The 144179-nt window shown below is 42.7% G+C and overlaps 4 protein-coding genes and 1 long non-coding RNA gene across 8 annotated transcripts in view; 2 read left to right on the forward strand and 3 right to left on the reverse strand.

Moving 5' to 3' along the window:
* Positions 1-6205: 6205 nt before the first annotated feature.
* Positions 6206-88574, reverse strand: LOC110538902 (alpha-tectorin-like). The gene is made up of 32 exons (XM_036939508.1): positions 88135-88574; positions 79599-79749; positions 76815-76954; positions 76157-76338; positions 75321-75583; positions 74576-74702; positions 74073-74194; positions 60201-60213; positions 52713-52739; positions 48446-48605; positions 47985-48272; positions 43560-43697; positions 42726-42891; positions 42111-42523; positions 39427-39997; positions 27335-27986; positions 25528-26120; positions 24584-25254; positions 23145-23829; positions 21994-22193; positions 19559-19939; positions 19094-19255; positions 18830-18954; positions 18233-18513; positions 15230-15340; positions 14718-14920; positions 12446-12609; positions 11875-12123; positions 9798-9960; positions 9493-9577; positions 8006-8125; positions 6206-6960 (listed from the first exon to the last, which is right to left on the reverse strand). The coding sequence occupies exons 2-32, from the start codon at positions 79735-79737 to the stop codon at positions 6857-6859; spliced, it is 7698 nt and encodes a 2565-aa protein (XP_036795403.1). The 5' UTR covers positions 79738-79749; positions 88135-88574; the 3' UTR covers positions 6206-6856.
* Positions 88575-90307: 1733 nt separating this feature from the next.
* On the reverse strand, positions 90308-93560 carry LOC118937677. Its single transcript, XR_005034989.1, has 2 exons — positions 93521-93560; positions 90308-91231 (listed from the first exon to the last, which is right to left on the reverse strand). It is a non-coding gene; the product is annotated as an uncharacterized LOC118937677 (long non-coding RNA).
* A 14850-nt stretch (positions 93561-108410) lies between these two features.
* LOC110537685 (H-2 class II histocompatibility antigen, A-Q alpha chain) lies at positions 108411-114639 on the forward strand. Its single transcript, XM_036937652.1, has 5 exons — positions 108411-108657; positions 108990-109116; positions 111967-112242; positions 113005-113280; positions 114195-114639. Exons 2-5 carry the CDS (start codon positions 109047-109049, stop codon positions 114332-114334), a joined length of 762 nt encoding a protein of 253 aa, XP_036793547.1. The 5' UTR covers positions 108411-108657; positions 108990-109046; the 3' UTR covers positions 114335-114639.
* A 4059-nt stretch (positions 114640-118698) lies between these two features.
* On the forward strand, positions 118699-122224 carry LOC110537686 (HLA class II histocompatibility antigen, DQ beta 1 chain). Of its 3 annotated transcripts, none has more exons than XM_021623917.2 (5): positions 118699-119606; positions 120252-120536; positions 121079-121351; positions 121663-121773; positions 121945-122222. In XM_021623917.2, the coding sequence occupies exons 2-5, from the start codon at positions 120323-120325 to the stop codon at positions 122067-122069; spliced, it is 723 nt and encodes a 240-aa protein (XP_021479592.1). In that variant the 5' UTR covers positions 118699-119606; positions 120252-120322; the 3' UTR covers positions 122070-122222. The 3 variants fall into 3 exon arrangements, with proteins under 3 accessions (XP_021479592.1, XP_021479590.1, XP_021479591.1); XM_021623915.2 differs by having other exon boundaries at positions 118702-119610; positions 121945-122221; XM_021623916.2 differs by having other exon boundaries at positions 118704-119610; positions 122045-122224.
* Positions 122225-141564: 19340 nt separating this feature from the next.
* LOC110537687 (TIP41-like protein) overlaps positions 141565-144179 on the reverse strand; it is a 10396-nt gene continuing 7781 nt past the window's right edge. For both annotated transcript variants that reach the window (XM_021623918.2, XM_021623919.2), the window contains exons 4-8: positions 144150-144179; positions 143473-143604; positions 143139-143234; positions 142889-142951; positions 141565-142167 (exon numbers count right to left, since the gene is read on the reverse strand). The exon at positions 144150-144179 is cut by the window's right edge and continues 70 nt beyond it. In XM_021623918.2, the coding sequence (XP_021479593.2) occupies positions 142910-142951; positions 143139-143234; positions 143473-143604; positions 144150-144179 (300 nt within the window). In that variant the 3' untranslated portion in view covers positions 141565-142167; positions 142889-142909. The remainder of the gene's footprint in view (positions 142168-142888; positions 142952-143138; positions 143235-143472; positions 143605-144149) is intronic.

Here is a 144179-nt window from a genome sequence, read left to right on the forward strand (position 1 = left end):
GTATCACGGTAACATCTAGATGGCTACCAATATTCGTTATTTTTTGTGCAGTCTGCTATCCTTATCGCTGGCGACACTGCTGTTACAGCTGCCCTGTGGCATGCACCCTATTTTCCAAAAACACCGCTGCTCTCGTATCAGCTTTCTCCATTCAAATCTTAGTTTAGCATTAGAATTATTCCACAAAAATGACGAAGGATCAGCTGCTAGAAAGATATCACCTATGGCTGCAAATATTATAATGCTTACACCTACTATAATAATGCACTAAATCAAGATTTGGCACATCATTGCCCACTTTTTAGGCTACACATGAAATATATTGAGACAAATTACAGACAGTAACCTATACAAGTAGTAAAATACTCAGTTGGTTGAACATTAAATGTATTTCAATATGATTGAAAAAGGCCTATTGCCTACTGTATTTATTATTTATTCCAGTCATCTCGGGTTTTAATTTGAAGCATTTTTTATATGTCTCTTGTTTGGTTCAATTGTGCTTGTAGTCAACTTTGTTCTGAAGTTATCTGTGTTAACAGAGAGGCGCATAAACCATGTGATTCTTTGTTTATTGGAGATCTTCTGTGTATAAATGACATGGGAGGGCAAAAAAAAGCATCTAACGACCCAGTTAGCTGTTCTACCAGTGGTTTGAGGCAACCAGAGATGGGCAATATTTCTGATACTTGTATTTGAAATACGTATTTTAATTACTTCTGGATATTTTGTAGTTTGACACTGGTTTGAACTACACTTCATCTTGTATTTTGCATTTTCAAAATACTGTAATATGAATTTTCAAAATACTAAATACTTTTCTATACCATTTTTTGTTTGTTGAGCCAGAGCATACCAAATATGCTCAATGGGTGACATGTCTGGTGAGTATACAGGCCATGGAAGAACTGACATTTTCCACTTCCAGGAATTGTGTACATATTCTTGTGACATGGGGCCATGCATTGTCATGCTGAAACATGAATAGCACAGTCTCTCTGTGCATTCAAATTGCCATCTTTAAATGTCCATAGCTTATGCTTGCCCATATCATAACCCAAACGCCACCATGGGGCGCTCTGTCAGCACAACGCCATACACATGGTCTGTGGTTGCGAGGCCGGTTGAACGTACTGCCAAATTCTCTAAAACGATTTGGCTTATGGTAGAGAAATTAACATTGAATTATCTGGCAAACTCTGGTGGACATCCCTGCATTCAGCATGCCAATTGCACGCTCCCTCAAAACTTAAGACATCTGTGGCATTGTGTTGTGTGACAAAACTGCACATTTTAGAGTGGCCTTTTATTGTCCCCCCAGCACAAGGTGCACCTGTGTAATGATCATGCTGTTTAATCAGCTTCTTGATATGCCACACCTGGAAAGTGGATGGATTATCTTGGCAAAGGAGAATTGCTAAAAGGGATATAAACACATTTTTGCAAACAGTTTGAGAGAAATAAGCTTTTGGTGCCTATGGAAGATTTCTGAGATATTTTATTTCAGCTCATAAAACATGGGGCCAAGATTTTACGTTTATATTTTTGTTCAGTGTAAAAATGAACAATTGCAAAGCATGCTGAATATTACTCTGATGAGCTCTGCCCCGAAACAAGGCCAATAACCCTTTGTGCTTTGCCGTTTATTTTTGGTATGTTCATTTTCACATATACACATTTGTATTTTGGTCATTTAGCAGACTTAACCTTTACTGAGAATGTTGTTGATGTTCGGGCTGGCTACATGCAAATGTATTTTTATATTTTAAAATACAAAAGGCGTGTATTTTAAGTCAATACATTGATCTTTATGGTATTTTGTGCTTGTATTTTGTAATAGTGTTTTCAAATTTTTGCCCATCCCTAGGGGCAGGCATTAGATTAGGTTTACTAGCGTTTTCAAGTACAACATTAATAATGGTGATTTTGGGAAACAGCTCGGAGATTTAACGATGCTCCTACAAAGGTTCTAAAGATGAACTTAGCCTTAAGATGCTTTTGGGAAACCGGGATCTGGAGTGTGAATTCATTGCGCTTTGTGGCACAAAAGGGAAGGGGAAAAGGACAGGAAAAAGGGAAGAAGAATTGCCTACCAACGAACGCTACAGCCATTAAAACCTCACCACTATTCCACTACTTGGTCCTATCTGATCCTACACAAGGCTGGCAGCTATCGTTCGACACACCTTGTAAGCACACTGCAGTACTTCTCTGTAACTGCCACCACAACATCTATTTTCTATGACTTACGTTCCATTTCTGCGGTACAGTTGATAACCATGGCTATAAACGCTAAGAAGCCAACCTTACTAAAATGCATGTTATTTCAGCATGATCTCATAGATCATAGATTTTGTTGCGATTCTGCCATGGGCAGATAGAACATTTGGAAATGTTATAAAACAAATCCATGCAATTCTACTCATTTTGCCATGGGGCAGAGATACATTTTTGCTGTTCTAAAGCAAGTTTCCTGCAGTTCTACACATTTTGCCATGAGGAAGGCAGAACATTTTGCAATGTTATAACAAATGTTCTGCAATTCTATTCATTTTGCCATGGGGCAGAAATAAATGTTTGCAGTTGTAAAGTTACATTCCCTGCCATTCTACCCAATTTTCAATTTTTCAGTTTTAAAATTAATTTCCTTCAATTCTACACATTTTGCCATGACTATGCCATGTTAATTACATCTGAGTAAGAATGACTAACAAATTCACTGGGGGCCGCCTGGAGGTCAGGTTGCCCGGTCCGTATTCGGCCACAATTACTACAAGCTTAGATAACTGGCTAGACTAACTTACAAGTCTAAATATTGCTAGCTGACATGACTAATTTAGGGACTGTCAGTGACTGACAACACAAGAGAAAAACTGCTGAAGCACAACCAAATTTTGAACTTGCACCTTGTGTATTATTCTATTTTAACTACCAACAGTAAGTTGAGACCCCAACTGAGTTCCTAAAAAAATATATAGTAGTAATCATTTGGGGTCTTCACTGCCTCAGCATTATACACCTTCTGTACTACTCTGATCCTGGCAACATCAACCTACCTTTCTCTCTCACCAGACACTTCTGATCTCCAGTAAAAAAAAAAATTGTTAAATGTCTTTTAGACCCGCCCATCACACGGTAGTTTGGGCAACGAGATACCCATGTCCTGCACACGCTCACCTGTAGAATTTCGTGCCTATTTATCATTCACCTGTACAAAGTCAAATTACCGGTAAGCATATTAGCATTTGTAGCACTTTCACAAATGTTTACCATATAATTAGTTGAGTTTCTGTATATTTGTTCAAATGTTTTTTTCCAACTGTGTTTTAACCCCTTTTTCTCCCCAATTTCGATCTTGTCTCATTGCTGCAACTCCCCAACAGGCTCGGTAGGCGAAGGTCAAGTCATGTGTTCTCCGAAACATGACCCGCTAAACCACCATTCAACTGAAGACCAAGGTCAGCCTGCAGGTGCCCGGCCCGCCACAAGGAATTGCTAGAGTGCGATGAGCCAAGTAAAGCCCCCCCAGCCAAACCCTACCCTAACCCGGACGACGCTTGGCCAATTGTGCGCCACCCTATCGGACTCCCGATCATGGCCGGTTGTGATACAGCCCGGGATCGAACCCGGGTCTGTAGTGACGCCTCTAGCACCGCGTTACAGTGACTTTTAACCACTCAGGAGGCCCAGAGGCCCTGAGTTTATGGTTTTATAAAATCATTGAAGCATTAATGCATGTAGGTGCAACTTTTTAAGAAACATTGACATAACAGAGACACAATGGTAATTATGAGAACCATTCAGTTTATTCTGGAAATGGTATTGCTTCTCTAAAATGGGATGGTTGCCTTTCTTGTCTTGCTGCCTTTTTTGGGTTACTTAATTATCCAAATTCAATATTTAAAGGCCATTTGAAATTCATACAATATCACATTAAAAAGCCTGTATTAACAATCTGTACATTTGTACATAATGAAAATGTTATGAAATCCTCCGATATTTTCTAAAAGAAAATTGTTATTGCTAGCTATATGGAGTTGGGTGAGCTTCCTTCTGTGTCATTCATTGTACAAAAACATTACCTGTTCACGTGCTGAGAACAGCATAGGTAGGCACATCTGGTATATTGCCATTACATTTATGGGGGGTCAATTAAAGAAGACATCCTCTTCCGCAAACCACTGGAAACCAGGACAACAGGAGAGGATATGGACAGCTTTGTGACATCAAATGGACTTTGGTGGTCAAGATGTGTTTGTATCTGTACTGATGGCGCAAAAGCCATGACAGGTAAACATAGTGGAGTGGTAACGCGGGTGCAAGCAGTTGCTCCCGACGCCACTTGGGTACACTACAGCATCCACAGAGATGCTCTTGGTGCCAAGGGAATGCCTGACAGTTTGAAAGACATTTCGGACACTACAGTGAAAATGGTTAACTTTGTTAAAGTAAGGCCCCTGAATTCTCATGTATTTTCTGCACTATGCAATGATATGGGCAGCAACCATTTAACGCTTTTACAACATACAGAAGTGCGCTGGTTATCATGTGGCAAAGTATTGACATGTTGTCACGAGAATTTTCAATCCCAATGATGATAACTAAACAATTATTTAAGCTTTGACCAATCCCAGAGGTTTGTAAGACCCTGGGTTTAATAATAATTAGGCAAAGATTCAGCTTCTGCAAATGGTTCATAAGGTTTATTCAGAGAACGTTCTAAAGTCCACCAAAATGTGAGCAGTCTATAACCCCCCCATATACACGCACACATACACACACAGATAAGAGGGACCTTGGAAGGAGCCTCTTTCCTGTTGTCCTTTGTTCTCTCAGCTCTCACACCACTACACAGCAACACAATGGTATAGTCACACATATTATGGAATTATCACTACTAACACATTTCATACAATTATATGATTTCAGGGTGGAATCATTAGTCATTAATTTAAACATAAATTCCCTTATTACATGTTTTTTTTTCACTTGTCTGACTGTAACGCCTGTTGGTGGAAGAAGTGGATGGCCAAGGTGCAGCGTGGTACGTGTTCATGCTTTTATTAGAACTGAACACTGAAATAACAAAAAGAATGAACGAAAACCGAAACAGTCCTGTGAGGTGCAAAACAGAAAACAACTACCCACAAAACCCATGTGGGAAAAAGCTACCTAAGTATGGTTCTCAATCAGAGACAATGATAGACAGCTGCCTCTGATTGAGAACCACACGGACAAAAAACAAAGAAATACAAAACATAGACAATTAACATAGAATGCCCACCCTAGTGACACTGACAGCTTGCATGAAGACGAGTTTCTTACACGACTGGTCTATCTGGGTGATGTTTTTTCTCGCCTGAATGATCTGAATCTAGGATTACAGGGACTCTCCACAACTATATTCAATGTGTGGGACAAAATTGAAGCTATGATTAAGAAGTTGGAGCTCTTCTCTTCTCTCGCATTAACAGGGACATAACACAGGTCTTTTCATCATTGTATAATTCTTCGTGTGCAAATGAACTCAAGCTTACGGACAATGTCAAATGTGATATAGCGAAGCACCTGAGTGAGTTGGGTACACAATTAGGCAGGTACTTTCCCGAAACGGATGACACAAACAACTGGATTCGTTATCCCTTTCATGCCCTGCCTCCAGTCCACCTACCAATATCTGAACAAGTGAGCCTCGTCGAAATTGCAACAAGCGGTTCTGTGAAGATTTCATTTAATCAGAAGCCACTTCCAGATTTCTGGATTGGTCTGTGCTCAGAGTATCCTGCCTTGGCAAATCGCGCTGTTTAAACACTGATGCCCTTTGCAACCACGTACCTATGTGAGAGTGGATTCTCGACCCTCACTAGCATGAAAACTAAATACAGGCACAGACTGTGTGGAAAATTATTTAAGACTGAGTCTCTCTCCAATACAACCCAACATTGCAGAGTTATGTGCATCCTTTCAAGCACACCCTTCTCATTAACCTGTGGCGAGTTATTCACAATTTTCAATGAACAAATAAAGTTTTATCATTTATGTAAGATGGCTAAATAAAGAGCAAAATTATTGATTTTTGTTATTTTATTATTTGTGCCATGGTCCCTTAAGAGCTCTTTGTCACTTCCCACAAGCTGGGTTGTGACAAAAACTCACGCTCATTATTATGTTTAATAAATGCATCGTATAGTGTGGGTGTGGCAGGCTTACAATGATGGCAAAAAAACAACATTTGAGAGTGTGCTGGCCTTGGCGCTAGAAGGGGTATGCAGCTGGAGGTTGAATGTTTGAAGGGGTACGGGACTGTAAAAAGTTTGGGAACCACTGCACCAGAGCATTACTTTGTATGTTACTGAGACTCATACTGTAGTTTCAGATTAGGGGATTAGGGGCTGAGAAGGGAACAGGTAATCGATTCACATACACAGCCTCTGATTCACATATAAATAATGATACAATGATTTTAAAAACATTTTAGCAACCAAGCTTTGCTATCAAAGATAAATGTAGAGCAAACTATCCCCTCACCTCTCATAAAAAAACACTGTATCTAGCACTAATTCACTAAACTGTTTGTTAAATGAAATATACCGACTTTCTGCTGTCTAGCTAAAGTATACGTGAATAGAGAGACTCTTTTGGAGGGCTTTTTCCATTGTGATCCAGTGCCCCAGTCTTGTGAGTTGTTGTTGTTTTTGTTTAGTGCAAAGGGTGGGAAGTGCCTCTCTGCTCTGTGATTGGTTGCTGTGGCAGTCTCTGTGACAGTGAGTAGGAAGTGTCTGCTCTCCTCTGGTTGGCTGTTTTTTTCGTGTTATATCTCTCTCTCCCTCCTCTCTCTCTGACTGTCCGCCCAGGGTTAGGAGAAGAGGGAATTGTGTGTGTGAGTGAGGAGCACGGAGACCACGGTGCTAAGAGCCAGAGGGAAAACAAGGGGTCGAAGGTCAACGCTGGAGCTGACAGCTGCATGGAGGGAATAAAAAAATAGAATGTCTTATGAAGGTTAGAATAGAAGGTCAGATGAGAAAGAAGGTTGAATCTGTTTGAAATTCACTGCTCGACTGAGGGACCTTACAGATAATTGTTTGTGTCACAGATGGTTGGTGTCACCTTAATTGAGGAGGACGGGCTTGTGGTATTAGCTGGAGTGGAATGAGTGGAATGGTATCAAATACATGGTTTCCATTCCATTTGCTCCGTTCCAGCCATTGTTATGAGTCGTTCTACCCTCAGCAGCCTCCACTGGGATGTGTGAGGTTGTCATTCAAAAATCATGTTAAATACTATTATTGCACACAGAGCGAGTCCATACAACTTATTATGTGACTTGTTAAGCACATTTTTACTCCGGAACTTATTTAACCTTGCCATAACAAGGAGTTGAATATTTATTGACTCAAGACATTTCAGCTTTTCATTTTGACATTATGAGGTGTTGTGTGACACAAACTCTCAATTTCATACATTTTTAATTCAGGCTCTAACAACAACATTTGGAAAAAGTCAAGGGGTCTGCATACTTTCTGAAGGCACTGTAAGTACCTTCAAAATTAAGACAGAGTATGTGCCCACTGTACAGTGCGCGGGATCAATGCATTTTCAATTCAGTCTATTGAAATGGAATTGACCCAATCTCTCATACATTGTACCTTTTTTCTTTGCCAAATTCCCATATTATGCAGAAATCCTGATTTGAGGATGACATTTTTCTTGCTTATTCCCTTCTGATTCCGATAATTTTCCAACCGGGATTTCTGTAAAACCTGGGAATTTTGGGAAAGTTAACGGAATTTTGCAACCCTAGTTACTGTTAAAGGAATTTGTCTTCATTGAACCTATTGAGATGGGAAACATGTTTGTTATGAAAGTTGCTCTTTATGACAGAATGGTACAATTAGGTGAAAAATGTATTTTTAACAAAATTACACTACCTTAAAGGCAGTATTCATAGAATGACCCATATTATTTATCAGCACTCTATAGACGTGAGAGGATGATGTGTGTCTACCTCGACAGCTCTTTCCGTCCCTCTGCAGCATCCCAGTCACACAGCTACACATAGCTCCCATTCCTTTACTGGTGCAGATCTGCTCACAGCCTCCATTACCCACCGCACACCAGTCCGACTCTAATATGTACACATAAACACAAAATTATTAATCACATACATACTGGTATTTACACAAACATAATGCATGCATATGTTGCAGTTGGGCATCAGACACAGACAATACACACACACACACACTCATACATTAAGGTGACATGTCTGTATCACATACACACACACTACACACACACACACACACACACTCAAGAGTGGTAGGCTTGATTACCAACAACGATGAGACGGCCTACAGGGAGGAGGTGAGGGCCCTCGGAGTGTGGTGTCAGGAAAATAACCTCACACTCAACGTCAACAAAACTAAGGAGATGATTGTGGACTTCAGGAAACAGCAGAGGGAACACCCCCCTATCCACATCGATGGAACAGTAGTGGAGAGGGTAGCAAGTTTTAAGTTCCTCGGCATACACATCACAGACAAACTGAATTGGTCCACTCACACAGACAGCATCGTGAAGAAGGCGCAGCAGCGCCTCTTCAACCTCAGGAGGCTGAAGAAATTCGGCTTGTCACCAAAAGCACTCACAAACTTCTACAGATGCACAATCGAGAGCATCCTGGCGGGCTGTATCACCGCCTGGTATGGCAACTGCACCGCCCTCAACCGTAAGGCTCTCCAGAGGGTAGTGAGGTCTGCACAACGCATCACCGGGGGCAAACTACCTGCCCTCCAGGACACCTACACCACCCGATGTCACAGGAAGGCCATAAAGATCATCAAGGACATCAACCACCCGAGCCACTGCCTGTTCACCCCGCTATCATCCAGAAGGCGAGGTCAGTACAGGTGCATCAAAGCTGGGACCGAGAGACTGAAAAACAGCTTCTATCTCAAGGCCATCAGACTGTTAAACAGCCACCACTAACACTGACACTGACTCAACTCCAGCCACTTTAATAATGGGAATTGATGGGAAATGACGTAAATATATCACTAGCCACTTTAAACAATGCTACCTTATATAAATGTTACTTACCCTACATTATTCATCTCATATGCATACGTATATACTGTACTCTATATCATCGACGGTATCCTTATGTAATACATGTATCACTAGCCACTTTATACTATACTATGCCACTTTGTGTACATACTCATCTCATTTGTACATACTGTACTCGATACCATCTACTGTATCTTGCCTATGCTGCTCTGTACCATCACTCATTCATATATCCTTATGTACATATTCTTTATCCCCTTACACTGTGTACAAGACAGTAGTTTTGGAATTGTTAGTTAGATTACTTGTTATTACTGCATTGTCGGAACTAGAAGCACAAGCATTTCGCTACACTCGCACTAACATCTGCTAACCATGTGTATGTGACAAATAAAATTTGATTTGATTTGATTTGATGTGTACCTCGCCTTCTGATGGGTCCTACAGTGAGGATCTGCTCCTTGTGATCGCTGTAGTCTGAGTACATTCTCCTGTTGTGGGGACAGTTCTACACACACACACACACACACACACACGCACGCACACGCACGCGCACACACACATACACACACACACACACAGACGTGATAAGGTGGAATAACATAGCCATTGTAAGCTTAGCCATTGTATTAACACTTTGGGACAGTTTCCTGGACAGATTAAAGTGGTTCCTGATGTGTTCAGTGGTCACCACCATGTTCAGTGTGCAGTGTTCAGGATCTCCTCACCACTTTGCAGGCATTGGTCTTGTGGTCACACAGTGACACGTCACAGTGGAGGTGGACCTCACTGTAGTCCCCGATGAACTTGAAGACGGTGACGTGGAAGCGACAGGTGAGGGACACCCCGTTCTCAGCCATGCCGATGGTATTGTCCTTGACGTTGGGACAACTTTGGAACAGAGAAGGAGAAGTTAGTGTGGTCCTTTCCTTTGTTGTCTTACAATATCCTACAGCCAGGATTTCTGGAAAACCTGGGAACTTTGGGTGTCACGACTTCTGCCGAAGCGTTCATAGTGGAGGTGGACGCGTCTGAGACTGGGATAGGAGCTGTGCTCTCAGCGCTCGGGTACGCCACCGAAGCGCCACCCCTGTGCCTTCTTCTCTAAGAAATTCAGCCAGGCGGAGCGAAACTATGATGTGGGGGACCGGAAGCTGTTGGCTGTCGTCAAGGCCTTGAAGGCATGGAGACATTGGCTTGAGGGGGCTAGACACCCTTTTCTCATCTGGACTGACCACCACAATCTGGAGTACATCTGGGCGGCGAGGAGACTGAACCCTCGCCAGGCAAGGGGGGCCATGTTTTTCACCCGTCTTGTGTTTACCCTTTTTCTTACAGACCAGGCTCCCAGAACGTTAAGGCAGACGTATTGTCCCGGCTGTATGACACAGAGGAGCGGCCCATGGATCCCACTCCCATACTCCCCCCCTCTTGCCTGGTGGCGCCGGTAGTGTGTGAGCTGTACGTGGACATTGAGCGGGCGTCACGTGCAAAGCCCGCTCCCCTCTAGTGTCCAGCTGGGCATCTGTACGTTCCGTCTGCTGTCCACGTCCTGCTGATCTATTGGGCTCACACATCACCCTCCTCTGGTCATCCTGGGATCGGTCGGACTGTGCGCTTAGTCTTAGTGGGAAGTACTGGTGGCCCACTATGGCTAAGGATGTGAGGGTTTATGTTTCCTCCTGCTCGGTGTAAGGCTCCTAGGCACCTGCCCAGAGGTAAGTTCCAACCCTTACCCGTTCCATAACGGCCGTGGACGCACCTGTCGGTAGATTTCCTAACCAATCTTCCTCCTTCACAGGGAAACACCACGATCCTGGTCATTGTGGATCGTTTTTCTGTCGTTTCCTTCCTTTGCCCGGTCTCCCTACAGCCCTACAAACTGCGGAGGCTCTGTTTACACATGTCTTCCGGCACTACGGGGTGCCTGAGTTAATAGTGTCTGATCGGGGTCCCCAGTTCACGTCGAGGGTCTGGGCATTCCTCTCTCCCTTCCAGTGTGTATTGGGGTATCAGCCGGTTCTGGCTCCTTGGCATCAGAGTCGGAGTCCCCCCGATTACCGCATTAACACCTCGTTCCATGTGTCTCTCCTCAGGCCGGTGGTAGCTGGCCCGCTCCAGGAGTCTGAGGTGCGGAAGGTCCCTCCGCCCCCTCTGGACATTCGAGACGTCAGGTGAGGGGCCTTCAGTACCTCGTGGACTGGGAGGGGTATGGTCTGGAGGAGAGATGCTGGGTTCCGGTGGAGGACGTGTTGGATCCTTCTATGCTGCGAGAGTTCCATCGTCTCCATCCGGATCGCCCCCGAGGTCAGTGTCGACGTGCTGCTGGAGCCGTGTGTCAAGGGGGGGGGGGGGGGGGGGGGGGGGGGGTACTGTCACAACTTCTGCCGAAGTTGGTCCCTCTCCTTGTTCGGGCAGTGTTCAGCGGTCGACATCACAGACCTTCTAGCCATCGCTGATCCATTTTTCATTTTCCATTGGTTTTGTCTCATCTTCCACCACACCTGGTTTCAATCCCATCAATTACATGTTGTGTATTTAACCCTTTGTTTCCCCTCATGCTTTTGTCTGTGATTGTTTGTATGTTTTGTGCAAGTCATGTTCTGGTGTGCGATGGGTTTTGTACCCTTTTATATACATTTTTGTATATATGGCATTTATTAAACTGCTCTCTATATCAAGTTCACTCTCCTGCGCCTGACCTCCCTGCCACCAGCACGCACCCATTACATAGGGAAAGTTGCAAGAATTTTCTGAGCCTAATAATGGATAGGGTGCTGTTTTGGCCGTAGGTGTTGAGCCTACCCTCTCTCTATGAGGACGTAGCGGAGGTGGTCGTTGCTGTAGCGGGACGGCGTGGCCCAGCACATATTGACAATGAGGATGAGCTGGTCCTCGTCGGCCCCCTCCACAAACACCCCCACAAAGATGACGTCCCGTGTGCTCAGCACCACCTCACCCTCGCGGTACGGTTGGCGGTACGAGGAGTTCTTGTACAGCGCCATCTTAGTGATAAAGTTGCCTTCCTGGGTGGGGAGGGTGAGGTTGATAACACTGGAGAGAGGGAGAAAGAGAAAGCAAGAGGGAAGTTGGGAGAGAGAGAGAAGGTGGGGAGGAGATAGGGAGAGGGAAGTCAGGGAATGGAAAGCATTGGTCGTGTCCAATCTCTTGTCTCCTTGTCCAATGTGACATGGCACATACTGTATATCTATCATTCAAATAAATGTATAGATATAAAACCAAAATAAGTAAGTATTCTAGATTTCCTGCTAATTCCCTTCCGATTCTGGGAATCTTACAATTGGGATTTCTGGAAAGCCTGGGAATTTTGGGAAAGTTTGCAACCCTAGTGTTGAGAAAAAGAAGGTCCTCTAACCTGAGCATGGGCTTGAGCACGGTCTCCAAGGATATCTTGATGTCTAGCTCGTAGGCGCAGGTAAACTCCACGTTGATTGTCTTGTCCCTGGTGATGATGTTGCCTGTGTTGTTCACACTCTCGATCCACACCGTGTTCTTGTACATGATGTGTGTGCCGTTGGACTGGTAGAAAATAAAATGTTCACATTTTGAAGATAGAAATTCCAGACAATAACCGTCATTACAGTAGGTATAGTATGACTATTGATCTGGGAAGAGATTTCACTAGTAACATGGAGCCCTACTGGCTATTTGGATTCACTGCAAAAAGTAAAATCTAAGCAAGCCTAAATACACTGTATATACAAAAGTATGTGGGCACCCCTTCAAATTAGTGGATTTCAGCCACACCAGTTGCTGACAGGTGTATAAAATCGAGCACACCGCCATGCAATCTCCATAGACAAACATTGGTTGTAGAATGCCCTTACTGAGGAGCTCAGTGATTTTCAACGTGGCACCGTCATAGGATGCCATCTTTCCAACAAGTCAGTTTGTCAAATTTCTGCCCTGCTAGAGCTGCCCCGGTCAACTGTAAGTGCTATTATTGTGAAGTGGAAACGTTTAGGGGCAACAACGGCTTAGCCGCGAAGTGGTAGGCCACACAAGCTCACAGAATGGGACCGCCGAGTGCTGAAGCAAGTAGCGTGTAAAAAAAAATAAAAAATTGCCTGTCATCATTTGCAACACTCACTACCGCGTTCCAAACTACCTCTGGAAGAAATGTCAGCACAAGAACTGTTCATCGGGAGCTTCATGAAATGGGTTTCCATGGCCAAGCCGCCGTACACAAGCCTAAGATTACCATGAGCAATGACAAGTGTTGTCTGGAGTGGTGTAAATCTCACCGCCATTGGACTCTGGGGTGATGAATCATGCTTCACCATCTGCCAGTCCCGACAGACAAATCTGGGTTTGGCGGATTCCAGGAGAACGCTGCTTGCATAGTGCCAAGTGTAAAGTTTGGCGGAGGAGGAATAATGGTCTGGGGCTGTTTTTCATGGTTCGGGCTAGGCCCATTAGTTCCAGTGAAGGTAAATCTTAACGCTACAGCATACAATGACATTCTAGATGAGTCTGTGCTTCCAACTTTGTGGCAACAGTTTGTGGAAGGCGCTTTCCTGTTTCAGCATGACAATGCCCCCGTGCACAAAGCGAGGCCCAAACAGAAATGGTTCATCGAGATCGGTGTGGAAGAACTTGACTGGCCTGCACAGAGCCCTGACCTCAACCCCATCGAACACCTTTGGGATGAATTGGAATGCCGGCTGCGAGCCATGCCTAATCGCCCAACATAAGTGGCCGACCTCACTATTGCTCATGGCTGAATGGAAGCAAGTCCACGCAGCAATGTTCCAACATCTAGTGGAACGCCTTCCCAGAAGAGTGGAGGCTGTTACAGCAGCAAAGGGGGGACCAACTCCATATTAATGATTTTGGAATGAGATGTTCAGCAAGCAGGTGTCCACATATTGTTGGTCAAGTAGAGTATCTTCTATTGAGTGATAATATATATATATATATATATATATATATATATATATATATATATTTTACCAAGTAAGTTATCTAATGTCATTAGCAGATCATTTTGCCTATTTTAAACTAAAGGCTTAATACAAGTAATTTATCTAATTTCAATGTGTTTTTCACAATATTTTACCTTTATCGTCAGTATTAAGGTCAAGTATTTTGAAATAAGATACATTACCTGTATTAAGCCTTTTTTAGGTTAAAATAAGCAAACCTATCTGTCAATGACATTAGCTCATTTAGCTTTGCATGAAAAAAAACTAAGGAAAAAAACACATTTTAAGAGATTTATCACTCAATATAAGATATTTAGGCTTACTTAGATTTCACTTTTTGCAGTGTAGTAGGACAGATCTACCCTATTGGCTATACGCAGATTCTCACCAAGAAAATGGAGCTCTATTATCCCTGAGTCACAAGCCTAAGACGTATTCGCCACCTGTAGGTGGAAGTAGCACTCTAAGCACTAATCCAGGATCAGATATTTTTTCATCCCGCTAATGATTACAGTTCTGATTAAAGGTAGACTAATCCGACTGTAGATCTGTGGCTACCTGTCTGATAGAGCCACACTGTTCCTTTGTGTTGTTTATGTGGAAGGAGACCACTGATACAGGGCCAGATATGTTATCACACCCCTAATGATAAAGGTTAGAATTGAAAAATGATCTACTGACCCTCAATCTGTGGTTAATTACCTGTACAATGGAGCCGCAATGGCCCTTGGAGTTGTTGATGTGAAAGGAGATGAAGTCCTCTCCCTCAATGCCGGGGCAGTACTGGTCATTGATCCTCACGTCCTCACGCTCGAAGCCCAGCTGGAAGAGCTTACACTTGGAGATGGACACCTCCATCTGGGCGTGCTTACATGTCACCTCCGCCTGGATTATGTCATCCTCGCCTGGCGGGAAAACACAGGGCTTGAGAATCATAAGAATACAGTAGCTACCCAGTATTCAGTTTCTAGACTTGGGCTTAAGTCGTGTTCAAACGGTTTACTCCCATTTCATGCCTAGTGAACACAACTCAGGTATTTCTTGTAAGAGATTTGATCAAAATGTGACCGAGTAGGATAAATAAATAACTGAGATTAAAAAAAATTTAAAATCTACATTTGTCTCTATTCTTGTCTAGCCCAACAATCAATCCCCCCCCCCACCCTCGCTCACCCCCTTCTCTCGACTCCCCCACTCTGCCCCCTCGCACTCACCACCAGCGTTGTTGGGCAGCTCAGGGCAGCCACACAGGTCTCCCCCGTTCTCCTGCTCACACGTGTTGTTGGTGCAGATCTCTCCTGCACAAGGGTCGTAGATCCATTCTGCTAAAGACAGATCCAGGAACAATGTTAGCTGTCACACCATTAACATTCAACCATGAGAACACAACTGAACTGACTGTCATTCTTGAATAGCCTGATGCTCAGTTTAGAAAAACATAAATCAAATTTCCCTGAAATTTCCTCCACGGACACCAACGCATGCTCAAAGTTTTATGTGTAGTAAGAACAATAACGGACCTACCCTGCGGAACTCTGTATGTTGCCTTAAAGTAAGGGTATTCAAATCTTACAAGTTCCAAGTTCCAGAGTACTGCTGGTTTTCTGTCCTACCTGATAATTTAATTGCACACACCTCCCAGCTAACAAAAAAATGTTCCCTTTAGAGTCTCATTAGGTCATTACCTAATATTTTCATATGAATCTTCCAGTGATGTGCAAGAACTGTTTCCCAGAGACCATTCCCTTAATGTCAAACGGAACTTGCCCAGAACATGGTTAACATGTTCTCAGAATATTCTATATTAATGTTTTGGACACTTTTCATTGGAACGTTGTAAGAACATTCATGTGTCTAGTTTTCTGAGGGTTAGGAGAATATTCCATCAACGTCACAACCAAACACACATAGAACATGGTTGTGATGTTCTCGGAATATAAGATATGAATGTTCTAGACACGTTTTGTGGGAACGTTGAAAGAACATTCCTGTGTTCAAATGACATAGTTTAAAACAGTACGTTCTGTCAAGGTCCTCTGGAGGTTTTTGTCTAGTTCCCAGCTTGTTCAGAGGGACGTCCCGAAATACGTTTTTAGGACTTCGCCTGATGGTCCCAAAGAAACAAACACGTTTCATTACACACCACCTCCTTTTACTTTTCCGAGCCAATCAAAGCCCAAATCGGTGAACCACTGATCCATTCATGGCTCTTTGTCTGTTGGCAAGGTCAGGGACACCCACACATAAACAGTGTTTTTAACATGTTTTGAACTTACATATTTGCAGGGCCAGATTTAGACAGGGGCTTACCGGGGCTGAAGCCCCTTGGCCCAGGTTCAAGAGGAAACAAAAATATATATAATTATAATAAAGGAAATATATACTGTATATATTATATATGTAGTGTATACTTAAGTGATAATCCCAGAGAAGCCGGTGTTTGGAGGATACAGTGCCTTGCGAAAGTATTCGGCCCCCTTGAACTTTGCGACCTTTTGCCACATTTCAGGCTTCAAACATAAAGATATAAAACTGTATTTTTTTGTGAAGAATCAACAACAAGTGGGACACAATCATGAAGTGGAAGGACATTTATTGGATATTTCAAACTTTTTTAACAAATCAAAAACTGAAAAATTGGGCGTGCAAAATTATTCAGCCCCTTTACTTTCAGTGCAGCAAACTCTCTCCAGAAGTTCAGTGAGGATCTCTGAATGATCCAATGTTGACCTAAATGACTAATGATGATAAATACAATCCACCTGTGTGTAATCAAGTCTCCGTATAAATGCACCTGCACTGTGATAGTCTCAGAGGTCCGTTAAAAGCGCAGAGAGCATCATGAAGAACAAGGAACACACCAGGCAGGTCCGAGATACTGTTGTGAAGAAGTTTAAAGCCGGATTTGGATACAAAAAGATTTCCCAAGCTTTAAACATCCCAAGGAGCACTGTGCAAGCGATAATATTGAAATGGAAGGAGTATCAGACCACAGCAAATCTACCAAGACCTGGCCGTCCCTCTAAACTTTCAGCTCATACAAGGAGAAGACTGATCAGAGATGCAGCCAAGTGACCCATGATCACTCTGGATGAACTGCAGAGATCTACAGCTGAGGTGGGAGACTCTGTCTATAGGACAACAATCAGTCGTATATTGCACAAATCTGGCCTTTATGGAAGAGTGGCAAGAAGAAAGCCATTTCTTAAAGATATCCATAAAAAGTGTCGTTTAAAGTTTGCCACAAGCCACCTGGGAGACACACCAAACATGTGGAAGAAGGTGCTCTGGTCAGATGAAACCAAAATTGAACTTTTTGGCAACAATGCAAAACGTTATGTTTGGCGTAAAAGCAACACAGCTCATCACCCTGAACACACCATCCCCACTGTCAAACATGGTGGTGGCAGCATCATGGTTTGGGCCTGCTTTTCTTCAGCAGGGACAGGGAAGATGGTTAAAATTGATGGGAAGATGGATGGAGCCAAATACAGGACCATTCTGGAAGAAAACCTGATGGAGTCTGCAAAAGACCTGAGACTGGGACGGAGATTTGTCTTCCAACAAGACAATGATCCAAAACATAAAGCAAAATCTACAATGGAATGGTTCAAAAATAAACATATCCAGGTGTTAGAATGGCCAAGTCAAAGTCCAGACCTGAATCCAATCGAGAATCTGTGGAAAGAACTGAAAACTGCTGTTCACAAATGCTCTCCATCCAACCTCACTGAGCTCGAGCTGTTTTGCAAGGAGGAATGGGAAAAAAATTCAGTCTCTCGATGTGCAAAACTGATAGAGACATACCCCAAGCGACTTACAGCTGTAATCGCAGCAAAAGATGGCGCTACAAAGTATTAACTTAAGGGGGCTGAATAATTTTGCACGCCCAATTTTTCAGTTTTTGATTTGTTAAAAAAGTTTGAAATATCCAATAAATGTCGTTCCACTTCATGATTGTGTCCCACTTGTTGTTGATTCTTCACAAAAAAATACAGTTTTATATATTTATGTTTGAAGCCTGAAATGTGGCAAAAGGTCGCAAAGTTCAAGGGGGCCGAATACTTTCGCAAGGCACTGTATATATATATATATATTCTTTAACATGTTTTATCAATATTCACCCTTGTACCTCCCCTTGTAACCCCTTCAGAAACCCATTCTCTCCTCCCAGTGGCGCCATGCCCCCATGACCGTCCCCATGCCTGTGCCCTTACAACAATTCTCCTGGGCAATCCACTTGGTGGTGAGCGTGCCTAGGGAGCGGCAGGCCTCGGCGTAGGCAGCCAGCGAGCCGCACACCTGGGCCTTGTGGTGGTTATAGCAACCATCCAGGTAGCAGGACTGGTAGAAGGGCCTGGGGTCCAGCAGGCCGTGGCAGGGCTGGAAGAAGCCCTTCATCTGGGTGAGCTTCTGGCACCCCTCCTCGCCCTGCAGGCCCAGCACAGCTGTGTTCTCACACGACTGGGCCAGCGCCATGTACTGGGTCTCATCACAGCTGGAGTGAGGGAGGGTGAAGAGATGGGAGGTAGAGGTAGAGTTGGGCAGATCCATCCATGCTTTTGAATGCACCAATGATATAATGTTTCAACTAGCACCACTACATTCTCCATAAATCCTAGGACATTCTGGACATTGCTAATTAACCAGTAAACACATTTTTTAATGGCTTGGAGGAAGCAATAACACCATAGGGTGTTTTTTTAAATATATTTTTTTTAATAGAACTGTCAATTTAACTACTAACTGTCTGTCTATCTCTCCCCCCCCCCCCCCTCCCCTCCCCCCTTCCCCATGGCTCCTCTCCCCCTCACCTGTTCTGCATGCCATTGGTCTTCCAGCTCTGGGCCAGCTCCAGGGCGCTGATGGCCGGCTTTCCACGGGAGGTGATGTAGTCGTCAGTAGGGTCTCCATTGAAATTGCCGCAAAGGCCGCACACCTTACAAAAAATAATACATGCTATTTTATAGCTCTCTTAGTTATTTTCTAAAACCCAAAGATGCTTTACAATAACCAGGTAATGTTCTACATAATGCTTACATAATGTTATCCAACCATAAGGGAAAACAACAACAAACCTTGTTTTGCAACCGCTGGCCCATAGTGATGCTGAGCGTGTTGAAGCGGTTGTAGCGCACCTGGATGTCCTGGGGCGTGTCGATGACCAGGAAGCCCTCCGATGTGGAGACGCGCGTCATCAGGCCCGTGACAAAAGGCAACGACACAGGAGTGCCGTTCACCTGGTTGGGGGGAGGACAGGCTGTGAGATACATGCACTCGTGGACTTTTTAAGTACACACACACACACAAATAATTGTATGATAGATGTAACTATACACATGACTCACCATCCAACCTCAAACTAATAATAAAATAAAAAAACATTGTATGTATTCTCTCCAAAATAAACAGATGATAGGATGCAAAAATAAAATGCACCTGTTGACATCACCCCCACCCCAAATCATCTTCCCGCGGCCATGCACTCATCCATCCAACCATCTTACCACTTTTTAAATCTACCCTCAGTCCCTCCCCATCACCTTCACGGTGCTCCCGGAGATCAGGATATTCTCCTCGTTAATATAGAGGTATGCATGGGAGATGGTGGTGAGGTTGGGTGTGCTCCACTTGTCGAAGTTTGCGATGAGCTGAAAGGAGAGGTCAGGTAGCTTGTGGCAGTTGGTGGACAGCACGAAGGAGCAGGAGGCAGGCAGGCGGAGGGACGCCCCGTCAAAGGTCCTGAAGACACCGCCACCGGACGCCACGCAATGCTGCGAGCGCTGGGTGAAGCAGCCGCGCACGTCATGGCGCAGGGCGCACTCCTCCTCGGCCTTGCAGCGGCGCGGGTCACACTGGATGAGATTACGGCCGATGCACTGGCAGCGCTTGGTGCAATCACTGTTCCAGAACAGCTGTTTGGGCTGGAGAAGGGATAGCAAGTGGAAGGGGAAAGGAAACAAACTTAAGGAACTCATTTTACAATATATTTTTTTAATGCCTTTCCTTGCTCACAAAATAGATTTAAATCCCAATGGAATTTTACCTGTATAAATCAGTGCAAAAAAAAACCTTTGCCCGCGCTACAGAAGGCTCTATTGCTCTTCTAAGACACACCTACTCATTCAAGGATTTTTCTTTATTAGTAGTAAAAATAAAGAAAAACCCATGAATGAGTAGGTGTGTCCAAACTTATATATTTTTTAATAGAACTGTCAATTTAACCACTAACTGTCTGTCTCTCCCACATATTCGCAGCAAGTACGGGTGCTGAGGGTGCTATAGCACCCCCTGAAGAATCTGAAGGAAAAAAAATCTAATATATATTTATATTTATTTATTTTTTCCTTCAGATTTTTCATATGAAAAATCTGAAGGAAAAAATAAATAAATATAAATATATATTCAATTTTTTTTCCCTCAGCACCCGTACTTGCTGCGAATACGTTTCCTGGGAGGTTTTTATTGACACTCTGAGAATGGAAATTATAGGTTATTTAAAGGTTTGTGAATAACTTCCTTAAAACTTACACTGAATGTTTCAATAAGACTTTTAACAACACCGCTAGCTTAATTTGGGTAAACTTTTTTTTACTCCAAGCAGCGATAGGAGACATGGAAATTAATTTCCTTTCACATTAATTATGCAAACACATGTATTCAGTGAGATTCAACCCTATAATCTTAAATTCTCTATCCATTGAATGTGTCCACTGTGCCACCAGGATGGAGCTAGCATGCCATGTTTTTTTTACGAATACAAAGCTGCTAATTTTAGTCTACTTAAACAGACCCCATTTCAAAGGATACAGCTCTCATTAAGATCAGGTGTGACCAATTAGTGGACCCCTGAACACTTAACAAGATACAGAATAGAGAGAGTTTTGTTTATGCTGAGAACAGAATTTATATGTTTTAATAACGCTCTTACAACGTTTTCTAAACGTTACTAAAGTTCTTGTGGTTTTTATGGAAAGTTTACATTCTCGGAACAATTTGAGAACATGACTTTAAATAGAACCATGTGGAAACCTGTAGGAAACTTTATGCTGAAGTACTGAAATTCCCACAGAATAACGTTTTGTTAACGTTCTTGGAAGAATTTATTATTATTTTTTATTTTACCCCCTTTTTTCCCCAATTTCGTGGTATCCAATTGTTAGTAGTTACTATCTTGTCTCATCGCTACAACTCCCGTACGGGCTCGGGAGAGACGAAGGTCGAAAGCCATGCGTCCTCCGAAACACAACCCAACCAAGCCGCACTGCTTCTTAACACAGCGCGTATCCAACCCGGAAGCCAGTGCACCTGGCGACCTGGTTAGCGTGCACTGCACCCGGCCCGCCACAGGAGTCGCTAGTGCACGATGAGACAAGGATATCCCTACCGGCCAAACCCTCCCTAACCCGGACGACGCTAGGCCAATTGTGCATCGCCCCACGGACCTCCCGGTCGCGGTCGGCTGCGACAGAGCCTGGGCGCGAACCCAGAGTCTCTGGTGGCACAGCCCTAGACCACTGCGCCACCCGGGAGGTCCTTGGAAGATTTTGAGAACATTCCCAACGTCAAACTATTCCCAATGTTAAAATGTGACCATGTTTGAACTTTTAGGAAACGTTCTGTTAATGTAATGAAAGTTTTTCTGTCAAGTTCCTTAAATGTGCTGAGAATGTTTCAAAGCCATTGGCACCATCAGACCAACTCCTTGAATGGCCTACTCCATGAAGTTTACACTTGTGTCTAAAAAACATTATTTACCTCAAAACATATTATTTTTACCATTAAGTGTGTGAACCTTACTGTATTTATACGCAGGGTTTTGTTTTTCAATAGAACAAGTAAAAAAAATTGCTGGAGTGTGTCTTTAAGTACTTTCTGTGTACTTTCACAAGCCATAATTGAAATCTTAAGCTAACTAGCTTGCCACGTGTATACGAATGTCTGTGGAGAGAGACTACTGTCTGTGTGACTGACTCACCTCATAGTACTTGCCGTCGTTGTAGCAGCCACAGTTCTTGGGCCGGATGCAACCCTTGCCATTGAGGACGTATCCCTGGTCACACTGGCAGCCCTCCACACAGTCTTGGGTGCACTCCCTCGGGCCGCGGGCTGGGGCGCACTGCGGTTGGCACACTGACATGCAGCTAGAGTAGTGGCTGTTGGCTGGGCACGTCAGCACTGGGGAAGGAGAAAAAGAAGTATGTCTTTATATGGGTAAAGGAAATGTGAGTTGTGTCCAAAATGGCACCCTACTCCGTATGTAGTGCACTAGGGAATATGATGCCTTTGATTGAGACACAGACATGACGATTACATGATTCATTTACCTGGCATTGGTTCTCTGGACAGATTACAGTTTGGGTGCAAAGTGGAGGATAGATGCAGAATACATAAGAACAAACGTTAAAATATCAGTTGGTTATTCATTTGACAGCGTATTGTATGTCATTGTGTAGGACGGTAACATAAAGCTGCTGCTTTGTGATTCATCTCTCCTTTACTCATATGACTGAGAACTCTATGTAACCTTGGTGAAAGTATCCGTTGTTATTGTTGGGCACTAACTTCTAAACTCCTGAGGGTATGGACATCTATTGAGTGAGAAAGGGGAGGGCAGAAAGTTTACATTTTGTAAGAACATGCTTTTGTAAAATCTCATGTATCCTATGGAGAGGAGGAGGGCAATGGTTCTGGTTTCAGTCAACAGATAAGGTAGGACAGGCGTGAGTTGGGGAGGAGTGAAGAATTTTGGCCGAGGTCAGATGAGTCCAGGTCAGATGAAGTGAGAAAGAACAGGCACCACTAAAGTCCTGTCTAGCAAACAGAGATGTATTGGTTTTCCCAGATGTGCAAGGAGGAGACTCAGCATAGGAGGAAGGTATAAATATATGTGCTTGTGTAAACATGTTTTGTCTTTGCAGCTGTTTGACCCAGTGGGTGAATAAACTTGGTTTGAACTTTGACCAGTTGTCTGTTCGTTTTTCACTCTGTTTGTCAGAACCTAATAATATCTAATAGGCTATTACTACTGAGGAGTAGTCCCATGTAAGATAAGCCTCCACCTGGGCTGGAAAGAATTAAACTCAACTCAATCTACTTGATTCGTGCCTCAATTATTATTGTGCTCACCACAGGGCGTGTCACTCCTCCAGCCTAACACACGCACCCCCTGGGTCTGGCATGTGCTGGTGTAGATCTGCAGCCAGTTGCAAATGGTCCCCGAGGCACCCCGGTCCAGGCATGTGTCCTGCAGGCAGTTCTGGTAGAAGAACGCCGGCACCACCTTGCTGTGGCAGCGCGCAAACACACCGCCCCGGTCCACGATCAACCCGCACAGACGCACTGCCTCGGGCTCCACAAACAAGTGCAGCCCATCGCCCAGGTGGAATCGGATTCCCGTGTAACCCCCGCCATCAACATTGATTCCTCCTCCCTCACCATCTTGGGCCACGCCTTCCATGTAGGCGTCCGCGACGAGTAAAGGGGCATCGGTGGCACCAAAGCCTCTCTCGACCAACCCACAACGTGGGCACGAGTCACCGCAGCCCACCTGGCAGAATGTGTCTTGCTCAGCCCAGGCCATGCCCCAGTTGCTGGTGGTGAGTGCGGGTGGAGAGGAAAGTGGCATGCCCTGGCACAGGCCGCAGGTGGTGTTGTAGAGGCGTCGAGGCAGCGTGAGCAGGAGCAGGGTGTTCCAGTCGAAGGCAACCTTCAGGCCAAAGTCCGTCTCCAACACCAGCTGCATGCCGAAAGTGAAGATGTGGACCTTCCCCGGCCCCAGCTTCAAAGGCAGGTACAGACGTTCCTTATTCACCTGGGAGAGAGCATGGGAGAGTGAGTAATGACTGTGTGCGTGTGTGTGTGTGTGTGTGTGTGTGTGTGTGTGTGCTTGTGTGTGCGTGTGTGTGTGTGTGTGTGCGTGGGGGAGTGTTGTGTGTGTTATAACTAGCAAGTGTGAGTGTATGGGATTGAGTGTGTGTATTGTGGTTCTCCTCAGATCTTTCGGTTGGTTTGTGAACCTTTTCCAAATGTCGCTCAGGTCAGCCGTTACCCTGAGCCCAATCCAGTCTAATAACAGATGCCAATGGAAATAAGATCCGCCCTGAGCCAATCAAAGAGGAATTCACTCTTCGCTCCGCTATTCTATCGGCTTCATTAACAAATAACTCTCCCTCACATGTCTGTGTGAGATTCACAACACATCAGTCACACTGGAAGGATGAATATGCATTGAAATGAAAAGTGTCAAGACATTGTAAGAACACATTTCTCCTGTCTTTTTTTCAGTTGGATTCTCTGAAAAGCATTGGTAAGATTCTTGGCCTGTTACTTACCACATGTTTTTCTTCCTAATAAAGTCTAACAAGACTGACTGTGCCCCAGGCTTTTCACCCTACTGAGTGGAACCGAGCCAAGTCAAAACAAATTTTACTGAGCTGGCCTAGTTACGCATCCACCATAGTTTCTGGAATCGTGCTAAAAAAGGACAATGGGAAATGAAAATATCTGAGCTAATACAGTTTAATTCAGGATGGAAAGGTAGTATGAAAAGTGTATAATACACTCACCGTGATGGTGTGTTTATAGCTCCGAGACACCTCAATCTCATAGCCGTAGACTTCCAAGATGAACCCCCTCACCCAGATGGCTTGCCCCGTGTCCCTCTCCTCGTTCTGGGCTGACAGCTTGAAGCGAGGGAGGTCGGCGCTGGTGCTCGTCTTGGGTCGGGTGGCGGTGCTCTGGTCTATATCCTCCTCTCCCGCCACTCCGCTGTTGCACCTCGTTGTAGCCAGGATCAAGGTACAGCTGCTCTGCAGCTCGAAGGGCACACCTCCGAATGGCAGGAAGTGGCTGTAACCAGCGGCAATGCACAACGCTTCAGTGCGCGGCTGGCAGAAGTAGAGGCCCTCAAGGTCCTCCTGGCAGTACTCACCCTCCTGGCACGGTGTCAGCGTGCAGTAGACGCGGTTGTCCGAGCCATTGCAGTAGCAGCGCTCCTGGCACTCCCAGTTATTCCAGAAGATCTGGTTGGTGGCCAGCTGCCGGCCCCCAGAGATGATGCAGCCGCAGTCGCTGCGCGCCACGCACTGGCCGTTGTGGAGTGCAAAGCCCTCCCTGCACTGGCAGCCCTCCCGACAGGACAGTGGACACAGCTCGGCGAGCTCATCCAGGCCGGCGCAGGTCAGTGGGCAAGCGCTGGTGCACTCATCGTAGTAACTGTTCTCCGGACAGGGCAAGGCTGCGGGAAGGAGAGAGAGGGGTGGGCAGAGAGAGATGAGAGTGGAGTAATAGACAAATAGAGAGAGAGAGATAGAGGGATCGTAACAGAAAGTAAAAGAGAGTGAGAAAAAAGGAGAGAGACATAGAGAGAGGTCGGGACAGAGATAGAAAGAGAAACAAGAGAAAGGGCTATTCAGAATTAGCAGAGCCAAGGTTTGGTTAATAAAGGAAAAATACACAATCAGTCCATCACTCAACATCACTCCAAGGTGGTGGCGAGGGACTAACTCACGGCAATTGGTAGCACTCCTCCAGGCAGCAAGGTCCACCTGGGCATCCTGACAGGCCGAGGCATATGCCTGCAGCGAAGAGCAGAGCACCGAGCGGTTTCCCTCCCGCATGCACATGTTGTACAGGCAGTTCCGGAAGAACGGCGAGGGGTTGACGGCACCGTGGCACGCCAGGAAGGAGCTGTTCCCCAGGTCGTTGATGTTGCCACACATCCACGGGCTCTGGTAGAGCCGCAGGTCCGTGCACATGCGGTACAGGTCATCGCAATCGCCATTGCATGTCAGGTCGTCAGCAATGGCTCGCCAGCCCTCAGTGAAGAGTTCGAGGGATTCGGCCAGCCGGCCGTTAGGCAGACGGAGATCGTCGCTGGCGTTTCCGTTGAAGAGACCGCACAGGCCGCAGGTGGCGTTGTAAAAGAGGGTAGAGAGAGAGATGTTGAGGAGGCCCTGACGGGTGTAGCGGACTAGGACCAATCCGCTGGACTCCACCACGGTAGCGTTGCCAGGGGCGCGGTAGATCATTAGGGTCTCCAGTGGGTGGACATAAGGCAGTAGTACCAGCTCACCGTTCAGCTGGGATTTAGACACATCATAACATTATGTCATAGAGAGGTAGTAGCAGCAACATTCAGTCACTGTAATGTACAGTAGTGCAGTGATATATCTGTTACGTAGTTACCCATTTTCAATCAGTAAGGCTGGTCCGAATGGATCTTTTCATTCATCTAGTAAACTCATAATTCACATCGCTTCCTATCTCACTCATCAGCATAGCAGGTATTTATATGGCAGGGGTTATAATGACACCTTGTCAGCATGGCAAGTATTTATAGTATAGTGTCTTAACGTTAGCTCGTTAGCATAGCGTCTCTTCCTCCTTTTCTATTATCAAGCGTGTGGAATATCATTCACCTATTAGCCTATGAGCACGGCACACTAAGGCAATTCCACCACTGTTGCTGATTAACCTACTCACTCGTGCAATAATCACTATCTTTCTTTCAACCAATGGGCATTAATCTAGGGGAGTATTTATATGTCAACTCAAACCTTGTTTTGCAGCAACAGTCGTCCAATGACCTATCTCCCCACAACCACCAGCATAATAACCTTAAGACCCGTCATTGGAACTCCTTTCCCGCAGCATAGGGCAACCTGTCATCAGCATCTTGCTCTGGGGAGCATTCCTTGGAGACAAAGCCTACACCAAACTATTCAATAAAATTCCTTACTATATTATCTCTGTTGTCATTCTGTTAAGCCTGTATTCAATTGAACTACATATTCCAGCTAAATTACTTTGAGAAAGGTATTCATCTCATGATGACAGACTTTCAGGCCAGTTTCCCAGACTCATATTTAGCCTACTCCTGGTGTAAAAATATAATTCTAAATGAAGTTTCTCCACTGAAAGTGATTCTTAGTCCAGAAGTAAAGTTGCCTTGGGTCCAGTGGAGGCTGCTGAGGGGGGACTGCTCATGATAATGGCTGTAACGGAGCGAATGGAATGGCATACAATAAAACGGAAACCATGTGTTTGATACTATTCCACTTATTCTACTACATCCATTACCATGAGCCCGTCCTCCCCAATAAGGTGCCACCAACCTCCTGTGCCTGGGTCTGGAAAACCTACCCACAATGTAGCACAATATCAATGCTCAGATAATCTTTACACATACTTTTGTCTGTTTATTTGTCTGGAGACTCATGCATTTTCTCTCAATTGAACTGAGGTAGCACCAAAATAGCCTGGTCCCCATACTGTGTATCTGGAATGACAATGAACAAACACAGAGAAAAGTTGGCTAAAGCACAAACAGACTGGAGCACCAGGCTATAATACTGACCTTCACCGTGTCAAAGTCCGATCCACCCATCTGGGCCTCCAGGTTGGCCACCCTGACCACCACGGGCCGCATCCAGTATGGACCCTTGTTTACCAGCCGCCGGCCCATCTTTACTTCCACAGCAGACACGTTGGCCGGCATTGGCCCACACGACCTCAGCAGGTAGTAGGAGCTGTCGTCCGGGAAGGGCATGGAGGTCCCGTCGAAAGAGGCCGTCACAAAATTCTGGCCTAGAGAACACACCCCCTCCCTGCGGGGGTAACAGCCCAACAGGCCGAACTCTGTCACACACACTTCGCCTTCTCTACATGAATCGTTGAAGCAGGAGACTTTGCCGTTGGGCCCACAGACGCAGCGCAGGGTGCACTCTCCATCCTCGCCGGCAGGGCCCGCCCAGAAAGTGTCGTTGAGAGGGTAGTAGAGGCCCTCATGCTCGCAGCCGCAGTCCTGGTGCCGGACGCAACGGTTGCCACTCAGCACGTATCCCGGGTCACACTGGCAGCCCTCTGTGCAAGGGTGGGTGCAGTACAGGTGGGAGGTGAGGTCCGAGCATGAGGAGGCGCAGGCACTGGTGCACACCTGGTAGTGGCTGGACTCAGGGCATTTCAGGGCTGGCAACCAATCAAAGGAGAAATAGGATGTTACTGTATTTAACAAATCAGATTAACCTAAGATTGTTATGCTTTTATGTGCTACATGATTACATGATTACATAAGTTACATTATGATATTAACCACATCTAAGGGACAGATCGACATTTACTGGGGGGAGTGGTGGTCAAAAATAGGGGAGGGTTGTCAAACTGCTGCAACTGACAGTTGAACTTGAGGTGAGGAAGACCGTTTCAGGCCTACCAGAGTAACTCATATCTGACAATATAGTGTTTATCTTTATACAAAATATAAGGATAGAACATTTACAAATTACCCTCCTTCTGTACATCTATATCTGTGTAGTAGACTCAGTAACCATCTGACATAAAGAAGTCATCTGACATGCTCAAATCTCTGACAGCTAAACCGTGAGGTGGACAATTATTGTTTTAGTAAAGTAGCTTAAAACCCCTCCAAAAAAGTAGACCATAAAGTGTTGTATATGCTACACATCGGAACACAAGGAATAGTGTATTTGTAATTAGTTATAGGCTGTTATTAAGGACACGTAAATGTGTCTCAATTGGCCAACATCCCTCGTTTATTGATGGTGCTGGCTGCACCAGGTTGAATTTGAATGCATATGAATGTCCATTAAATTTCTCAAATGTTCGGTAAATTAAAATCTTCCCTGTTATGTTGTCCGGTGCCAAATTATCCTAAAGGAAACTCTGAAATGGCACATTGTTATAATGAAGATTTTAGAAAATTCGCATGAAAATCTGTCGCCAATTGGATGGAAACCTAGCTATAGACATGCTGAAAACTCTGGCAAGTTTGCTAGTCCAGTGTCACTTTGATTATTGTAACGAATGTCGTCGGGAGAAGGAGAAGAGCACCAAGGTGCAGCGTGGTAAGTACAGTTCTGCAAGGTGCAATACACGAAACAGAAAACAACTACCCACAAAACCCATGTGGGCAAGAGCTACCTAAGTATGGTTCTCAATCAGAGACAACGACAGTCCCTGATTGAGAACCATACCCGGGCAAAAACAACGACATACAAAAACATTGAAAAAAAAGCCTCTCTATGGCCAGGGCGTGACAGTACCCCCCCCCCCAAAGGTGCGGGACTCCAGCCGCAAAACCTGACTCTATAAAGGGGAGGGTCCGGGTGGGCCTTCTTTTCGGCGGCAGCTTGGGTGCGGGACGTGGACCCCACTCCACCTCAGTCTTGGCCCACTTAGGTGGCGCCTCTGGAGCGGGGACCCTCGCAGCGGGCCTCGGACTGAAGGGCGCCTCTGGACTGAGGGGCTGTGATTCTGGCGGCTCCGGAGTGAATGGCGACTCAGGCGCCTCTAGACTGACGGGCGGCTCTGGCACCTCCGAATAGGAGGGCGGCTCTGGCAGCTCCGGACAGGAGGGCGGCTCTGGCAGCTCCGGACAGGAGGGCGGCTCTGGCAGCTCCGGACAGGAGGGTGGCTCTGGCAGCTCCGGACAGGAGGGCGGCTCTGGCAGCTCCGGACAGGAGGGCGGCTCTGGCAGCTACAGACTGGATGGAGACATGGTTCTGGGAGCAGGCACAGGACTCACCAGGCTGGGGAGACATACAGGCGGCCTCCTCCTTAGCCGAGGCATCGGATGCACTGGGCCGTGGAGGCGCACTAGAGGTCTCGAGCAACGAGCCTGCACAACCTGTCCTGGCTGGATACCCCCTGTAGCCCGACAAGTGTGGAGAGTTGGAACAGGCCGCACTGGGCTGGGCTGTGCTGGCGAACCGGGGACACCGTGCGTAGGGCTGGTGCCGTATAATCCGGGCCCGGCATTATCCCTCCTGGCTCGATGCCCACTCTAGCCCGGCCGATTCGAGGAGCTGCGATGTAGCGCATCGGGCTATGCGTGCACCCTGGGGACACTGTGCGCTTCACCGCATAACACGGTGCCTGCCCAGTCACTCTCTCGCCACAGTAAGCACGGGGAGTTGGCTCAGGTCTCCTGCCTGACTCCGCCAATCTCCCCGTGTGCCTCCCCCAATATTTTCTGGGGCTGCCTCTCGTGCACGTTACCTCGAGCCAATTCCTCTTAGTGTTTCCGCTCCGCTCTAGCTTCCTCCAGCTCCTCTTTCGGACGACGATACTCTCCCGGCTGTGCCCAGGGTCCCTTGCCGTCCAATATTTCCTCCCATGTCCAGGAGTCCATTACACGCGGCTTGGTCCTTTGGTGGTGGGTAGTTCTGTAACAAATGTCGTCGGGAGAAGGAGAAGAGGACCAAGGTGCAGCGTGGTAAGTATTCATAATAGGTTTAATAAATACCAATACTTGAACAAAAACAACAAACAAACAGTTCTGCAAGGTGCAATCCACAAAACAGAAAACAACTACCCACAAAACCCATGTGTGCAAGAGCTACCTAAGTATGGTTCTCAGTCAGAGACAATGACAGACAGCTGTCCCTGATTGAGAACCATACCCGGGCAAAAACAACGACATACAAAAACATAGAAAAAAGAACATAGAATGCCCACCCTAGTCACACCCTGACCTAACCAAAATAGAGAATAAAAAGCCTCTCTGTGGCCAGGGCGTGACAATTGTGCCTTCACATCATGGTTCACCAGCAGCCCCAAACTTCTAAAGAATAAGCTACCAGCAAAACAAAGTTGTAAGAATTGTACTTAAAATCATCCCTCATCCCTCATCATCCCGCATTTATTCATCTCTATCTCTCTATGTAATTACATATTAATTATGTAAAAAAATAAGTCTCGCAATCAAAAGTTTGGACATACCTACCCATTCAAGTCTTTTTCTTTCTTTGTACTATTTTCTACATAATATGTGGAATTTCTTTCCTTCTTAATATGTTTGAATATGTTTGAGTTGTGTTTTGACAAGGTAGGGATGGTATACAGAAGAGCCCTATTTGTTAAAAGACCAAGTCCAAATTATGGCAAGAACAGCTCAAATAAGCAAAGAGACACAACAGTCCATCATTACTTTAAGACATGAAGGTCAGTCAAAACAGTACATTTCAAGAACTTTGAAAGTTTCTTCAAGTGCAGTCGCAAAAACCATCGAGCGTGGTTGATGAAACTGGCTCTCATGAGGACTGCCACAGAAAAGACCCAGAGTTACCTCTGCTGCAGAGGATAAGATCATTAGAGTTACCAGCCTCAGATATCGGCAATTAACTGCACCTCAGATAACAGCCCAAATAAATGCTTCAGAGTTCAAGTAACAGACACATCTCAACATCAACTGTTCAGAGGAAACTATGTGAATCAGGCTTTCGTGGTCGAATTTCTGCAAAGAAACCACTACAAAAGGACACCAACAATAAGAAGAGACTTGTTTGGGGAAAGAAACACGAGCAATGAACATTAGACCGGTGAAAAACTGTCCTTTGGTCTGATGAGTCCAAATCCTTTGGGTTCCAACTGTCGTGTCTTTGTGAGACGCAGAGTGGGTGAACAGAAGATCTCCGCATGTGTGGTTCCCACTGTGGAGCATAGAGGAGGAGGTACTTCGCTGGTGACACTGTCAGTGATTTATTTAGAATTCAAGGCACGCGTAACCAACTTGGCTACCACAGCATTTTACAGTGATACGCCTTCCCATCTGGTTTGCGCTTAGTGGGACTATCATTTGTTTTTCAACAGGACAATGACCCAACACACCTCCAGGCTGTGTAAGGGCTATTTGACCAAGAAGGAGAGAGATGGAGTGCTCCATCAGATGACCTGGCCTCCATAATCACCTGACCTCAACCCAGTTGAGATGGTTTGGTATGAGTTGCACCGCAGAGTGAAGGAAAAGCAGCCAACAAGTGCTCAGCATTTGTGGGATCTCCTTCAAGACTGTTGGAAAAGCATTCCAGGTGACTACATCATAAAGTTGCTCGAGAGAATGCCAAGAGTGTGCAAAGCTGTCATCACGGAAAAGGTTGGTTACTTTGAAAAATGATTTGTTTAACACTTTTTGGTTACCACATGATCCCTATGTGTTATTTCTCTATTTCACTCTTCACTATTATTCTACAATATAGAAAATAGCCAAAATAAAGAAAACTCTTGAATGAGTAGGTGTGGCCAAAAACGTTTGACTGGATTGTACGTATGTCAGATCTCCCCAAGGAGACATCCTGTAGTGGACCAGCTACCACCGGCCTGAGGAGAGACACATGAAACGAGGGGTTAATACAATAGTAAGAGGGGAGTTGTAACCTATAACAAACCTCGTTTATTCTCCTCAGGACTTTAAATGACCCCACAAACCGCGGACCCAGCTTCCGGCAGGGCAGGCGGAGAGGCAGGTTTCGGGTCGAGAGCCAGACCCGGTCCCCCGGTGCGAACACGGGGGCCTCACTACGGTGGCGGCCAGCGCTCACCTTCTGTCGCCCACCGGCCCGTTTAAGGGATTCCTCGATGTCTCTCCAGGTCTCCTTTGAGTGCTGCATCCAATCCTCCACCGCAGGAGCCTCGGTCTGACTCTGATGCCACGGTACCAGGACCGGCTGATAGCCCAACACGCACTGAAACGGCGACAGTGGCGAAGTGAATTCTGGGCCATCTTGGCCCATGGGGCGAACCTCGCCCACTCTCCAGGCCGGTCCTAGGAATACGACCTCAGAAACCTGCCCACATTCTGGTTCACTCTCTCCACCTGCCCATTGCTATCGGGGTGAAAACCAGAGGTCATGCTGATCGAACCCCCAGACGCTCCATGAACGCCTTCCAAACCCAGGAAGTGAACTGGGGACCCGATCAGAAACTATATCCTCAGGCACCCCGTAGTGCAGACAGGTGTGACCAAGTCCGCTGTGGAAAGGAGAGGGTCTGTAACTTCCCTCTGGGCAGGTGTCTAGGAGCCTTACACTGAGCTCACGCCGAACAGGAGGAAAGATAAACCCTCACATTCTTAGCCAAGGTGGGCTCCAGTACTTCCCCCTAAGAGCCCGCACTGTCCTCTCAATCCCCAGATGACCAGAGGAGGGTAGCGTGTGGGCCCACCTGATCAATCTATCACGAACACCAAGCGGGACGTACAGTGCCCTGCGAAAGTATTCGGCCCCCTTGAACTTTGCAACCTTTTGCCACATTTCAGGTTTCAAACATAAAGATATAAAACTGTATTCTTTTGTGAAGAATCAACAACAAGTGGGACACAATCATGAAGTGGAACGACATTTATTGGATATTTCAAACTTTTTTAACAAATCAAAAACTGAAAAATTGGCCGTGCAAAATTATTCAGCCCCCTTAGGTTAATACTTTGTAGCGCCACCTTTTGCTGCGATTACAGCTGTAAGTCGCTTGGGGTATGTCTCTATCAGTTTTGCACATCGAGAGACTGACATTTTTTCCCATTCCTCCTTGCAAAACAGCTCGAGCTCAGTGAGGTTGGATGGAGAGCATTTGTGAACAGCAATTTTCAGGTCTTTCCACAGATTCTCGATTGGATTCAGGTCTGGACTTTGACTTGGCCATTCTAACACCTGGATATGTTTATTTTTGAACCATTCCATTGTAGATTTTGCTTTATGTTTTGGATCATTGTCTTGTTGGAAGACAAATCTCCGTCCCAGTCTCAGGTCTTTTGCAGACTCCATCAGGTTTTCTTCCAGAATGGTCCTGTATTTGGCTCCATCCATCTTCCCATCAATTTTAACCATCTTCCCTGTCCCTGCTGAAGAAAAGCAGGCCCAAACCATGATGCTGCCACCACCATGTTTGACAGTGGGGATGGTGTGTTCAGCTGTGTTGCTTTTACGCCAAACATAACGTTTTGCATTGTTGCCAAAAAGTTCAATTTTGGTTTCATCTGACCAGAGCACCTTCTTCCACATGTTTGTTGTGTCTCCCAGGTGGCTTGTGGCAAACTTTAAACGACACTTTTTATGGATATCTTTAAGAAATGGTTTTCTTTTTGCCACTTCCATAAAGGCCAGATTTGTGCAATACACGACTGATTGTTGTCCTATGGACAGAGTCTCCCACCTCAGCTGTAGATCTCTGCAGTTCATCCAGAGTGATCATGGGCCTCTTGGCTGCATCTCTGATCAGTCTTCTCTTTGAATGAGCTGAAAGTTTAGAGGGACGGCCAGGTCTTGGTAGATTTGCTGTGGTCTGATACTCCTTCCATTTCAATATTATCGCTTGCACAGTGCTCCTTGGGATGTTTAAAGCTTGGGAAATCTTTTTGTATCCAAATCCGGCTTTAAAATTCTTCACAACAGTATCTCGGACCTGCCTGGTGTGTTCCTTGTTCTTCATGATGCTCTCTGCGCTTTTAACGGACCTCTGAGACTATCACAGTGCAGGTGCATTTATACGGAGACTTGATTACACACAGGTGGATTGTATTTATCATCATTAGTCATTTAGGTCAACATTGGATCATTCAGAGATCCTCACTGAACTTCTGGAGAGAGTTTGCTGCACTGAGAGTAAAGGGGCTGAATAATTTTGCACGCCCAATTTTTCAGTTTTTGATTTGTTAACCAGTTGCATCTCTAGGGGCGCTATTTCATTTTTGGATAAAAAACGTTCCCGTTTTAAGCGCGATATTTTGTCACGAAAAGATGCTCGACTATGCATATTTTGTCTGTAAGTGCCCCAGAACTCATTCTACAGGCGAAACCAAGATGATACGTCAAACAGGAAATGAGCAGAATTTCTGAAGCTCTGTTTTCTAATGTCTCCTTATATGGCTGTGAATGCGACAGGAATAAGCTTAGACCTTCTGCCGTTTCCCCAAGATGTCGGCAGCATTGTGACGTATTTGTAGGCATATCATTGGAAGATTGACCATAAGAGACTACATTTTCCAAGTGTCCGCCTGGTGTCCTGCGTCGAAACTGGTGCGCAAAGCCATGTGCAAGTATTTTTCCATTTGATTGAGAGGAGAAACCATGCTTCCACGAACGATATATCATCGAAGAGATATGTGAACAAACACCTTGAGGATTGAATCTAAACAACGTTTGCCATGTTTTCAGTCGATATTATGGAGTTAATTTGGAAAAAAGTTCGCGTTTTGAGGACTGAATTTTCAGGTTTTTTTTGGTAGCCAAATGTGATGTACAAAACGGAGCTATTTCTAATACACAAAGAATCTTTTTGGAAAAACTGAGCATTTGCTATCTAACTGAGTCTCCTCATTGAAAACATCCGAAGTTCTTCAAAGGTTAATTATTTTATTTGAAGGCTTTTATGTTTTTGTTGAAATGTTGCGTGCTGGATGCTAACGCTAATGCTAACGCTAAATGCTACGCTAGCTAGCTACTTTTACACAAATTATTGTTTTCCTATGGTTGAGAAGCATATTTTGAAAATCTGAGATGACAGTGTTGTTTACAAAAGGCTAAGCTTGAGAGATGGCACATTTATTTCATTTCATTTGCGATTTTCATGAATAGTTAACGTTGGGTTATGCTAATGAGCTTGCTGATAGATTTACACAATCCTGGATACAGGGGTTTTTTCATAGCTAAACGTGACGCAGAAAACGGAGCGATTTGTCCTAAACAAATAATCTTTCAGGAAAAACTGAACATTTGCTATCTGAGAGTCTCCTCATTGAAAACATCTGAAGTTCTTCAAAGGTAAATGATTTTATTTGAATGCTTTTCTGTTTTTTTGTGTAAATGTTGCCAGCTGAATGCTAATGCTAAATGCTACGCTAAATGCTACGTTAGCCATCAATACTGTTACACAAATGCTTGTTTTGCAATGGTTGAGAAGCATATTTTGAAAATCTGAGATGACAGTGTTGTTAACAAAAGGCTAAGCTTGAGAGCTAGCATATTTATTTAATTTCATTTGCGATTTTCATGAATAGTTAACGTTGCGTTATGGTAATGAGCTTGAGTCTGTATTCACGATCCCGGATCCGGGATGGGGAGATCAGAAAGGTTAAAAAAGTTTGAAATATCCAATAAATGTCCTTCCACTTCATGATTGTGTCCCACTTGTTGTTGATTCTTCACAAAAAAATACAGTTTTATATCTTTATGTTTGAAGCCTGAAATGTGGCAAAAGGTCGCAAAGTTCAAGGGGGCCGAATACTTTCGCAAGGCACTGTACCTCCGACCTTCTGGACACTGAGGTGGAGGAGGTCCTAACCGAGACGCCCGCTCGATGTCCGCTTCCACCTCCCATAACACCGGTGCCACCAGACAAGAGGCCGGAAGTATGGGGGTGGGATCGATGTACCGCTCCTCGGTATCATTGAGAGGGGACAGTGCGTCGGCCTTCGCGTTACGGGAACTTGGTCTGTAAGAGAAAGTGACGCGAAATCTGGTAAAAAACATCGCCCACCTTGCCTGACGATTATTCAGTCTCCTCGCCGCCCGGATGTACTCCAGATTACGGTGGTCAGTCCAGATGGTCCTAAATGTGGTTTTCCACTCATCTCAATCCCGGATTCGCACCAAGTTATACGCGCTCCTAAGATCCAGTTTTGTGAAGAAGCGTGCTCCGTGGAATGACTCCACCGCCATGGCGATGAGAGGTAGCGGGTAACTGAACCCCACTGTGATGGAATTTAGACCTCTATAGTCAATGCACGGACACAGACCTCCCTCCTTCTTCTTTACAAAAATGAAACTCGAGGAGACAGGTGATGTGGAGGGCCGAATGTACCCCTGTACCAGAGATTCGGTGACATATGTCTCCATAGCCACCGTCTCCTCCTGTGACAGGGGATACACGTGACTCCTGGGAAGTGCGGCGTTCACCTGGAGGTTTATCGCACAACTCTCCAGTCGATGTAGTGGTAATAGGGTCGCTCTCTTTTTTACAGACGGCGATTGCCAAATCGGCATATTTGGGGGGGGGGGGGGGGGGGGGGGGGTGCGCACGGTGGAGACCTGGTCTGGACTCTCCACCATCGTTGCACCGATGGAAACTACCACACACCTACCTGAGCACTCTTCTGACCACCCCTTAAGAGCCCCCTGTTTCCACAAAATGTTAGGATTGTGATAAGCCAACCAGGGAATACCCTGGCAGGCTAAGGCGTAGGCCACTGGAAACGCAGGAGAATCGATTAGGAAGAGACTAATCCGCTCCTCATGAACCCCCGCGTCACCATGTCCAGTGGAACCGTGGCCTCCCTGATCAACCCTGACCCTAACGGACTATCTAGGGCGTGCACGGGGAAGGCTTGGTCTATCTGCACCAAGGGAATCCCTAACTTCCACGTGAAACCGCGGTCCATAAAACTCCCCGCTGCGCCTGAATCGACTAATGAGGGGAAAACTCAGGAAAGGAAATCAACACATACATTTGACCAACAGGGGGCTCTGGGTGAGCCGGGTGATGACTCACCTGAGGTGTTCGAGCCGTGCTCTGCCTGCCCTCTCGACTCCCAGACGCTCCTCCAGCACCGGTCAGCAGTGTGTCCTCTCCGACCACAACTGGTGCAGGAGGTGGCTCCTCTTCCGGTGGCCCTTGCAGCAGCACCCCCTAACTCCATGGGTGTCGGAGCAGGAGTGCTGGGGGGTGGAACAAACAGACCCTGATCAAGACGCCCGCGAGCAGCCAGCAAGTTGTCCAGCCTGATGGACATGTCTATTAGCTGGTCCAGTGTGAGAGTGGTGTCACGACAGGCTAGCTCCCTGCGGATGTCCTCCTGCAGGCTACACCTATGATGGTCCATCAGGGCCCAGTCATTCCACCCCGTGCCGGCAGCCAGGGTCCGGAACTCCAGCGCGAAATCCTGTGCACTCCTCGTCTCCTGCCTTAAGTGAAACAGCCGTTCACCCGCAGCTCTGCCTTCTGGTGGGTGATCAAACACCGCCCGGAAGCGGCGGGTGAACTCTGGGTAATGGTCCCTCGCAGAGTCCGGGCCTTCCCAGACCGCGTTGGCCCACTCCAGGGCTTTACCCGAAAGGCAGGAGACAAGGACATTGACACTCTCTTCTCCCGAGGGGGTCGGGTGAACGGTCACCAGGTAAATCTCCAGCTGGAGCAGGAACCCCTTACACCCGGCAGCCGTCCCATCGTAGTCCCTCGGGAGAGCTAGCCGAGTCCTGCTGAGTCCGGACGCCGCCGGAGAAGGTGTTGTTGCAGCCTGGCGAGTGGGTGAAGATGAGGTAGGGAGGCCGCTCCTTTCCCATCTCTCCATTCTCACTAACACCTGATCCATAGCTGTCCCCAAACGGTGTAATACCGCCGTGTGCTGTTGAACACGTTGCTCCATGGACGGGGTGGGCGCGTCCGCTCCTGCTGACTCCATGATTTAGGGTGCAGGATTCTGTCAGATCTCCCCAAGGGGATGTGGGTGTGGAGTCAGGCACAGGAGAAACAAGTAGCCACGAAACCCCACTCAGACACAGTCCAGGGAAAAACCACCTGTTAAACATGAACTGATGAAAACGAAACCCAAACTCACTGATAGTCAAACGAAAACAATCCCACACAAAACCCCAAGGGAAATGTCGAGATAAATACCCCCCCTAATTAACCAAAATGAAACCAGGTGAAACACAAAACAGACATAACCAAAAGAAAGGGAAAAAGGATCGGTGGAAGCTAGTAGACCGGCGACGACGACCACCGAGCGCCGCCCGAACATGGAGATGAGCCACCTTCGTGTGGAAGTCGTGACAGTATTTATTTTACTGACAAATTCAATCAATCAATCAATCCAAACTGTGCAGCAGCCAATTGATGAATGGAAAGAGACATCTGTTACAAAATACCAAAAAGTTTATGACATTCGGAGATTGTCAAGCCAAGCCTTCAATACTAGGTAAGCCTACAAGGTAGGGATGGATATATTTTCAAGATTGACATGGTCTATTTATTGTGGTGTTAAAAACGCAAACCATGATATTAAAGTGCCCAAAGTCGTTATGCTTTGTTTATTGGTTGTGTAGTGCATTGGCACAGAACCCAGTTGGTGGAAAATTAATTTTATATATTTTATCAAATTAAATATGGCATCAACATGTTGAAAATCTGATTTCACCCTAGCTGATCAGTGTGTGCAGCCGACTCTGATCGTAGTGTAATGAAACAGACAGGGAGAGTGAGCTCGTCTGTGGTGATCGGCCAACACTCAACCTTCTGGCCCGTAGCCCTGCGTGGCATCGACTGTGCCACAAAAGCATGCTGAAGTGGCAAAGTTGATATCCACTTTTATAAACACAGTTATGTTATTTGTGGTCATAAACATTATTTTCAGTTAATTATATGGGGGGAGGGTGTTCAATTTATTTTACGGTAAAAGGGGAGTCAAGTGAAAATATTTTAAACTTTGGGGAGGGGTATGCATTTTTTTTTATGACACTGAGTTGGACCAGCCCCTCCCACCCAGTAAATTTAGATACATCACTAACAGAAACAGTAGGTAACATATTTATTTTAAGGATAGGTAGCTATAAAAATGTCCAAACAAAACCATTTCTACCCGACATATAGATTATATACATCGGGACAGAAGATCACCCACCACAGAAGGTGTGTGACCTCCAGGTTCGTATGGTGACCCCCAGGGCTTGGCAGGCTAAGGCGTAGGCCTGAATGGCCTGACAGAGGGTGGTAATGTTGTCCTTGTTGTTGCACATGTCGTAGACACAACTATAGACAAAGGCCGTTGGGTCCACCACTGCCCTGCAGTCCCTGAAAGGCCCGTCCGTCTTGTTGATGATTCCACAGTAGTCCGGGCGGAAGTAGAACGCCTCGGTCAATGGTTCACAGACACTGCAGTTCTGGGCACAGCCGTCTGTGCAGCGCCAGTCAGCGTCCTCCGCCCGCCAGCTGCCACCCAGCGCCACTACGCTCTCGGCCAGCGAGCCGTCGGGCAGCACAGGGTCGTCGGCAGGGTCGTCGTTATAGTTACCACACAGGCCGCATGTGTTGTTGAAGTAGGAGCTGGGCAGGGAAATGGAGGCGTAGTGCTGCCCATCGTAGGTCACCAGGAGGCCGAAGTCGGTCTCCAGGGCGACGGCCATGCCCGACTGGTACACCCTGACTGCACCTAGCTGGAGTTGGACTGGCAGTGTCTTCATCAGTCCATCCACCTTGAAAAGGAGAGGTAGGAGATTCAGGGCAGATTATGCAGGACAGTACCACATAAACACCATATTAGATTAGATAGCCCAGCTAACAATTATAGAGAAAGAAAACTTTTTTGTAATGTTACCTGTAATGTTCCCCAGATGTTTGAGTGTCCAGTTTTCTGTTAGTTAGGGGAACATTCTATGTATGTTAGCAAAAACCTCCTGAGAACCTATTTAGCATGTTTTGGCAAACATTCCCTAAATGTCAAACATAACTTACACAGAGCATGGTTCCATGTGCTCAGAACATAATATATGCATTTTCTAGACATGTCTCATGGGAATATTTCAAGAAAATGTCTTTGTATTAGTTGTCAGGACTTCACCTGATGATCCCAAAGAAACGTTCACCCTCCAAAAAATTCACATTACACATTTCGCCTTGTTACTGTTGCTGAGCCCATCAAGGCCCTGATTGGTGAACCACTGATCCATTCACAGCTCTTTGTCTATTGACAATGTTCGGGACACAGTGCTTTCAACTTACATATTTAGCACTCTTTGAAAAACATGATTATACTGTGCATGTTCAATTATACAGTCATCATTATTCAGCATGTCCTCACCTTGGAATTTGAACTCACAACCTCTTGGTTCACGGCATTCTGATATTTATGTCACCATGTCTGTGTCAGTTACAGTTAATCTGAATATTCTCTCATCATTTATTTGATGTACTTATTTCAGCAATGTTAGGGCTTTCTATGTAGTGATCTGTTGTTGGTGGGGCATTGTACCTGGTTTTAATGTTACTCCTCAATCACTATGATCAATAAAATGTTTTTTCTTGAGTGCACTTGAAGAGATTTACTTCAAAGTGCATTTCAAGCAGACGATGGACAGATGCTCATGTAACGAAGTTAAGAACATGCCTTAACCTCAATCCACAGCTAGCTTGAAATCATTTGTGCTCAAGGGGTAATCCTACAGGTTCCAATCTTTCATTGAGAAACACATGTTTATTAGATTAATTACGGGTGCTGCAAATGTTGCCAAATAATGACATTAACATACTGTATACTGCTAATAATGTGAGTGTGACTCCCCTAGCAGGTCACAAACCCAGGACACAAGCACCAATGACGAATGCCCTAACCACTATCCCATTTACGGATAACCCGAGAGCAGGTGCTTATGGGGCCGGTATAGTCTGGCACTGTCCAGAAACAAACCCTAACATCGTCTTCCTAGGCACTTGTGTAGATCTGAAACATCTGGATATGTGTAAGCAATAGGGTGAATACACTTTGAAGGAAATCTCAGCTCTGTTAAAGGCACACTCAAGAAAAACAGGTTTTTAAAAAAATTATAATTGCGAATCAAGAGTAACATTAAAACAAGGTTATATGCCCCACCAACATTAGAAAACTATATAAAAGCCCTAATATTTCTGAAATAAGTAAATCAAATGAATTAAGAGAGAATAATCCGATAACACAGACATGGTGGCGTAGCAGATACATCAGACGGCTGTGAACCAAGAGGTTGTGAGTTCAAATCCGAGGTGAGGACATGCTGAATAATAATTACTGTATAAATGAACATGCACAATGTAATCATGTTTTTCATAGTGGGTCAAATATGTAAGTTGAAAGCACTGTGTGCGTGTTCCGAAAATGGTCAACAGATATAGAACAGTGAATGGATCAGGGCCTTGATGGGCTCGGCCACAGTAACAAAGGGTGCTGTGTAATAATTAAACAATTGGGTTTCTTTGGGACCATCAAGCGACGTACTGACAGCTGATACACAGAAATGTTCATGAAAGGTGTCTAAAACCATATCTTATATTCTGAGAACATGTCAACCATGTTCTTTGTATGTTTGGTGGGACGTTGATGGAATATTCCTATGAAAACTTTAGGTAACGTCCTAATGAATCTCTTGGAGAGCGGTACACAGGATCTGCTGGTCTTACCTGTCAAACTACATGATCAGACCACTGTTATGTACCTAGCCTCCCAAAGGCACAACATCTGACCTATGGCAAACTGACAAGACTGTGTTAGCCCGCTGAGCTAAAACCTAGACATCCCTACATATTTGTCCTCCTTGAAAGTGCTGCTCTGCTCACCTGTATTGTGCCCTGGCTGCCCTTAGGCAGGATGACTCTGTGGTCGTACACCTCCACAGTGACATCTTTCAGCCAGGACACAGAGGCCATGCCGCGGTTCTCATTCTTGGCCTCCACGCTGAAGAAGGGCAGGCCAGCCACCTCCCAGCAGGGCCGAGCTAACAGGTAGGAGCAGGTGCCCTGGAAGTGGTAGAGGAAGCCATCAAAGGTGTGGTAGTGAGGGTCGCCGAAAACCACACAGGTGCTGGTGCGCGTAGACTGGCAGTAGAAGGCACCCTCCTTCTGCTCACAAGTTTCCAGCTGGCTACACGGCGCCTCCCGGCAGAGCACCTCGTTGTCCATGTCCAGGCAGCGGCACCGCTGGGAGCACTGGTCGGACAGCCAGAAGATCTCACCGCGCCGATAGAACCGCCCTAGGAGAAGATATGGACATTCATGACTATGGGTCTCCCCAGCCATGCTGTTTTTTTAATAAGGGGACTCATGCTGTGTTATGAGGAGAGTGATTCAAGTTTACAGAAACTGTCTACATGGACTTGACTAGTACCTAGACATTTGAACCTAGACATTTGACCAGTGTGTCAAGTCTTTGTTTATGTTATACTTTTTGCCCACCATTGTAACTGCAGCCATTGGCAGGGTCTATCAGGGCAGTGTCTACACGGAAGACCCACCGGCCAGGCACGTTTACATTGGTCGTCCTCTCGATTTCAACCACGGCATTGGAACGGGACCCAGGTAGGTTGAGGAAGTTACCGATTTCTCCTCCATTAAAACCTGACTGGAGAGGGGAGAGATTGGGAAAAGGCAAGTGAGGAGGTTATCACTTTCATAGAGGTGGGAGGCATCAAGATTGGTCTGCTGTATTTTAGCTACATCTGGGAGGTTGTGATTGGTCTGACATGTTTTAAGGGTGGTATATGGGGCACCATGATTGGGCTGATGTGTTTTAGGGGTGGTTTATGGGGCATCATGATTGAACTGATGTGTTTTAGAGGTGGTAAGTGGGGCGTTGAGATTGAGGGGATTCGATTAAGCTATGACCGTCACGTGACCGGGTGAGGAAGGTGCGCCCTGCACAAATCGAATGGTAATCTGTGCTGCTCTGTTATATTGTCAACAATGTAGAATGGTGCATTATACAACATCTATTTCCATTAAAATATAGATTCAAATTTTCAAACTAGTTATCATTGGGAAGTCGGATAAAGCGTTAAAAAAAAAAAATCAAAAGCAATCAATTTTGCATGTGAAAACACTGAATCTTACTCATTACTCCACACGCTTAACGGGGCACCTGGCTCACACGGAGGGAGGCAGTCCGGTTCCAAATCAAATGCAATCAACGCTAACCCGGTTCACCCGGGGCATGCCAGAGGCATTAATCGAATCCCCTCATTGGTTTGATGTGTGTCAGGGATGGTATATGTAGGATATCATGATGACTACCTGTGCTGTGCTACCACCTAAACCAGTCAGAGGGTCTCCTCCACTGGCTGTGCCTGTGCTCCAGTTGATCTCTCCATAGTTGAACATGGAAAAGCATGACAGACCGTCGGATATCAACACAACCTGAAATGTGTTCACCTATAGAGAGGTGAGAATGTGCAAGCATATGGTAAGTTCAATAGTGAGACAAAACAAAAATTCACCACCTGGAGGAATTTACCTTTTAACCTAAACAAACAACCCCTATTAGACTAAACGAATACTTACCCAGAAGTTCAAAGAGATTTCAACTTGAGACGACTACATACAGTGGGGCAAAAATGTATTTAGTCAGCCACCATTTGTGCAAGTTCTCCCACTTAAAAAAGATGAGAGAGGCCTGTAATTTTCATCATAGGTACACTTCAACTATGACAGACAAAATGAGAAGAAAAAAAATCCAGAAAATCACATTGTAGGATTTTTAATGAATTTATTTGCAAATTATGGTGGAAAATAAGTATTTGGTCAATAACAAAAGTTTCTCAATACTTTGTTATATACCCTTTGTCGGCAATGACAGAGGTCAAACGTTTTCTGTAAGTCTTCACAAGGTTTTCACATACTGTTGCTGGCCCATTCCTCCATGCAGATCTCCTCTAGAGCAGTGATGTTTTGGGGCTGTTGCTGGGCAACACGGACTTTCAACTCCCTCCAAAGATTTTCTATGGGGTTGAGATATGGAGACTGGCTAGGCCACTCCAGGACCTTGAAATGCTTCTTACGAAGCCACTCCTTCGTTGCCCAGGCGGTGTGTTTGGGATCATTGTCATGCTGAAAGACCCAGCCACGTTTCGTCTTCAATGCCCTTGCTGATGGAAGGTTTTCACTCAAAATCTCACGATACATGGCCCCATTCATTCTTTCCTTTACACCACATATGTCAGAGTCAAGGCCCGCGGGCCACATCCGGCCCGCAAGAAGGTTTTTTACGGCCCCTGGGATGATCTTGATTTATTATTAGAACCGGCCCGCAGCAAGCCGGCAGCCCGCAGATCTTTTACACGCACCAATACTACATTTCCCACAATGCAAAGGTGACGCACCGAGCAGTAGGCTGCTTCATTTCAATATTTATTGGCACAGCAGTCGTCAGCATCACAGTAAAATTAACTTTCAGATACCCATCAAAAATGGCAAAACGGAAGGTGGATACTGAGAACCGGGGGTTTCAAACAAGGTGGGAGTCGGAGTATATGTTCACGAAGGTAGCTGGAAAACCTGTGTGTCTTCTGTGTGGAGAAAGTGTGGCGGTACTGAAAGAGTATAATCTGAGACGACATTATGAAACGAAACACGCGGACAAAAACAAGAATATGGACATGGAACAAAGGCTACAAAAGGCAGAGGAATTAAAACGAGGCCTCAAATCTCGACAGGCTCTGTTCAAAAAAGCCAAATCACAAGGCCAGGCTGCTGTCAAGGCCAGTTTTATTTTGGCAGAAGAGATCGCTAAATCAGCCCGGCCATTTACGGAGGGGGATTTCATCAAAAACTGCATGATTAAAGTTTGTGACGAAGTTTGCCCAGAAAAAAGGCAACTCTTTTTAAATGTGAGTCTGAGCAGAAACACCATTGCCGAGAGAGTAGACCAGTTGTCCATCAATCTAAAAGAGCAGCTTGTGAAAAAGGGAAAAGATTTTATTGCATATTCCTTGGCTGTGGATGAGAGCACCGACATTTCTGACATTGCCCAGTTGTCAATTTTCATCCGCGGAGTGGACTCCAACCTAAGCGTGACAGAGGAGTTTTTGGCTTTACGTCCTATGCATGGCACAACTACGGGGCATGATTTGTATGAAGAGGTGTCAAGATGTGTAAATGAGATGGAGCTGCCTTGGGAAAAACTCGTGGGTTTGACAACCGACGGAGCACCTGCGATGTGTGGACACAGGAGCGGACTGGTGGCGAAGATACGGGAAAAGATGCAAGAGGAAAACGCGACAGGTGAGCTGACAGCTTATCATTGTATCATACACCAGGAAGCGTTGTGCGGTAAAGCCTTGAAAATGGAGCATGTAATGAGCATCATCACGCGCACAGTTAACTTTATCAGAGCCAAAGGTTTGAATCACCGCCAGTTCAAGGCATTTCTGACGGAGTTAGAAACGGAGCATGGTGATTTGCCTTATCACACAGAGGTGCGATGGCTAAGCCAGGGAAAGGTGCTTCAAAGATGTTTCGAGCTTCGTGAGGAGATTTGTCTGTTCTTGGACAGCAAAGGGAAAGACACAACACAACTCCGAGACGAAATGTTTCTGTGTGAAATGGCTTTTCTGTGTGACATTACGAGTCATCTGAATGCAATAAACTTGCAGCTGCAGGGTCGGGATCGTGTCATCTCTGATATGTACAGTACAGTGAAGGCATTTAAAACCAAACTGACTCTGTGGGAGACGCAGATGCGGAAAGAAAATTTGAGCCACTTTCCCAGCTGCCAGACCATGAAAGAGAAGCTCTCTACCAGTGCGTTCCCGAGCACACAGTTGGCTGATAAAATAGGTATGCTTGCCGCTGACTTTCGACGCTGATTTGCTGACTTTGAAGCACAAAAAAGCAGGTTGGAACTGCTCGGTAACCCATTTGCTGTTGACGTGGAAAGCTCACCACCAAACCTCCAAATGGAGTTGATTGACCTCCAATGCAATGATGCACTGAGGGCAAAATATGCGGCAGTGGGTGCTGCGGAGTTCGCCCGTTTCCTCCCCGGCACAATGCCCCAGCTGCGCATCCAGGCTGCTCAAACGTTGTCTATGTTTGGCAGCACATACCTGTGTGAACAACTGTTTTCTTTGATGAACCTGAACAAAACATCACACAGAAGTCGACTTACTGCTGAACACCTCCACTCAATTCTGAGGATTTCTTCAGCTCAGAGCCTTACCCCGAACATTGATGAACTTGTGGAAAAGATGGGACACCACCAAGTATCACCCTCAACCTCAAACAAGTGAACATTACTGTGCAATCACATATTTAGAGTTTTTACTCAGTTCAAGTTTAAAAGTTAAAATTTAATATTTGTTTTCACTGCGTGTTACTTCTCCTTAAACAAAGTGTTGTTTTTGATTAATAGATTTTTGCACTTTATTTTTTTGTATTTCAATCCAATTATATTTTAAAAATATTTCAGTTGAGTGGATGATAGAAAATTGCTATTATTGTTTTTTCTTTGAAGTAAATTTAGCCCACTTTTGCTAAAATAGAAAATATAGTCTACTGATGGTGCCTTGAATACCGGTTTCTTTCATTTAATGTTCATGTTATGGGGATATTTATATAAAGGAAATTTGTCTTTTGTGTCTGTTGAAAATTAAAGATTACTGACAGAGCCATAAGAAAATATTGCTTTATTTATCTGATCATATTGTAATATATTTGTTAGGTTTTCAGTAGGTTCAATTAGGTTCACTAGACTATATGCGTCATTTAAAAATTTTTCAATGAACATTCGAACAGTCCGGCCCTCGTCTTGTAGCTGATTTTTTTATTTGGCCCTCCGTCCATTTGACTTTGACACCCCTGCTTTACACGGATCAGTCGTCCTGGTCCCTTTGCAGAAAAACAGCCCCAAAGCATGATGTTTCCACCCCCATGCTTCACAGTAGGTATGGTGTTCTTTGGATGCAACTCAGCATTCTTTGTCCTCCAAACACGACGAGTTGAGTTTTTACCAAAAAGTTATATTTTGGTTTCATCTTACCATATGACATTCTCCCAATCTTCTTCTGGATCATCCAAATGCTCTCTAGCAAACTTCAGACGGGCCTGGACATGTACTGGCTTAAGCAGGGGGACACGTCTGGCACTGCAGGATTTGAGTCCCTGGCGGCGTAGTGTGTTACTGATGGTAGGCTTTGTTACTTTGGTCCCAGCTCTCTGCAGGTCATTCACTAGGTCCCCCCGTGTGGTTCTGGGATTTTTGCTCACCGTTATTCTGATCATTTTGACCCCACGGGGTGAGATCTTGCGTGGAGCCCCAGATCGAGGGAGATTATCAGTGGTCTTGTATGTCTTCCATTTCCTAATAATTATTTTCCACCATAATTTGCAAATAAATTCATTAAAAATCCTACAATGTGATTTTCTGGATTTTTTTTCTCATTTTGTCTGTCATAGTTGAAGTGTACCTATGATGAAAATTACAGGCCTCTCTCATCTTTTTAAGTGGGAGAACTTGCACAATTGGTGGCTGACTAAATACTTTTTTGCCCCACTGTATGAAAAGTTACTCTCAGTTCTTCACAAGCATCACACAGAGACACATGATTAAAAACATTTATTGTAGGATAAATGGTACTACCAGTGGCCATCGTCCGCATGCATGCAGGTGTTTTGTGTGTGGAGCATATAGCAGCCTGGGATTCGTGATTGTGCTTATTTTACCGGGGTGGTCTGACTGCCTCCGTAGAAGGTGACCTGGTGCCAGGTTGTGATGAAGATCCAGGTGGCTGTGAAGGTGGGCATGTTCTTAAAGTACTTGCGGATTTCTTGTGTGGCCCGCTCCAGTAACTCTGGGTCTGTGCTCTCACGGTAGTACACGTCTCCGCGGATGCCGTTGTGCACGTCTGCCCATAGTGGGGCAATGAAGGATCTGCTGTCACTCAGGGGGAAGGCCTCGGGGGTGAACTGGCTCACCTGTACTTCGAAGGAGATCACACCGTTGTTGTTGACCTAGAGATAGAGAGAAAGGGAGGCACGGTCCCAATTGATTTGTTGATGAACAGATTGATGATCAAAATAACAATTATCGGTTAGATGGATGATATGGTGGATCAACATTTCTCTCTTATGAGTTGGGGATATTTACTGGTATTGAAGGAAAGAAGGGGTAAATGGGAGCTTACATAGATGGAGCGGTAGGGGTTATTGAAAAAAATGAATGGCATGAGTATAATTATTTCAGTGGAACTCCCATCATCCATCTTGGGTGTCTCCAGATCTCGGTAGGTAGGCCCATAGGGGTACATGATCTCCTGAGAAAGAGCTGAATGAAGGGGAAGACAACTGCCGTAACAGATCGAGCAAAGAATGGGGAACAACTGTTCATAAACATATAGACTACTCATGTAATCTGATACATTTTGGTGATTTCAATCAAGATAAGAATAAAGTCATACTTGTTCAACCAGAAAGAAAGGGAAAATAACATATGTCTTCTAAACATACACAACTTTCACTCTTTTGTAATGGTCTATAACACAATGATCCTCGAGCAATTTGCTCTGATCTTATATCTCTAGATAAGATACAGAATCAGAATCGGAGCCACGTCCCTCACCTTCTCTCTGAGAAAAGAAGCTGAAGAGGTGGAAGAGAATGACTGGAGTGCCTGGTCTGATCATTCTAAATGGAGGAAATAGACAGAGAAGGGATTGAAGTAAGGCCACTGAGGACAATGAGAGTGAGAATAATTAATTGAGGGCAAGGCATTTAATGAGAGGGATTCAGACAGGTGTTGTTGATTCAGTTTTCTGATTGTTCCAAAGCCATAGACCCACAAAACCTCATGAACCACATCACCAGCAACTTGCACCATATCTCTTCTAGGAGGCTGATACCAAAGTGACTCACAGAGACAACTCCTCATAAAAAAAAGTGTTTAACAATAGCACTGGGGAGCGAGAGACAACTGGCCAGCCGGTCGACGATGACACGTAACTTCTTTAAGATCAGTCTCCCAGGTTTCCCGTGGGGGTACCCCCGCCCTTCTCTCTGCCATAGTGGCCCATTAGAGGAGCCTTGAAAAGGCCCCATTATGGGTTCAGGAACAATGTGTCAGGATCACATTTATCTTGCGGTCCCGTGTGAGTGGACCAAGCTAGGAACCCTGCGGGCCAACCCAAGCCGCTCCAGCGTCTCCTTGTCTGAGGAAGGAAGCTAGGCCTGGGACCTCATTACCATGTCTGTTTAGGAGCCATGCCTTGTTGGCTAAAGAGAGGGCAGCGTAAACAGTGGAGCACTAATGGCTTTAATTGAGCTGGCTTGAATTGCCAGGGTCCTTACTTTGGCCCTCGTAGGTCGCGTTGGTGCCTGGCTTGGCAGGCTTTCTACTGTCAAATTATACTGAAATAAATATAAATTGCAACAATTTCAAAGATTTTACTGAGTTACATTCTCTGTCAAAACCTATTAATACAACAGTAGCTAAGATGGGGAGAAGTCTGTCCATAATAAAGCACTGCTCTGCCTTCTTAACAACACTATCAACAAGGCAGGTCCTTCAGGCCCTAGTTTTGTTGCACCTGGACTACTGTTCAGTAGTGTGGTAAGGTGCCACGAAGAGGGACTTGGCAAAATTACAAGTTGCTCAGAACAGGGCAGCAAGGCTGGCCCTTAAATGTACACCCACAGCTAACACTAATAATATGCATGTCAATCAGAAGTGTTGACAAACTGAATGTACTGAGTTGTCTGTTTTAACTACTAGCACACAGCTCAGACACCCATGCATACCCCACAAATCAAATCTAATTTTATTTGTCACATACACATGGTTAGCAGATGTTAATACGAGTGTAGCGAAATGCTTGTGACATGCCACCAGAGGAAATTTTGTATTGTAGATATGCAATGGTGTAATAATGATATATGATGTACTGTTTTATCTTTTGTTTTATATGTAAGTGCCTTAATGTGCCATGGCAGCAGCTAATGGGGATTCCTAATAAATATAAATGGGTACTATGTCTGGTGAGTATACAGGCCATGGAAGAACTGGGGAATTTTCAGCTTCCAGAAACTGTGTACAGATCCTTGCAACTTGGGACTTTGCATTATTATGCTGAAACATGGAGTTGATAGCGGTGGATGAATGGGCCTCAGGATCTCATCACGGTATCTCTGTGCATTCAAAATGCTATTGATAAAATGCAATTATGTTCGTTGTCCGTAGCTCATGCCTGCCTGTACCATAACCCCACCCCCATCATGGGGCACTCTGTAAATTAACAACGTTGACATCAGCAAACCGTTCGTCCACATGACGTCATACACGTGGTCTGCAGTTGTGAGGCCTGTTGAACGTACTGCCAAATTCTCTAAAATGTGTAATGGAATTTTAATGTTTGTGCTTTTCTGATAACACATTTCTGTGTTCTATTCATGTGCTGTTCTAATCACCCATTTCTGTGTTCATGCAAGTGACTGATTTAATAAATCCTCACTTATCAGTATCTGCAATTTGGCAGAATGCCCAGACCTTGTTTTGAGAACGAACTAAAGATATCTCAGTTTCAAGTTCTCAGCTTGGAGAGAAGAAGTCTCGTGAGCTATTGGTCTGTCACATGTTACAAACCAGTATTGGTCGGTCACATGAATGAAACAAAACGGTAATGATTAATTAATTAAATCATGCAAAAATAACTTGTCTGTGTATAACTTGTCTGTGTATAAGACATGCCAATTGAATGCTTCCTCAAAACTTGAGACATCTGTGGCATTGTGTTGTGTGACAAATCTACACATTTTATATTGGCCTTTTTTTGTCCCCAGCACAAGGTGCACCTGTGTAATGGTCATGCTGTTAATTCAGCTTCTTGACATGGATGAATTATATTGACGAAAGAGAAAAGCTAACGAACATGGATGTAAACAAATGTGTGCACAAAATGTGAGAGAAATAAGCTTTTTGTGCACCTGGAAAATTTCTGGGAACTTTTATTTCAGCACATGAAACATGGGACCAACACTTTACATGTTTCGTTTATACATTCTATACTGAGCAAATGTACTGCCAAGTTGATCCAAGGGACAAGACCTGATCTAATTCAAAGCAGCATTTGATTGAATGGTAGTAGAATGTCAAATTAATGGTTATCATACATTGAATGTAAAAATAAAGCTTACATTTGCATCCTGTCCAGAGCTCTAAAATAAATAAATGTATAGCACTTGTGCTCCGAACATATAAAAGTTAGGAGCACAACATAATATCTACGCGCACCAGAATCATTTTAAATGTTTATTAGCTGAAATGTAACATAAATCAAATAAAAATGTTGGTATGCAGATGTTATAGCGGGTGTAGCGAAATGCTTGTGCTACTAGTTCCGACAGTGCAGAAATATCTAACACGTAATCTAACAATTCCACAACAACTACCTAATATACACGAATCTAAGTAAAGATGGTATAAAAATACAGTATATACATATGAGATGAGTAATGCAAGATAGGTAAAAATTATTAAAGTGCCATTATTAAACTGACCAGTGATCCATTTATTAAAGTGGCCAATGATTTCAAGTCTGTATGTTGGCAGCAGCCTCTACGAGTTAATGATGGCTGTTTAACAGTCTGATGGCCTTGAGATAGAAGCTGTTTTTCAGTCTCTTGGTCCCAGCTTTGATGCACCTGTCCTGACCTCGCCTTCTGGATGGTAGCAGGGCGAACAGATAGTGGCTCGGGTGGTTGATGTCCTTGATGATCTTTTTGGCCTTCCTGTGACATCGGATGCTGTGGGTGTCCCGGAGAGGCGGGTAGTTTGCCCCTGGTAATGCGTTGGGCAGACCACACCACCCTCTGGAGAGCATTGCGGTTGCGGGCGGTGCAGTTGCCATATCAGGCGGCGATACAGCCCTACAAGATGCTTCAATTCTGCATCTGTAAAATTTGTGTGGATTTTAGGTGACAAACCAAATATCTTTAGCATCCTGAGGTTGAAGAGGCACTGTTTGTGCATTCTTTATCAGACTGTCTGTGTGGATGGACCATTTCAGTTTGTCCGTGATGTGTACGCCGAGGAACTTCAAGCTGTCCCATCGATGTGGATGGGGGGTGTTCCCACTGCTGTTTCCTGAAGTCCACGATCATCTCCTTTGTTTTGTTGACGTTGAGCGAGAGGTAATTTTCCTGACACCACACTCCGAGTGCCCTCACATCGTTCTCGTCATTGTTGGTAATCAAGCTCACTACTGTTGTGTCATCTGCAAACTTGATGATTGAGTTGGAGACGTGCATAGCCACCAGTCAAGAGTGAACAGGGAGTACAGGAGGGGGCTGAACACGCACTCTTGTGGGGCCCCAGTGTTGAGGATCAGCGAAGGGGAGTTGTTGTTTCCTAACTTCACCACCTGGGGGTGGCCCGTCAGGAAGTCCAGGACCCAATTGCACAGGGCAGTTGAGACCCAGGGCCTCAAGCTTAATGATGAGCTTGGAGAGTACTATGGTGTTGAATGCTGAGCTATAGTCAATGAACAGCATTCTTACATAGGTATTCTTCTTGTCCAGATGGGATAGGAGAGTGTGCAGTGTTATGGCAATTGCATCGTCTGTGGACCTATTGAACTGGGTCTAGGGTGACAGGTAAGGTGGAGGTGATACGATCCTTGACTATCTTACTCACGCCGTACATGGAGATTGAGAACCCACAGTCCTTGGTAGCGGGCCACGTCAATGGCACTCAATTATTCTCAAAGCGTGCGAAGAATGTGCAAAGTTTGTTTGGAAGCAAGACAACGGTGTCCGTGTCAGTGGCGTAACTGGTTTTCTTTTTATAGTCGGTGATTGTCTGTAGACCCTGCCACATACGTCCTGTGTCTGAGCCAATGGATTGCGACTCCACTTTGCCTCTATACTGACATTTTGCTGGTTTGTTTGCCTCGGAGGGAATAACTACACTTTGTATTCAGCCATAATCTCAAATCACCTTTCCATGGTTAAATGAGGTGGTTCATACTTCAGTTTCACGTGAATGCTACCGTCTATCCACGGTTTCTGGATAGGGTAGGTCACAATGGGTACTACATCTCCTATATACTTCCTTATAAACTCAGATTATTTTCGCAAGCTACCCGGAACATCTCCCAGTCTACGTGAACCCAACAATCCTGGAGCGTGGATTCCGATTGGTCAGACCAACATTGATTACGTCTACGCACGTGTACTTCCTGTTTATGTTTCTGCCTATAAGAAGGGAGGAGCAAGATGGAGTCGTGGTCATATTTGCAGGGGGAGGGCCTTGTAAGCATTCTGGAATATTTGAATAGAAATGGTCGAGAGTCTTAGCAGCGCAAGTAGTACAGTCAATATATTTATAGAACTTTGGCATCTAGTCCTTAAATTTGCTTTATTAAAATCCCCAGCTACAATAAATGCCTCAGGATACGTGGTTTCCAGTTTGCATAAAGTCCACACAATCTCCCATAATGACAAAGTGAAAACATTTGTTTATGTTTTTGCATGTTTATTGGAAATGATTTACAGATATAAATATATTTGATTTGATAAATTATATATATAGCCCTTCTTACATCAGCTGATATATCAAAGTGCTGTACAAGAAACCAAGCCTAAAATCCCAAACAGCAAGCACGGTGGCTAGGAAAAACTCCCAAGAAAGGCCAACACCTAGGAAGAAACCTAGAGAGGAACCAGGCTATGAGGGGTGGCCAGTCCTCTTCTGGCTGTGCCAGGTGGAGATTATGACAGAACATGGCCAAGATGTTCAAATGTTCATAAATAACCATTATGGTCAAATACTAATAATCACAGTAGTTGTCGAGGGTGCCACAAGTCAGCACCTCAGGAGTAAATGTCAGTTGGCTTTTCATAGCAGATCATTGAGAGTATCTCTACCGCTCCTGCTGAGAGTTGAAAACAGCAGGTCTGGGACATAGGTATTCATACCCCTGAGTCAATAATTTGTAGTAGCACCTTTGGCGGCGATTACAGCTTTGAATTGTCTTGAATGTGTCTGTATCAGCTGTATCAGGATTTTCTCCCATTTTTCCTAGCAGATTTTCTTTAGCTCGGTTAAGTTAGATGTGGAGCGGCGGTAAACAGCAATCTTCAAGTCGTTCCACAGATTTTCAATGGGATTCCAGTCTGGGCTTTGGCTGGGCTACTCAAAGACTTTCACATTCTTGTTCTGAAGCCATTCCATAATTGCTTTGGCTGTATGCTTGGGGTCATTGTGCTGTTGGAATGTAAATATTCACCCCCAGTTTAAGGTGGTTTACACGCTGAAGCAGGTTCTCATCAAGGATTTGCCTGTATTTGGATCCATTCATTGTTCCCTCTATAATTTGTTTCCCAGGCCCTGCTGCTGAAAAGCATCCCCATAGCATGATGCTGCCACCACTATGCTTCACGGAAGGAATGGTGTTAGATGTGTGATGAGCTGTGCCTGGTTTGTGTACCTCAAGAGACTGGTGTATGACTGGTGGTGTTTCTATACTGTATGCGCAGTAGCAGAGTTTGCCAAACAAAAGATCACCCGATTGATACATACAGTGCCTTGCGAAAGTATTCGGCCCCCTTGAACTTTGCGACCTTTTGCCACATTTCAGGCTTCAAACATAAAGATATAAAACTGTGTTTTTTTTGTGAAGAATCAACAACAAGTGGGACACAATCATGAAGTGGAACAACATTTATTGGATATTTCAAACTTTTTTAACAAATCAAAAACTGAAAAATTGGGCGTGCAAAATTATTCAGCCCCTTTACTTTCAGTGCAGCAAACTCTCTCCAGAAGTTCAGTGAGGATCTCTGAATGATCCAATGTTGACCTAAATGACTAATGATGATAAATACAATCCACCTGTGTGTAATCAAGTCTCCGTATAAATGCACCTGCACTGTGATAGTCTCAGAGGTCCGTTAAAAGCGCAGAGAGCATCATGAAGAACAAGGAACACACCAGGCAGGTCCGAGATACTGTTGTGAAGAAGTTTAAGGCCGGATTTGGATACAAAAAGATTTCCCAAGATTTAAACATCCCAAGGAGCACTGTGCAAGCGATAATATTGAAATGGAAGGAGTATCAGACCACTGCAAATCTACCAAGACCTGGCCGTACCTCTAAACTTTCAGCTCATACAAGGAGAAGACTGATTAGAGATACAGCCAAGAGGCCCATGATCACTCTGGATGAACTGCAGAGATCTACAGCTGAGGTGGAGACTCTGTCCACAGGACAACAATCAGTCGTATATTGCACAAATCTGGCCTTTATGGAAGAGTGGCAAGAAGAAAGCCATTTCTTAAAGATATCCATAAAAAGTGTTGTTTAAAGTTTGCCACAAGCCACCTGGGAGACACACCAAACATGTGGAAGAAGGTGCTCTGGTCAGATGAAACCAAAATTGAACTTTTTGGCAACAATGCAAAACGTTATGTTTGGCGTAAAAGCAACACAGCTCATCACCCTGAACACACCATCCCCACTGTCAAACATGGTGGTGGCAGCATCATGGGTTGGGCCTGCTTTTCTTCAGCAGGGACAGGGAAGATGGTTAAAATTGATGGGAAGATGGATGGAGCCAAATACAGGACCATTCTGGAAGAAAACTTGATGTAGTCTGCAAAAGACCTGAGACTGGGACGGAGATTTGTCTTCCAACAAGACAATGATCCAAAACATAAAGCAAAATCTACAATGGAATGGTTCAAAAATAAACATATCCAGGTGTTAGAATGGCCAAGTCAAAGTCCAGACCTGAATCCAATCGAGAATCTGTGGAAAGAACTGAAAACTGCTGTTCACAAATGCTCTCCATCCAACCTCACTGAGCTCGAGCTGTTTTGCAAGGAGGAATGGGAAAAAAATTCAGTCTCTCGATGTGCAAAACTGATAGAGACATACCCCAAGCGACTTACAGCTGTAATCGCAGCAAAAGGTGGCGCTACAAAGTATTAACTTAAGGGGGCTGAATAATTTTGCACGCCCAATTTTTCAGTTTTTGATTTGTTAAAAAAGTTTGAAATATCCAATAAATGTCGTTCCACTTCATGATTGTGTCCCACTTGTTGTTGATTCTTCACAAAAAAATACAGTTTTATATCTTTATGTTTGAAGCCTGAAATGTGGCAAAAGGTCGCAAAGTTCAAGGGGGCCGAATACTTTCGCAAGGCACTGTATCATCATGGTATCACATGGCCATATCTCCATATAACAGAGCATGTTTACGGAAGACAGGGGGGACCACCTTTGCTAATTAGCTATCTAGCATGTTCCCGAACACCTGTGTGTAATGGAAGAAGGCTGCCAGAAACGTGTTGGCACTGAAAAATACTGTCGGCTACAACTGTGACTGCCAGTTAAATCAGTGTACAGTAAGTGTGTATTTTGCAGTTGTGAAATTATTTTGATGTGATATGAAAGTAGAGGGCTTTATGTTTCTAGAACCGTAATGCAATTGAGAATCGATTCACGTTTAGATATTTGGCTGTTTTGTTTGCCAGAGCCAGTCTACATATGAAAATGGAATATAAGGTCCTTGGACCGGAGTAACGTTAGGCTCCATAATAGCACATCTTGGGCTAAGGCATTCACATGCATTATGTCGTCAGAAAGTTGCAAGAAATACATATCACTGATGCATTCTTCAATATTCTTTAAATGTAGGCTTTGGATTGAACAAATCTGCGCACCCATTTTAATTTATGCAAATATGAAAATGGTTATATTTCCAAAAGTATAGATAGAATCAAATATCCTTTGACAAGCAGTCTAAGTTGGGCTGGTCTGAACATCTCCATGTTGGTTTGGTGTGGATAGCTTAAACGGTGTAGAAGGAAATAGGTGTAGAATTTTTGAATTGTTTTACCATTTGAGTCTATGGGCTTTTCTTTGTCATTGAATTGGGAGCTCATTTAAATATTGCTATTGTTCAAAAAGTAAAAATGCTATCAAAATATTTTCTCAAGTAATCCGAGTTGGGGTAGTGTATTTTAAAAAAAATGGTTTTGTGTTTACAGCTTAAACCGTTTAAGCGTGATGTATGTAAACACCTTTGAGTGTTTTGATCTGTACGGGGGTGGTGTGTGTCTGTGAGACTTGGGGGAAATGGCCATTGCAATTTGAGGTACAAAAGGCCTATTGTGACTTTGATCAGTTTTGCGGATTGGTTAGGAGGGGTGGTGGGCCATGGTATAACCAGTTTGATGGGTGGGTTGTAGTCTGTTCAGAAAACCTTAAACCTTTAAGTTTAAAATGTTGTTTTAGTGTAAGCCAGAGATGTGAATTTAAAATGATGCCAATCATTGTTATTTTATTTGTAAACAGAGAAAACACTCCTTATATTCAAAATGACAAGAAATGTGTTTCACAGGAGAGACTAGGGTCCTTCAGCGAGAGTGAATTTCAGGATGATAGCTTTCTGAAATACTACATTTCTTGTGATGGTTGTATTGTATAAAAAACATAATAATATAATTTATTTCTACTTCTGTCTGTGTCTCTCTCTCTCTGTGTGTGTGTGTGTGTGTGTGTGTGTGTGTGTGTGTGTGTGGACATGTTTAACTATACCTGTGACCTATTGGGGACATTTTGTTAGTCCCCACAAGGTAAAATGCTATATCTAGGGGGGCTTAGGGTTAAAGTATAATTAGTGTTAGAATTAGGTTTAGCGTTAGAAGTTAGTGTAACATTATCCTCAACGTGATCTCTGAGGAATGTGATGTGAATTAATTATCTCTTCCAAATCTACACGGCCATCTCTTTAATGCGTGTACAGTATTCAGCCTGATGGTAAATTGTGTTCAGGTGTGCCAAGGTTAGTGGACCCTGGTGAGAGGGGGCCATTGTTCAGTCATCGCCCTGTCGTCATGCTTTGTCAACACAGAGATTACCACAACCCCTACTTTCACTCCTTCAGTTCCCCCACACGTTATCTGACAGGCATTTACTCCATGATGTTTCAACAGAACAATTGAGATAAAGCCTGGGGACTGAACTGAGGGTTGTAACAAAAAAGGGCTCTTATAGTGGTGTAAACACAACCCTTCTGGGGCCACAATCCAGTGCCCTAAACTTCTGACTGTATCAAGAGGAGTCTACTCTAGCTACAACAAATAGAACAGAAAACAACTGTAGAAAATCATCCAATTCATGCCAATTACATCTAGCAGAACATTCAAATAATGCAGCATTATTGCCATGCATCTTCAAGACATAAATAGATTAAGGACTGTTGGCTAATACTCCCGAGATACGGAATGACAGACTGATAAACTTCTAAATCACAACATTAGCACATACATGTTGTCAAGTCAAAAACTATAGTGCCAGATGCTCAGCAGTAGGCATTATTAGAACATGCAACATCAAATCCTAATACAGTATTAACTAATGACACAGAGATTACATTATGCCAAGGATGGCACTGTCATCTTCCCTATGCGACATCACCATACACATGTTCAGAAAGCAGTATGAAGTCCTCTTTGCTCTCATGTCCTGCTTTCCTAAGAGCTGAACTGGGTGAGGCCATAAACTGTCATGAAACCTTAAATACAACATGAATACCAGTAACAGGGATAATCCAACATGTTAGGAATTTCTGTATTATCTTTAAAAAAACGATGAAATTCCAAGGATAAACGAGTTTGAACACACACCTGTCCGGGAGTCAGATTCAGATGCAGCTCACCTGTCCATCAATCGGTGATGCACGTGTTGGAGGGAAAGGGAGAGAGGAGAGAGACAGAGAGAGAGCTAGAGGACGAGGTAGATAGATGGACCACTCACCTGTCTTCAGAACACGGACATTTAACCCCTCACCACTCTCACCAGGCTTCCTCCAGTACACATATGTGTTTTATCCAACTGGGAACCATCCACAGAGTTTAAAAGAAGTGAAGAGAGGCCTGGAAAAAGACGGAGGGGTGGCAGTTGTTATGGTGATAATGGGAGGGGAGAAGGGGGCGGGGGGGTGGACGTCCAAACAGAGGGGGCGCTTCTCGTTCACTTCCAGCAGGATTACCGGTACTGTTAAAATGGGAGTCCCAGAAAACAGCCAAAATCCTTGCCTAGGGCATGCAATGGATATCGAAAGGAGCAGGAAGAAAGAGATTCCTTGTATGAGAGGGGCGGCAAAAGTGTAAGCCCCTGCCAAAGCTCTGGAAGGAACTTTACTAAAAGAGGCAGGTGCAAATTTTTACCAGGGATAGTGTTCAACTTAATCTGAGATCAAAGTAGTAGGTGGGGAGGGGAACTTTGAGTGGGCAGAGAGGGAGAGGGAAAGTGAGGGAGAGCAAATGAGATATCCTGGAAATGAGGGCAGAAAGACTACACGAGCAAAGGCAAATTCTTGAAACAAAACCTTATTCCCCTCCAATCATGGAAGACAAAACAGTTACAACAAAGAGGATTTCGGACATAGATGCCAGCTCCTTGGATTGAGCCCTGATTCCTCCCCTCAGCCCTGTCCGTGTCTCTGTATGGCTAAAGCTTTCCACCTGAGAAGCTCAGACCCAGCCAATTAAAATTTTTTATTTCACCTTTATTTAACCAGGTAGGCTAGTTGAGAACAAGTTCTCATTTACAACTGTGACCTGGCCAAGATAAAGCAAAGCAGTGTGACAAAAACAACAACAATTACACATGGGATAAACAAATATACAGTCAATAAAACAATATAAAAGTATATATATAAATATATACAGTGTGTGCAAATGTAGTAAGATTAGAGAGGCAAGGCAATAAATAGGCCACAGTGGCGAAATAATTACAATGTAGCATTAACACTGGAGTGGTAGATGTGCAGATGATGATGTGCAAATAGAGATACTGGGGTGCAAAACAGCAAAAACAAATAACAATATGGGGATGAGGTAGTTGGGTGGGAAATTTACAGATGGGCTGTGTACAGGTACAGTGATCGGTAAGCTGCTCTGGCAGCTGATGCTTATAGTTAGTGAGGGAGATATAAGTCTCCAGCTTCAATGACCTTTGCAATTCGTTCCAGTCATTGGCAGCAGAGAATTGGAAGGAAAGACGGCCAAAGGAGGTGTTGGCTTTGGGGATGACCAGTGAAATATACCTGCTGGAGCACGTGCTATGGTGGGCGTTGCTATGGTGACCAATGAGCTGAGATAAGGTGGGGCTTTACCTAGCAAAGACTTATAGATGACCTGGAGACAATGGGTTTGGCAACGGATATGTAGCGAGGGCCTACATCCAATATGGACTACATCCAATTTGTTGAGTAGAATGTTTGAGATTATTTTGTAAATGACATCGCCTAAGTCAAGGATCGGTAGGATAGTCAGTTTTACGAGGGTATGTTTGGCAGCATGAGTGAAGGATGCTTTGTGGCGAAATAGATAGATTTAATTTGGGATTGGAGATGCTTAATGTGAGTCTGGAAGGAGAGTTTATAGTCTAACCAGACACCTAGGTATTTGTAGTTGTCCACATATTCTAAGTCAGAAGTGATGCTAGTCGGGCGGGCAGGTGTGGGCAGCGATCGGTTGAAGAGCATGCATTAAGTTTTACTGGCATTTAAGAGCAGCCACGGAAGGAGTGTTGTATGGCATTAAAGCTTGTTTGGAGGTTTGTTAACACAGTGTCTAAAGGGCCAGATGTATACAGAATGATGTCGTCTGCGTAGAGGTGGATCAGAGAATCACCAGCAGCAAGAGCGACATCATTGATATACACAGAGAAAAGACTCTGAAAAGAATTTAACCCTGTGGCACCCCCATAGAGACTTCCAGAGGTCCGGACAACAGGCCCTCTGATTTGACACACTGAACTCGATCTGAGAAGTAGTTGATGAACCAAGCGAGGCAGTTATCTAAGGAACCAAGGTTATTGAGTCTGCCGATAAGAATGCAGTGATTGACAGAGTCAAAAGCCTTGGCCAGGTCAATGAAGACGGCTGCACAGTACTGTCTTTTATCGATGGCGGTTATGATATCATTTAGGACCTTGAGCGTGGCTGAAGTGTTGCAACAATTTCGGCTGAAAATTTTAGAAAGAGAGGGTCCAGATTGTCTAGCCCAGCTGATTTGTCGGGGTACAGATTTTGCAGCTCTTTCAGAACATCAGCTAAGTGCGGGGGATTGGGCAAATTGCTGCGGGGTTGCAGAGCTGTTGGCCGGGGTAGGGGTAGCCAGATGGAAAGCATGGCCAGCCATAGAAAAATGCTTATTGAAATTCTCGATTATCGTAGATTTATCGGTGGTGACAGTGTTTCCTAGCGTCAGTGCAGTGGGCAGTTGGGAGGAGGTGCTCTTATTCTTCATTCTTCATATACAGTGTCCCAAAACTGTTTGGAATTAGTGCTACAGGATGTACATTTCTGTTTGAAAAAGCTAGCCTTTGCTTTCCAAACTGACTGTGTATATTGGTTCCTGACTGCCCTGAAAAGTTGCATATCGAGGGGGCTATTCGATGCTAATGCAGTATGCCACAGGATGTTTTTGTGCTGGTCAAGGGCAGTCAAGTCAAGAGTGAACCAGGAGCTGTGTCTGTTCTTAGTTCTACATTTTTTGAATGGGGCATGCTTATTTAAGATGGTGAGGAAAGCACTTTTAAAGAACAACCAGGCAACTTCTACTGACAGGATGAGGTCGTTTATTTATTTTTATCTTTTAAGTATTTTAAGGAGCGTTTGACAGTGATGAGGGGTGGTCATTTGACCGCGGACGCATTACGGACTCAGGCAATGAGGCAGTGATCGCTGAGATCCTGGTTGAAGACAGCAGAGGTGTATTTGGAGGGCAAGTTGGTCAGGACGATATCTATAAGGGTGCCCATGTTTACAGATTTAGAGTTGTACCTGGTAGGTTCCTTGATAATTTGTGTGGGATTTAGTGCATCTAGCTTAGATTGTAGGATGGCCGGGGTGTTACGCATATCCCAGTTTAGGTCACCTAACAGTACGAATGCTGAAGATAGATGGGGGGGGGCAATCAATTCACATGTGGTGTCCAGGGCACAGCTGGGGGCTGAGGGGGGTCTATGACAAGCGGCAACAGTGAGAAACTTATTTCTGGAAAGGTGGATTTTTAAAAGTAGAGGCTCGAACTGTTTGGGCACAGACCTGGATAGTAAGACAGAACTCTGCAGGCTATCTCTGCAGTAGAATGCAAAAAGAGAGAGAGAAACAAAGAGAGAAAAAACACACACAGGCTTAAACCCTGCTTTTTCAAGACCTTGGGTAGTTCTACTTACAGAATTAACATGAGTCACTTTGGACACACTGTGTTCTCTTTAATTAGGAATGGCCTCATTTACATGGGCACAGAGCATACATCATTTCCATAGATCCTGGAGAGATAAGGTATGAAAGAAATGGCAGGTAGATCCGTTCTGATAGGGTCTGGGAAGGAGAGGGGACTCAGTTGGGTCTTTGTTGCAAGAGGGACAGTGGAGGTAACTAGAGCGAGGGGGAGCAGGACGTGTCAAAGGCTGCAGGACTGAGGGCTGACCTGGGGCTCCTATTGACCAGTGTAGGGGCTCTTTGTGGTGGATTATTTTACTCCTCCCATGCGTTGTTGTGTAAATGCATAAACTCTTTACCAACCTGTGAAAAGAGAGCAACACACCAAAAGGGGACAACAAAAAAAACATGTTCCCAGTGGGCCTGCCGGGACCGAGATCCTCCTGTGCTAACGGCCGGTGTTTTGGGAAATGTCGAGGACGGGGAGAAGGAGGAGGAATTGAGATGGGGACAATAGGCCTGATTTTCTCACTTGAACTCCCACTCTCGCATGGACTCACACACACACACACACACACACACACACACACACACGCGCGCGCACGCACACACTTCATTAGCCAGCATGATAGTTTACTTTATTTAACTAAGCAAGTCAGTTAAAGAACAAATTCTTATTTACAATGACGGCCTACCAAAAGGCCTCCTGCGGGGACGGGGGCCTGGGATTAAAAATAAATTAAAAAATAAAATTAAGGATAAAACACACATCACAACAAGAGAGACAACACAACACTTCCATAAAGAGAGACCTAAGACAACAACATAGCAAGGCAGCAACACGTGACAACACAACATGGATAAAGGTCTTTCACTCCCTCTCCCTCCATTTAGCTCACTGGGAATGGGGACAGTGTTGTATAAATCGGTTGTTACATAGTGAGCTCAGCTGAGGTGACGTTGCATATTTGCCCCATGTAAGGTAGCACACATCTATTCCTCAATGAAGAACAGATATTTCTAGGAACAGTCTTGCTGACAAGGAGGTTTACTTCTAAATGGTCTGATTGTAGTTTCAATTGTTAAAAGTTGAGAAAATAAAATAGCAATGATTGAAACGGACTGATCAGTTACATCAATAAGTCATAAAAGCATTACATCAACAGTGAGGGTGAGCTCAGTGCGAGAGACATTCAATCCCCAGATTGGGCCACTCCATGTCAACCCTCTAACCTCCCCCCTATGCCCAGCAGTTAGCCTTGTCTTGCCCTCCTCTCTTCTTCTTTCCTCCACAATGTAGAAACTCCTTGTGGTAACCCAAACCTCACATTCCCAAATGACTCCTACTCCTGGGCACACAATTGGCTCCGTTCAGCCCTCACTTCTGCTCCATAATGCAATGGGGGAGATCAGGATACAGCCTCCCCGGGCCAGGTCTTGGGTACGGGACAAGGGTGCGAAGAGGTAACGCAACATCTCAACCCCCACCACCTCCCAACTTTGGCGTGACCCTGCATTAACGGGACAGCCCTGTTGTCACAGCCTGGTAACCCCAAGCCAGCCCAGTGTTCCCTCTGTAGAGGAACTTGAACTTGTGGCCCTGCTGCTCCAGTCAGAGAAGGCCCAGGCTGAGGGGACCTCAGCCCCATCTGTTGCGTAGTGACAGAGCCTCTGCTGGGACTGGAGGTTGGGATTGGGAGCCGGCGGGCTGGGTGCTTTAAGCAAACACCCAGAATTGGCGGAGTGTGACACTGATGGCATCAGCCAAATGTGTCTTGTGTGGTTCACACACTGCCTGAAAGATGGGGAGTGAGGGGAGGAGGAGCTTTCGGCACCTCCAGGCTTGGTGACACCAATTAAGTCTGATTACCTTGCAGCCAAGTTGTTGCAGTGATCTGGGCGGTTGTGCGACTGGACTGGCTCGGCTCCTGTTGGAAGACTTGTGCTCCATGGTGGTGACTTCAGTACGTACATTACCACTCAAAAGTTTGGGGTCACTTAGAAATGTCCTTGTTTTTGAAAGAAAATCTATTTTTGTGTCTATTAAAATAACAAAATTGATCAGAAATACAGCGTAGACATTGTTAATGTTGCAAATGACTATTGTAGCTGGAAACAGCTGATTAAAAAAAAAATGAATATCTACATAGGCGTACAGAGACCCATTATCAGCAACCATCACTCCTGAGTTCCAATGGCACGCTGTGTTTGCTAATCAAAGTTAATAATTTTAAAAGGATAATTGCTCATTAGAAAACACTTTTGCAATTATGCTAGCACAGCTGAAAACTGTTGTTCTGATTAAAGAAGCAATACAACTGTCTTTCTTTAGACTAGTTGAGTATCTGGAGCATCAGCATTTGTGGGTTCGATTACAGGCTCAAAATGGCCAGAAACAAAGACTGTTCTTCTGAAACTTGTCAGTCTATTCTTGTTCTGAGAAATGAAGGCTATTCCATGCGAGAAATTGCCAAGAAACTGATGATCTTGTACAACGCTGTGTACTACTCCCTTCACAGAACAGCGCAAACTGGCTCTAACCAGAATAGAAAGAGGAGTGGGAGGCCCCGGTGCACAACTGAGCAAGAAGACAAGTACATTAGAGTGTCTAGTTTGAGAAACAGATGCCTCACAAGTCCTCAACTGGCAGCTTCATTAAATAGTACCCGCAAAACACCAGTCTCACCGTCAACAGTGAATAGGCGACTCCGGGATGCTGGCCTTCTAGGCAGAGTTGCAAAGAAAAAGCCATATTTCAGACTGGCCAATAAAAAGAAAAGATGGGCAAAAGAACACAGACACTGGACAGAGGAACTCTGCCTAGAAGGCCAGCATCCCGGAGCCGCCTCTTCACCGTTGATGTTGAGACGGGTGTTTTGAGGGTACTATTTAAAGAAGCTGCCAGAATCCTTTCCAGATCCTTGACATCATTCGTCTGCGCTTATGGACTGCCCTCTTCAAGCCAGTTCCGGAGACCGACATGGCCATTGCGTGGCCATAGATCTTTATTTTCATGTCATCCAACAAATGTAAATGCCTGGAGTTTGATGAACAATTACCAGTTGGAGGGACGTTCAAGTGCATTTTCCCACCTTCCCACTTGGTTATGAACAAAGCATGTATATTAAAAAGTAAACCAAAAAAAACGAACGCTTTATTCGTCTTTAGTCCGATATTTACTTGGAAATAATATGAGGCTATCCTAATTATACTGTTTAACAATTTCATCCTGGTTTCTTTGGCATTCACTGATACAAAGTAACCAACTATGTAGAATTCTTTGAAGAACTGTGTGTGTGTGTACAGTGAGGATCAGAAAATACCCATTGTTTTCCCGTAGGTAAATACCATCTGAAATGGGCTGTAAATAAAGCATTACCAACATAAAGTAAAGAAACCCTTACAATATTACCACAATAAAGCAAAATGACATTATTAAATAGATTTACCCGATAAATAAAATGATTTTACAGGGTCTTAGACAGACGTGTATTACAGTGCTATGCATAAAGTCAGATTTAACAACAGTCAGCAGGTAACATATGTCCATAAATGATCTCTGTGTGTACAGTAAGTTTGATTTTAAGCAAAGAAAAAAAAAGGGACAGCATTTTCTTGAAACTGGAGGCATTGAAGCTTTCAGAAGAAAAAAAAATCAGAATCACTTTAATAATTATCAATCTGATCATCTTCCAAAAAACATAACATAAAAACATAGGAGATACACTATGTACTATAACATACACTCTTATCGTAGGTCCCTCAAGATTAAGTTACAAGTCCATGCAATCCTCCATAGTAAATGACGGCAGACTATTTTTTTTTAAATCCAACCACAATCCCAGCCCACATACACTATATTGCATACTTTACCATTACCAACCATGCGAACACAACATTAACGGATCAAGAAGCACCTGTGATGTGCCTAAAATAATTCCCAAAAGGTCGAGATCCATCTACTTTTCTAAACAAAGCCTAGCGCTGGCAGACTATGGCCACGCTCATTTAGCTTTTGCACCGGTGCAAACTTTGCATAATACTTCAAGTAAAAAGATCAAAGAGGAATTCAGATTAAAAAGGGATATATAAATTGGTAGAGTGATTGGTAAATAAACCCAGTTTCATCATCACCTTGGTTTACTGATTTCTCCCATGTATAAGAAGAGTAGCTAACCTCTGACGCCAAAGCAGAGTGAAATTGACTTTGGACTGGGCAGCAACAAAATATGATTACCATAGGGCATTTCTCACATCTTTCCACCAATTGGAGGTCTCTGAATCTGAAGACACCTATTAGACAATATGAACCAATGGGAGAGCACAAATTCTGGGGCCACATTGTTGACCCAGGGTGTACTAAAACAATGGACACTGGTTCCAGTAAGAGGTGTTGGGTGTGTGAGACGGATGTGAGGTGTGGATGATGGGGAGAGAGGAAGATGGAGAGAGAGAGCAAGAGGTGAGGAAGGCCACTGCCCGTTGGGTGAACCCATTGTAATCCAAGCACAGAGGAAGTGACTGTGACACAGCAGCCGGTATGTGGTTACTCAGTGAGGCTGGCCTGGGGTTCACCGCCTCTCCCTCCAACACCCACTCCCCCTCGGCAGGGGAGAGAGCTGCTCCCTTCATGTGGAATCAGACAGCAGGAAGACCTACAGCAACCAGAGTGCACCTCCTTCTCCAGATCCCCCTCTCTCTCCACCTTTAATAGCAACTGCCCACCAACCCAACCCCTTCTATTTGGCCTCGTCTTGTCTCTTTCCGCCAGATCGCCTGAGTGAGTTGGGGTCAGTGATGTTCCGTGTGGTCTCTATGTGTCACAAGCTCTATCATCCTCAAAGCTCAATGAAGCGTCTCTCTCAGCGCACCACCCCCTGTGATTCTGACTCAGGGGTTATCTTGGGATATCTGAAGCACATGATTTAAGAATTGGGTGAGAGAGGGAGGGTATGCTAATTGTGCTAACATTACTTAAAAACTAATATTTCTGATAAAATACTATTCTGGGCTCTATTTTGACAAACCAAATAAAATGGAAAATCTCAGTGGTGTGACGTGCCACCAGCGTCTGACAATAGCGATGCTTCGCACCAAGCCAAAATTGGAACACGCACACTAAGTCATATATGTGTGTGTGTATATATATTAATATATACAGTGCCTTGCGAAAGTATTCGGCCCCCTTGAACTTTGCGACCTTTTGCCACATTTCAGGCTTCAAACATAAAGATATAAAACTGTATTTTTTTGTGAAGAATCAACAACAAGTGGGACACAATCATGAAGTGGAACAACATTTATTGGATATTTCAAACTTTTTTAACAAATCAAAAACTGAAAAATTGGGCGTGCAAAATTATTCAGCCCCTTTACTTTCAGTGCAGCAAACTCTCTCCAGAAGTTCAGTGAGGATCTCTGAATGATCCAATGTTGACCTAAATGACTAATGATGATAAATACAATCCACCTGTGTGTAATCAAGTCTCCGTATAAATGCACCTGCACTGTGATAGTCTCAGAGGTCCGTTAAAAGCGCAGAGAGCATCATGAAGAACAAGGAACACACCAGGCAGGTCCGAGATACTGTTGTGAAGAAGTTTAAAGCCGGATTTGGATACAAAAAGATTTCCCAAGCTTTAAACATCCCAAGGAGCACTGTGCAAGCGATAATATTGAAATGGAAGGAGTATCAGACCACTGCAAATCTACCAAGACCTGGCCGTCCCTCTAAACTTTCAGCTCATACAAGGAGAAGACTGATCAGAGATGCAGCCAAGAGGCCCATGATCACTCTGTATGAACTGCAGAGATCTACAGCTGAGGTGGGAGACTCTGTCCATAGGACAACAATCAGTCGTATATTGCACAAATCTGGCCTTTATGGAAGAGTGGCAAGAAGAAAGCCATTTCTTAAAGATATCCATAAAAAGTGTTGTTTAAAGTTTGCCACAAGCCACCTGGGAGACACACCAAACATGTGGAAGAAGGTGCTCTGGTCAGATGAAACCAAAATTGAACTTTTTGGCAACAATGCAAAACGTTATGTTTGGCGTAGAAGCAACACAGCTGAACACACCATCCCCACTGTCAAACATGGTAGTGGCAGCATCATGGTTTGGGCCTGCTTTTCTTCAGCAGGGACAGGGAAGATGGTTTAAAATTGATGGGAAGATGGATGGAGCCAAATACAGGACCATTCTGGAAGAAAACCTGATGGAGTCTGCAAAAGACCTGAGACTGGGACGGAGATTTGTCTTCCAACAAGACAATGATCCAAAACATAAAGCAAAATCTACAATGGAATGGTTCAAAAATAAACATATCCAGGTGTTAGAATGGCCAAGTCAAAGTCCAGACCTGAATTCAATCGAGAATCTGTGGAAAGAACTGAAAACTGCTGTTCACAAATGCTCTCCATCCAACCTCACTGAGCTCGAGCTGTTTTGCAAGGAGGAATGGGAAAAAATCTCTCTCGATGTGCAAAACTGATAGAGACATACCCCAAGCGACTTACAGCTGTAATCGCAGCAAAAGGTGGCGCTACAAAGTATTAACTTAAGGGGGCTGAATAATTTTGCACGCCCAATTTTTCAGTTTTTGATTTGTTAAAAAAGTTTGAAATATCCAATAAATGTCGTTCCACTTCATGATTGTGTCCCACTTGTTGTTGATTCTTCACAAAAAAAGACAGTTTTATATCTTTATGTTTGAAGCCTGAAATGTGGCAAAAGGTCGCAAAGTTCAAGGGGGCCGAATACTTTCGCAAGGCACTGTATATTTATATAAAGTAAGGTGCTTTACCAAGAAACATCAAAAAAATTAAATGAAGAGACAGCGTAGACAGTTGGTGTCCAGAAGCTGGTCAGTCTATAAATAAGTCACACACACACACACACACACACACACACACACACACACACACACACACACACACACACACACACACACACACACACACACACTTCTTAGGAGTCCAAGGAGGTGGACGAGATTGTGCGGCTCTTAGTCTTGGGCACCACCAGGATCTCATCTCCGTCTTGGATCATGTACGAGTGGAGTGCCCGACTGCCGTACTTCATCTCCTCAGGTCCCAGCGCGGAGCCTAGCTCGCGGGCGATGTAGTACAGCCGCATGCCGTTGGCTGGCAGGTCCACCAGGGCCCTGAGCTCCTTCTTGAGCTCCCCGACTGTCTGCTCCAACCGCAAGCTTAGAGTCTCCGTCCGCTCGCCCCAGCGCACCTCCAGCGTGGCCATGCAGCGCGGACGCAAGTCCACCTCGGCCAGCGGGGCAAGCCGTCCGTACTTGGACACCAGGACATGGTACCTGTGGAGATCAGACAGAATGGACCGGAGGTTAGGATTTGTCATTTGGTAGAGAGAATGGTGGCGATTGGTCAGTTTTGGCAGTCGCTCTTATGCATACATTATGGCAGGGATTCCAAATTATTTTTGGCCCGTGACCTAATTTTTATTTAAAAATACATTTGACCCCACCATGTGAAAAAAGTGATGTAATAAATGGCCAATGCTTACTTTAAAAAAATTTGGGGCTATGACACCCTAATAGAGCCTTTTGTAGGCCACCGGATCAATCCCCCGCCCACATTCGGAAAGTATTCAGACCCCTTCATTTTGTTACATTAACACCTTATTCTAAAATGGATGAATTAAAATAAATCCTCATCAATCTACACACAATACCCCACAATGACAAAGCAACAACAACAAAAAAGGTAAAGACAATTTTGCTAAGAAAAATTCTATAAAATAAAAATACCATATTTACAGAATTATTCAGACCCTTTGCTCGCAATTGAGCTCAGGTGCATCCTGTTTCCTTTGATCATCCTTGAGATGTTTCTACAACTTGATTGGAAACCACCTGTGGTAAATTCAATTGATTGGACAACATTTGTAAAAGGCACACACACATCTATATAAGGTCCCACAGTTGACAGTGCATGTCAGAGCAAAAACCAAGCCACGAGGTCGAAAGGAATTGTCCATAGAGCTCCGAGACAGGATTGTGTCGAGGCACAGGTCCGAGGAAGGGTACCAAAACATTTCTGAAGCATTGAAGGTCCCCAAGAACACAATGGCCTCCATCATTCTTAAATGGAAGAAGTTTGGAACAACCAAGACTCTTCCGAGAGCAATCAAGGGAGAAGAGCTTTGGTCAGGTAGGTGACCAAGAACCTGATGGAGCACCAGAGTTCCTCTGTGGAGATGGTAGAAACTTCCAGAAGAACGACCATCTCTGCAGCACTCCACCAATCAGGCCTTTATGGAAGAGCGGCCAGATGGAAGCCACTCCTCAGTAAAAAAGGCACATGACAGCCCACTTGGAGTTTGCCAAAAAGGCACCTAAAGGACTCTCAGACCATGAGAAACAAGATTCTCCGATCTGTTGAAACCAAGATTGAACTCTTTGGCCTGAATGCCAAGCGTTACATCTGGAGGAAACCTGGCACCATCCCTACGGTGAAGCACAGTGGTGGCCATCATGCTGTGGGGATGTTTTTCAGCAGTAGGACTGGGAGTATTGCGTGTAGATTGATGTGGGGATTAATTATATATTTTTTAATAATAAAGCTGAAACATAAAATGTGTAAAAGGTCAATGGGTCTGACTACTTTCTAAATACGCTGTATGCATAACTTTATGAGCTGGATTGCCTGTCTTTGCAATTTGTTTATTTTCGTTTGCGCTCATTAGCATATTTAGCTAGCAGCCTCCATGTAAATTCGCTATTACTTATGCAAATGTTGTTAGCATTCTGGTAATAGACGTCCAATTATGTTTCTGGCTGGGTTTTTCGGCGCCCCCTTGTGTATTAAGCTGGTAATACCGTAAATCCCAGGGTGAGAGAAGGACAGTATGACGACATGAGAATCTGGATGCCGCCCAATCCTACTGTGTACCCATATCTATACCCACACATGCAGTCAGAGCTAGCCCTAGATTGTTGGGGGCCGTAAGCAAAATATATTCGAGTTTCAGAGTTAATTTCCTACAAATCTATACATTTTGCCATTGGGCAGAGAAAAGACTAGGCAATTTTATAACTAATTTCATGCAATTTTACTCATTTTACGATGGGACGGAGGGGAAAATTTGCAATTTTACAGCTAATTTACTGAAATTGTTACCCATTTTGCCATTAGGTGGAGAGAAATGTTTGCAGTTTTTAATATGATATCTTATGGAGAGTGACTAACAAAATCAATGGGGCCCACCGGTTGTTAATTAGACCATGATTACTACAAGTATACATAGCTAGCCGCAAGACTAACTTACAATAAAATAAAATAAAAGTCAGCTAAGGGCTAATTGAGTGACTGTCAGTGACTGACCTACCAAGGGAAAAACTGCTGATGCACAACCTCACCCCGACTGTTCTCCACACACTTTTTTAAAAAGTATTTGGAAATTGATCAGTGGTCCTAGAAAAAGGGAGGCTGCGGGCCACATGGTGGTTTGGCAGTTTGGTATTTTATTAGGATCCCCATTATCTGTTGCAAAAGCAGCACCTACTCTTCCTGGGGTCCACACAAAAATCTTATTATCCTTGGACTAACCGCTATCCAAGAAAACAGCTTTCTCTGACACTGTGGGGGTAAGTTGGGACAAATGTGTGTGAGTGAATGAGTGTGTGTGTATATTTGATAAGAGTGGTATGTGCTCGTTCGGGAAACACAGCGAGCCCTCTACCGCTCTCTCAGCCGTGAGAAGGCGCTCACCCACCTTGAGGGAACGCTGAGTTAGCGATAAGGAACGATTAAATAAAATCCCAGAGGAAAGCCTATTTTCAAAGCTACTGTAACAGTTGGGCCAATCAAACCAATTTCACCCTTCCCTCGCTGAAAACCCCGCCTGGCTAGGGTTTCAGTGTGGGTGTGTGTGTGTAGCCAGAGTTTCAGCCTAAAGCAGCAAGCGCCACTGCCATGGGAATTGTCCTCTAACCCCTCAGTCAATGCAGAAAGTGCCATTCTGTGAGAAACCCATTTTTCATTCACTCAAATGGCTCATTTAATGTGGAAACTTGTATATTGTACCCCTGTAAATTATATTGAGAGAGTAAGGTATGGTAATGCTAAATACAATTTCTAATGGTCCTAGCTTAGTGTGGTGCCTGAAGAAAGCAGTGGCATTAATTTAATACCTGTGTTTCTAGACACAGCTAAATGTATTGGGTCCAGGGGAGGCTGGTGGGAGAAGTTATAGGAGGACGGGCTCATTGTAATGGCTGGAATGGAATAAACAAAATGGAGTCAAACACAGTTTCCATATGTTTGACTCTGTTCCATTAATACCATTCCATTCATTACAATGAGCCCATCCTATAACTCCTCCCACCAGCCTCCTCTGTGTGTGGCTAATACCTTACCTTGTAACTGCCCTAGATCTCTGGTGTTTCATGCTTCTCTCTCTGTTCTTTAATCCACCTCAGCTGCCTAGTCACTTCCCCGGTAATCCCCTCAATTCCTCTTCTCTGTCTCTTACTAATTACCCCACGCCGCATCTCACCCTTCTCTTCACACCATAAGCCCCTTCATCTCTCCCTTCTACCCTTCTCTGTAGGCCCTGCTTTCTTTCTCTCTCCTTATCCCAAGCCCAATCCTCTCCCTCTCCCTTCTATCCTTACCCACCCCTCTCATAGCCCCTCCTCTCTCATAGCACCTCCGCCAAAAGGGGATAGCCCGGCCGCCTAAGTCCTTCCCAGTGCTCACTGACCGCATCCAACACACTCTCACACACGTCCACATGTGTACCCACACATGCACACATACACAAAGAAACAGGCTTAGACCCAAGAGCAAGTAAACACTTTCTCTCTCTCCTTGCTTTTAAAATGCAAAGAGAAAAAGAAAACCTAAAGAGAATGGTTTGTGGCTTTGAGACACTTCCATTGCAGTACCCTTATTAATCTGAGACACTGTGTCAGTTTGGAGTCAAGTTTTGGGCTACATCAGCTCCGGTTACACACGGAAATGAGTCAACCTCTCGATCCCCCCCTAAGAAAGAAAAAAAAGAGGGCGAACGAGCGAAGAAAAATCTACCTGCCACCTTGTGTATCGGTTTTCCGATCTGAGTATTCCAAGGCACAAAGAAGTCATTGAGTGGGCAGAGACTGGCGCCATTGTCTCGCAAATGTTACTTTCCCCCAGTCAGGGAACACGCTCTTCCCCCGCAAATCCCTCCCTTGCATTCTCCTAAGGTTAAGTGGAATGTGGCTGGCAAAAAGTGTGGGCCAATCAGTTTTCCAGCATGGGCCCAAACCTAACCTACCCCCCCCCCCCCAAATTCCCATCACGGGAAGTCCTGAGATGACAATAGAACACTGGGGGGAGTTAACATAAGCAGAAAGAGGTAGGAGGTAGCTGAGAGGTAGTGAATCAAAGTGATTCCCGTCCATTGTTAAGGTACAGTAGGTGTCTCAGAGGAGGGCTCTTGCTATTATGAACCAGAGATAAGTTTTACATGAGGTTGTTCTTATCAGAAGAAAAACGTATGTATGCGCCTGTTTTACAGTTCCTCTGACAAAGCTCCACTTCAACAAACTAGTGTGTGTCAACAGTACCTATGAGGCAGCGTCTCTTCAGGAAGGTCCAGGTAGTGTCTGATGAAGAACCTCTCAGCGTCTTCTCTCTCCCCTTCCGTCACCACACTACCGTTTAACACAGACACAGATGGCAACCTGCAAAAAGGACAAAGAATATGTATGAGTGTGTGTGACGTGTGTCAAATCAAACAGGTGTGTATTCAATTGTGTGTGTGTGTGTGTGTGCCTCTTCAAAAGGTATCTTGAATAATCCCACAGCACTTGCCCTCCCCGACCGATTAAAAAACAAATAGATGAAATCACATCCTACCGTTTGTATTTGCACCTTTCTTGCACTAACACAAACACATGTATTTTCTTACTAGCAGTGACTTTGCTGATCGCCGCTTTATTGAGGAAAGGTTTTACGTACTATGACTGTGCAATGTGGTTGTCTTACCTAGCTACCTTAACATTAACGCACTGTCACTTTGGATAAGAGCGTCTGCTAAATGATTAAAATGTGTGTGTACTCACTGTGCCACGGTGAGGTTGCGTCTCTCTTTGTTTGTGTAGGGCTGCAGTAAGGGAAGCCCCATCAGCCTCACCTCCTCCAGCTTAGGGAAGAAATTCAGCCTTTCTATGTCCTCCCATCGGTTCAGCCCTTTAACACACACACACACACACACACACACACACACACACACACACACACACACACACACACACACACACACACACACACACACACACACACACACACACACACACACACACACAATCAGAACTCATTTTCTATGGAATCCCAGGATACAGTATTGAATATGGTGTACGGAAGTAGTACAATACATATATTTTCACATCAGACGGCTCATAGAGTGCTCTTTTCTGAGGTGTGTGTACATTTTTTTTTTTTTAAAGACTTGAAATGCCAAATGTACATTTAAAATACATTGGAATGTAAAAGAACTTGAGCCCTTCTAACTCGACCTACTGATTTTTAAAGGGTTCCCTGTCCGGCAGAGGGGAAAGAGAGAGGTACAGAAGCAGAGGAGTAGTAAGAACCGGAGAAAAGGGAAAAAATAGTGAATGGAAAGAGTATAATTGGGTAGAGGAAAGAGGGATATTTGTCTGTATGCTCATGCTGTGTGTGTGTGCAAATCATCATGCTGTGTACGAGTATGTTTGCGTAGATGTATCTTCATGCTACTCTGTGCATGTGATCATGCTGTATGAGCATGCTTGTGAATGTGTGTGCATGCGTGACCCTCCCTTCGGATACCTGAGTTGTTGAGGTTGATGCTGCGCAGGTTAGGAAACAGGCGCTGCAGTGTGTCCTGAGGTGTGTCCTCCTCCACAGAGCCCAGTTTGTTGTTGGACAACACCAGGTTTTGCAGGCCTGGGTACATGGGCCCAAACTTACGCACCTCGTCCCACTCCTGTAGCTGGTTGTCTGTGATCTGAAGCAGGCGCAGGGAGGGGCAGGGAACCGGGGATTCGGCCACTTGGTCGTACTCATTCAGACAAAGGAAGAGCTCCTCTAACCTACAGGGGGCGATGGGTATAAGCATCAAAAAGAGGTAGCTATGTGTAAATGGAATCGAAATACAAAGTATGAGATATGAGTAGGGTGAAGTTGCCCATAGATGCTGATCTTTGGTAGATTTCACATTTTCCACAATAATGGTTAAGGTTAGGATTGGGGGAAGGGAAGCTGATCCCCAGAGTTACGAGATACATGGAACTACAGTATCCAGGACATACCTGAACATGCCCTGAACATGATACACGGAAATATAATACATGCCTTAAACCCAAACTGGACTACGCACCACTTGTTTTGGTATACAGCTATGGGACAGGGCTTGGGAAATGTAACCCCTCAAATTCATAGACATGTATATGGCGTTGAAATACATGTTAAATATGGATACAAGTAAATATAATACATGCCTGGACAAGCCTGAACTTGAGAAGGTCAAAGGTATAATGGCAAAAACACACAAAACACATAGACAAAGACAAATACAAATAGCTAAATACTGAAATACAAAACACACACATTCATGTATTCACGCGTGCCATGTGATTCGCAGTCCAGTGTCTGTCATGACTTACTCAGGGGTCTGGCGTGTGAGTGTGTGTACCGTGTCCCAAGTGACACGCGTGTTGATGAGAACCAGGCGGCGGACCCGGAAGAACACCTCAGCCAGGCCCGGCTCCAGCTCAATCCCACTCAGAGGGTTCATACTCAGGTTAAGGAAGTCCAGGTTTGGGATGTTAGACACAATCGTGCAGATCTCGCAACCCAAAAAAAACAGATTGGAGCTATCACACTTACTGACTGACTGTACTGGCAACCCAATTGTAGATAGTATACACGATGCTGCATATCTGGCAACCCAAAGACAGATTGGCGCAATTGGAACTGACTGACAGATGAAGGTCTTGTTCGTTGAATTTGTTTGTTGAATGATGTTTTTGGGCAATTGTTTTGTGTGACGTGGTAGGTAGCCGCTCGTGGATACAATCCGTTTCTTTTACCATTGTTACATGCTTATTTAATGCTAGCCAGGAGATACTGGACATTACAAAATAACCAGCTATTGGACTTTAAAAAAAAACTTTCTGGATAAAACAACACTCTAGATGTGTAGAAAATAAGGCAAAACTCTCTGTAGTGCCAGCCTTCCTGCTAATAGCTAGCTGCTGATAAAGGAATGGTGCATAACATGACAACAGGGCTGAGGAGGATGAGGAGAACTACAGTACCCACCTCCCCCCAGTCTTGTAGCTGGTTGTGGGACAGGTCCAGCTCCACCACATGGGCACAAAAGGTGGCCACCTCAGCTTCGTCCCCAGCTTTACTGATGCCACAGCCGTCCAGGACCAGCACACTCGGCAGATTCAGACGATCTGGAGAGAGACAACAATCTTTCTAGTGAATAATTGTTCTTTATTGAATGACATGTACAATACATGATGGACAAAAGCCTGGTATAACTTCTTGTTATTACTCATTTACATCACTACATAGGCAGTGTCCTTGGGGATAAGCTAACGAATGAGAGAATGACTCGTGTGTGAATACCATATATAAGGGATACAAGTAGGCCTACATGCATTATTCCTGGGTAACTAGAAGATGAAAACCTGTGTGATTACCTTATATAGGTAATATATATTACATTTGAGTAGGCCTACATATAGTTCTTACCTCTTAACTATGTTTTTTCTGAGAAAAAAGGTAAGTAGGTTGTAGTGTGGCCCTTGACTCTTCTGCTTTGAGGAATAACAACTTTTTCAGACATGTTCATCAGACTATAAATGATCTTCCATTCACTAAAACAGTTTAGCAGGGAGCGAGACAAATGCAAGAGAGAAAAGATGCATAAGCCACCTAACCACAAAGTTATTGCTCAATCACTGCCTTCAAATGGTCGTTGGAACTGGGAAACATCCCAGTTATGAAGTCATAAATGTCGGAATAATGACTCATCCAATGATTTTAAATCTAAGTAGATGAGCTAGCTAACGTTGCTAATGATAAAGTTAATTAGCTTGCTTAACGTTGACAACAGAGTCAAACTAGCTACATTATCCATATTGACAATGTCAAAAATGTATTTGCTTCATCACCTTTTGATTGAAAAGCCAGTGACAATACGTCACAACTCAGGTAAAATTATCTCCAACATTCCCACTCGGAAATCCAACTTGGGAGGGCGGTCAAGTAGTTGTTGCCCAATTGGAACCTCGTATTTCCCACTTCTGAGCATTGAAGTCGACCGATTATGATTTTTCAACGCCGATACCGATTATTGGAGGACCAAAAAAAGCCGATACCGATTAATCGGACAATTTTTAAAATGTATTTGTAATAATGACAATTACAACAATACTGAATGAACACTTATTTTAACTTAATATAATACATCAATAAAATCAATTTAGCCTCAAATAAATAATGAACAATTTTCAATTTGGTTTAAATAATGCAAAAACAAAGTGTTGGAGAAGAAAGTAAAAGTGCAATATGTGCCATGTAAGAAAGCTAACGTTTAAGTTCCTTGCTCAGAACATGAGAACATATGAAAGCTGGTGGTTCCTTTTAACATTAGTCTTCAATATTCCCAGGTAAGAAGTTTTAGGTTGTAGTTATTATAGGAATTATAGGACTATTTCTCTCTATACAATTTGTATTTCATTAACCTTTGGCTATTGGATGTTCTTATAGGCACTTTAGTATTGCCAGTGTAACAGTATAGCTTCCGTCCCTCTCCTCGCTCCTACCTGGGCTCGAACCAGGAACACAACAACAACAGCCACCCTCGAAGCAGCGTTACCCATGCAGAGCAAGGGGAATAACCACTCCAAGTCTCAGAGCGAGTGACGTCTGAAACGCTATTAGCGCGCACCCCCCTAACTAGCTAGCCATTTCACATCGGTTACACAAGCCTAATCTCGGGAGTTGATATGCTTGAAGTCATAAACAGCGCAATGCTTGACGCACAACGAAGAGCTGCTGGCAAAACGCACGAAAGTGATGTTTGAATGAATGCTTACGAGCCTGCTGCTGCCTACCACCGCTCAGTCAGACTGCTCTATCAAATCATAGACTTAGTTATAACATAACACACAGAAATACAAGCCTATGTCATTAATATGGTAAAATCCGGAAACTATCATCCCAAAAACAAGACGTTTATTCTTTCAGTGAAATACGGAACCGTTCCGTATTTTATCTAACGGGTGGCATCCATTACTCTAAATATTCCTGTTATATTGCACAACCTTCAATGTTATGTCATAATTACGTAAAAGTCTGGCTAATTAGGCGGCCCAAACTGTTGCATATACACTGACTCTGCGTGCAATGAACGCAAGAGAAGTGACACAATTTTACCTGGTTAATATTGCCTGCTAACCTGGATTTCTTTTAGCTAAATATGCAGGTTTAAAAATATATACTTCTGTGTATTGATTTTAAGAAAGGCATTGATGTTCATGGTTAGGTACACATTGGAGCAACGATACGCACCGCATCGATTATATGCAACGCAGGACACGCTAGATAAACTAGTAATATCATCAACCATGTGTAGTTAACTAGTGATTATGATTGATTGATTGTTTTTTATAAGATAAGTTTAATGCTAGCTAGCAACTTACCTTGGCTTACTTCATTCGCGTAACAGGCAGTCTCCTCGTGGAGTGCAATGAGAGGCAGGTGGTTAGAGTTTTGGACTAGTTAACTGTAAGGTTGCAAGATTGAATCAACCGAGCTGACAAGGTGAAAATCTGTCGTTCTGCCCCTGAACGAGGCAGTTAACCCACCGTTCCTAGGCAGTCATTGAAAATAAGAATGTGTTCTTAACTGACTTGCCTAGTTAAATAAAGATTAAATAAAGGTGTAAAAAAAAAAATCTGCCAAATCGGTGTCCTAAAATACCGATTGTTATGAAAACTTGAAATCGGCCCTAATTAAATCGGCCATTCCGATTAATCGGTCGACCTCTAATTTGAAGGCATCATAAGATATAGCACCTTGACCGCTCACCTTTAATGGGCGACCCCTGTGGACTGGAAAGCACTACGACACCCATGCCGTTCCCACGGCAGTATGGGAAATTCTCTGGGTTGTACTTCTCACTGACCACTTGGACGAAGGTGCGCAGCGCCTCTTCAGAGGACTCCATGGCCCCAGCTGTCTGATGAGAGAGTGAGAGAAATGAGTGGAAGACATTCTTCAAATCAAATATTATTTGTCACATGCTCCGAATACAACAGGTGTATAAAAAAAGGGGGGGGGGGGGAAATGCACAGCACAGACTGGAATATATTCTGGGATTTTTTGTATTTTTTTTTTTTACCTTTATTTAACCAGGCAAGTCAGTTAAGAACATATTCTTATTTTCAATGACGGCCTAGGAACAGTGGGTTAACTGCCTGTTCAGGGGCAGAACGACAGATTTGTACCGTGTCAGCTCGGGGGTTTGAACTTGCAACCTTCCGGTTACTAGTCCAACGCTCTAACCAGTAGGCTACCCTGCCGCCCCCATTCTTCCGATGGCATTGAGTTGTACACCACATATCAGTCACTGGCTTCATCAATAAGTGCATCGATGACGTCGTCCCTACAGTGACTGTACGTACATACCCCAACTAGAAGCCATGGATTACAGGCAACATTCGCACTGAGCTAAAGGGTAGAGCTGCCACATTCAAGGAGCGGTACTCTAACCCGGAAGGTTATAAGAAATCCCGCTATGCCCTCCGACCAACCATCAAACAGGCAAAGCGTCAATACAGGACTAAGGTTGAATCCTACTATACCGGCTCTGACACTCGTTGGATATGGCAGGGCTTGCAAACTATTACAGACTACAAAGGGAAGCAAGGCCGCAAGCTGCCCAGTGACACGAGCCTACCAGACGAGCTAAATTGCTTCTAGGCAAGCAACAATGAAACATGCATGAGAGCATCAGCAGTTCCGAACAACTATGTGATCACGCTCTCCATAGCCGCTGTGAGTAAGACCTTTAAACAGGTCAACATTCACAAGGCCGCTAGGCCAGACGGATTACCAGCATGTGTCCTCTAAGCATGCGCTGACCAACTGGCAAGTGTCTTGACTGACATTTTCAACCTGTCCCTGACTGAGTCTGTAATACCAGACCACCATAGTCCCTGTGCCTAAGGTAACCTGCCGAAATGACTATCGACCCATATCACTCACGTCTGTAGCCATGAAGTGCTTTGAAAGGCTGGTCATGGCTCACATCAGCACCATTATCCCAGAAACCACTACAGATGGTAGTGCGTACAGCCCAGTACATCACTGGAGCCAAGCTTTCTGCCATCCAGGACCTTTATACCAGGAAGTGTCAGAGGAAGGCCTCCAGCCACCCTAGTCATAGACTGTTCTCTCTACTATCGCACGTCAAGCGATTTCGGAGCACCAAGTCTAGGTCCAAAAGATCTCAATTAAGTAAACATTTAATAGAATTACCTATTTCAATGATGTAACAAAGATTCACTCTACTCTAATATTCTTCAGCATTTCCTGTTCGACTCTCGTTTGATTTAACTTAACCTGCATAAAGTTTTCACAACAGTTTATTTGGTGTGGCAAAAGAAAAGCCCATGCACTCTCTCCAACTCCAACTGTCATGGAGTGCTACTGGGTGCGTAGGCTTTAGTGACAGCCCAGCACTATTTCAATTTCCAATAAACAACGAATCATGGTCTTCAGTCTGACTCTGAACCACAATTAGTTGAATCAGGGCATGGTGTGTTTCTTCTGGGCTGGAACAAAAGTGTACATACTCAGTGGCTCTCCAGGTCTGGAGATAGAGAGCTCTCACCCCTGCTGTAAGGACACAGAGGTCTGATTCTTACGGTGCTTCCTAAATTATCAGACTGATCGGTTTCACTATCTGGTTGGGTTAAGTTCTGTCTGTCTGCAAACTGATTCTCTAGCCTGGACCCATCTGAACTGACAATACCCTTTTCACACTACACTGTATCATGTTGACCAGGGCTGGGCAATATATCAAGTTTTATCGTTATATTCACGTTTATATTTTAGCGCGGTATGGAAAGTGCCTATATCGCAAGAATCGATGTTCTGTTATAATGTTGTAATGTTTTACAAATGCAGCATCTCACTGTCTCTTCTCTGTCAGCCCAATGTCAAATCATGTCCAAATTGCATGACAACACGTGCACAGAGGTTATCCACCAAACACAACCCTAGACAGCCTTTCACAAATTGTAACCACGGCGGAGAAGTGTAGCGGCGGTAAGAGTTCCACCAAAATGGAAAGTGAGGAAGCCAGCTCAGCCTCTCGTGAGGATGAAATCATCCCCAAAAATGGCAGCAATCTTTTTTCAGTAATATGGAAGTGGTTCGGGTTTAAGAGGTCTGTTCAGCAAACGAATGTCCTGTGCAACATGTGTCGAAAGACAATTGCTAGGAAAAGCAGCAGCACAACCAACCTGTTCCATCACTTGCAACTGAAACACGCGGTGGAATGAGAGGAACGTGTGAGACGATGCAATGCCGATTCCAGTCGCCTGATTCCCAAAACGTCTGCTAAAAGACAAACTACCATAGCCGCATCCATTTCAATCATCATTTCGTAATCCCGAATGACAAGAAAGGTTTGAGGTGGAAAGAGATAACAGATGCAGTGACCTATTACATAACGAAAGATATGGTCCCAATCTTTATAGTAGAAAAGCCAGGCTTTAAAAAGCTGCGAGGTACAGTTGACCACAAATATCAGTTGCCAAGCCACAAGTACTTCACGGAAGTAGCCCTGCCTCGATTATACACTGCTACCTGCGAAAGAGTCGCAGAGATGCTGGCTAGTGTTTCTTATTTTTCCAACACAGCAGATCTATGGTTGAGCAGAACGTCAGAGCCATACCTAAGTTTGACAGTCCACTACGTAAATGAAGACTGGAAATTGCAAAATGTCTGCCTCCAGACATCTTACTTCCCCAATGATCATACGGGTGAAGTAATAATAGCCCAGGGTCTCAAAGACTCTCTGGCATCGTGGAAAATGAGCGAAGACCGACAGGTGTGCATGACAACTGACAGCGGGAGCAACATGATAAAAGCATTGCGCTTGAAGAACTTGACCTGCCTGCAGTGCTTCTTTGGGCACAGGCTTCACCTCGCCATCGGATAATTAAAGTGCATTCAAAAAAGTTATGCTCAGGCCAGCTGTAGGCTAATGTGTTAGTAGTTGTGTCATTCTGCCAATCCAATAGCAAATAACCACAGGCTGTTTTAATTATAAAAAATGAACTAAATAAATAAATGTTCAATCAAAATGATTATATAAATTAAAATCCATGTGTACGTGTGTGTATACTGGGTGTGTTATCGTGTATGTGTATTAGAGGTCGACCGATTAATCGGAATGGCCGATTAATTACAGCCGATTTCAAGTTTTCATAACAATCGGAAATCTGTATTTTTGGACACCGATTTGGCCGATTAAAAAAAAGAAATTACACCTTTATTTAATTAGGGAAGTCAGTTAAGAACACATTCTTATTTTCAATGATGACCTAGATACGGTGGGTTAACTGCCTTGTTCAGGGGCAGAACGAAATACTTTTACCTTGTCAGCTCGGGGATTCAATCTTGCAACCTTACAGTTAACTAGTCCAACGCTCTAACCACCTGATTACATTGCACTCCATGAGGAGACTGCCTGTTACGCGAATGCAGTAAGAAGCCAAGGTAAGTTGCTAGCTAGCATTAAACTTATCTTATAAAAAACAATCAATCAATCATAATCACTAGTTAACTACACATGGTTGATGATATTACTAGTTTATCTGGCGTGTCCTGCATTGCATATAATCGATGCGGTACGTATTCGCGAAAAAGGACTGTAGTTGCTCCAATGTGTAGCTAACCATAAACATCAATGTCTTTCTTAAAAATCAATACACAAGTATATATTTTTAAACCTGCATATTTAGTTAATATTGCCTGCTAACATGACTCGTTGCGAACTGTGAAGACTATTTCTTCCTAACAAAGACAGCCAACTTCGCCAAACGGGGGATGATTTAACAAAAGCACATTTGCGAAAAAAGTACAATCGTTACACGACTGTACCTAACCATGAACATCAATGCCTTTCTTAAAATCAATACACAGAAGTATATATTTTTAAACCTGCATATTTAGCTAAAAGAAATCCAGGTTAGCAGGCAATATTAACCAGGTGAAATTGTGGCACTTCTCTTGCGTTCATTGATATGCAACAGTTTGGGTCACCTAATTTGCCAGAATTTTACGTAATTATGACATAACATTGAAGGTTGTGCAATGTAACAGGAATATTTAGACTTAGGGATGCCACCCGTTAGATAAAATACGGAACTTCACTGAAAGAATAAACGTCTTGTTTTCGAAATTTTTGTTTCTGGATTTGACCATATGAATGACCTAAGGCTGGTATTTCTGTGTGTTTATTACATTATAATTAAGTCTATGATTTGATATTTCATAGAGCAGTCTGACTGAGAGGTGGTAGGCAGCAGAAGGCTCAGAAGCATTCATTCAAACGGTACATTCCTGCGTTTGCCAGCAGCTCTTCGCAATGCTTGAAGCAAAGCGCTGTTTATGACTTCAAGCCTATCAACTCCCAAGATTAGGCTGGTAATACTAAAGTTCCTATTAGAACCAATAGTCAAAGGTATATGAAATACAAATGGTATAGAGAGAAAAAGTCCTATAATAACTACAACCTAAAACTTCTTAACTGGGAATTTTGAAGACTCATGTTAAAAGGAACCACCAGCTTTCATATATTCTCATGTTCTGAGCAAGGAACTCAAACATGAGCTTTTTTACATGGCACATATTGCACTTATACTTTCTTCTCCAACACTGTGTTTTTGCATTATTTAAACCAAATTGAACATGTTTCATTTTTTATTCGAGGCTAAATAGATTTTCATTTAAGTATTATATTAAGTTAAAATAAGTGTTCATTCAGAATTGTATGTAATAATGACAATTATAACAATACTGAATGAACACTTATTTTAACTTAATATATAATACATAAATTAAAATCAATTTAGTCTCAAATAAAAAATGAAACATGTTCAATTTGGTTGAAATAATGCAAAATCCCAGTGTTGGAGAAGCAAGTCGGCCGATATACATTTTCTTATTAAAACGGACGATTTTGGTCCTCCAATAATCGGTACCGACATTGAAAAATCATAATCCGTCGACCTCTAATACATAGGCACACAGGCTTTACTCAGTCAGTGGCAGGTCATTAGTAAAGCTTTTTAAAAGTAAGGGCCCTAGCAAGCTGCCCTGGAGAATGCCTGTCCACCTGGATTATGTTGGAGAGGCTTCCAGTAAAGAACACCCTCTGTGTTATGTTAGACAAGTAACTTCCTATCTACAATTCTAGCAGGTTATGTAAAGCTGCACTGAAGTCTAACAAAACAGCTCCCACAATATTTTTATTATCAATTTCTGTCAGCCAATCATCAGTCATTTGTGTAAGTGCCGTACATTTTGAATGCCCGTCCCTATAAGCGTGGTGAAAATCTGTTAAAAAGGTTAACTGTGAAATTGAATTGTATCTAAGGGTTGGTAACAGGCAGATTGGCTGGCTATTTGAGTCAGTAAAGGGTGCTTTGCTATTCTTGGGTAGCGGAATTACTTTTGCTTCCCAGGCCTGAGGGCCTGTAATCCTCAGTAATTTTCAATCTTGTAGGCCTAGATTGAAGAGATGACAAATAGGAGTGCCAATAGTGTATGCTGTCATCCTCAGTAATTTTCCATCCAAGTTATCAGAGCAAGGTGGCTTGTAATTGTTGATACAAACAAACCATCTGTACTGACAAATCATGGGTTTCACCACACAGGCAACAAAACAACACAGTGCTCAGTATCCTTCGCTCCCGCAATAAGGAAAGGGAAGTAGCTAGATAGTGTAGGCTAAGGGTGAAGGGTGAAGGCTAAAGCACATTTATTGTAGTGATTTTTACTAATAATGAAGAGCAACCAGATGCAGCACTTGACACATTTGTGAAATTGCTTATTCCAGTTACTAATAAGCATGCAACCATTAAGAAAATGACAGTTGTCAAAAACTGTTGTCCCTGACACAACCATGAGATGGAGCATGAAAATGTACAACTACGTTACATTTTCGTAAAAAACAATTACTCATAAAACAGAATGAATCTGAACACTCACCATTCCCAACTTCGGCAGACACATTTCTAATTCTTGATTACGTTTCTATAACCCTTACCGAACCTGAACCATTTTACATTTTAACTTAAATGGGGAAGGGATGTGCAAAGGATCCCGGATAGCACGGACCGGGCGCGCAGGGAGCAGCACGAGCAGCAACGACATCATTACGTCATCCAAAAACATGCCAGACATTGGATTAATATAAAATGTTAATATCGTCGGCTGTGAGCGATGAACATTTTTTGGGATCTCTGCTACAATTATTTGAATATTTCAATTCATGTTTTGTGTACAAAGGTGATGACTTAAGAGTCTTAGAGAAGTCTGATTTCAAAATTTCTGTGGCCGTCAATGGAAATTGTCTTTCTGGTTCGGGCGTCAGTTAAACTGCAGTACTGAAGCATAACTGTATGTTGAAAACGTGATTCTGTCGAAAACGTGATTCTATACCGGAACCGTGGGCCACACAAGCAAAGGCTATGTTCGAGAGCATCAAAATCTCAATGTATCATGGGTATATTGTCACCGACTAACCTAAAAATAATAATGATATTTATGATGAAAAGGTGATTTGTAAATAATAATAATAATTATTATTATTTTAATTTGTAAAGCACTTTCATACACCCAAGGCGCTGAAGAAAATAAAACATTTTATAAAAATAATAAAAACTATCCAAAACACAGAACATATTAAGCAGACAACAATCAAAGCTGTCGTCAGATCTGATAAACAGGAGAACAGAATTGACATAGGCCCTTGAAAGCTTTACTGAACAGCTCAGTCTTTAGCTGTGCCTTAATAAGGATTAAACAAGACCAGAGACTCTGCAGCCTGACCAGGGTTGCCATGTTCGCACTTTTCTTGAAAAATTTGGCTACTTTCAGAACGATGTGCAGGTGAAAATGTATTGGTCGCAGGTGGCAGGTTTTTGGACTACTTCTAAATTGCACCGAAGCCACCATGGCATTTCGCTTAGATATATATTTAATTGTGACCTGCTGCTGACTATCAGGTAGGCTGTTACTGAGTTAATGAGTGAGTGAATGTTGGGGAGGGTTGAGGGGTGTGTTGCATTGAGAACACTGTAGGTAGACTATTTAGATTGGTCATTATGCAGACACCCTCTTTCCATAAAACGTATTAACGCGCTAGAACTGCTAGAACTAATACAAAGGGGACAAAGCATTTGAAAAGGACTTAAGGCACTCTAGAGCTCTTTAGATGAATTTGCTCAGAGGTGGTTTAAAGTAAATGTGGAGAATGATAGGCTATATTTGATGGGAAATGATCTGGCAAGTTTAATGAGGGCAAATTATATTTTCTCCTGTGGCATATTCTTAAACTAGCAAGAATTATTATTTTAATGGTAAAATGAATTTAGCTTCTTAGCCTACCTCGTTAAAAATGACATCAATAAACCCTGAATTCTCACAATAACTTTATGGAAAAGGGGTTTCATGGGTAAATGTGGCAACTTTCTTGCTGGAACAAAATAAAAGGTGCTAGTTTTCAGGCCTTGTGGGCAGGTTCAGGGGTCATTGGGCTTTACACTTTAGCTTGACATGGCAACCCTGGCCCTGACAGTGACTGAAAGTGTGTTCCACAGCCAAGGAGCCGCACAACCTAAATCCCTGTCACCCATAGTTTTTAGACTGCTGTTGGACTGCTGTTGGGCTGCTGAAGGTAGATGGAGTGGCAAAGGGTAAGTGTGGGGTGCCCATGGGGTAGGAGGAGTGCAGACATTTACTTGGTTCCAGAGTTGTGGATAGCTTGGTAACTGTGAACCAGGATTTTAAAGTCAATGTGTAAGTATAATTGATAATAATAGATCAGTCATTTGGCAGTCGCTTTGATCCGAACACGGCCATGAACTAGATAAATGGAAAGGGCTCATCATCAAGACTGACTGAACAGAATCTGTTCGTATCCACTCGACTCTCGCTGTGCAACAAACGTCATCAATTTGTAAATTTGGGCACCAGGTGTGTCCATATTATAGCCTCTTCAGGGTAGAAGGCAATCTACGACATAACAAGTATTATATGCGACGTCATTGTCGGGCAATGCGACGTCATTGTTACATTGTTATAAACAATGGCATAATGTATCCGTTTTTGTATTCTGAACTGGTTGGTTGTTTTTTGATACTGTGCGACCACCAATTAGTTTAAATAGAGAATCTGGTTCCCAAAACAGTAGCTACTTGGACGGGTAAAGAAATGCTCATGTACTTAAGGCATATATTGCACCTCAATTAATGGTGCATAACAATAATAATCAGACAACTGGACCACATCTCTTTCGAAAAGGCATTGAGAAAACATTCCTTACCTTTCTCTGTCGTTTCCTTCGAATGGTTGTTATTGTTATTCAGACCGCTGTGAAGTGGGCTAGAATAAATAAGTACTTCCGGGTCACGGATTTTTTTTTTTTATTCCTTCAGAATAAAAGTCACGTCCGGTATACTTTGTAAATGAATAATTAGGACAAATATTTGCTAAATTATTTTAGAGACACAGCAATTCATTTTTGTCATCCCTAGTGAACATCCGTCTTTGTTCCATATCTCTGAGGCCATATGAGCCACTGTCCTGTTGTCCCTTTGAGAGGACACTCTGGCGTTTTCAATAATATCACGTGTTGGGGTGTGACCTTGACATAAGAGCTTATCAAGAAATGTCCTCTGTTGTAGACACCCTGATATCCCAACTATGTTTTTCACCTACTTTTCACCCATTGACCTTAATGGCAATTACAATAAAATATAAAATATATATTTATATTTTTGTATATTTATGTTTATATATATATATATATATATATATATATATATATATATATATTTGGTAGCCCCAAATGTTTTTTACATTGGACATACATATTGCACCATACACAATTATCTGTACATTGTATCGTAGTAAAAGGTGAGTCCATTATAGTTTCCAAATCCACAGATACTTTTGTACAGTGCAATGTGTATGTCCAATATGAAAAACGGATTGGATTTAAACCGTTAGGCTACTATTTAAGGGCCGCAGAATGAGCAGTGGCGCTCCTTGGGTTGTACACTCTGTGGATTTGGAAACTAGAGGTGTTCCTAAGTAGAATGGACCCCCCCCTTTACTGTAAAACAATGTACAGGAAATTGAGTACTACGGTGCATTATATCCAATATGAAAAATGTACTGAATGGCCAATATGAATTGGCTAAATAACAATGCAATTTAAAAGTGTTTTGACTACTATAATAATAATACTATTATTAATATTGTTACTACTATTATTATTAATAGTAGTAGCATTATTAATAATGTTTTGTTATTTGTATTACTGTTGGTAACGGAATCCTTTTTTAATATTGTTAAACAAAATTCTAAGTCTGCTAATGGCTGAGGTCATGCTAGGTCCTGCTTAGCCTCTGCTTAGGTCAGTGGTTGCCGAACTGTGGGGCGCCGGAGGTGTAGGCTTTTTTTTTTTTAAGAAACTCAGTCCAGCTTTACACTTAGTCTGGAAAGTTGTAATAGTATAAATTGGGTGGTGCATCATTAGTTCCTAGTGTAATGTTAGTTATTGCATACCTTAGAGAGCTATTTATAACTTGTCAGAAAATGTCTAGATCAACTAGCCAATAAGCAAAACATTTTTATATCAACTAGCCCGTCAGCTAACATTATTTTATAACATTATTGTATAAAAACATGTTAGCTGACGGGCTAGTGGATCTGATAGTGTTTGTTGAATGACAACAAACACTTAATTGAAGAATCCCTACTGTTGATCAATCACTGACAAAGGGGCGTAGACTTTGGCTACCGACTTCGGTTTGCACTAACAACCAAAAAATAACTTGTCGAATACCAAAATTAACAAAAACGTCACAAAATGTCGTCAGTTTAATATATGCACAAACTGTCCCGAACTGTTTCGTCTGGGAAGCATTCGGACACCTTTACAAGGACGACATGTCCTGAACAGAATCAGCCTATGTTTGTTGTATTGTGGAAAAATTAGCTGCGGAACAGGCACTTGAACGCACTCATGACTCCATTCTATGCGCATTAAAGTTATAATCGCGTTGTCTGAAGTGCCCTTTGAAAGCCTAACACGTTGAGATCGGAATTTATAATTTAGTTAGCCATGTTGGCAATAGAATAAGTATTCAAATGATGCCCACCTGACCCAGATTGCGATTTATAATGGAACGTTTTTTGGATTGCGTAAGCAACTACAGTAATTACGTAGGGCTGTGTGCCAAACAAAAAACAACAAGTGTATCAGTTCCTCAATGGCAAAGCTAGGAGAGCTAAAAAAAACACCTTTATAGCAGAAGGGTCTTTCCTTGAGTCATAAAAGTGCATTGACATTACTTAGGAAATGTACACAGTTTGGAGAAGTGTGTGGCCACTTGGAGACACAAGTTAGACCTCACTCAAACCCTTGTAATCCTTATTTCTTATCTTGCATCTATGCTAAAATGTAATTAGTATTCTTACTTTCTTACTGAATGTATCCAGAGTATTTTTTTATTCTGTTTTTGACAAATGCTGTGAAAAGTACAGGAAATGTAAACTGCACATAAAATCAACAGTGGAAATGTTTGGATTCAGTCTTTTCAGGGGAACTGTTGTGTCCTCACCTTCTGGTCTGATAATTTCCCCATAATCTCCAAAGTGTTCTCTTTCAAATGCTGCCATGGTTAGGCATATGCTTTTTATAGTTATTCTGTTAGAAACATTTAAATTTGTCCCTGTACATATAGGCCAATTTCCACAAGTGTAAGGGCTAAACAAAAGTCCCCCAGGAAGAAGATACTATCACAATAGGTGCTAAAGGTAGTTAACTTCTGTGAATGGGCTATGTCCTAATTAGCTAGTTAGCTAATTTACCAAAAGTTTTCATTACATTTCATATTCATATATTGTAAATGATGATAAACTACTACATGCATTTTGATTGTTGACATTTAGTGCTGTTTGCTGCAATACTTTTTGTTGACATGTTGAAATGAATCCCATACATATTTTCAGTTGATTTTAAATTTAAATGAAAGGTAAAAATATCATATGTTGCAATTCTTCTTGTAGTTGGTGTGAATGCCATGTATTATCATCAAGTTCCTCTGCGAGAAGAACTGAGTAGAACTGAGTAGTTTTCTTAGTTATAGCTAGAATGACACATCAAAGGCTTTTCTTCAATGAAGTGCCTTATGTCTTAATATAAATAAACAATAACAACCTCCTATTTCTCAACACAGATCTAAAGAACCAGTGAAAAGCGTTCAGGGTGAAGGCAGCAGACGCCATGCCTGGCAGTGACTGGACACCGTTTGAGAAGAACCGCTCCTACGGACATCGTGATTGTAGGAGGGGGCGTGGTGGTCTGGTCCATCGTCTACTGGCTGAAGCAGAAGATGATTCTGGACAGGGTGCTGGTGGTGGAGAGGGATCCCACTGTGAGTGGCCTAGGCTGTGTCATGTGACCTCACTCATGCCCTCCAAATACATCTGAAACTCCTGTCTACCAGCGCTTTAGATAAGTTTGTGACTATGCCAATGTCACAGCATTGTGGAACATACAAGCCATGTACACACTACTGAGCCAAGCAAAACCAAGCCAACTGAGCTGAATATTGATGATGTTGATTTTGGTGATGCTGTGTTTTAGGTATGCCACAAACACAATGACTACTGCAGAAGGTGACAAGGTGGATTACAGAAGAATCAAATATGCTAATGCAGGTATGACTCCTGATTTGCACAAGGACACTTTTCACTAAACATTAAATCTCCAATTAATAATTTTCAAGTTTTAATGTTACATGCACAAGTACAGTGTACACAAGTACACTTTCTTGCAAACTCAAATCCCAACAATGCAATAATCAATAATAATGTAATGCTAGAAATAAAAAAACACGAGAAATAAGAACAAATATGAAGAACACAATAAGTAAGTAAGCATATTATATACAGGGTCAGTTCCAATACCATATTTACAATGTTCAGGGATAGTGGAGTGATGGAAGTACAGACCCCTTGGCTTTTTCCAGATATTGTTGCGTTACAGAATTCTTCTAAATTGGATTTGATTAGATTTTTTTTTTTTGCAAATGTCTGAAAATGTATTAAAAATGATTATTTATGAGTATTTAGACCCTTTACTTAGTACTTTGTTGAAGCACCTTTAGCAGCGATTACAACTTTGAGTCTTCTTGGGTATGACGCTACAAGCTTAGCACACCTGTATTTGGGGAGTTTCGCCCATTATTTTCTGCAGATTCTCTCAAGCTCTGTCAGGTTGGATGGGGAGCGTCGCTGCACAACTATTTTCAGGTCTCTCCAGAGATGTTCCATCGGGTTCAAGCTCTTGCTGGGCCACTCAAAGATATTCAGAGACCTGCCACAAAGCCACACCTGCATTTTCTTAGCTGTGTACTTAGGGTTGTTGTCATGTTGGAAGGTGAAGGTCCTGAGGTCCTGAGCACTCTGGGGCAGATTTTCATCAAGGATCTCTCTGTACTTTGCTCCATTCATCTTTCCCTCAATCCTGACTATTCTCCATGTTCCTGCCACTGAAAAACATCCCCACAGCATGATGGTGCTACCACTATACTTCACCGTAGGGATGGTTCCAGGTTTCCTCCAAACTCCAAGCGGGCTGTCATGTGCCTATTACTGAGAAGTGGCTTCTGTTTGGCCACTCTACCATAAAGGCCTGATTGGTGGAGTGCTGCAGAGATAGTTGACCTTCTGGAAGGTTCTCCCATCTCCACAGAGGAACTCTGGAGCTCTGTCAGAGTGACCATCTGGATCTTGGTCACTCCCCTGATCAAGGCCCTTCTCCCCCGATTGCTCAGTTTGGTCAGGCGGCCAGCTATAGGAAGAGTCTTGGTGGTTCCAAACTTCTTCCATTTAAGAATGATGGAGGCAACTGTGTTCTTGGGACCTTCAATACTGCAGACATTTTTTTGGACCCTTCCCCAGATCTGTGCCTGGACACAATCCTGTCTCGGAGCTCTACGGACAATTCCTTCGACCTCATGGCTTGGTTTCTTCTCTGATATGCAGTGCCAACTGTGGGACCTTATATAGACTGGTGTGTGCCTTTCCAAATCATGTCCACTCAATTGAATTTAATACAGGCAGACTTCAATCAAGTTGTAGGAACATCTCAAGGATGATCAATGGAAGCAGGATGCACCTTAGCTCAATTTCAATTATCATAGCAAAGGGTCTGAATACTGATGTAAATAAGGTATTTGTGTTTTTCATTTGTAATACATTTGCAAAAAACTTCTAAACCTGTTTTCGCTTTGCCGTTATGGGGTATTGTGTGTAAATTCATGAGGAAACAAATTAATAATATTGTAGAAAAATGCTGTAATGTAACAAAATGTGGAAAAAGTCAACGGGTCTGAATAATTTCCAAATGCATTGTAGATATGTGTCGGGGTAAGGTGACTAGGCAACAGCACATAAGATAAACAGAGTACCCACTGTGACTATTAAAACCTACCCTAACCAGCATTGTTTAAAGTGGCTAGTGATATATTTTACATCAATTTCCATAAATTCCCATTATTAAAGTGGCTGGAGTTGAGTCAGTGTGTTGGCAGCAGCCACTCAATGTTAGTGGTGGCTGTTTAACGGTCTGATGGCCTTGAGATAGAAGCTGTTTTTCAGTCTCTCGGTCCCTGCTTTGATGCACCTGTACTGACCTCGCCTTCTGGATGATAGCGGGGTGAACAGGCAGTGGCTCGGGTGGATGTTGTCCTTGATTATCTTTATGGTCTTTCTGTAACATCGGGTGGTGTAGGTGTCCTGGAGGGCAGGTAGTTTGCCCCCGGTGATGCGTTGTGCAGACCTCACTACCCTCTGTTCGTTAAGCCAAGGAGTGCTTGGTGATAAAGGAGGAAGCAGCCTGCACAAAGGGGAGGAGTAAGGTGAGAACAAAGTGCGTTATGAAGAGTGGGAGAAGAGAGAACAATATCTGTGTGATTACCCATTGTGACGTTGACTGTCGGATTACGCCCCTCGTGTACCGAACCGGATTGGCTGAGAACCCGAGTGTGAGGATTACCCCTGGAGAACTGAACGGACAACGAGAACGGCTTGCGGACTGTGAAGTAATTGGTGAATTCCCCCTCCTTCCCCCAGTGTACCTAAATCCCTAATAAACTTCCCATTTGCATTCTAGTTGTGCTACTGGTTCATGTTTTGTTATTGAACTTGACGTGGAAACCCCACACCCTTGAGCCTTCTACAATACATATGAGATGAGTGATGCAAGAGATGTAAACATTATTAAAGTCGCATTATTAAAGTGACTAGTGATCCATTTATTAAAGTGGCCAATGATTTTAAGTCTGTATGTAGGCAGGAGCCTCTGTGTTAGTGATGGGGGTTTAACAGTCTGATGGCCATGAGATAGAAGTTGTTTTTCAGTTTCTCGGTCCCAGCTTGGATACACCTGTACTGACCTCTCCTTCTGGATGGTAGTGGGTGAACAGGCAGTGGCTCGGGTGGCTGTCCTTGATGGTCTTTAAGGCCTTCCTGTGACATCGGGTGCTGTAGGTGTCCTGGAGGGCAGGTAGTTTGCCCCTGGTGATGCGTTGTGCAGACCGCACCACCCTCTTGCGGTTGTGGGTGTTGAGGTTGCCGTACCAGGCGGTGATACAGCCCAACAAGATGCTCTCAATTGTGCATCTGTAAAAGTTTGAGGGTTTTAGGTGACAAGCCAAATTTCTTCAGCCTCCTGAGGTTGAAGAGGCACTGTTGCGCCTTCTTCACAACACTGTCTGTGTGGGTTGACCATTTTAGTTTGTCCGTGATGTGTACGCCAAGGAACTTAACACTTTCCACCTTCTCCACTGCTGTCCCTTCGATGTGGATAGGGGGGTGCTTCCTCTGCTGTTTCCTGAAGTCCACGATCACCTCCTTTGTTTTGTTGACGTTGATTACGTTTCTATAACCCTTACCGAACCTGAACCATTTTACATTTTAACTTAAATGGGGAAGGGATGTGCAAAGGATCCCGGATAGCACGGACCGGGCGCGCAGGGAGCAGCACGAGCAGCAACGACATCATTACGTCATCCAAAAACATGCCAGACATTGGATTAATATAAAATGTTAATATCGTCGGCTGTGAGCGATGAACATTTTTTGGGATCTCTGCTACAATTATTTGAATATTTCAATTCATGTTTTGTGTACAAAGGTGATGACTTAAGAGTCTTAGAGAAGTCTGATTTCAAAATTTCTGTGGCCGTCAATGGAAATTGTCTTTCTGGTTCGGGCGTCAGTTAAACTGCAGTACTGAAGCATAACTGTATGTTGAAAACGTGATTCTGTCGAAAACGTGATTCTATACCGGAACCGTGGGCCACACAAGCAAAGGCTATGTTCGAGAGCATCAAAATCTCAATGTATCATGGGTATATTGTCACCGACTAACCTAAAAATAATAATGATATTTATGATGAAAAGGTGATTTGTAAATAATAATAATAATTATTATTATTTTAATTTGTAAAGCACTTTCATACACCCAAGGCGCTGAAGAAAATAAAACATTTTATAAAAATAATAAAAACTATCCAAAACACAGAACATATTAAGCAGACAACAATCAAAGCTGTCGTCAGATCTGATAAACAGGAGAACAGAATTGACATAGGCCCTTGAAAGCTTTACTGAACAGCTCAGTCTTTAGCTGTGCCTTAATAAGGATTAAACAAGACCAGAGACTCTGCAGCCTGACCAGGGTTGCCATGTTCGCACTTTTCTTGAAAAATTTGGCTACTTTCAGAACGATGTGCAGGTGAAAATGTATTGGTCGCAGGTGGCAGGTTTTTGGACTACTTCTAAATTGCACCGAAGCCACCATGGCATTTCGCTTAGATATATATTTAATTGTGACCTGCTGCTGACTATCAGGTAGGCTGTTACTGAGTTAATGAGTGAGTGAATGTTGGGGAGGGTTGAGGGGTGTGTTGCATTGAGAACACTGTAGGTAGACTATTTAGATTGGTCATTATGCAGACACCCTCTTTCCATAAAACGTATTAACGCGCTAGAACTGCTAGAACTAATACAAAGGGGACAAAGCATTTGAAAAGGACTTAAGGCACTCTAGAGCTCTTTAGATGAATTTGCTCAGAGGTGGTTTAAAGTAAATGTGGAGAATGATAGGCTATATTTGATGGGAAATGATCTGGCAAGTTTAATGAGGGCAAATTATATTTTCTCCTGTGGCATATTCTTAAACTAGCAAGAATTATTATTTTAATGGTAAAATGAATTTAGCTTCTTAGCCTACCTCGTTAAAAATGACATCAATAAACCCTGAATTCTCACAATAACTTTATGGAAAAGGGGTTTCATGGGTAAATGTGGCAACTTTCTTGCTGGAACAAAATAAAAGGTGCTAGTTTTCAGGCCTTGTGGGCAGGTTCAGGGGTCATTGGGCTTTACACTTTAGCTTGACATGGCAACCCTGGCCCTGACAGTGACTGAAAGTGTGTTCCACAGCCAAGGAGCCGCACAACCTAAATCCCTGTCACCCATAGTTTTTAGACTGCTGTTGGACTGCTGTTGGGCTGCTGAAGGTAGATGGAGTGGCAAAGGGTAAGTGTGGGGTGCCCATGGGGTAGGAGGAGTGCAGACATTTACTTGGTTCCAGAGTTGTGGATAGCTTGGTAACTGTGAACCAGGATTTTAAAGTCAATGTGTAAGTATAATTGATAATAATAGATCAGTCATTTGGCAGTCGCTTTGATCCGAACACGGCCATGAACTAGATAAATGGAAAGGGCTCATCATCAAGACTGACTGAACAGAATCTGTTCGTATCCACTCGACTCTCGCTGTGCAACAAACGTCATCAATTTGTAAATTTGGGCACCAGGTGTGTCCATATTATAGCCTCTTCAGGGTAGAAGGCAATCTACGACATAACAAGTATTATATGCGACGTCATTGTCGGGCAATGCGACGTCATTGTTACATTGTTATAAACAATGGCATAATGTATCCGTTTTTGTATTCTGAACTGGTTGGTTGTTTTTTGATACTGTGCGACCACCAATTAGTTTAAATAGAGAATCTGGTTCCCAAAACAGTAGCTACTTGGACGGGTAAAGAAATGCTCATGTACTTAAGGCATATATTGCACCTCAATTAATGGTGCATAACAATAATAATCAGACAACTGGACCACATCTCTTTCGAAAAGGCATTGAGAAAACATTCCTTACCTTTCTCTGTCGTTTCCTTCGAATGGTTGTTATTGTTATTCAGACCGCTGTGAAGTGGGCTAGAATAAATAAGTACTTCCGGGTCACGGATTTTTTTTTTTTATTCCTTCAGAATAAAAGTCACGTCCGGTATACTTTGTAAATGAATAATTAGGACAAATATTTGCTAAATTATTTTAGAGACACAGCAATTCATTTTTGTCATCCCTAGTGAACATCCGTCTTTGTTCCATATCTCTGAGGCCATATGAGCCACTGTCCTGTTGTCCCTTTGAGAGGACACTCTGGCGTTTTCAATAATATCACGTGTTGGGGTGTGACCTTGACATAAGAGCTTATCAAGAAATGTCCTCTGTTGTAGACACCCTGATATCCCAACTATGTTTTTCACCTACTTTTCACCCATTGACCTTAATGGCAATTACAATAAAATATAAAATATATATTTATATTTTTGTATATTTATGTTTATATATATATATATATATATATATATATATATATATATATATATATATATATATATATATATATATATATATATATATTTGGTAGCCCCAAATGTTTTTTACATTGGACATACATATTGCACCATACACAATTATCTGTACATTGTATCGTAGTAAAAGGTGAGTCCATTATAGTTTCCAAATCCACAGATACTTTTGTACAGTGCAATGTGTATGTCCAATATGAAAAACGGATTGGATTTAAACCGTTAGGCTACTATTTAAGGGCCGCAGAATGAGCAGTGGCGCTCCTTGGGTTGTACACTCTGTGGATTTGGAAACTAGAGGTGTTCCTAAGTAGAATGGACCCCCCCCTTTACTGTAAAACAATGTACAGGAAATTGAGTACTACGGTGCATTATATCCAATATGAAAAATGTACTGAATGGCCAATATGAATTGGCTAAATAACAATGCAATTTAAAAGTGTTTTGACTACTATAATAATAATACTATTATTAATATTGTTACTACTATTATTATTAATAGTAGTAGCATTATTAATAATGTTTTGTTATTTGTATTACTGTTGGTAACGGAATCCTTTTTTAATATTGTTAAACAAAATTCTAAGTCTGCTAATGGCTGAGGTCATGCTAGGTCCTGCTTAGCCTCTGCTTAGGTCAGTGGTTGCCGAACTGTGGGGCGCCGGAGGTGTAGGCTTTTTTTTTTTTAAGAAACTCAGTCCAGCTTTACACTTAGTCTGGAAAGTTGTAATAGTATAAATTGGGTGGTGCATCATTAGTTCCTAGTGTAATGTTAGTTATTGCATACCTTAGAGAGCTATTTATAACTTGTCAGAAAATGTCTAGATCAACTAGCCAATAAGCAAAACATTTTTATATCAACTAGCCCGTCAGCTAACATTATTTTATAACATTATTGTATAAAAACATGTTAGCTGACGGGCTAGTGGATCTGATAGTGTTTGTTGAATGACAACAAACACTTAATTGAAGAATCCCTACTGTTGATCAATCACTGACAAAGGGGCGTAGACTTTGGCTACCGACTTCGGTTTGCACTAACAACCAAAAAATAACTTGTCGAATACCAAAATTAACAAAAACGTCACAAAATGTCGTCAGTTTAATATATGCACAAACTGTCCCGAACTGTTTCGTCTGGGAAGCATTCGGACACCTTTACAAGGACGACATGTCCTGAACAGAATCAGCCTATGTTTGTTGTATTGTGGAAAAATTAGCTGCGGAACAGGCACTTGAACGCACTCATGACTCCATTCTATGCGCATTAAAGTTATAATCGCGTTGTCTGAAGTGCCCTTTGAAAGCCTAACACGTTGAGATCGGAATTTATAATTTAGTTAGCCATGTTGGCAATAGAATAAGTATTCAAATGATGCCCACCTGACCCAGATTGCGATTTATAATGGAACGTTTTTTGGATTGCGTAAGCAACTACAGTAATTACGTAGGGCTGTGTGCCAAACAAAAAACAACAAGTGTATCAGTTCCTCAATGGCAAAGCTAGGAGAGCTAAAAAAAACACCTTTATAGCAGAAGGGTCTTTCCTTGAGTCATAAAAGTGCATTGACATTACTTAGGAAATGTACACAGTTTGGAGAAGTGTGTGGCCACTTGGAGACACAAGTTAGACCTCACTCAAACCCTTGTAATCCTTATTTCTTATCTTGCATCTATGCTAAAATGTAATTAGTATTCTTACTTTCTTACTGAATGTATCCAGAGTATTTTTTTATTCTGTTTTTGACAAATGCTGTGAAAAGTACAGGAAATGTAAACTGCACATAAAATCAACAGTGGAAATGTTTGGATTCAGTCTTTTCAGGGGAACTGTTGTGTCCTCACCTTCTGGTCTGATAATTTCCCCATAATCTCCAAAGTGTTCTCTTTCAAATGCTGCCATGGTTAGGCATATGCTTTTTATAGTTATTCTGTTAGAAACATTTAAATTTGTCCCTGTACATATAGGCCAATTTCCACAAGTGTAAGGGCTAAACAAAAGTCCCCCAGGAAGAAGATACTATCACAATAGGTGCTAAAGGTAGTTAACTTCTGTGAATGGGCTATGTCCTAATTAGCTAGTTAGCTAATTTACCAAAAGTTTTCATTACATTTCATATTCATATATTGTAAATGATGATAAACTACTACATGCATTTTGATTGTTGACATTTAGTGCTGTTTGCTGCAATACTTTTTGTTGACATGTTGAAATGAATCCCATACATATTTTCAGTTGATTTTAAATTTAAATGAAAGGTAAAAATATCATATGTTGCAATTCTTCTTGTAGTTGGTGTGAATGCCATGTATTATCATCAAGTTCCTCTGCGAGAAGAACTGAGTAGAACTGAGTAGTTTTCTTAGTTATAGCTAGAATGACACATCAAAGGCTTTTCTTCAATGAAGTGCCTTATGTCTTAATATAAATAAACAATAACAACCTCCTATTTCTCAACACAGATCTAAAGAACCAGTGAAAAGCGTTCAGGGTGAAGGCAGCAGACGCCATGCCTGGCAGTGACTGGACACCGTTTGAGAAGAACCACTCCTACGGACATCGTGATTGTAGGAGGGGGCGTGGTGGTCTGGTCCATCGTCTACTGGCTGAAGCAGAAGATGATTCTGGACAGGGTGCTGGTGGTGGAGAGGGATCCCACTGTGAGTGGCCTAGGCTGTGTCATGTGACCTCACTCATGCCCTCCAAATACATCTGAAACTCCTGTCTACCAGCGCTTTAGATAAGTTTGTGACTATGCCAATGTCACAGCATTGTGGAACATACAAGCCATGTACACACTACTGAGCCAAGCAAAACCAAGCCAACTGAGCTGAATATTGATGATGTTGATTTTGGTGATGCTGTGTTTTAGGTATGCCACAAACACAATGACTACTGCAGAAGGTGACAAGGTGGATTACAGAAGAATCAAATATGCTAATGCAGGTATGACTCCTGATTTGCACAAGGACACTTTTCACTAAACATTAAATCTCCAATTAATAATTTTCAAGTTTTAATGTTACATGCACAAGTACAGTGTACACAAGTACACTTTCTTGCAAACTCAAATCCCAACAATGCAATAATCAATAATAATGTAATGCTAGAAATAAAAAAACACGAGAAATAAGAACAAATATGAAGAACACAATAAGTAAGTAAGCATATTATATACAGGGTCAGTTCCAATACCATATTTACAATGTTCAGGGATAGTGGAGTGATGGAAGTACAGACCCCTTGGCTTTTTCCAGATATTGTTGCGTTACAGAATTCTTCTAAATTGGATTTGATTAGATTTTTTTTTTTTGCAAATGTCTGAAAATGTATTAAAAATGATTATTTATGAGTATTTAGACCCTTTACTTAGTACTTTGTTGAAGCACCTTTAGCAGCGATTACAACTTTGAGTCTTCTTGGGTATGACGCTACAAGCTTAGCACACCTGTATTTGGGGAGTTTCGCCCATTATTTTCTGCAGATTCTCTCAAGCTCTGTCAGGTTGGATGGGGAGCGTCGCTGCACAACTATTTTCAGGTCTCTCCAGAGATGTTCCATCGGGTTCAAGCTCTTGCTGGGCCACTCAAAGATATTCAGAGACCTGCCACAAAGCCACACCTGCATTTTCTTAGCTGTGTACTTAGGGTTGTTGTCATGTTGGAAGGTGAAGGTCCTGAGGTCCTGAGCACTCTGGGGCAGATTTTCATCAAGGATCTCTCTGTACTTTGCTCCATTCATCTTTCCCTCAATCCTGACTATTCTCCATGTTCCTGCCACTGAAAAACATCCCCACAGCATGATGGTGCTACCACTATACTTCACCGTAGGGATGGTTCCAGGTTTCCTCCAAACTCCAAGCGGGCTGTCATGTGCCTATTACTGAGAAGTGGCTTCTGTTTGGCCACTCTACCATAAAGGCCTGATTGGTGGAGTGCTGCAGAGATAGTTGACCTTCTGGAAGGTTCTCCCATCTCCACAGAGGAACTCTGGAGCTCTGTCAGAGTGACCATCTGGATCTTGGTCACTCCCCTGATCAAGGCCCTTCTCCCCCGATTGCTCAGTTTGGTCAGGCGGCCAGCTATAGGAAGAGTCTTGGTGGTTCCAAACTTCTTCCATTTAAGAATGATGGAGGCAACTGTGTTCTTGGGACCTTCAATACTGCAGACATTTTTTTGGACCCTTCCCCAGATCTGTGCCTGGACACAATCCTGTCTCGGAGCTCTACGGACAATTCCTTCGACCTCATGGCTTGGTTTCTTCTCTGATATGCAGTGCCAACTGTGGGGCCTTATATAGACTGGTGTGTGCCTTTCCAAATCATGTCCACTCAATTGAATTTAATACAGGCAGACTTCAATCAAGTTGTAGGAACATCTCAAGGATGATCAATGGAAGCAGGATGCACCTTAGCTCAATTTCAATTATCATAGCAAAGGGTCTGAATACTGATGTAAATAAGGTATTTGTGTTTTTCATTTGTAATACATTTGCAAAAAACTTCTAAACCTGTTTTCACTTTGCCGTTATGGGGTATTGTGTGTAAATTCATGAGGAAACAAATTAATAATATTGTAGAAAAATGCTGTAATGTAACAAAATGTGGAAAAAGTCAACGGGTCTGAATAATTTCCAAATGCATTGTAGATATGTGTCGGGGTAAGGTGACTAGGCAACAGCACATAAGATAAACAGAGTACCCACTGTGACTATTAAAACCTACCCTAACCAGCATTGTTTAAAGTGGCTAGTGATATATTTTACATCAATTTCCATAAATTCCCATTATTAAAGTGGCTGGAGTTGAGTCAGTGTGTTGGCAGCAGCCACTCAATGTTAGTGGTGGCTGTTTAACGGTCTGATGGCCTTGAGATAGAAGCTGTTTTTCAGTCTCTCGGTCCCTGCTTTGATGCACCTGTACTGACCTCGCCTTCTGGATGATAGCGGGGTGAACAGGCAGTGGCTCGGGTGGATGTTGTCCTTGATTATCTTTATGGTCTTTCTGTAACATCGGGTGGTGTAGGTGTCCTGGAGGGCAGGTAGTTTGCCCCCGGTGATGCGTTGTGCAGACCTCACTACCCTCTGTTCGTTAAGCCAAGGAGTGCTTGGTGATAAAGGAGGAAGCAGCCTGCACAAAGGGGAGGAGTAAGGTGAGAACAAAGTGCGTTATGAAGAGTGGGAGAAGAGAGAACAATATCTGTGTGATTACCCATTGTGACGTTGACTGTCGGATTACGCCCCTCGTGTACCGAACCGGATTGGCTGAGAACCCGAGTGTGAGGATTACCCCTGGAGAACTGAACGGACAACGAGAACGGCTTGCGGACTGTGAAGTAATTGGTGAATTCCCCCTCCTTCCCCCAGTGTACCTAAATCCCTAATAAACTTCCCATTTGCATTCTAGTTGTGCTACTGGTTCATGTTTTGTTATTGAACTTGACGTGGAAACCCCACACCCTTGAGCCTTCTACAATACATATGAGATGAGTGATGCAAGAGATGTAAACATTATTAAAGTCGCATTATTAAAGTGACTAGTGATCCATTTATTAAAGTGGCCAATGATTTTAAGTCTGTATGTAGGCAGGAGCCTCTGTGTTAGTGATGGGGGTTTAACAGTCTGATGGCCATGAGATAGAAGTTGTTTTTCAGTTTCTCGGTCCCAGCTTGGATACACCTGTACTGACCTCTCCTTCTGGATGGTAGTGGGTGAACAGGCAGTGGCTCGGGTGGCTGTCCTTGATGGTCTTTAAGGCCTTCCTGTGACATCGGGTGCTGTAGGTGTCCTGGAGGGCAGGTAGTTTGCCCCTGGTGATGCGTTGTGCAGACCGCACCACCCTCTTGCGGTTGTGGGTGTTGAGGTTGCCGTACCAGGCGGTGATACAGCCCAACAAGATGCTCTCAATTGTGCATCTGTAAAAGTTTGAGGGTTTTAGGTGACAAGCCAAATTTCTTCAGCCTCCTGAGGTTGAAGAGGCACTGTTGCGCCTTCTTCACAACACTGTCTGTGTGGGTTGACCATTTTAGTTTGTCCGTGATGTGTACGCCAAGGAACTTAACACTTTCCACCTTCTCCACTGCTGTCCCTTCGATGTGGATAGGGGGGTGCTTCCTCTGCTGTTTCCTGAAGTCCACGATCACCTCCTTTGTTTTGTTGACGTTGAGTGAGAGGTTGTTTTCCTGACACCACACTCCGAGTGCCCTCACATCCTCTCGTTGTTGTTGGTAATCAAGCTCACTACTGTTGTGTTGTCTGCAAACTTGATGATTGAGTTGGAGGCATGCATGGCCACGCAGTCATGGGTGAACAGGGAGTACAGGAAGGGGCTGAGCACGCACCCCTGTGGGGCCCCAGTGTTGAGGATCAGCGAAGTCGAGGTGTTGTTTCCTACCTTCATCACCTGGGGGTGGCCCGTTAGGAAGTCCCACGACCCAATTGCAGGGCGGGGTTGAGACCCAGGGCCTCAAGCTTAATGATGAGCTTGGAGCGTACTATGGTGTTGAATGCTGAGCTATAGTCAATGAATAGCATTCTTACTCTTGTCCAGATGGGATAGGGCAGTGTGATGGTGATTGCATCATCTGTGGACCTTTTGGGATGGTAAGAAAATTGAAGTGGGTCTAGGGTGACAGGTAAGGTGGATGTGATATGATCCTTGCCTAGTTTCTCAAAGCACTTCATGATGACAGAAGTCATAACTACACTCTTTGTATTCGGCCATAATCTCAAATCACCTTTCCATGGTTAAATGCGGTGGTTCGCACTTTCAGTTTACTGACATTTCGCTTGTTTGATTGCCTGTTTACACTGTTTGTATTCAGCCATACTCCTTGTCACCTTGCCATGGTTTGTACTTTAGGTTTTGCTCGAATGCCGCAATCTATCCACGGTGTCTTATAAACTCACTCAACGAATCAGAGTATATGTCGATATTATTGATCAAAACAATCTTGAAACATGGATTCCGATTGGTCAGACTAGCGTTGAATAGCCCTTAGCACGGGTACATCCTGTTTGAGTTTATGCTTTTAGGAAGGAGCAAAATGAAGTTGTGGTCAGATTTAACAAAAAGGAGGGCGGGGGAGGGCCTTGTATAAATCGGAAGTTCTAGTAGCAGTGATCCAGTGTTTTAAACCAGCACGAGTGCTACAGGCAATATGCTGATCAAATTTAGGTAGCCTTGTCCTCAAATTTGCTTTGTTAAAATCGCCAGCTACAATAAATGCAGCCTCAGGATATATGGTTTACAGTTTGCATAAAGTCCAGTGAAGTTCCTTGAGGGCTGTCGTGGTATCGCCTTGAGGGGAATATACACGGCTGTGACAATAACCGAGGAGAATTTCCTTGGGAGGTAATACGGTTGGCATTTGATTGTGGGGAATTCTAGGTCAGGTGAACAAAATTATTTGTTCCTGTATGTTGTTACAATTATATTCCATGAGATGTTAATCATGAAGCATACACCCCCGCCCTTCTTCTTCCCGGAGAGACGTTTCTTCCTGTTGGCGCGACGAACAACGAATCCAGGTGGCTGTACCGACTCCGACAGAATATCCAGAGAGAGCCATGTTTCTGTGAAATAGTATGTTACAATTCCTGATGTCCCTCTGGAAAGCAACCCTTGCCCGAATTTCGTCTACCTTGTTATCTAGAGACTGGACATTAGCGAGTAATATATACGGAAGCGGTGGGTGGTGTGCGCGCATCGGAAGTCTGACCAGAAGACCGCTCCGTCTGCCTCTTCTCTGGCGCCATTGTTTTGGGTCAGCCTCTGGAAACAGTTCAAATGCCCTGGGTGGTTGGGAACAAAAGATCCGCTTTGGGAAAGTTGTATTCCTGGTCGTAGTGCTGGTAAGTTGACGTCGCTCTGATATCCAATAGTTCTTCCCGGCTGTATGTAATTGCCCAGAAAATATTAAGTGTTAACAATGTAAGAAATAATACATAAAAACAAAATAGTGCAAGGACTAGAAGTGAGGCAGGCCTCTCTGTCTGTCAGACACTAAAAAAGTGTCAATAAATAAGTTATTAACATTCTGCTGATTTATGAAGGTTCTCTCATGAATCAAAGGTTGCTGTTGGGTGTGTGTTATTTAAATAGGTTGATGAACCTGAAAAGCTTGTGTGTGTCAGAACCAAGATTGTTTGGAGTAGTCCAACCTGAGACCACCGCATCAAGTCTTCCTCTTCTGTTCCCATGCTGGAGACCACGGCTTGATTAAAACCTGTTACAATGGTGCCAACATTTTGTGGCTGATCTTTCAGCGGGTGAGTGGTGAATGTGTCAAAAACCTAATGGGCCAACACTACATGGTATGGCTTGTTTTGTTGTGTGTGTATGTTTGTTGTTGTTGCCTGTTTTATGTTATTTTGGCATTAATGCGTGTCTCATATGAGTTTGTAAACAATGTAAAAAAGCAACAGACAAAAAACATTGAGTTAATAAAGCTGCATACAAACATGGTCTCTTTTTGGCTTTCTTGAGTAAGGCAGCTCCAAAACGCAGGTGTTTCAGCCTAGCTCAGTGCTTTCTGTGGTGGTGGGGCAGCCAGCGGAAAATACAGCCCGTTGGGGTTGGTAATGCTCTCTATTTGCGCCGTGATTGGCTTCGTGTTCTGTCATTCATGGGGACACTACATCACCGCAAAATCTACGGGTAGTGCTTGAAAATTCAAGCCCCTTAAGTGCTGCCATATTTACATTAGAAGTGCCCATCCAAGAAGGCTCAAGGTCATTGTCCACAGATAAAATGTCAAATCACATATAGCTTTGACTGGACTGATCGTGTCAACGAAAAAATCATACTTTCAAAATCTTAGCTAGTAAACTAGCAGTCAAAATCATGAATCAAGTTGACAATCTACTGGCAAATCATTTTCAATCCTTGTTATATGAAGAGAAATTATGAAGAGATATCATAGATAAAATGTATCGGTGCTCATCGGCCATTGGACATAACATTATACAACAAGTTGGAAATCGCAAATTCAACAATGAGTGGTTTGGAAGGAATCAGTGGCTAACTGCAAGCATTGCAAAGCAATCACTAGCTTGCTATTCAGTGAAGTGGGTGTGTGGTCCAAGTCTGGGTTTAAGGGTCTCTTTTCCAAGCTTTAAAGGATAAACACTGAAAACTGGCCATTCTGTCAATCCAGCATGACTTCTGCCGCGTTCGAAACAACTGGAAACTCGGAACTGGTTAATCTCAGAATTCGGTGAGTTCAAGACAGTGGTCCTAAAACTCTGAATTAAATGGCTAAATTATACATATTATGACCATCTTAAAACAATGCCTTATGTTAGCTTAGTAATTATTGCGATCTAAGTGCTTAGACCTACAAGGGTCAAAACTGTAAATAGGCCACACAGGAACATTTAATGTCATCTTGGTAAGCCACTCCAGTGTAGATTTGGCTTTGAATGATTGACCTGCTGAAATGGGAATTCAAATCCCAGTGTCTGTTGGAAAGCAGACTGAACCAGGTTTTCCTCTAGGATTTTGCCTGTGCTTAGTTGTATTCCATTTATTTTTATCCTAAAAAAACTCCCTAGTCCTTGCCGATGACAAGCATACCCATAACATGATGCAGCCACCAACATGCCTGAAAATATGAAGAGTTGTACTCAGTGATGATTTGTGTTGGATTTGCCCCAAACATAATGCTTTGTATTCAGGACAAAAAGTTAATTATTTTGCTTAAAGCACATCAGAAGGTTATAAACAACTTCTCTGACAGAAAACAGCCTATGTGACATCGATATTAGTTTATGTCATAAACTCAGTGTCGTCCAAAACTGTTTTTTAAGTCAGTTCGTCACTTGAGGGTTGGGTTTTGATTTAGACTATGCTCACTTGCCAACTAACACAGGATACACAGCTGGGGTGTTTGCACTCTCTCCAATCCTACCACATAACACACAAACAGCAGACAGTTGCCCAACAGTGCAGCGGATCAGTTTTTTTTATTTTTACATAAGACAACAGCATTTTTTACTTGTGAAATACTGGACCAAACACGTTAGCTAGATGTAAAATTGATGTAAAACTAAAACCTCCTTTGCAAAAATGCAAAAACGTATTACAGATTTCTTGAGTTATCTTATTTTGAGGAAGTGATACTGGCTTTGTTCCTATGGTGTCTCATGGGGGACAAACATTACATCAACAACTGCCACATCGAAATCCTGACACCCACAATTATTGAACACAGAATGAGTCCATGCAACTGATTTGTTAAGCACATTTTTACTCCTGAACATATTTAGGCTTGCCATAACAAAGGGGTTAAATACTTGACTCAAGGCATTTCAGCTTTTAATTTTAAAATTAATATGTCAACATTTCTCAAAACAAAATGACATTTTTGCTTTATGGGGTATTGTGTGTAGATCAGTAACACAAATACTTAATTTAATTCATAACATTCAGGCTGTATCAATTTTTTTGGGGAAAAGTTAAAGGATGTGAATACTTTCTGAAGGTGCTGTATATGGTTCTTATCATGACACAAGGCGAGACCCAGATGCAGACACAGGAGGCAGATGGTTGGAGTATTATAATTTTAACTGAATCCAAAAAGGGGTAGGCAAGACAATGGTCGTGTACAGGTAAAAGGTGAAAACTAGTTCAGAGTCCAATAGGTACCAAAGGGCAGGCAAATTCAAGGTCAGGGCAGGCAGGATGATCAGGCAGGTGGGTAAGTAGTCCAGAGTCAGGCAGTGGTCAAAACCGGGAAGACTAGCAAAAGAGAATAGAAAAGGGGTACGGGGGAAAAACACGCTGGTTGACTTGACTAAACATACAAGACGAACTGGAACAGAGAGACAGGAAACAAATACACTGAGAAAAATAAGCAATGTGTAATCATACATTAAAAAACAAACTCATTGTATTGTGATGGACATTTTATGCTGTGTATGTGATTGTATGTTTAGCACAATGCTGCTCTTGTAATAAATAACCTGTCTTGGTTGGGTTCACGCGAGTGACTGGTTGAGTGCACAGAGGAAACCACACTTTCCCTCATAAGCAATTTGGTAGTACGCCCAGAACATTGCTCGGCAAACTAGAAGGAGTGATACACTATGTCAGTTTCAAGGTAAGAATCCTTTGTGTGGTATCAGTCAGTCAGTCCCATACAGAAACCATCTATGCTTATAACTTGTTTGTGTAGCATTATAACATAACTGAATGGGAACATCCTCTTCAGAGTTTTCATCAAGCTTGTATTGAGTTTGTGAACCTCTCCTTGCGTTAATAAAGATTGCTTCATTTACTTTGAGTTTGAGTCCTTAGTGGTGAATTTCCACGACAGTATTTAATAACTTGGCCTGGGTGTATAAGTTTGGTGTGTGGTCACGTAAGAATGAAAGGAATTTCCATATTGGCTGCATAGCAGAAACAACACATTTGTAGTTTCCTCCTTTTCAGAGCTTCCCATCAGAGACTGAAAGAGTTAGATTCTGCAGCATTCTCTCAAACACACAGATGAGCTTCGAGATGAACTACTCTGTGATTATACTGATTCTCACTGGAGCCGTTTGCACTTCTGCAGAAAGTAAGAGTTTGATTGATGTTTTATGCTGTACTACTGTAAATGCCTTTGTTCATGTTTGATATACACTAACGGTCAAAAGTTTTAGAACGCATGCTCATTCAAGGGTTTTTCTTAATTTTTTTACTATTTTCTACATTGTAAAATAATAGTGAAGACATCAAAACTATGAAATAACACATATGGAATCATTTAGTAACCAAAAAAAGTGTTAAACAAATCAAAATAAATGTTATATTTGAGATTCTTCAAATAGCGCCCTTTGCCTTGATGACAGCTTTGCACACTCTTGGCATTCTCTCAACCAGCTTCATAAGGTTGTCATCTGGAATGCATTTCAATTAACAGGTGTTTCTTCTTAAAAGTTCATTTGTGGAATTTCTTTCCTTCTTAATGCATTTGAGCCAATCAGTTGTGTATTATGGCAAGAACAGCTCAAATAAGCAAAGAGAAACGACAGTCCATTATTACTTTAAGACATGAAGGTCAGTCAATACCGGACATTTCGAGAACTTGGAAAGTTTCTTCAAGTGAAGTCGCAAAAACCATCAGGTGCTATGATAAAACTTGCTTTCATGAGGACTGCCACAGGAATGGAAGCTCCAGAGTTATCTCTGCTGCAGAGGATAAGTTCATTAGAGTTACCAGCCTCAGAAATTGCAGCCCAAATAAACACTTCACAGAATTGTATTTTACCTTTATTTAACTAGGCAAGTCAGTTAAGAACAAATTATTATTTTCAATGATGGCCTAGGAACAGTGGGTTAGCTGCCTTGTTCAGGGGCAGAACGACAGAATTTTACCTTGTCAGCTCAGGGATTTAATCTTGCAACCTTGCGGTTATTAGTCCAACGCTCCAACCACTAGGCTACCTGCCGCCCCAGACACATCTCAATATCAACTGTTCAGAGGAGACTGTGAACCAGGCCTTCATGGTCAAATTGCTGCAAAGAAACCACTACTAAAGGACACCAATACGAATAAGAGACTTGCTTAAGCCAAGAAACATGAGCAATGGACATTAGACTGTTGGAAATTTGTCCTTTGGTCTGGAGTCCAAATTGGAGATTTTTGGTTCTAACCGCCCGTGTCTTTGTGAGACGCAGTGTGGGTGAACGGATGATCTTCTCATGTGTATTTCCCACAGTTCTAATGCTTCCGTAATGACAGACGCTGGGAGACGAGAAGCAAGAACAGGGTGTGGATTTAATAATAAATAGACTTGAAACAAAACAATAACAGCTTCTGGACAGAAAAACACAACATCAATGCTGACTCCAGAATGAAAGTGACAGATATAGGGGAGGTAAATCCAGGTGAGTCCAGGTGAGTCCGATAATTAAGCGCAGGTGTGCGTAACGATGGTGGCAGGTGTGTGTAATGATGAGTGAACTGATGACCTCGAGCACCGGAGAGGGGGCGCGGGAGCAGACATGACAGTACCCTCCCACTAGGGGCGCCACCTGCCGTCCTACCTGGGCGAGCCTGACGGTCTGGCCGAGGCGTGGGAGCCTGACGAGCCAGCTGAGGTATCCCCGATTGCGTCGGTAGCGGCACCCGGACCCGACGTCACCCCCCCCAAAAAAATTATAATAAAAATAAAAAAACATCCATGATGCCTCCAATTGTGGAGTCAGCATTCTGTAACAGTTCCGTATTGACAGACGCTGGGAGACGAGATGCAAGTACAGGGTGTGGATTTAATAATAAATATACATGAAACAAAACAAGAACAGCATCTGGACAGGAGAAACATATCAACATCAATACTGACTCTGGAATGAAACTGAGGAGGTGACAGATATAGGGGAGGTAAATGACGTGATGGTGTCCAGGTGAGTCACAAAATTAATTGCAGGTGTGCATAACGACCGTGGTAGGTGTGCGTAATGATGAGTGAACTGATGACCTCGAGCACCGGAGAGAGAGCAGACGTGACAAACGTAAAGCATGGAGGAGGAGGTGTTATGGCGTGGGGGTGCTTTGCTGGTGACACTGTCTGTGATTTATTTAGAATTCAAGGCACACTTAACAAGCATGGCCACCACAGCATTCTGCAGCGATACGCCAACCCATTTGGTTTGGGCTTAGTGGGACTATCATTTGTTTTTCAATGACCCAACACATTAAATCAAATGAAATTGTATTGGTCACATACACATGGTTAGCAGATGTTAATTCAAGTGTAGCAAAATGCTTGTGCTTCTAGTTCCGACAGTGCCGTAATATCTAACGAGTAATCTAATGATTCCACAACAACTACCTAATACACACAAATCTAAGTAAAGGGATGGAAAAAGAATATGACATATAAATATATGGATGAGTGAACACACCTCAAGGCTGTGTACGGGCTATTTTACCAAGAAGGAGAGTGATGCATCAGTTGACCTGGCCTCCACTATCCCCTGACCTCAACCAAATTGAGATGGTTTGGGATGACTCGGACCGCAGAGTGAATGAAAAGCAGCCAACAAGTACTCAGCATATGTGGGACCTCCTTCAAGACTGTTGGAAAAGTATTCCAGGTGAAGCTGGTTGATAGAATGCCAAGAGTGTGCAAAGCTTTCATTAAGGCAAAGGGTAGCTATTTGAAGGATCTCAAATGTAAAATATATTTTGATTTGTATAACACTTTTTTGAATACTACATCATTCCATATGTGTTATTTCATAGTTTTGATGTCTTCACTATTATTCTACAATGTAGAAAATAGTAAAAAAATGTAGAAAAACATTTGAATGAGTATGTGTTCTAAAACTTTTAACTGGTAGTGTAGATATTACCATCCTGGAAAAATTATATAAACCTCAGTTGATTAATTTGAAGTAATGTGTTTTCCCCCCATTTCAGTTCATCATGAAATTCACTTTATCTACGGATGCTTTGAGTCAAGTGATCCTGCGGTGGGACTTGAGATTGATGGAGATGAAGTCTTCTATGGCGACTTCAGTAAAAACAGTAATACGTGTCTAATAGCAGATGTAGTGTTTACATTACCTAAATTCATATCTATTACACCAGAGGATAAAGAAAGGGCTTGTGAATATGCTACCATTAGCAGAGTTTGGTGCAAAGACTGCATCGCATGGGGCAAACAGTCTGTACCGAAAATACCAAAAATCAAAGGTAAGTGAAGATTGATGGAAATGTCTCACATAAACTGCTAAATAATCAGTGATTCAATATGATTTGTGCGTCTCCAAAATCAATCTTTGTCAGAGTGGTCTGTCGAGCGGAGTTAATGTCATATACTATGCATGCCAGTCTCTCTTAGTTAAGGGTTGAGGAGAGACTGACTGCATCACTTCTTTTTATAAGAAACTTAATGAGTTGAAAATCCCAAACTTACACACAGCCCTGACACACACTTAACAAACCACACAGCCCTGGCACACACTTAACAAACCACACATGCCACCAGGGGTCTTTTCACAGTCCCTGAATCCAGAACAAATTCAAGAAAGCGTACAGTTCCATCTCATATTGCTCAAATGAACAGCAAACCTGGTTTAAAAAAACAGATAAAGGAACACCTTACAGCACAACGCCTCTCCCCTGTTTGACATAGATAGTTTGTGTGTACATTATGTGTTGATATGTAGGCTACTTGTGCCTTTTTAAAATTGATGTAGTTCTGTCCTTGTCTATTAATATTCTTTATTGGGTCATGTTTCATGTTTTGTGTGGACCCCAGGAAGAGTAGGTGCTGCTTTTGCAACAGCTAATGGGGCTCCTAATAAAATACCAAATATGCTATATTTTGAGTAGGTCTATGTACAGTATCTGCCTTAATCCCAAATGAATGGGACAGTAGGCAGTGACATTTCGAAAGTCTGACAAACTTCAATTTTTGAGTGAATACAGTTTCAGGCTTTTGTTGCCCTCTAGATGCCCCTGAGAGCACCATCTACCCCAGGGATGAGGTGGAACTGGGGGTGGAGAATACCCTCATCTGCTTTGTGAATGATTTCTTTCCCCCACCTGTCAAAGTCAACTGGACCAAGAATGGAATGGAGGTGACTGAGGGATTGTCTCTCAGTCATTACTATCCTAATAAAGATGGAACGTTCCACCAGTTCTCCAGCCTGAGTTTCACCCCACAAAAGGAAGACGTCTACATCTGCACTGTGGCGCACACGGCCTTGAAGTACCCCAAAACCAGGGGTGAGAGAGGACATAATATTTTTCTACATGGTTCTATACTGAACAAAAATATAAACGCAACATGCAACAATTTCAACGAGTTACAGTTCACATAAGGAAATTAGTACATTTAAATAAATTCATTAGGCCCTAATCTATGGATTTCACATGACTGGGAAGGCAGCGCAGCCATGAGTGGGCCTGGGAGGCCATTGGCCCACCCACTGGGGAGCCAGGCCCAGCCAATCAGATGAGTCCGGGTGGCTGGTCTTAGACGATCCCTCCAGGGAAGAAGCCGGATGCTGAGGTCCTGGGTTGGCGTGGTTACATGTGATCTGCAGTTGTGAGACCGGTTGGGCATACACCAAATTCTCTAAAATTACGTTGGAGGTGGCTTATGGCAGATAAATTAACATTAAATAATCTGGCAACAGCTCTGGTGGACATTCTTGAAGTCAGCATGCCAACTGCATGTTCCCTCAGAACTTGAGGCATATATGGCATTGTGTTGTGTGACAAAACTGCACATTTTAGAGTGGCCTTTTATTGTCCCCAGCACAAGGTGCACCTGTGTAATGATCATGCTGTTTAATCAGCTTTTTGATATTCCACACCAGTCAGGTGGATGGATTGTCTTGGCAAAGCAAAATGCTCACTAATAGGGATGTAATGAAATTTGTGGACAAAAGTTGAGAGAAATAAGGTTTTGTGTATATGGAAAATGTCTGGGGTCTTTTATTTCAGCTCATGAAACATGGAATCAACACTTTACATGTTGCGTTTATATTTTTGTTCAGTATCTTTACTTTAATATTAAACCTTAAGAAGGAACTCAAACAGCTCTGAAATTGAGACCTGAAACAAACCATTCCAAGGCAGTATCTGATGAGTGGTTGTGTATTGTGCAGATTCTGGTGACACATCTTGTCTTCCAGAATATAAGGTCAGTGGGTCCAGTGTTGGTCCTGGTCCTGCTATATTCTGTGGAGTGGGCCTCACTCTTGGGCTGCTGGGGGTGGCTACTGGAATATTCTTCATCTACAAAGGAAAGAGAGCCACTGAGTCTCAGGAATAAAGATGGGAAGTGGGGCACTGGACTAGAGCGATCTAGCCATAATTTTATGTGATGTCATAATCATCACATTAAATTCTGCGCAATATTGGTAAATCACAGTCAGCACTGTACGCCATTACTCGCTGTTGATATCTGTCTATTCGAGTGTAGAAGGTGAATTGTATTTTTTAGAAGTGTTTTTTTTTACAATAAAAAATAAATAAATTGGGAGATACTGTAAGGTTCTGCTTTTCTTTGTATACCTTGTGTTCTGGAACGTATCCATGTCTTTCATTTTTGTTAATTGATTTCTCCTGTGTTTATTTCTCACCTGGTCTCATCAGCTCACAATTTAGTTCAGTTCTTTCTGTTTGTATGGTTGTGATGTGTTGTTTCTTTTAGACTGCCTAACTGTGTTTGACCATTGCCTGCCTGTGACCACGATTCCTGCCTTATGCGAAGGCTTATTAACTTCTTGTTAATCCAACCGCGTTGTCATATTTCAAAAAGGCTTTATGGCGAAAGCATACAATGCGATTATCTCAGGACAGCGCCCCGCATACACCAGCATTAAAAACATTTTCTAAACAAGCAGAGGTGTCACAAAAATCAGAAATTGCGATAAAATGAATCACTTACCTTTGAAGATCTTCCTCTGTTTGCAATCCCAAGGGTCCCAGCTACACAAAAAATGGTTGTTTTGTTCGATAAAGTCCTTTATATCCCCAAAAAGTCAGTTTAGTTGGCGCGTTTGAGTCAGTAATCCACCCATTCCATTCGTTCAACATGCAGACAAAGGAATCCCAAAAGTTACCGGTAAACTTCATCCAAACATGTCAAACAACATTTCTAATCAATCCTCAGGTATCCTAATATGTAAACAAATGATCAAATTTAAGACGGAATGTAGTATGTTCAATACCAGAGATAAATAACGAAGTGCGCACCCTCATCCACGAGCGCAACAAGATTACAGTCCAAATGAGAGCCACCTTGAAAAATGCAAATGAATTACTTAAAAATCATACGATGTGATTTTCTGGATTTTTATTTTAGATACTGTCTCTCACAGTTGAAGTGTACCTATTATAAAAATTACAGACCTCTACATGATTTGTAAGTAGGAAAACCTGCAAAATCGGCAGTGTATCAAATACTTGTTCTCCCCACTGTATGTATGTATGTATGTATGTATGTATGTATGTATGTATGTATGTATGTATGTATGTATGTATGTATGTATGTATGTATGTATGTATATATATATATATATATATATATAATATTTGAGATTCTCTAAGTAGCCACCCTTAGCCTTGATGACATCTTTGCACACTCTTGGCCTTCTCTCAACCAGCTTTACCTGGAAGGCTTTTCCAACTGTCTTGAAGGAGTTCCCACATATGTTGAGCACTTGTTGGCTGCTTTTCCTTCACTCTGCGGTCCAACTCATCACAAATCATCTAAATTGGGTTAAGGTCAGGTGATGGTGGAGGCCAGGACGTCTGATGCAGCACTCCCATCACTCTCCTTCTTGGTCAAATAACCCTCACACAGCCTGGAGATGTGTTGAGTCATTGTCCTGTTGAAAAACAAATGATAGTCCCACTAAGCCCAAACCAGATGTGGTAGCCATGCTGGTTAAGTGTGCCTTCTAAATAAATCACTGACAGTGTCACACACAAAGCACCCCCACACCATAACACCTCCTCCTCCATGCTTCACGGTGGGAACCACACATGTGGAGATCATCCGTTCACCTATTCTGCGTCTCACAGAGACATGTCGGTTAGAACCGAATATCTCACATTTGGACTCATCAGACCATATTTCCACCGGTCTAATATCCATTGCTCATGTTTCTTGGCCCAAGCAAGTCTCGTCTTCTTATTGGTGTCCTTTAGTAGTGGTTTATTTGCAGCAATTCAACCATGAAGGCTTGATTCACACAGTCTCCTCTGAACAGTTGATGTTGAGATGTGTCTGTTACTTGAACTCTGAAGCATTTATTTGGGATGCAATTTCTGAGGAAGGTAACTAATGAACTTATCCTCTGCTGCAGAGGTAACTGGGTCTTCCTTTCCTGTGGCGGTTCCAATGAGATCCAGTTTCATCATAGCGCTTGATGGTTTTTCTGACTGCACTTGAAGAAACTTTCAAAGTTCTTGAAATGTTCTGTATTGACTTACCTTCAAGTCTTAAATGAATGATAGAGCTATGTTCTGTATACCACCCCTACCTTGTCACAACACAACTTATTGGCTCAAACGCATTAAGAAGGAAAGAAATTCCACAAATTAACAATGCACACCTGTTAATTGAAATGCATTCCAGGTGACTACCTCATGAAACTGGTTGAGAGAATGCCAAGAGTGTGCAAAGCTGTTATCAAGGCGAAGGCTGGCTACTTTGAAGAATCTGTTTGTTTAATAGTTTTTTGGTTTCATATGTGTTATTTCATAATTATGATGTCTTCACTATTATTCTACAATTATAGACAATAGTCAATTTAAAGAAAAACCCTTGAATGAGTAGGTGTGTCCAAACGTTTGACTAGTACGGTACATTCCTAAGCTTATTCAAATGTAAATGTTCTGACTTACAAAAAACATTTTACCACTGCTATGTTTTTTTCTGGAATTAATTTAATTTATGTGTCGGGCTTTTTGTGTGAGTGAGGTTTGAAAGTACTGAACTTTCAACAGTCCATTACATTACACAACAGTGTGTCCTGGATGAGGGTGTTAATAACAAAACTGCAGTCCCACTGCAGTCCCACAGTTAAGAACAAATGTATATGTTTTGTTTCTGTCTTAATTCGAAGCAAGGTCATTGATGGAGAATGGTTGCAAGTGCTGTCCTCCATGTATGAATATAATAATAATCGCCCTAGATTACATTTGTTCGGATTAGATTTGGCCTCATGGATACTTTCTGGATTTCAATTATTGGCTTCCTTTCTGAGAAATCTATTTTGTGAATTTAACAGTAACAAACAGGAACCTCTTTTTGTGGTGTGCAGTGAGTTAAAGTATGTTCCTGAATTAAGTTTTGTACATTAGGGGATTCTTAGCGACATTTTTAGCTTCCCGAAATCTCATGAAACTATCAACTCCACCTTCACATGACTGGTGCCTCCCCTTGCAGATGCTTCCCCTTGCAGTTTTCCAAAGCTCAGAGGGGAACTAACTCTGAGAAGTAAACATGTTAATGTTGATTCTCTCCCCCATCCACAGATTTGCCACAGTAAATACTAGAGTAAGTTTAAATGTTTTATTTTTATGTAACCTTTATTTAACTAGGCAAGTCAGTTTAAGAACAAACTCTTATTTACAATGATGTCCTACCGGGGAAGTTAACTCCGTTTGAAACAGGACTAAGTAAGACCTTACTTTATATTGTTCTTATTACTATTTAAATCACAGGGACATTGCACTCCAATGTTTTCAGACATCCACAATTAGTCTAATGTCAAAATGACATGATTTATCTAAAGCGACTTACAGTCATTTACTTTAGGTATAAAGGTGCTAAAAAAGCTTGTCATATGCCAGAAATTCAAAATGAATGGGAAAGATAAGCACCGCCAGTCTAGAGATTACATTGCCTATTTTTTCCTTCCTTTTGGATTTTGGCAAAGGACACGTTTTGATTTTGGAGTGTGACGTCCCTTTAAGCACATATTTACACTGTTCTTATGACAGAAGCCTAACCCTAATTTTGTCCACTATCTCTGAATCAACATACAGTATGTACTAACAGTGGCCATGGGGATTCACCTAAAGGGAAGGGTTTAGGAAGTGAAAGAGTATGGTTCTTGAAATGAATGCAGTAAAGAGATCTATGCAGGTCTGCTACTACAGAACTAGTAAAAGGCCCAGTGCACTACTTTTGTGATTTTTTTAAACTAATGTATTTGAGTGTTTAACAGCATTTGTCACATGAGTCTGATAATTATCTGTACAAAACAGTTCATCTGATAATTCTTGAGGAATATAAAAATACTTGCTTGGTATATGTTTTCCAGTTTCTTGAAATACTTGGCAAACGCAACTCACTTTTATGTGAAAACTGAAATGGTCTACCCATTCCTTTTCCATTTTAGTAGATGCTCTTATCCAAAGGAACATACAGTAGTGAGTGCCAACATTGATATACTTTTTCGTACTTGTCCCCTATGGGAATTGAACCCACAACCTTAGACTTGCATGCCGCTGCTCCACCAACTGAGCCACATCATCACAAACCACTTTATGTCTCAATGTACTCAATTACTGTATTGTGCATTGTTTTTCTTCATGGTGATGGAAAGTCTACAGGCACAAACCTAGATGACCAGCCTATGTACAACACAGTAATGTACATTTACATTAAGTGGTTTGTAAGGATGGTCAATTAATACTGCACAAAAGTGGTTGTTTTCCATGTTATTGAATCAAAAAAATGTTTTTAATTTGATGTGGATGTTTTAGGAATTTGCCCATATTATGGCACCTTTTGATGTACACTACAGTTCAATATTTTGGGGTCACTTAGAAATGTCTTTGTTTTTGAAAGAAAATCAAAAATTGTGTCCATTAAAATAACATCAAATTGATCAGAAATACAGTGTAGACATTGTTAATGTTGTAAATGATTATTGTAGCTGGAAACGGTTGATTTTTAATGGAATATCTACATACAGTGGTTTCTCCTTTAAAAGTTACGTCATACAGCTGCATTTTAACCTAACTCCTAAACCTTACCTTAACCCTAACATTAACCCTTAGCCTAGCCAATGTTAGTCACCTAGCTACCTTGCGAACGTTAGCAAAAACAAATTGGAATTTGTAACATATAATACGTTCAGCAAATTGTTAACATAATAGTATTTTTTTAAACTGCATTGTTGGTTAGGGGCTCGTATTAGCATTTCACTGTTGTATTAATTGCAATTCGTAACATATTGTATGAATTGCAATTCGTAACATATCAAAGGAATTGTAATCCATAACATATCATATACAAAATGGATAAAGAACAGCCAAAACTTAATACCGTAACATATCATACTAATCGGAATGTCTGGATTTACATTTACTATGTTACCTCTACCCCTGAGTCCAGGTTGGCAACGGTCCTGCTGAGTTCAAAACTGAAGTTTCCCAGCTGTCTAAAAGGGTGGTTCTTGAAACATAGCTTTAGTTTCCTGTGTTGTTCCACAGTTGAAAAGTTCTAACTCTGAGACTTGATCATGTATGTGCTGAATTGCTTCCCCATCCACCTGCTGCTCCTCTTCTCCTCTCTGTCTGAAGTAGGTGAGTTCAAACAATCATAATCCAAAATTAGATTTGATTGCTTTTCAACAGTAAAAGAAAGTGGACATTGCAAGTGGTTGAACGGGAGGCGCATTAACAGAAATCCCATGCAGCCTTGATTACAAATTCGAACACTGGATTGTGAGATTTAGGCCTAATCTACACCTCGATTGGGATGATAGAAATCCTCATCATTTCGTTTAATCATTTTTCACTTTAATTATTTGTAATTATTTCGTTATGCGGCAGGGTCGATAGCGCGCCGGACCTCGGGCTCATTACAATATGTTATACATGTGTCTGCGATCGGCGGTTAAGGCTTGATCTGATTGAATCTAGGCAAAAGTGTTTTACATTTGTCCCATGTTCTTGCAATGAAACAACACATTTGTATGGCTAGTTATAAGCTAGTAATTGACACACTATAAGACAAGGATGTGCAATAATTATGGCTCGAGAGCCACGTAGGGATTTTGAAATTCAATGGAGGGCTGCACAAATTATTTTTGGATCAATTTCTTCAGGGGGGCATTTAATGGCTGGCGCCAGATATATCCTAATAATTATATTTCTGAAGTGTGCATACCTTCAAATCCGTCTATTAAAAAATAATTTTACATGTCCTTTTTCTGTTATTATAGTTGATTCCTCAGATGAAGATTTTGCACACGATGATGCATGGTGTCGGTTTAGCTCCAGAGATTTACATGACATGGAGTATATTTTAGAGCATCATTTTAACAAGATCATGGTGGCTCAGTACAACAGCACCACAGAGAGGTGGACAGGATACACAGCATGGGGAGTGATATCTGCAGAAAAGTGGAATGAGGACCCAGATGAGATCCCCAGGAGGAGATCAGATATGGATGTGTTATGCAAGCCATATGCTAATCGGATCTACAACACAACAGAGATGTTTATGGGTGATTATAACAATTCACTAACAACTGGAAGTTATCCTTCACTTGATTTGTTTTATGTCTATAGCATATGCTCTGCAGTACTTGATAACATCTCACATTTTCTTCAGTTACATGATTGTGTTTCAACAAAACATAGACCATGGAGTAATACTGTAGGTCAGTTGTAATAATCTAGTAAAGTACAGTAGTTCAAAGCCATATTCTTCTAAATAAAGGAGGAATTGTTGGACTGAACCATAAACAACTGGAAATCTTACTGGCTGTGGATTTAACTGCTTGAGCTGGGAAGGGACAGACTAAGGGGACTTTTCTGACTAGCATCCCATTGACAGCCCGACCAAAATCTTAAACTTACCCTTTACCAACCAAATCCTGTACCTAATTTAGACAAATTTGGAAATTCAACATTGGAGTGCTGGTCAGGCACATTTCCCACCATTTTAGGCTACAGATCTCTGTAGCAAGCACTCAACATTTCTGCTTGAAACCTTATTTTTCCAGTTATAATGTATCATCATTGATTCATTGACCTCCTTCTCTAGTTGAGCCCAATGTCACACTGAGGCTAGAGGGGCCATCCAGTGACTCCAGCCTTGTGTGTAGTGTCCACTTCTTCTACCCTAAACACATCAGAGTGACGTGGCTGAGGAACGGGGAGGAAGTGACCTCAGATGTGACCTCCACTGACGTACTGGCCAATGGACTCTGGAGCTACCAGATACAGTCCTATTTGAAGTACACACCCACAACTGGAGAGAGGATCACCTGTATGGTGGAGCACATCAGCCAGACTGAGCCCAAACTTTATTACTGGGGTAAGGGTATGGGTGGAGTAAGGGTGTGTGGGTGGAGTAAGTGTATAAGTGAGAATGACTTCACTCGACTCCCCAACAGGGCTGCAGAACAGTGGCTATTTCATTTTAGGGCTCACTAATATGAACATGGGGACAAGGAAAGACAACTCTTAACTCATCAGCTGAAGAGTAGAACAGTCACAAGTCATCTCTGAAATGTTCACCAGTTTGTGTCGTATAGCCCAATGTCTCTGTTGAATAGGGAGATTAAAATACTTTTTCTTTTGCGTGTGGTTTGGAGACCATAATCTTTGTTAAATGTGTATTTGCAGACCCCTCCTTGCCTAAGTCTGAGAAGAATAAGATAGTGATCGGTGTCTGTGGGCTGCTGCTGGGGGTGGTCTTTGTAGTAGCTGGACTGATCTACTGGAAGAAATCTACTGGTGAGGAACCACAAGACTCATTAAAAATGACTGAAAAGCCACAGATAATGCTACTCACTGTATATCTCTGGTTGTACTGCTATCTGCCTGTACTACTGTTGTAGACTCAGTGCTCGATGATGGTTTATTCTCATGCCTCTTAATTCAGTATCTCTGTTTTACTTTCAACAGGACGGCTGTTGGGTCTTATTGGTGAACTTGATTATGGGACTTGTGATGATGGTTTATTCTCATGCCTCTTAATTCAGTATCTCTGTTTTACTTTCAACAGGACGGCTGTTGGGTCTTATTGGTGAACTTGATTATGGGACTTGTGATTGAGGCCGTGTGGACGAAGGCTTGCTTATCAAATCCCTGTCATTAACTGATGGTAGCTGATATAGTTTGCTTTTTAGCTGCTGTTGCCTCTAGCAGCTGCCCCCCCCCCCCCACCCCTATTCAAAATGCCAACATTGCACCAACCAAGGCCACTGCACAAATGACTGCACTCCACAAATTCCCAGGCTACACGTGCCTGAATTGCTTACCCATATGGAAAAATGTAAGAATCTTATGAGGTCCTTTGTATGTTGAAGAAAATATGAATAGTATTTTTATATATGTCAGTCTATACTCGTAGAAAAAATTGTTATTTGGGTTTCTATATAGAACCTTTTGGTTCTTTGGACGAGATTAAATAACGCTTTACGAAATAAGGTTCTATATATACTCAGGGCCAGTATATGAGGTACACCCAACGTTGCTCAATTAGTATCAAGGGACCTAACGTGTGCCAGAAAAACGTTTCGCACGCCATTACACCACCGCCACCAGCCTGTACAGTTGACACCAGGCAGGATGGGTCTATGGACTCATGCTGATTATGCCAAATCCTGACTCTGCCATCAGAATATAATAGAATAGAGTAGGCAGTTAGAGTTCCAATTATGACTATATACACTGAGTGTACAAAACATTAAGTACACCTTCCTAATATGGAGTTGCAGCCCCCCCCCCCCCCCCCCCCCCCCCCCTTCCCTCAGAACACAATTTGTCAGGCAAGGACTCTAAAAGGTGTCGAAAGCATTCCACAGGGATGCTGGCCCATGTTGACTCCAATGCTTCCCACAGTTGTGTCAAGTTGGTTGGATGTCCTTTGGGTGGTGGACCATTCTTGATCCACACAGGAAACTTTTACGTTTAAAAGTTGACCCAAACCGGTAAGCCTGGCACCTACTACCATACCCCGTTCAAAGGCACTTCAATATTTTGTCTTGCCCATTCACCCTCTGAATGGCACACACACACACAATACATGTCTCAATTGTCTCAAGGCTTAAGAATCCTTCTTTAACCTGTCACCTCCCTTTCATCTACACTGATTGAAATGGATTTAACGTGACATCAATAAGGGATCATAGCTTTCACCTGGATTCACCTGGTCAGTCTATGTCATGGAAAGAGCAGGTGTTGTTAATATTTGTATACTCAATGAATGTCTGCATAGCATTTTGTCTTCATTTTGGCAGATTACCACATACTTATTTCTGAAGATTATCCTTTTACTGCAGTGGGATAAATCAGGGTCATACTGAGGGATACTTGGTCTCAAACAAATTGACTTTGAAACAAAAGTATACACACAGTTATGGGCTTAGAAAGAAGAAGTCACCTGTACCATGTCAGATATAGAGTTGAAATGTATTCAATTTTAAGTTTGTTTCCCAACATTACACTTTATATACATCACAGAAGATTAAAATGTACTGTTTGACATTGAAACACCAGATTTGAGATTTTTTTTAAAGTAATAATCTTTCTTATTTATGAAATTATGAAAAATATGAATAACATTCCACCCATGAGACCAAAGAAGGCAATTTTGGTCATTGACTGCAGGAAAGGGCTACCTCATGTTTTTGCACCTTTTTCCCCTTCTTCTTCTCTGGAACCATAGGCAACAATCCAGCCTAAACCCCCAAACAGCAAGCAATGCAGGTGTAGAAGCACGGTGGCTAGGAAAAACTCCCTAGAAAGGCCAGAACCTAGGAAGAAACTTAGAGAGGAACCAGTCTATGAGGGGTGGCCAGTCACCTTCTGGCTGGGCCGGGTGGAGATTATAACAAAACATGGCCAAGATGTTCAAATGTTCATAGATGACCAGCAGGGTCAAATAATAATAATCACAGTGGTTGTCGAGGGTGCAACAGGTCAGCACCTCAGAAGTAAATGTCAGTTGGCTTTTCATAGTCGATCATTCAAAGTATCTCTACTGCTCCTGCTGTCTCTAGAGACTTGAAAACAGCAGGTCTGGGACAGGTAGCACGTCCGGTGAACAGGTCAGGGTTCCATAGCCGCAGGCAGAACAGTTGAAACTGTAGCAGCAGCATGACCAAGTGGACTGGGGACAGCAAGGAGTCATCAGGCCAGGTAGTCCTGAGGCATGGTCCTCCGAGAGAGAGAAAGAAAGAAAGAAAGAAAGAAAGAAAGAAAGAAAGAAAGAAAGAAAGAGAGAAAGAAAGAAAGAAGGAAATTAAGGAAGAGAGAGAGAGAGAAAAAGAGAGAGCATACTTAAATTCACACAGGACACTGGATAAGACAGGATAAATACTCCAGATATAACAGGCTGACCCTAGCCCCCCGACACAAACTATTGTAGCATAAATCCTGGAGGCTGAGACAGTAGGGGTTGGGAGACACTGTGGATTTCAAACTTATTGTGTAATGTTTTTGTCCAATGGCCGATGAGCACCGATACATTTTATCTATAATTTCTCTTCATATGACGGATTAGGATTAAAAGGATTAAAAGGATTTGCTTGTAGATTGTCAAATTGATTCATGATGATAACTGCTAGCTAATATTTTGAAAGTATGTCCAAACAAAGCTACTGTAGATAATATGATTTGAAGTCCTTTTATCTGTGGCCAATGACCTTGAGCCTTCTTGGATGGGCACTTCTAATGTAATTATATGGCAGAACCCAAGGGGCTTGAATTTTCTAGCTCTACCCTTGGACTTGGCGATGACATAGTGTCCCCATGAGTGACAGAACACTGAGCGAATCCGTATTTTCTGCTGGCTTGCCCAACCACCACAGAAAGCACTGACCTAGGCTGAAACACCTGCATTTTGGAGCTGCCTTACTCAAGAAAACAAAAAAGAGACCATGTTTATATGCGGCTTTATTAACTCAATGATATATATTTTTTTACATGGTTTGCAAATTGATATGTGACACGTATTAATGCTAAAATAACATGCAAAACAGACATAGCCCCTCCAAAACTGCTTTTGTAATGTTTAATAAGAACTGTTTTGCAAAACGTTGATGTTTAAATAAATGTTTTTCAAGAATTGCTGGTGTCCTGATACCTTTTCTCTTATGTGATCTGATCGAGTAAATCCAAAGTAAACATGTGAACCTTTCTGAGTTGGTCTAAATTAATACATCATGTAAGAATTAATATATAATAGGATTAATCATTCAGCTAAAATAACACAATTTCATGGATCTATTTGAGTTCAATCAACTTAATATAATATTTTTATTTCTATCATCTTTACTCAGTTTATTTGACCACATCCAAATAACATAATCAAGCTTATCTACTCACAAAACCTAACGAAACTTAACAATATTATGTGTACATTTGTTGGCTATAATATTTTGAGTAGATTCAACAAATCATTTTTTACAGTGTGCATTTCACTGTTACACCATGCCCAAACCGGACGGACGCACGCAGATTTTGTCCCCACACACAAAACACGATCATGACGCGCAGGTTGAAATATCAAAACAAACTCTGAACCAATTATATTAATTTGGGGACAGGTTGAAAAGCATTAAACATTTATGGCAATTTAGCTAGCTAGCTTGCAGTTGCTAGCTAATTTGTCCTATTTAGCTAGCTAGCTTGCTGTTGCTAGCTAATTTGTCCTGGGATATAAACATTGAGTTGTTATTTTACCTGAAATGCACAAGGTCCTCGACTCCGACAATGAATCCACACATAAAACGGTCAACCAAATCGTTTCTAGTCATCTGTCCTCCTTCCAGGCTTCTTTTTCCTCTTTGGACTTTATATGGCAATTGGCAACTAACTTTCATAATTAAGGTGCATTACCACAACCGACCTCAGTTCATCTTTCAATCACCCACATGGGTATATGTTCCTAAAGACCAATGAGAAGATGGCACGTGGGTAAATGCTCCTAAAAACCAATGAGGAGATGGGAGAGGCAGGACTTGCAGCGCGTTCTGCATCACAAATAGAATCAACTTCTATTTTAGCGCCTGGCAACGCAGACGCTCGTTGGCGCGTGCGAGCAGTGTGGGTACAATGATTGAATAACATGTATGTGTACATTTATTTTGCAACGCTCATGCATGCGACGCATCCGTTTTGGGCATGGTGTTATGATTATTTATGGAGCAGACAAACATGCACAGGTAGCCTACTTTTGAAGTAATTTGTTTGACAATCAGATGAAAGCATCATGACTGTTTGTCTTCATGCCACTATGAAAAGTAATTTATTTTTACCATTAAATTAGGTCTTTGTTATTAGGCCCATAAACCCTTTTTATGCATGGTATGCGCAAGAGCAACCAATAGAGACCCCTGAATGTCATGGTGTAATTCACACTCTGCTGTAACTAATGGACAAAATCGTATTGTATTGTAAAAAAGTCATTCAGAATTGACGTGGGCCATCATTCAAACTAAGAGATGCCTCCCTGGCCACAGATAACAATCAGTTATGGGCCACACCACCATTCATCTGCCAGTGTAGCCTATCCCCTACAGCGACATTGCGCAAAAGGATGTGAAGCATAATCTGGATATGTGTGCAACAAAAATTCAACATTCACCTTCTGCTACCATTTCAATGGAATGCTGTATTTGCCTTGTAGCATTGGGTTGCAGAAGCAGCTGCAGCACATTCTGTGTGGTACATACCTTTGATTTATCGAATATATGCCTCAAATTGTGTGTGTAGAAGGCTTGACAGAAATGGTAGCAGAAAGTGAATGTTGAACTTTTGTTGCACACATATCTAGATGATGCTGCGTATCATTTTGCGCAAATAGGCTCTAGGTGTGATCGAGGCGTCAAGCCATTAGACAATTTGATGCTTCAAACAATGCAACTAGATTAACAGCAAAGTAGCTGAATTTGCATTTTTTTAAGCCGTTTTGGCACATCCATAACAATGAGCTAATGATGCGCGATTTCGCCTGGCATAGAAAATGTACTCTGTCGTTAGGACACAGTTCAGAGGAGCTAGCCATCTACACAGCTAATGCAATCACTTCAAACTAAAGCTGGTAAGACAGCAACTACCTGCATGTCATGTCAATTTACCTGTTTTTCAATTGACATTTCTTTGTATACATTATACCCATAAAAATGATGTTGATTCCTGATTTCGACTGGCTGAGAATATATGTCTGTTCATTCGATCGGTTAGGTTGCCAGAGACTCGACCAAGTCATGAAGTCTTTTTGTTTTATACTGAACAAAAATATAAGCGCAAAATGCAACAATTTCAAAGATTTTACTGAGGTACAGTTCATATAAGGAAATCAGTCGATTGAAATAAATGCATTCGGCCCTAATCTAGGGATTTCACATGACTAGGAATACAGATATGCATCTGTTGGTCACAGATGCTTTTTTTTTAATGTAGGGGCGTTAGAATGTTGTCCCACTTCTCTTCAATGGCTGTGAGAAGTTGCTGGATATTGGCGGGAACTGGAACACGCTATCATACACGTAGATCCAGAGCATCCTAAACATGCTCAATGGGTGACATGTCTGGTAAGTTTGCAGGCCATAACTGGGACATTTTCAGCTTCCAGGAATTGTGTAAAAGTGGGTGAATTATCTTGACAAAGGAGAAATTCTTACTAACAGGGATGTAAACAAAAAATTTTGTGGTATGGAACATTTCTGGGATCTTTTATTTCAGCTCATGAAACATAGGACCAATACTTTACATGTTGTGTTCATATTTTTGTTCAGTGTATATATCCATAACAATTATGCTGATTCATGATTTCGACTGACTGAGAAAAGATGTCCGTCGCGTCTAGACACGTTATTGTCAATTGGACAGTAGAGATCAAGATTCACTATTGAAACAATGCTGCAAATGTTGAGAGACAGACAGCAACGTTTGTACAAACCCCCTTTGTTTCAAACCAAATGTTAGGCTAGAGGCAAGGGGAAATAATGTCTAGATGCTTTTTACATTGGAGATCAAGTTCATTCATTGGCTGGCTGGGCTGATGGGACAATGGATGAGCAGGGATTTCTCAGATGCAATAGAAAACAAGATGACTATTTTTTCGTCATAGGCTTACCCGTGCGAAACAGTTTTTTTTCAGTATGGCTTAGAATGTATTTTAACCAATCACAATGCTTGTTTTGACCAAGCAGTCGTAGAAATCTATTTTAAGATACCTTACTGGAATTATGGAAAATCACCCTCAAAATGAACCTTTCCTTCAAACGAGGAGAAACTATTTTACCAGGTGCCATCCTGCTGCACAGTTGTGATATGTACACTGGGTAAAGTATCACTGTGCAGGTGCATGTGGACATTGCATTTAAGTGGAACTGACAGCGTTTTAACTACTTTGCGGATATGAAACAGGCAATCATAATATCAGTCAAAAATATCAAATTCCCAGTTGATGCTGCATAAACAACTTCATAAGAGGTTTTAAAAATAGATTCTTCTTAACTCAACATTCCATGGCGTACACTAAGGCATTGCTGGCAGAATAGATGGACGCAGTTCAATGCATGATTAATACATGATCACAAATACATTTCTTGGTAGTCCCAAAAATATTGCTATAAGGCTGTAAATCACTTCTGGCCTGGTACATTGTTTGCTGCCGCTATTCGGGATGCACTGTTTCAATTTCAATGACTCAATATTTTGGACATAAACGGACGAATGTAACAAAGGCTGGGAATGTCAATACATTCAAACTAGCAAGGGCAATGCTAGCTAGCTGTAGTTTATGCTTTCAGTACTAGATACATTTTCTGATCCTTTGATGGGGTGGACAACATGTCAGTTCATGCTACAAGAGCTCTGATAGGCTGGAGGACCTCCTCTGGAAATTGTAATAATTACCGTGTAAGTCTATAGAAGGGGTGAGAACCATGAGCCTCCAAGGCTTTGTATTGAAGTCAATGTACCCAGAGTACATTGTACTTCCGTACCCAGAGTACAGAAGCCAGCTAAATAATGTGTTTTAATCAATTATTTGGTGATGTGATTATATTTAGTATAGTTTTATCTAAAAAGGATAACATTTTTAATGTTTTACATTTTAAATCTTTATGAAATTCACTGAGGAGGATGGTCCTCCCCTTCCTCCTCTGAGGAGCCTCCAATGCTGTCAACACACAGTCCGTTTCTAAGTGAATGATGGCAGGCCTGTGTGGCAATGGCTTGTTTGCATTAAGGCCTACTGTAGCTCTGATTGACTATGGTGCACCAGTCTGTGTAGACTCTTCTCCTGGGCGAGACAGATGTTTTTATTAGGTTTTATTAACTGCAGGGTCTATTAATTGTCCAAATGCACTTTCCCATTTATATTGCTATAGAATTTTCACAAATGCCTTAGTATACATAATTCCCAAACATTCTAAGAATTTATGAAAATGTGAAAACGACCATATCCAAGTGATTGCTTGTCAGAAAATGTTAAAAAGTATCATATTCTTCCTGGGGGTGCATATAAACAAATTTTAATAAGATTTCATGTTTCTAAAATGCTGTCAGTTCCACTTTAAAGGTGAATGGAAACACTTAAGGAAGTATAGCTTAGCAAAATATGTATTCCATCCACGAATACTAAACATGTGCATTTAACACACACATACAGTGCCTTGCGAAAGTATTCGGCCCCCTTGAACTTTGCGACCTTTTGCCACATTCCAGGCTTCAAACATAAAGATATAAAACTGTATTTTTTTGTGGAGAATCAACAACAAGTGGGACACAATCATGAAGTGGAACGACATTTATTGGATATTTCAAACTTTTTTAACAAATCAAAAACTGAAAAATTGGGCGTGCAAAATTATTCAGCCCCCTTAAGTTAATACTTTGTAGCGCCACCTTTTGCTGCGATTACAGCTGTAAGTCGCTTGGGGTATGTCTCTATCAGTTTTGCACATCGAGAGACTGACGTTTTTTTCCCATTCCTCCTTGCAAAACAGCTCAAGCTCAGTGAGGTTGGATGGAGAGCATTTGTGAACAGCAGTTTTCAGTTCTTTCCACAGATTCTCGATTGGATTCAGGTCTGGACTTTGACTTGGCCATTCTAACAACTGGATATGTTTATTTTTGAACCATTCCATTGTAGATTTTGCTTTATGTTTTGGATCAATGTCTTGTTGGAAGACAAATCTCCGTCCCAGTCTCAGGTCTTTTGCAGACTCCATCAGGTTTTCTTCCAGAATGGTCCTGTATTTGGCTCCATCCATCTTCCCATCAATTTTAACCATCTTCCCTGTCCCTGCTGAAGAAAAGCAGGCCCAAACCATGATGCTGCCACCACCATGTTTGACAGTGGGGATGGTGTGTTCAGTGTGATGAGCTGTGTTGCTTTTACGCCAAACATAACGTTTTGCATTGTTGCCAAAAAGTTCAATTTTGGTTTCATCTGACCAGAGCACCTTCTTCCACATGTTTGGTGTGTCTCCCAGGTGGCTTGTGGCAAACTTTAAACGACACTTTTTATGGATATCTTTAAGAAATGGCTTTCTTCTTGCCACTCTTCCATAAAGGCCAGATTTGTGCAATATACAACTGATTGTTGTCCTATGGACAGAGTCTCCCACCTCAGCTGTAGATCTCTGCAGTTCATCCAGAGTGATCATGGGCCTCTTGGCTGCATCTCTGATCAGTCTTCTCCTTGTATGAGCTGAAAGTTTAGAGGGACGGCCAGGTCTTGGTAGATTTGCAGTGGTCTGATACTCCTTCCATTTCAATATTATCGCTTGCACAGTGCTCCTTGGGATGTTTAAAGCTTGGGAAATCTTTTTGCATCCAAATCCGGCTTTAAACTTCTTCACAACAGTATCTCGGACCTGCCTGGTGTGTTCCTTGTTCTTCATGATGCTCTCTGCGCTTTTAACGGACCTCTGAGACTATCACAGTGCAGGTGCATTTATACGGAGACTTGATTACACACAGGTGGATTGTATTTATCATCATTAGTCATTTAGGTCAACATTGGATCATTTAGAGATCCTCACTGAACTTCTGGAGAGAGTTTGCTGCACTGAAAGTAAAGGGGCTGAATAATTTTGCACGCCCAATGTTTCAGTTTTTGATTTGTTAAAAAAGTTTGAAATATCCAAGAAATGTCGTTCCACTTCATGATTGTGTCCCACTTGTTGTTGATTCTTCACAAAAAAATACAGTTTTATATCTTTATGTTTGAAGCCTGAAATGTGGCAAAAGGTCGCAAAGTTCAAGGGGGCCGAATACTTTCGCAAGGCACTGTATATCTATTCTACCCTGCCTTTCTAAGTTTTTTGAAAGACAAATTAACAAACAGATTACCGACCATTTCGAATCTCACCGTACCTTCTCCGCTATACAATCTGGTGTCAGAGCTGGTCATGGGTGCACCTCAGCCACACTCAAGGTCCTAAACGATATCATAACCACCATCGATAAGAGACATTACTGTGCAGCCGTATTCATCGACCTGGCTAAGGCTTTTGACACTGTCAATCACCGCATTCTTATTGGCAGACTCAACAGCCTTGGTTTCTCAAATGATTGCCTCGCTTGGTTCACCAACTACGTCTCCGATAAAGTTCAGTATGTCAAATCGGAGGGCCTGTTCAGACCTCTGGCAGTCTCTATGGGGGTGCCATAGGGTTAAATTCTCGGGCCCACTGTATTCATCAATGATGTCGCTCTCAATGCTGGTGAATCTTTGATACACCTCTACGCAGACGACACCATTCTGTATACCCTTCATTGGACATTGTGTTAACTAACCTCCAGATGAGCTTCAATGCCGTACAACTCTCCTTCCGTGGACTCCAACTGCTCTTAAATGCAAGTAAAACTAAATGCATGCTCTTCAACCGATTGCTGCCCACACCTGCCCGCCCGACTAGCATCACTACTCTGGACGGACTTAGAATATGTGGACAACTACAAATACCTAGGTGTCTGTTAGACTGTAAACTCTCCTTCCAGACTCATATTAAACATCTCCAATCCAAAATTAAATCTAGAGTCGGCTTCCTATTTCGCAAACAAAGCATCCTTCACTCATGCTGCCAAACATACCCTCGTAAAACTGACCATCCTACCGATCCTCGACTTCGGTGATGTCATTTACAAAATAGCTTCCAACACTCTACTCAGCATATTGGATGCAGTCTATCACAGTGCCATCCGTCTTGTCACCATAGCCCCATATACTACCCACCACTGTGACCTGTATGCTCTCGTTGGCTGGCCCTCGCTTCATACTCGTCGCCAAACCCACTGGCTTCAGGTCATCTACAAGTCTTTGCAAGGTAAAGCCCCGCCTTATCTCAGCTCACTGGTCACCATAGCAGCACCCACCCGTAGCACGCGCTCCAACAGGTGTATCTCACTGGTCACCCCCAAAGCAAATTTTTCCTTTGGCTGCCTCTCCTTCCAGTTCTCTGCTGCCAATGACTGGAACGAACTGCAAAAATCTCTGAAGCTGGAGACTCTTACTAGCTGAAGATGGAGACTCTCACTAGCTTTAAGCACCAGCTGTCAGAGCTGGTCACAGATCACTGCACCTGTACATTGCTCATCTGTAAATAGCCCATCCAATCTACCTCATCCCCATACTGTATTTATTTATTTATCTTGCTCCTTTGCACCCCAGTATCTCAACTTGCACATTCATCTTCTGCACATCCTCCCATTCCAGTGTTTAATTGCTATATTGTAATTAATTTGCCACCATAGCCTATTTATTGCCTTACCTCTCTTATCATACCTCATTTGTACATGCTGTATATAGCTTTTTCTACTGTATTATTGATTGTATGTTTGTTTATTCCATGTGTAATATATTTTGGACTGTGATAAAACATTTCAAAAAATGCATGCCCACCCACCCTATTTCTCTCAATCACGCACGCACACGTACACACACACACCCTATTTCTCTCTATCACGCACGCACGCACACGCACCCGCGCACGTACACACACACACACACACACACACACACACACACACACACACATTTAAATGAGTTCAAGCACACAGTAGAAATAGAGCAGCAAGCAGCAATGCCAGGGTTCAAGCTGTGGGCCTTCTGTGCCACCATCAGGAGAAATTGGACATCTCCTATAAGACATGTCTATGTCCTGGAAAGTTGGCTGTTGTATACAACATTTTCGAGCCACATTATTGCATATTGAGCAACAACCATCCAGGTTTAGGGACACCGATCCCGTAGAGGTTTTAATATGAGTTACTTCTATACTTCTTACCACATTTGACAAATATCAGAAAACACGATCATGCAATATGCTTTTGATGTATTTTGGACCACTTTAAACGCCTTCTTCAGAACCGCTGGACATATTGGCACCACATTTTGTATATAGCATCTATGTACAGTGCCTTGCAAAATTATTCACCCCCCTGGGTATGTTTCCTATTTTGTTTCATTATAACCTGTAATTTAAATTGATTTTTATATGGATGTAATGGACATACAGTTCACAAAATAGTCCAAATTGGTGAAGAGAAATTTTAAAAATAACTTGTTTTAAAATTCTAAAAAATAAACAAATTGAAAAGTGGTGCGTGAATATGTATTATATTCCCGTTGCTATGAAGCCCCTAAATAAGATCTGGTGCAACCAATTACCTTCAGAGGTCACATAATTAGTTAAATAAAGTCCACCTATGTGCAATCTATGTGTCAAATGATCTGTCACATGATCTCAGTGTATATACACACCTGTTCTGATAGGCCCCAGAGTCTGCAACACCACTAAGCAAGGGGCACCACCAAGCAAGTGGCACCATGAAAGCCAAGGAGCTCTCCAAACAGGTCAGGGAGAAAGTTGTGGAGAAGTACAGATCAGGGTTGGGTTATAAAAAAATATCAGAAACTTTGAACATCCCACGAAGCACCATTAAATCCATTATTTAACAATGGAAAGAATATGGCTCCACAACAAACCTGCCAAGAGAGGGCCGCCCACCAAAACTCAAGGTCTAGGCAAGGAGGGCATTAATCAGAGGCAAGTATCTTTCCATAGGACCACTTTAAACCGTACACTCCACAGAGCTGGGCTTAACGGAAGAGTGGCCAGAAAAAAGCCATTGCTTAAAAAAAAATAAGCAAACACGTTTGGTGTTCGCCAAAAGGCATGTAGGAGTCTCCCCAAACATATGGAAGATGGTACTCTGGTTAGATGAAACTCAAATGTTGCTTTTAAGCCATCAAGGAAAATGCTATGTCTGGCGCAAACCCAACACCTCACATCACCCCAAGAACAACATCCCCACAGTGAAGCATGGTGGTGGCAGCATCATGTTGTGTGTATGTTTTTCCATTGGCAGGGACTGGGAAACTGGTCAGAATTGAAGGAAGGATGGATGGCACTAAATACATGGGAATTCTTGAGAGAAACCTGTTTCAGTCTTTAAGAGATTTGAGACTGGGACGGAGGTTCACCTTCCAGCAGGACAATGACCCTAAGCATATGTAACAGTACAAATTTAGACCATCCCTCGCCCACACCCGGGCGCGAACCAGGGACCTTCTGCACACATCAACAGTCACCCTCGAAGCATCGTTACCCATCGCTCCACAAAAGCCGCGGCCCTTGCAGAGCAAGGGGAACTACTACTTCAAGGTCTCAGAGCAAGTGACGTCACTGATTGAAACGCTATTTAGCGCCCACGCTAACTAAACTAGCCGTTTCACATCCGTTACACTCACCCCCCTTTTGACCTTCCTCCTCTTTTCCGCAGCAACCAGTAATCCGGGTCAACAGCATCAATGTAACAGTACAAATTTAGACCGTCCCCTCGCCCATACCCGGGCACGAACTAGGGACCTTCTGCACACATCAACAGTCACCCTCGAAGCATCGTTACCCATCGCTCCACAAAAGCCGCGGCCCTTGCAGAGCAAGGGGAACTACTACTTCAAGGTCTCAGCGCAAGTGACGTCACTGATTGAAACGCTATTTAGCGCCCACGCTAACTAAACTAGCCGTTTCACATCCGTTACACATACTGCTAAAGCAACACTAGAGTGGTTTAAGGGGAAACATTTCCAATTGAAAATCTGTGGTATGACTTAAAGATTGCTGTACACCAGCGGAACCCATCCAACTTGAAGGAGCTGGATGGAGCAGTTTTGCCTTGAAGAATAGGTAAAAATCAGAGTGGCTAGATCTGCCAAGCTTATAGAGACATACCACAAGAGACTTGCAGCTGCAATTACTGCAAAAGGTGGCTCTACAAAGTATTGACTTTGGGGGGCTGAATAGTTGTGCATGCTCAAGTTTTCTGTTTTATTGTCTTATTTCTTGTTTGTTTCCAAATAAAAAAATATATTGCATCTTCAAATTGGTAGTCATGTTGTGTAAATCAAATGATACAACCCCCCCCAAAATCCATTTTAATTCCAGGTTGTAAGCCAACAAAATAGGAAAAATGCCAAAGGGGATGAATACTTTCGCAAGCCACTGTACCCATGTCATTAAATGCAATATCTTCCAGGAATGTATCTCAAACAAATCAAATTAAATCTTATTTGTCACATACACATGGTTAGCAGATGTTAATGCGAGATGGTATCGAGTACAGTATATACATATGAGATGTATATGGCCACTATGAGCCAATGAGCTTGCATTCAGGTTTTTTTCTGAACCATACTTTACAGGTCGGCTAGACTCATATCACTGAGCATGTGTGCCAAATTTCATCACTCTGAGTCAAAAAGATATAGAGATATAAAAACAGAGTTTTGTTACAATACAAATATCTGTGTCTGATTTATATGCATTTATGTACCAGCCCATTTTAATGTTTATGTTGTTTGACATATTAGCCTGACAAATGTAGACCTTGATCCATAGATTTTCAGTGCATTCGGAAAGTATTTAGACCCCTTGACTTTTTTCCAGAGGTTGTTATATTACAGCCTTATTCTAAAAATGATTTTAAAAAAATTCCCCTCATCAATCTACACACAATACCCCATAACGACAAAACAAAAACGGGTTACGAAATTTGTGCAAATTTCTTCTAGATAAAAAACTGATATCACATTTACATAAGTATTCAGACCCTTTCCTCAGTACATTGTTGAAGCATCCTTTGGCAGTAATTACAGCCTAGAGTCTTCTTGGGTATGACGCTACAAGCTTGACGCACAGTGTTCTTGGGGACCTTCAATGATGCAGACATTTTTTGGTGCCCTTTCCCAGATCTGTGCTTCCACAAATCCTGTATCGGAGCTCTACGGACAATTCCTTCGACCTCATGGCTTGGGTATTGCTCTGACATGCACTGTCAACTGTGGGACCTTATATAGACAGGTGAGTGCCTCGCTCGCTCGCTCGCTCGCACGCACGCACGCACGCACGCACACACACACACACACATCAATTGTGATTCTAAGAGCAGCTAGGTAATACACGTAAATTGTTACAACTGAAATGCACTTACTGATGGGGTTTCACATGTCTCCAAAGACACCAGGATGGTCATTAAACCTCAGATAGAACGTATCCTCCAGCGCAGGCATCTTTCCAGCTGTGATGAACACAGACACACACAGATTAGACCTAGAGAAAGGAGTCCATTATCAGGTTGGCTTCATAAAGTATTCCTGGCGTTATTCCACATTTTGTTGTGTTACGGCCTGAATTCAAAATTAAATAATTAAATCATTTTCTTTTTCTCACCCATCTCGACATAATACCCCATAATGACAAAGTGAAAACATGTTTTTTTTTTTTTTTTGCAAATGTATTGAAAATGTAATACAGAAATATCTCATTTAAATAAGTATTCACACCCCTGACTCAATACTTTGTGGAAGCATCTTTTGCAGCATTTACAGCTGTGAGTCTTGCTGGGTAAGTCAAAGAGGTTTCCAAATCTGGATTGTGCAACATTATCCTGTTATTCTTTTCAAAATTCTTCAAAAGCTGCCAAATTGGTTGTTGATCATTGCTAGACAACCATTTTCAGATCTTGCCATAGATTTTCAAGTAGATTTAAGTCAAAACTGTAACTCGGCCACTCAGGAACATTCACTGTCTTCTTGGTAAGCAAATCCAGTGTAGATTTGGCCTTGTGTTTTAGGTTATTGTCCGGCTGAAAGGTGAATTCACCTCCCAGTGTCTGGTGGAAAGCAGACTGACCAAGGTTTTCCTTTCGGATTTTGCCTGTGCTTAGCTCCATTTATTTTGTTTTTATCCTGAGAAATTCCTGAGTCATTAACAATTACAAGCATACCCATAACATGGTGCAGCCACCACTATGCTTGACAATATGGAGAGTGGTACTCAGTAATTTCTTGTTTTGGATTTGCCCCAAACATAACACTTTGTATGTAGAACAAAATGGTAATTGCTTTCGCCACATTTTTTGCAGTATTACTTGTTTGTTACTTGCCTTGGTGCAAACAGGATGCATGTTTTGGAATAGTTCTATTCTTTACAGGCTTCCTTTTTTTCACTCTGTCAATTAGGTTAGTATTGTGGAGTAATTACAATGTTGATCCATCTTCAGTTTTCTCCTATCAAAGCCATTAAACTCTGTAACTGTTTAAAGGTCACCATTGGCCTCATGGTGAAATCCCTGAGCGGTTTCCTTAGTCTCCAGCAACTGAGTTAGGAAGGATGCCTGTATCTTTGTAGTGACTGGGTGTATTGATACACCATCCAAATTGTAATGAATAACTTCACCATGCTCAAAGGGATATTCCATGCCTGCTTTTTAAAATATTATTTATACCTATCCACCAATAGATGTCCTTCTTTGCTAGGCATTGGAAAACCCCCCTGGTCTTTGTGGTTGAATCTGTGTTTGGAACTAACTGCTCGACTGAAGGACCTTACAATAATCTATGTGTGGGGTACAGAGATGAGTTAATCATTCAAAAATCGAATTGTAGACCTCCACAAGTCTGGTTCATCCTTGGGAGTAATTTCCAAATGCCTGAAGGTACCACGTTCATCTGTACAAACAATAGTACGCAAGTATAAACACCACAGGAAGGAGACGTGTACAGTCTCCTAGAGATGAACGTACTTTGGTGCGAAAAGTGCAAATCAATCCAAGAACAACAGCAAAGGACCTTGTGAAGATGCTGGAGCAAACAGGTACAAAAGTATCTATATCCACAATAAAACGAGTCCTATGTCAACATAACCTGAAAGGCCGCTCAGCAAGGAAGAAGCCACTGCTCCAAAACCACCATAACAAAGCCAGACTACGGTTTGCAACTGCACATGGGGACAAACATTGTAATTTTTGGAGAAATGTCCTCTGGTCTGATGAAACAAAAAAAGAACTGTTTGGCCATAATGACCATCGTTATGTTTGGAGGAAAAAGGTGGAGGCTTTTAAGCCGAAAAACACCATCCCAACCGTGAAGCACGGGGGTGGCAGCATCATGTTGTAGGGGTGCTTTGCTGCAGGAGGGACTGGTGCACTTCACAAAATAGATGGCTTCATGAGCTGAGAAAATTATGTGGATATATTGACGCAACATCTCAAGACATCAGTCAGGAAGTTAAAGCTTGGTCGCAAATGGGTCTTCCAAATGGGCAATGACCCAAAGCATACGTCCAAAGTTGTGGAAAAATGGCAGAAGGACAACAAAGTCAAGATATTGGAGTGGCCATCACAAAGCCCTCACCTCAATCCTATAGAACATTTGTGGGCAGAACTGAGAAGCGTGTGCAAGCAAGGAGGCCTACAAACCTGACTCAGTTACACCAGCTCTGTCAGGAGAAATGGGCCAAAATTCACCCAACTTATTGTGGGAAGCTTGTGGAAGGCTACCCGAAACGTTTGACCCAGGTTAAACGATTTAAAGGCAATGCTACCAAATACTAATTAAGTGTATGTAAACTTCTGATCCACTGGGAATGTGATGAAAAGCTGAAATAATTCAATCTCTCTACTATTATTCTGACATTTCACATTCTTAAAATAAAGTGGTGATCTTAACTGACCTAAGACAGGGAATTTTTACTAGGATTAAATGTCAGGAATTGTGAAAAACTGAGTTTAAATGTATTTGGCTAAGGTGCATGTAAACCTCCGACTTCAACTGTATATGGGGGATACAATCTTCCCAGCTCTGCAGATTTTGCTGCAAGGAGGCAGAATCCTTCTATCATTTATTTTGGTACTGTCCATATGTAGCTCGTTTTTGGTCACAGGTCCAGGACTGGCTGAAGAATTGCAACATTTACCAAGAACTAACGCTGCAGATAGCCATACCGGGTGATTTGAAGTCACTTTACAAATGAACTCGAATAACCTGTACCCCCTCACATTGACTCGATACCAGTACACCCTGCATATAGCCTCGTGATTGTTATGTAATTTTCTTGTTAATTTAGATTTTTTTTTTATCTACTTGTTTATTTAGTAAATATTTTCTTAACTATTTCTTGAACTTTATTGTTGGTTAAGGGCTTATAAGTAAGCATTTCACCAGTTGTATTTGGCGTAACTGACAAATCAAATTGGATTTGATCCTATCCCAGGCCAACGACCTGAGAGGACGGGAAACTACCACTCAACACACCCTGTAACTCTTCTGAAGTCAATTCTCGTACCTACCTCCAAGTACATCTCTGCAGCTGCCACCACAGCATCTATTTTCTGTGATTTCTGCGGTACAGTTGATAGCCATCGTGATGAATGCTAAGAAGCCAACCATACTCAAACATATTTCTCATTGGCCTATCTTTCTTCACTGCCTCAGTATAGAGCAGAAATCTTCTGCACTACTCTGACTCTGGCAACCTCAACCTGCTCTCGCACAGGACACCTCCAATGACCAGCAACATGAGCACCCCTATCGTTGACACACATTTTCCCACTAAAACTACACATTCCTCTTTCCCATGTCCTCCAGCACACTTCCCACATCTTGGATTCTCCCTCCAACACACTGCTGCAACATGCCCATAAACATGACACCTATAACACAGCAGTCTTTTTGGCACTAAAGCTCTAACAGCATAACTCATATTTAACATTACTTTGTCAGGTAAAGACTCTGAATAAAAGCTGTTTCACCACGCTCCCCACCAGGTCTGCGTCACACCAAAAGGCGGGCGCCACAAACACAAGGAATCTTCAACCTAAATTGCTCTACCTCCAAACTTACAGCTACCGCAGAAATCACTCCCTTCAATGGTGCCCTGTACCTAAGCGCAAAGTAAGATACAGGTCTTCCACAAGTTGCCTCGCACAAAGCGCCTGCTTCATCTGATATGAAGAAACACAAACCAACATCAAGCTCCACCGACTCAACAGCACCCACCATCTTTCCCACCCAACCTGAAACCACCCATGGGATCAGCCAAAAGGCTTGGTTCCACCTTCTCCAAAAATCTCACACCCACTGGACCAAATGTATCTTTATCATAACCACAGTTAGGTTTGATAGCTAAACGTGAGAATTGTGTTCCATAGTGCAGCATATAATGCCTGAAGGGAAACAAGTGCTTTCCGCTCTGGTGTAGTTTATTTATTTACACATTGGCTCTTTTAATGTTTTGATCACATGAGGAATGGAACTCCATAATACACTGAACAAAAATATAAATGAAACATGCAAGAATTTCTAATATTTTACTGAGACAGTTCATACAAGGAAATCCACCTAACTGAAATAAATTCATTAGGCCCTCATCTATGGATTTCACGACTGGGAATAGATATGCATCTGTTAGTCACAGATACAAAAAGTAGGGACGTGGATCAGAAAACCAGTCAGTATCTGGTGTGACCACCATTATCATCATGCAGCCCGACATTTCGTTTGTATCGTCCACGTTGATGCAGTGCATCCCAAACATGCTCAATGGGTGACCTGTCTGATGAGTGTGTAGGCCATGGAAGAACTGGGACATGGGGTGATGGCGGCGGATGAATGGCACGACAATGGGCCTCAGGATCTCATCATGGTATCTCTGTGCATTCAAACATCGATCAAAAAAACTTGTGTTCATTGTCCATAGCGATTGCCTGCTAATTCCATAATCCCGCTAACAACATGGGGGCACTCTGTTCACAATGTTGACATCATCAAACCGCTGGCCCACACATGAGGTCTGCCATCTACCGGGTACAGTTGAAACCAGGATTAATCCGTGAAGAGCACACTTCTCCAGTGTGCCAGTGGCCATCAAAGGTGAGCATTTGCTCAGTAAAGTCGGTTACGACGCCGAAATGCAGTCAGGTCAAATTCTCTAAAACGACGTTGGAGGCGGTAGAGAAATTAACATTAAATTATCTTGCAACAGCTCTGGTGGACATTCCAATAGCACACTTCCTCAAAACTTGAGACAACTGTGGCATTGTGTTGTGTGAAACTGCACTTTTTTTGTCCCCAGTACAAGGTGCAACTGTGTAATGATCATACTGTTTAATCAGCTTCCTCATGACACACCTGTCAGGTGGATGGATAATCTTGGCAAAGGAGAAATGCTCACTAACAGTAATAAACACATTTGTGCACAACATTGAAAAATAAGCTTTTTATACATATGAAAAATGTCTGCGATCTTTTATTTTAGCTCATGAAACCAACACTTTACATGATGTGTTTATATATTTTTTTCAGTGTAGCCATCTCTGTGATATCCAAGCCAACACTGCATGCATTTAACATAGCACAACCTTCAAGTATCAGACTACGTTACATAGAATTCAACACAACCATTATGTGGTGTTCTAATAGAAAAGACGCAATTATCACAATTTTCCAACCAAAACATTTACATTAGATGAAATGTGAAATAACACTCAAAATAAGAGGCCACTTGACCATGCCAAAATTAAGTTCTATGAACTTTTTTTTTGTGTGGAGGGAGGCAGGTGCAGTGTTCTCAGTTTATACAAAATAAAGGGAGGGAGGGTAAACTCTTCCTTGGTTGGCCTGCCCTTGTCTTAAGTCCAGACACAAGTGAATGTGATGTCCAGTCATAGTGCCCAGCCTGCTCTCCATCACTGGAGGGCCTCTGTGTTCCCTGGCTGAGGGCCTGTCTCAGGGAGCTCCAGCTTTTCACACTTAGTCAGTTTCAGGGTTAAGTGCTGGGAGATCTCATTGGGGTCGGTGTACAGAGCAGCAGGGACGTTCTGGAAGACAAGGAGGGAGATTTTGCAAATAACTAACCCTCTACAATAGTGGTATGATAGTATCAGCTGCACAGTGACATGCATGATGCAGCATGAATGATTTGGACAATATGTTTTAGACAAAATCATACATACTTTTTAGCAAAGGGTGGAAATGCTGACCACTTGTGGTTAAAAGTGACCTGAGATTGGACGTTTGGGAGCTCAAACCCTGGCAGAATCATACCAAAGGCCTTATAGTTGAATGCGCTTTCCTTGAGTCATAGAATTGCATTGAAATTACTTAGAATATGTGCAATTTGGAGGTGTGGCCACTTGGAGACAAAAGTTAGACCTCTCGCTCAAACCATTGTAATCGTTTTTCTTATCCTGCACCTACTCCAAAATGTCAATGAATATTCTTATGTTACTGAATGTATCCAGAGTATTTTCAGATTTCGTTATTGACAAATGCTTTAAAAAGTTCAGCAAATGTAAAACGCCCATCCACAGGTTAATGTTTGGATTCAATCCCCTGTCAGGTGAACTGTTGTGTCCTCACCTTCGGTGTGATAATTTCCCCATAACCTTCAAAGTGTTTTTGTTCAAATGCAACACTGGTCACACATGTTTTTTCCACGAGTGTAAAGGGGTTTAAGGATCTGAGGCATCAGTGCTCCAAGCTTTCAGGGAGAAGACTATACTAAACATGTACTCTCCAAACAGAAAATACAATTCTCACCTGCAATTCTGAAATGTTGCTTTATCGAGTACTATACTCTCTGATCATGTAATTCTTTCCAGCCTGTAAAGAAAACCAGGGTAAGTGATGACTCATTTCATAAGTAGGCCTAGCCATTTCATAGTTGAACTTCTTAACAGTGAATATTGTCCATTTCCTGCTAAAGATATCCACAGAAAATGACTCCCATGCACATCCACTCTGGTGGTTAATCGATTGTCATTTCTCAGGACAGCCCAGTCACACTTGCCTCGTGGTAGAGCCGCGTGTCGTTTATACGGATCAGAACTCCATCCACTCGCAGGAAGAACCTCAGAAGCAGGAAAAAACTGGTGGGCATCACTCTCTGTATCACACAAGTGGGTAACAAGAGGATAAGTCATTCTTCAAAACCTCATCAGCCTCTCAGAGGCAAGCATTTCAGAAAATGCATTTAACATAAGTAGTTGAATAGGAAAATTGCCTTTTTAAATTTTTTATTCCTGGTCTTACAGCCCCCACAAGAGCATGTCCTTTGGTGCTTGTCACGGAGACGGACATATGTTATCATAAAGTATCAGTTCCTGTATGAAAGTACCACTCACTATTTTGACGCTGATCATGGACACTCCGTGGTCGTGCAGCTCATCCTCAAACAAAAGCACGTCGTCGAAGAACATGATCTGCTCTCGCGCCTTCAGCTTCTCCATGTCAATGCGCTCCGACGTTTCTGTCGCCTGATGGAATAGCAGGTGTGTATTCATTAGTGCACACCATAGCAAAAATAAAATATTTTGCCACGAATATAAACGTTTCTCATTAGACACATTCAGGTAGGCCCCTCCCCATTTCATTCCTACTGAATGCCCCCCCAGACAAGAGACATCTTGAGACCAAAAAGCTTTAGAATATTAAGCCTATGCGAAAAACTATTGCGTTCCAGGCTAACTACATTGCAGTCATTGCATTTCATCAACCGATGGTTGTGTGACACATCAGTGACGGCAGAGTCGGGCGTCAGACTGCCATATCATATGGCGTGGTTAGATGACATGTTAATCACCTATCCAAGCAATGTGAGATCTGGCAGGCATCTGCAATAAAGTCTGTCTTAAACACAGCCAATGACTTACGAGAAAATCTTCCACTTAGTCATGCATCGATGTCAATATGAGTCTAAGTTTAATTGGGACATAGAAGTTAAGATGTGTCCCTTATTTTGTAATGTTTGTGTTTGGGATATTGTGTTGTATCCACAGTGTGAACCCAAAAAGCCTCTCACCGTCATCTGCAGGTCCTCTCCTAACAAGGT

Source organism: Oncorhynchus mykiss, chromosome 12 (genome assembly GCF_013265735.2).
Source record: "Oncorhynchus mykiss isolate Arlee chromosome 12, USDA_OmykA_1.1, whole genome shotgun sequence".
Lineage (NCBI taxonomy): Eukaryota > Metazoa > Chordata > Actinopteri > Salmoniformes > Salmonidae > Oncorhynchus > Oncorhynchus mykiss.

Bases quoted from the DNA above. Each gene is read 5' to 3' on its own strand.
- LOC110538902 (XM_036939508.1), bottom strand. From the start codon at position 79,737: ATGGAGTCCTCTGAAGAGGCGCTGCGCACCTTCGTCCAAGTGGTCAGT. The intron at 39,998-42,110 runs GTGAGCAGAGCA...CTCCTTTTCAAG, and splicing joins GCAGCCAGGGCACAATACAG to GTGGATGGACTGATGAAGAC. The intron at 12,610-14,717 runs GTAATTAACCAC...ATTTTCTACCAG, and splicing joins ATTGCGGCTCCATTGTACAG to TCCAACGGCACACACATCAT.
- LOC110537685 (XM_036937652.1), top strand. From the start codon at position 109,047: ATGAGCTTCGAGATGAACTACTCTGTGATTATACTGATTCTCACTGGA. The intron at 109,117-111,966 runs GTAAGAGTTTGA...CCCCCATTTCAG, and splicing joins CGTTTGCACTTCTGCAGAAA to TTCATCATGAAATTCACTTT. The intron at 113,281-114,194 runs GTGAGAGAGGAC...CTTGTCTTCCAG, and splicing joins GAAGTACCCCAAAACCAGGG to AATATAAGGTCAGTGGGTCC.
- LOC110537686 (XM_021623915.2), top strand. From the start codon at position 119,547: ATGTATGTGCTGAATTGCTTCCCCATCCACCTGCTGCTCCTCTTCTCC. The intron at 119,611-120,251 runs GTGAGTTCAAAC...CTGTTATTATAG, and splicing joins CTCCTCTCTGTCTGAAGTAG to TTGATTCCTCAGATGAAGAT. The intron at 121,352-121,662 runs GTAAGGGTATGG...GTGTATTTGCAG, and splicing joins GCCCAAACTTTATTACTGGG to ACCCCTCCTTGCCTAAGTCT.